Source organism: Heloderma suspectum, chromosome 1 (assembly GCF_057233095.1).
Source record: "Heloderma suspectum isolate Gila_16-S chromosome 1, 16-S_ref, whole genome shotgun sequence".
NCBI classification, from domain to species: Eukaryota; Metazoa; Chordata; class Lepidosauria; order Squamata; family Helodermatidae; genus Heloderma; species Heloderma suspectum.
In genome coordinates, this window is record NC_139458.1 from 260,724,866 (window position 1) to 260,866,009 (window position 141,144).

Consider the following 141,144-nt stretch of genomic DNA (forward strand, 5'->3'; position numbering starts at 1 on the left):
TCGGAATTAAGATTGCTGGGAGAATTATCAACAACCTCCGATATGCAGACGATACCACCCTAATGGCAGAAAATGAAGAGGATCTAAAGATCCCCTTGTTGAGGGTGAAAGAGGAGAGTGCAAAAGCTGGTTTGAAACTCAACATTAAAAAAACTAAGATCATGGCATCTGGCCCCATCACTTCCTGGCATATAGAAGGGGAAGAAATGGAAGCAGTGACAGATTTTACTTTCTTGGGTTCCAAGATCACTGCAGACGGTGACTGTAGCCATGAAATTAAAAGACGCTTGCTCCTTGGGAGGAAAGCTATGGCCAACCTAGACAGCATAGTAAGAGGCAGAGACATCACCTTGCCGACAAAGGTCCGTCTAATCAAAGCTATGGTTTTCCCAGTAGTAATGTATGGCTGTGAGAGCTGGACTATAAGGAAGGCTGAGCGCCGAAGAATTGATGCTTTCGAACTGTGGTGCTGGAGAAGACTCTTACGAGTGCCCTGGACTGCAAGGAGGTCAAATCAGTCCATCCTAAAGGAAATCAACCCTGAGTGCTCATTGGAAGGACAGATAATGAAGCTGAAGCTCCAGTATTTTGGCCACCTAATGCGAAGAGAAAACTCCCTGGAAAAGACCCTGATGCTGGGAAAGACTGAAGGCAAAAGGAGAAGGGGACGGCAGAGGATGAGATGGCTAGATAGCATCACAGATGCAATGAATATGAACTTGAGCACGCTCCGGGAGAGAGCGCAGGACAGGAAGGCCTGGCGTGCTATGGTCCATGGGGTCACGAAGAGTCGGACACGACTGAACGACTGAACAACAACAAAATTGTTACCCACAGCACTTCTGTGAAGTCTGCCTCTTTTAGGCTTTTTAGTCTGCGCAACGCTATGTCCTTGTTGATGTACAGGGCAACACCTTCTCCAGTATGCACTTCCCTGTCCTTCCTATAGAGTTTATATCCAGATGACCGTATCCAACTATATCTCATAACCTATCTCCTCCCCATCTCCATTTGGGCAATTGGAAACATCTTCATCCCCTAGGGAGGATTCATCCCAAACTGGATGCTTTCTAGCTCCTGTCAGCTTTCCCCCAGGGTTCAGTTTAAAAGCTGCTCTGTCACTTTTTTTAATGTTTAGCACCAGCAATCTGGTTCCATTATGGTTCAAGTGGAGCCCATCCTTCTTGCACAAGCCCAGCTTGTACTGGATTTGGCATCAAGCACCAAACTTTAAGACACTGGAGTCCAGGCCAGGGGTGTGAGCATGTCTGTGTTTGTGTGTGTGTATGTATATATATATATACACACACACACACTCATTCATATACAGTATACACAGACACACACACCACACACACACACAATATAAATGGGTTTAGAGATTACTTTTCTAATCAAGATATGGAGTCAATTTTGACTTTTCTTTATTTCACTGTACCTCTGCCTCATTAAGACTGATCATGCCCTTGAGAGCTGTTTCCACAATTTAATCTCCACATTGCTGCCTAATGCTTGTTTGTCATTGAGATTCCAAATTATGTCTTCTCAATTTCTTAAGAGGCAATACCAGAAAATTCCATTATAACAACCGTTATATGTCTGTGGAGCTTGGGAAACTGAGAATACATTTGCCATTACAACCTCCATTGTATAATATTCATAAAACTTTAGGGAGAAATTCATTGAGAAACTGTTATAGGGCCTAGCCAGTTCAGATGATTTAGTAAACATAGTTTTATCATCTGTCTGATCAAGAGAAATTTGCCATGCATGGAGAGTTGCAAGATGGGCCATAGTTGCACTGAAACTGCAAACTAAATTCATTGAAACAAACGTATAGCTGATTGTAAAAATGTGCATATGAATTAATGCTTTGCTTTCTTTTACATTTGGAATACTTTTTTAATGTTTAGATTTTATTTTGGTTGTTGTAACAACTGCTGAAGCTTTATAATGACCCAATGAATTAAACAATAAACACTGATGTTTATGACAGTGTTTTCTGACTGTAATAATATTAACGAGGTCTTTACTATTTTTTAAGATATTCTCCAGCTGTGTAGCCTGAAATGAATTGGGATTTTGGATTCAGTAAATCTTCTGTACACCTCTTCATATGCCTTCATTTCTTCAGGATAGTGAAATGTTCTGCATTTCTGAAAATTCCTGAAAAGGAAATATACAGAGGTTGAACTCACTAGAAACATGTCTAATTTTGAATCTTACCATTTATGCATACATAATCACATAATGTACCCCAGAATCAGCTCCTACATTCTTTGCTCGAAAATTATGACGGGCTTCACAAAGCTTTTTTAACCACACAAAATAGCAACCAGCAGAGGGCAATTTAGGGCGCTGAGACTATTTTCCTCCCTAAAAATTAAAGTTAACAGAGACCTGATGCTGAGACAACGTTTACATATGTCTGGATTGATTGGGTTGTCACCACTGCCTTCATGGTTGCTCACACAGCATTACAGCATCATTGTACAAAACTTTCATGCATGTGGTTTTACTGTACAGCATGTTTATATAATGTGTAACTGATTCAGTGATGCCCCCATCATGGCATGTGAGTCATTTGCATATTGTGCAATCATGTTGTAAAACAAAATCACATGGACATACTGTAGGTTTGGGTTTTTTTAAAAAAATATGCTTGGAGTGATGTTGAGTGAAGTAAGTGTGTGATACACACACACAGAAACACACACAAAGTTACTGCTAGAGTAAGAGACTGCAGTTTTTGAAAGAATGCTGTAGATACTTGGATACTCAGCAAGCATCGCTCCTGCCAACTGAATACAGCTTACAGCATCTTATTCACTATATTTATAGAAAAGGGGGTTTGGAAGCAAGCCCTGTGGATCAAATGTGATGCAGATCACATTTGTTGGAAGCTGGAGTTTGGTAGGACAGGAAGTAGCAGCCTTTCCCAATATGTCTTAAAGCAGGAGTGGACAGAAGATCAAGTAATGATCCACTGACCAATTTCCAGTGGTCCACGGAGCGCTTGCTGCAATTCTTGCTAAACATACTTGATCACATTAATGTTAGACACTCATGCTTTTAAAGCAGGAGTGTATACACAGGATCTCTTCACAGTTAAGGCATAACTAATCTTTTTTTTTTACTCTTTCATAGATCCTGAGTCATGCTTCATACATTTACCACAGGTTGGTAAACCACAAGGGTTCTAGTAAAATAATACTTAAATCACTCAAGACTGAAGTAAGCTCACCCTGCCCACACACTTATTATTAATATTTTGTACCCCACTTTTTGGTTCAGAGATTTGTGCCCAGAGTGGCAAATCTAAAAGCAAATATGTCAGGGAGATATTTGCTTTTCAAAAACAAAGAGAATGTAATGATTAAAAAAACCTGCCAGTTTAAAAAACTGGCACAACCTACAGGAGGGGTTGCCCAACGGTAGAGTCAGCCAGCACACTATCAGACAGATGATGAAATAAAGATAGCATTGTAGCATCATGCAAGTTGTATCTCTCTTGAAATGTATGCATTAGCTCTTCACATGGTCATTTATGATACTGCCTGCTTCTTCTGCTTGAGGGTCAGGAAGTGAATATGAATGGAAGCTTGCTTGCTTGCTTTTGCATGTTCTGGCTACATTACACAGGACAACTCGCCTGTGCCCTTCATTCTGTATTTCCCCATGGTCCAACATTATCAGACAAAGGGTTGAGCAGTGGATTTGGGTGATATGTCTGCAAGAGTTTCAGAGTTATGAAACCAAATATTTTTACTATTTTATTATTATTATTTATATACCACCTTATCTGCTAAAAAGTTATCAAAGCAGTGTAAATTAATTCAGTCCACCCACTATTACAAAGCATTGTTTTTCCTATCAAAATGTTTCTATCCATCTTAAAGGCCATCTTAAAAGCACTACACACCCACAGAGAGAGAGAAATCTGCATCTACTGAATAAAGGAAGGTAAATTTCCTACCAAAGAGACAGACTTCCTCCACAAAAAGCATTGCAGAGGGTGATTTTCTATTCAAAGATTTCTCAACTCAAGCCTGCTTTGACTGCATTAACTATACATCCTTTAAAAAATAAAAATAAAACAGCATTTCCTTTCTGACTCAGGTTCTCACGCTGTGTTAGTCAATGAGACATTTCCAAGAGCACATATCATTCTCTGAAGTCTTCCTCATTCGCATTCCCACAGGGTGACAGCTATTTTATATTTTAGGAGACTTCCCCCCACCCCTTGGTGTTTTTGTCTCCTCCAATTCTATTAAGAAAATATGTTTGAAGTAAAGACTCTTTCTTTTGTCTTTTAAAAAGAAGAACCTGTCAAATATTAAGGTACAAAACTTTAATTCCAAAAGAGACTTTGAACAGGTGTTTTTATGACACCTGTTTTAAGAATATCTATTTTAAAATGTTATTTTTAATCTCAAAAACATTTCCATACACATACTGTCAGGTGTGCATGAAGCAGGGTGCTTGCCTTTGACCTCCCCCATCGCCAAATAGCATCTCTCCCATGCTACATTCATAGCTGTGTTATTGTGATGTGTGGGGAGGCTCTGCATACTGATCACTCTTTGAGTATATCTGGAATATGGCCTGTGTCATAATCCACAGTCCATTTGCCTATGGTAGCCTCATTTGCATTGGTAGAAATACTTCAGTATTATACAGATTCCACATGTGACCTGCAACAAAATGTTGCAGTGTATCTTCACCTCCTAACAGAAGTTCGCCAGCCAGCCAGCCAGGCCTTCCTCCAGGATACTCCATTCCACCATCCCCATAGTTTTCCATTTTTCTTTTCCAACCAACACATTTCATGGGTAATGAGTATGCTCAGTTCTCATTGAGCTGTTAGGGGTTTTTTTTGGTTTTCTTTTAATCTTGTGCACTTTTGCAAGCCTCAGCTTTCTCCCAAGCACGGAGAACTACCTCCCTCTTGTTTCTCAGTAGCCCCATTTGGGCTTCAATCCTGTTGGCACTCATCACCTGAATTTGCTATTAGAGGGAGTGATGAACTACAAATTGAAGCCCAGCTCCCTGAACGAGCCCTGTTCCCAAACCCACACACTTATTATTAATATTTTGTACCCCACTTTTTGGTTCAGAGATTTGTGCCCAGAGTGGCAAATCTAAAAGCAAATATGTCAGGGAGATATTTGCTTTTCAAAAACAAAGAGAATGTAATGATTAAAAAAACCTGCCAGTTTAAAAAAAATTGAGTTAAGGCTATCTTATGTTGGCTCAAACTCCAAAAAGCCATGAAATGGGTAGCAAAGGCTGATGCCTTAACAAATGTGCCCTGTGATCAGTGATGATGTTGTGCAATGTCACAAATTGTGCTTGCTTACTCCAAGACTTTTCAAGCCCAAATCTAGATGGAGTGCCTGGGACCAGCAAAGATGCCCCACGTTGTCATGGTCCTGTATTGCCTTATGAAGCATTTGAGCCTTACTGTATTGCTAAAGGAATCCTCCCATGAGCTGACTCACACCTTTATTCTGAGTTGATCCATGCTTCTACTGGGTGAGTTGACAGTGAAAGAGGGGGGTCTCCTTTGGTGCAGCAGGGCTGAGAGTGGTACTGCTGCTAATGACTTGGGATGTTTGTAGCTGTATTTCCTAGCACCCTTATGACTGATGGATGTTTCCAGTAATGAAGAGAAATGATAAAACAAGGGGTTTGGGGGCGGGCGAACCCACTTCATAGATTTTTAAGAGGCAACAAGAAAAAGTACATCTTGGCAGTGTGGGGAACATACTGATTTTGAGCAGGAATGGGTTACTTAATTATTTATATTAAAGTACATTTGCCTTTTCCACTCTAAAAAGTGCTCACAAGGATTTACATAGAGAATGAAGTTAGACAGTTGAGCTCATAAACCAGAATCCACCCATCTTTTCTGATGTGAAGTGATATTGGGAAAATGTAATTTGAAGCAAACGAGCAGTGTGCTGGAAGAGGATGCATAACCCTTCCACTTATTGCCTCTTTTAAACTGCAACACGGTAACCCCAAAATTGTTTCATCTTCACCAGGCATCTCTCGTTCCAAGGCAACAACAGATAAGTCCTGCAGCATGTGACCTGGTGGAAATCGTAATGTGGTAGAGAATGATTTTTTTTTTTCCTTTTAGACTCCCAATCCATTCTATTCCAAACAATATCATGCTGCTCCATCTTACTGCTCCTTGTATTGCTCTGTACTATTATTGCAACTGGCATTGTTTTTAATAATGTATTTTAAATTTGATTGTATTATTTATATGTGAACTGCTTGGGGATTTTTTTATATTAAGTGGCATAGATATATCACAAATAAAATAAATATATAAAACAAGCTTCTCACATGCCAACGCAACATCAAATGTCTTACAGCATTCCTCCTGGCGGGAATCTATCATCAAGGTGCAACTGAAAATCCAGAATAAGAAACTTGAACTCTCATGTAATTCAGTCTTACCACAGTGCAACAACAAAAACAGAATAAGGATGTTGAGGATGTGCTAGAAGAGCGCTCTCTCTGTGTTCAACCCATCCTACAAACTACTGACATAAACAACAGGCAAGCATGGGGTCAGATTCCTCTAGCGATACAGTAAGGCTCAGATCCTTCATAAAACAATACAGGACCAGGACAATGAGGAGAGGAGGGGAGGGGGAGGATAGTACCCACATTACAATGGATAGTACCCACATTACAATGGATAGTACCCACATTACAATGGATAGTACCCACATTACAATGGATAGTACCCACATTACAATGGATAGTACCCACATTACAATGGATAGTACCCACATTACAATATATATTTTCTATATGTGAAAAGGTGATTAACAGTGCAATTCCATATGTGTCTACTCAGAAGCAAGTCCCACTGAGTTCAATGGGACTTACTCCCATGTAAGTGGGTATAGGAATGGAGCCTAACAATGCAATCCTATACAGGTTTACTCAATTAAGTCCCACTATGGTGTGGGACTTACTCCTAGGTAAGTGTAGGATTGCTGTTTCTATTGCAACAACACTTGTATCCCATCGATAATAATTGATGCTTAAACATAATATGTGTATGGGGGGGGGGGGAATAAGGAAGGAATGTACAGAAAACAACATATGTTCAATATCTTATGCTCCATTGATGTGTTTATTAAAGTACTAGTAAATTAAGTTTGCATTCTGCAAACATACAGGGATGCTGCTGATGAACTCAGCAGGCAATGGAACTCCCGTGCTTCATCTCCCCATCACTCTTGTGGCTTGGTGTGCTCAGAAATGCTGCCTTGATTAGGAGGCAAATGTAATGCCCCATATATCAATTGCTAGGTGCCAAAATGTCCAGTTTTTAGATATTTTCAGTTGTCAATGTGCCTTGGGCTATACAAATTTTGGCTTTCGGGGTGGCCTGAAAGCACATTAACCATCTTGGAGTACTGTTCTTGCCTCTCCCACTTCTTGGGAGAGACTTTCAAGTTTTTTTGAAAGTACCAAATTTCAGCTTCCTAGCTAGTGTGGGAGTAGCTTAATTATTTGAGGGTATACTTTGAGAAAAAATGTTCAATTGTTAGACTTCTCTAGTAGTAAAGTGGATGAGGCACACTTTGATGAAGCATTTGAGGCACATAGTAGGGGTGTTCACACATAATGGTACCAAGTCATTGGTTAATTAACTCACGATTTGCCGCAGTGTGTGCCAGGCACATGCCACAGCCTTTTTGAATATTCAACCCCAACCAGGCCAATTGGGGATTGCTACGTGATGTCTGAACCCTGACACTATGACCAGCGTCACACAATCGCAGTGTGGTTAACAAGCCACGGCATGGTTATCCCCATCATGCAGGCTGGTCGGATTTCTCTAATTACTCTTGCTGGCACTGTTTGGCATGTCGTTCGAACCCAGGCAACATGGCTTGTTTGAGGGACAGCAACCCCCAAATAACCCATGGGCTTATTTCCCAACTGGCCCATTAAGTTAATTAACCCATGATTTGCCACTGTTACATGTGAACCAGGTCTTTAAATAATTAGAAATGGAGTTGAGAATAAAACTGCCACTATCATACTCCCCTTATACAAATCTATGGTGCGACCACACTTGGAATACTGTGTACAGTTCTGGTCACAACACTTAAAAAAAGAGATTGTAGAGCTGGAAAAAGTGCAGAAAAGGGCAACTAAAATGGTCAAGCATCTCCCCCATGAGAGAAGGTTACGACACCTGGGATTGTTTAGCCTGGAAAAAAAGAGGGTAAGGGGAGACATGATATAGGTGTACAAAATTATGCATCGCATAGAGAATGTGGATAGAGAGACTTTTTTCTCCCTCTCTCAAAATACTAGAACTCGGGTCATCCTATGAAGTTGATTAGTGGGAGATTCAGGACAGATAAAAGGAGGTACTTCTTCACACAGCACATAGTTAAACATGTGGAATTCGCCACCCCAAAACGTAGTGATGGCCACCAACTTGGATGGCTTTAACGGGGTTAGACAAATTCATGGAGGAGAAGGCTATCAATGGCTACTAGTCTTGATGGCTATGTGCTACCTCCAATACCAGAGGCAGTATGCCTATGTACACCAGTTGCCATGGAACACGGGTGGGAGAGTGTTATTGCAGTCGTGTCCTGCATGTGGTTTCCAGGTTGACAGCTGGTTGGCCACTGTGTGAACAGAATGCTGGACTAGATGGATCCTTGCTCTGACCCAGCACAGCTCTTTTTATGTTCTTAAATGAAGCAACACCTCTCCCTATACCAGTATGCCTGTGCTCTTAGATCTGGAGGGGGCCATCTTGTTCCATTATTAGGGGAATTACATCAGGTGGTAACATGAGATAGAGCCTTTTCTGTGGTGGCACCCTCCCCTAAGTGATATGCCTGGCACCAACTTTCTTGACTTTTTTTGGCACTAAGCTAAGACTCATCTGTTTACACAGGCATTTAGGAGTGGTTAGTTGCCACTACAATCAATCTTGCTGTTGACTGTTTTCTTGATTTTGTTATATGTTTATTTATAGTATTTTATTGTTTTAACATTGTTGTTACCACTCTGGGATTTTTATGAAGGGTGGAATATAAATAGAGATAAGATGATGGAGGCAGGCAGGCACACACACACACACACTCAAATGTAAATTAAGCTTGTACTCTGCAAGCATGGATACATTTTATTGGCTGCCTTTCTCCCAAACCCAAGCCTGATTCAATGGTGTTAAGAGGTGACAGCACTCTCACAACCCACTATTCCTCTGGAATGCCTCTGTTACAAGATAAACCTCATGCCTCCCATTAAGATTGTCAGGTGCTAAAAGTATCCAGTTCTCAAGAACATTTTTCTGGTACTTATTGCGTTGTGGGCTTTGCATGTGCCAAATTTCAGCTCTGAGGGTGGTCTGGATATCCATTAACATTTGAGGGGATACCTCTTGTCCCTGGTTTCTAGAGTGAGACTTAGAAACATCTCCTTGTCAGACACCCTATTCACATTTTTCTCCACATGTAGAGCTAACATGTGAAGCTAATGTGTGGAGGCCAAAACATGTTCATACCTCTTGACCCACCCCCAATGGTGTACACTGTGCCAGCTCTGCCCTTGTCTGTTGACCTCTCAGGGGGTTCTGCTTGTGTGAAACTGCTCATGCCTAAGTGCCTCTTTGCAGATGTTCATGCACCATGCACAGACACAGGGAAGGGGGGTGGGACAGCATGATGGGGGGTGGCAGGAGGCATGGCCCTGCTCCATCCTCCACACTTTAGCCCCACAAGTGGAGAAACAAATCAGTAAGGCTAGCCCAGCCTTCCAAAACCTGGTGCCTGATGCATACTTAGGTGGTGGATGCTGAGAAACAGTAGCAACATTCCTCTCCCTGTTACTCCAGAGCCTCCCTTGGCCATCCCCATCCCAAGCCAGTGCCCCGGATGCACTGCTAGGCTGTTGCTGGCCCACGCTAGCTGGCTTTCTTGCCTAATTGCCACCTCCCAATGTGTCAGGCCACTGGGAAAGGCCCCTGTATGAGCAAGCAGGCACAGAGGCGGCCAGGCCAGGGTAGACTATAGATGACTCCACTAGGCATCATGCGTGTATTTCTCAGTTCACATGATGCACACTGGGGCAACTGCTGCTGCATTGCAACATTTCTTTGAGTGGGCAGCAAGCAGGCACCAGGTGGTGCAGTGAGTACATGGTGTTGGAGGAAAGAGCTATGTGTGTTGTGTAGCCTGCCCTGCATCCTTTAAGCTAGCCTGCTGCCCTCGGGTGTGGAGGAGGAGACTGCTGCATCTCCAGTGTTAAAAAAAGATTCAACTGCCAGCCCGGACAGCATCTCTATACGGAATGGGGGGGGGGGGCACATTTTATACTTCACCTCAGGCAGCAAAATGTCTTGGGTTGGCCCTCACCACTGCTATGGTAATTTTAGATGCACTGCATGCTGCTTCCACTTTGTTTCTGAGGTGATGTGGCACTCAGGAGACTACCTAACCTGCCCCAGCTCAAGCTGACAGGATGGGGGTGCCCAACTCCAGTGCCATTTTGACTGATGGAATTATAGTTAAAAGAATGGTTTCCTCCCATACATCTCCACCACCCCCAGGTCTATCATTAATGCCTTAGGTGACAGGTGCTGGGGGACAATAGTAGCAGCATCCTAACTGTTTCTCCTGGCCTTTCCAGCTGTTCCTTTCAGTTGGAGACCAGAGCTGTATAATGCTACACAATCTGACCTGGAACTCCAAAAGTAGCCTGTTGCCTCAGGTGTGGCCATTGCCAGTGTTGAAGCAAGATTCAACTGCCAGTCCAGCCAGCTTTTGTGTATGGAATGGAGACAGGGCAGCGCTTTGGCTACTGAGCAGTATAGAAAAGTAATTAAATATTGTCCTTTGCCTCAGGCAGCAAAAATGTCTTGGACTGGCCCTCACCACCTCACAGGAGTAGGCAACTCCAGAGTGCAACTCCAGAGTGCTTTCCAGATGCTTTGGACTACAACTTCTGTCAGTCCCAGCCATCAGGGGTTATGGGAGCTATAGTCCAAAACATCCGTAAGGCACCGAGTTACCTATTCCTGATCATCAGAAGCACTTACCCATTTCCACCCATTGTCTGGGGCATGATGGTTGGGCATGAAAGATGAAGCTTTTTAGGTGGTTGAGCCACAGTTATGGAAGTTGGGTTGCATAAGATGGGTTGCTGAACCACAGTTATGCTCCCCCAAGTGAGGACCACCAGCCCTCATCATTGTTGGATTTCTAGCGAGCCTCAAAAATATGACTCTTTGATAGGGCATTGGGAAAAGTGTTTGTCTGGGAATTTGTTAAAGGGCGGAGTACATGTTATTAAAGTAAACAAACCAACAAAATTGATCAGAAGGCAACTGAGCAGGGATTTTGAATTTTGCTGCTCTGGTGCCTATTACACTTAGTCTGTGTGCTCAGTTGTATTTTGCTGTTGCTTTTTGGCCAGACTGCATGCTGCCTCGAGATCTTTTTCAAGAAAGAACCGTGAGGTGCAAGTATGTTCATTCAATAAATAAATCATTACAGAGTTTCCCCGTCTATTGCGCAACTGCTTGCTCACGTCAGCCTTGCAAAGGAGGGCCACGCCAGTCTTTCCCAAGGCGCCTCTTGCCCCCGTAACGAGATCACGCCATCTCCAGGAAATGGAGGACTCTGTTTAACCATACCTCACACACTTTCAGTGAACAGGGGCGAGCGTCCAACCTTATATGGAAAAATGGGGAACACGCGTCACTGGACGTGACGGGCAGGTGAGCAATGAAGGCGCACGCAGCCTTTTTTTTTAGCCCTTTCCAAAAGAAACCGAATTGCCATTTTCCCTTTGGCCGTGTAAATGCAATCTCAGTAACCTCTCACCTGAAACTCTCTCCCTGATTCACTCACTTTCCTTCGCTCCTCCCGCCCCCTCACACCCAGAAGCTGTTGCAGCGACTGCTTCTCCTCCCTCGCTTCTCCTTTCCTCGCGCCGGTGCCGCCGCCGGAAGCCGAAGGTCCGCCAGCAAGAGAAGGCAGCGTCTGGTCTGGCGCGTACGCCTTTCCCTCTCGGCGGAGGGCGGCGCCGGGAAGAGCCGGGCTGCGTGGGCAGAGGGCGGCGCCGGGAAGAGCCGGCGGTGAGCCGCGGAAGAGCCGGCGCGAGGGGCCGGAGGGCGGCGCCGGGAAGAGCCGGCGGTGAGCAGCGGGCGGTGCTGGAAGAGCAAAGGCGGTCTGCGGGGGGAGGTGCCCGGAAGAGTCTGCTTCCTCGTCTTCTTCGCAGACTCTCCGGCTCGGGACAGGGCGCGGCGGCGAGGAGCGAGAACCGACCGGCCACCGGCAGACAAAGCGGCAGAAGCAGCGGCGGGGCCTGGGGATTCCGTGGTAATAACCGCCACCACAGCGGAAGAGCAGCAGCCGCCTCCGCAGGTAACTTTCCGCTGAAGCGGCGGTTGAAGTGTCGCTACTTCTGCCTGGCTTGGCCTCCTCTGGCCGAGTTGCAAACTTTGGAAAGTGGCCTCAGACTAGTCAGCGCTGTGAGGGGAACGAAGGCGGCGGCGGCGGCGGCGGCCTTCGCAGTCGTCTCCTCCCCCGCCCCCCGCCCTTCTCTTCTCGCCCCCCCGCCCCACCCCACTTAGTGGGTCCCGGAACCGCCCTGTGGAGATTATCCTCTTCCTCCTCCTCCCACTCGGCCGCCGGCGCTGGAGGCCCCCGCCGCCTCCCCCCCTTTCCCTGCGCTGGGCGGTGTCCTCATTCCAGGGATTTGTGAGCTCCTATCTGTGGGTGGGAGGGAGGGCAGAGGAAGAGGGTCTGTGTCCCTTTTCTCCCCAGGAGTTGCTTGGGCCGGTGATAAAAGGGAGCGCTCCTTTCCCTTCCCTTTGCTCGGTCTCTCCTTTAACACGCCTGTTTTGCCCCCAGCCGCTCGGAGTTTTGAAACCGTGATAAGGTCTAGCGTTTTCTGCGTTTAAAACTGCTGCGGGCGCTCTTTTAAGGGTGTGGGTTTCAGGGCAGAATGTGTAAATGGTATGCTAGGGAGAGGAGTAGGTCTGCGCCGCACCTTCTTCCAGCAGTAACAGAAAGCAAACTTCAAATGGCGGGGGAGGTACTTCTTGGGCGCTCTGGCCCACAAAGTTAGTATAAACTTCTGTTACTCCATCTGGGGGAAGAAAAGTTTGGCGTGGCTTCTGAAGAATACTGTTAAAGCAGCAAAAGTATTACAGGAGTAAAAGCTATTCCCATAACTAATTATTTTTAACCATGTGTTTTATTTTTAAAATATAGTCAACAAGAACAGCAAACTCCTCCATTCACCACCATATATTTTTTCTAGATAAATCTAATATTGGCATACATTTTCATATCAGGTGGCTGTTATAAGCTACTAATTGTACATTTTGTGGTATATATTGGGGTAAGTGTTCTTTGAATCATTCTTCAGATAATATATTGGCCATCAGTCTGCCATAACATTTTTATCATCATGGTTTAGTTCATATTTGTTGTGTTAATTTATCTGTTATCAAAACATCCTATAATTTTCTAAATCCAATCTGTCTCTTCTTAATAGCCAGGATGATTTCCATTGTTGAGCTGTAAGCATCTGTGCTGCAAGTAGCATATGTTGAGTTAGTTTTCTGTAGGAAGGAACGAGTGGCATGTTACCTTATTTACAGATTAATCTATGCATATTTGCTTGGTGTAAGTCCTGCTGCCCTTATCCTGAGAACAAGATGGGTATCATATATTTTCTTGTTTATCAGAATGATTTGAGGTAGGTTAGGTACAAAGCCACCTGCTAAACTTCATGGTGACTTGAACCATTCAGAATTTGGATAGCCATTATCTCCATTTTTGTTCTGGTTCAGTACTAAAAATCTTTCTGTAACTAATTTGGTTATGCTTCATACAGGTTAGTGTCTCAAACTGTTAATATAACTCCCACTAAATTAGTACACCTCTGATATTTGAATTGAGAAAACTATCCCTTTTCTAAATATGTCTGTTGGAATCCAAAGGACTATGCATGCCCTGTTGCATCACAGCTCTTCTGTCACCTGTTACTCCTACATGCCAGGGACCCCCTGGAGCAGCATCTGATGCAGCAGGACATGCTGCAATTGGGGGGGGGGTGTTGTGGAAGGAGGCTTCCACAATTTTGCTAGCTATGCTGAGTAAGGCACTGCTGCCTGGCAAGTGTGATGAGGTAAGCTTCTCTGCTTTCAAGCTTCAGAGGGGAGCAGCATCCCAGCAGTTGCAAGGCAGTTCTATGCCCCCTTCCACTCAAACTGTTGGGAGAAAGGTTGGGAGTTGCTTGGGTACTGCATGACTGAGGTGATCAGAATACCTTGGTCCCATAGGGCCAAACCAGGGGAGAAGGAGAAACAACCTTGCCACCTTTTTCTGTTCTGGAGTAAGAAAGGGTATTTGAGAGGGGAGTTTCCCTTGCTGCTGTTCAGCCAAGGTGCCCAGAGCTCCTTCGCTGAGTGGCCAAATGGGCAACATCCATGCCCCTACTTCGCATGGGAAAGGAAGGCTGGGTCCCTTGGCTGCTGCCCTACAAATATACAAAAACTGGCAACAGGAGGGGGCAAGTGACTACAGTTTTTGGCTTGGTGATTAAAGCCAGGTGAAAGTGGTAGACTTGTATGTGGAAGTCACACAGAACTGATTCAGTATACATGCAGATATACCTTTGGATTCCAGCTGCTATTTGTGCACATTTAGTATTGCATCCTCCATAATGCTGTCAGATAACCAATGTGGTAACAATGGAGTGCCATTTTGTGTAATTGCCAGGTCAAGGTTCACAGTTGAATTCCAAGGATGCCTTTTATTTATACTCACGATTAAATTACAAAAAATAATAATTAAAAGCATATTTTAAGAGCCTCTAATTTTTGTATCGTATTATGTGATAGTTTCCCTATCAGACAACTTGTATAAGAATACTAATACGCTTTTAAAAAGATGTTATTAAACATGATTTTTTGCAAACATTTGGTATGCTCTTAGTGAAGAGTACAATTTATGAAGTAGTTCTAATTCTGTTTGTCATATGTCATATTTTTGTGTATACAAATACATCCCTGAAGAAGAGCCTACCTCCGTGTGTATATGCTTTTAAAAGTTTAATTATCTCATGCATCCGTGGATTGTGTGTTTCCCATGTTTTGCACCTCTTCGTGGACCCTGTCTTAGAATCACAGAATCATAGGGTCAGAAGGGGCCAACAAGACCATCAAGTCCAACCCCCTGCTCAATGCAGGAAGCCTGATTCCCAGGCAGTCTCCCATCCAAGTACTAACCAGGGCTGACCCTGCTTAGCTTCCAAGATCACATGAGATCAGGCGCACCCAGATGATTTGTCTTGTTTCATATTGACCTGGTCTGTATGTCATGTTGGCAAATCATGTGTTATTTAACCCAAGGTTTGCTGGGATGCACGCTGTGCATGAGCCGCTTTCTGTAAACAACCTCTGCTCAGTCCAGTCAGAGGTTGTGAGCTTGACATGCAGTTAATACATGGTTTGTTAGTGGGTTAACCACTTGGTTCTTTAGCACCTAAGCAGCCCATCGGTCCAGGTTTCACAATCTCTGATTGGGCCAATTGGAGGTTATTTACCAAAAGTAGAAGCAGCTTGTGTATAGCTTGCATCCCAGGAATTTGTGGGTTAATTAAACCATGATTTGCCACTGTGACTCATGAACTGGCCCTTGTGTTTTGAACCAGTGAGTTGGTTAAAGGTAGAAGTGTTCTGAGAAATGAACACATCTAGTCTAAAACACTAGACAGGGGAGCACCCTCAACACGGCAGTTAATTTCAGAGCTAAAATGCTCTGTCTTGGCTTGCACAGCAGGAACAGTACATGCAATTCTAGATAGTTGGTGTAATTGAAATCTAATTATTTTCCTCTTCTGATAGTGAAGAGTATTATTGTGCCATCAACATTCATGGCACTTGACAGAGTACAAGAGGACAGGTCTCTTCCCAGAGATCTTATAATCTATAATTCAACACAGGAGAGACAACAGAGGAAGGGTAAGGAAGGTGAAGGCAGTTGTAAAACGGGGAAATATGCAATTATGAGTAAATTCACTTTTATTGAGCTTCCTAGAGTCAACAAAGGGGCCATTGTTTACAAGGCTTTGGTGTAACTTTCACTCTCTCTCAGGAGTACCTTGAGGTAGGTTCATATGGTACTGGGGGGAACACAGAGAGCAGCTTGTGTGTGGCTTGATCTCTCAGTGGTTCGGTTACTTCTAAGAGGAGATGCAGTGCTTCATCAAGATGATATAGCATCATCACTAGTACCCTAGGAGAGAAAATGCTTATATGGGAAGGAGCCATATTATGTCTCAGCCATAGGCTGCTTTGTAAGGAAGTGGTGGAGCGTCATGGGATTTTGAAGCACTACATGGAAGTAGTGTTATGCTGCTACTGTAACACACTCCATTAATCATACCAAAATTATCATATATACTAAATCAGGGGTACCCCAACCTTTTTGTGTCTGTGGGTATACTTGTAACTTAGACAACGTGCTGTGGGTGCCACCACAAAATGATTGTTGTGGAAGTATGGCCAGTCACAAAACGGCAAGATCTAGTAAATAAAAAATAATCATGAATTTGAATGATTCCTACATGGGATTCCCCCTCCCCCACAGCCATCAAATTAAAACTAGCACTTGCCAGCGCAACCAGGGCACAAAAGCATGGATTGAAGGAATAGATCCTCATAATTTTTACAAGGGATTCCCTGCCCCCAACCACCCTCAAATCGTAGGTCACCTTTGTGCCCATAGATGTGTTCTGTGTGTCACGGTGGTTTTGTTGGTATCCTATGTTAAAATTATGATCTGTGCCTTGGATCTATGTTTTTGTGCTATGGTGGTGCTGGCAAGTGCAAGATCGGTGATTGTTTACTTTTATTTTTTTGCTGTGTGGTCTATAAGCTTCAATATGATGGTGGTCAGCTGGGGGTGGGGGATCCCATGTTGTTGTTTTTTAAAATTCTACTGATCTGATTTTGACTCGGACCCAAAGGAAATTAAGTGTATGTGGTTGCTTCTCTCTCTGTCTCTCTGTTTTCCCTCCTCCACTCCCCTCCCCTCCAGATGTTCTCACAAAGTAGGCAGCAATGCTGCTTCTGTGTGGGAGTTAGTTGGCTCCAATCCAGGAAGGTGGCAGCATCAATCTTCAATCCCCAAAATGCATTACCAGACATCCTGTTAACAAGTACTTACTTTTATCTGTGCTGAGACTCCCATCATTCTACTTCAATGGGTGACAGTGGTTTCTAGTATTATGAGACAGGGAGAAAACATCTCCCTATCTACTTTCTCAACACCGTGCATCATTTTATACACTTTCCTTTCCTGTTCAAGAAGTCTCTCTAACGGTTGAAAGCAGAGACGCCCTTAACAACTGTGCGAATTTAGCAACAGGGCGAGGAAGCCAGGGCAGTCAACTCTTTCCTCCCTATTCTGGACTGACAGTAAGTAACAGTAAATAAGTAACAGTAAATAAATATAAATAATTTCCCCACCTTCTCATAGTAAACAACTAAGTTTTACAGGGAAAACTCTCCCAAATGAAAAACCAGTTATGAAGGTAGAAAGCCAGCAGCGGGGTAGGGGCTATCCATTGTACTGCACTGAGTGCCACATGTATGGCTGCCTGCCTGCTGGACAGAAGTCATGGATGTGTGCTTGGTGTAATGAGCTCCTGGCTCTCAGGGAACAGGTGCATTCCCTTGAGGCCATTGTTGCTGACCTGGAGAAGCTAAGAGAGGCAGAGAGGTTGGTGGATGAGACCTACAGGGATCTATTAGCTGTGTCCCACTCCCAGGGTGACAGCTCCTCTGCTGTCACGGAGGATACGGGCCTCAGGGAAGGAGGGCATCATGTTGAGGAAGAGGGAAATGATCCTTTAGAAGGGAACCATTCCTTGGAAGACAAACAAATACCCTTTCACACCGAGGATGTGCTTCCGGGAGGAGGGAGGCTTGTGGTAGTGGGAAATTCGATTATTAGACACATAGACAGCTGGGTTTGCGATGGGCGTGTAGACCACATGGTGAACTGTCTGCATGGTGTGAAGGTTGCGGATATCACGCGCTGTCTAGATAGCGTAGGTAGTGCTGGGGTGGAGTCAGTGGTCGTGGTCCATGTTGGTACCAATGTTGTGGGAAAATGTAGTCGTGAGGTCCTGGAAGCCAAATTTAGGTTGCTAGGTAGGAGGTTGAAATCCAGGACCACCAAGGTGGCTTTCTTTGAAATGCTACCTGTTCCATGTGCAGGGCCAGCTAGATAGGCGAAGCTGAGCAGTCTCGATGTGTGGATGAGATGGTGGTGCAGGGAGGAGGGGTTCAGATTTATTAGGCACTGGGGAACATTTTGGGACAAGCTGGGCCTGTAGAAGAGGGACCGACTCCATTTGAACCAAAATGGAACCAGACTGCTGGCGCTAAACATAAAAAGGGTGGCCAGGCAGCTTTTAAACTAAACCCTGGGGGAAAGCCGACAGGAGCTTGGAAGCATCAGGTTCAGGATAAATCAAGTGAACATGTTTTTGATGGCTCAGATGTAGAAGGGGAGGAAATTGGCCAGGAGTACATGGTAAAATCAAAGGGGCCAAAGTCCCATAGCAAAAGATGCACATGCCAGAGGCATCTAGGGAGGGACACCGTGTATAGGTGTTTCTATGCAAATGCTAGAAGCCTCTGAGCCAAAATGGGAGAGTTGGAGTGTTTGGTTTTAAAGGAAAAAGTGGGCATTACAGAAACCTGGTGGAATGGAGAGAACCAATGGGATACGGTCATTTCTGGGTATGAATTCTGTAGGAAGGACAGAGAAGGCCGTCGTGGGGGAGGTGTTGCCCTTACGTTAAAGAGGGCATAGTGTCGAGCAGACTAGAAAACCTAAAAGAGATAGGCTTTTCCACAGAAGCGCTGTGGGTGACAATACCAGCCTCCAATACTAATTTAGTGCTAGGAAGGTGCTATCGTCCCCCAGACCAGAATGCTCAGAGTGACCTGATGGAAAACAAAATCAGGGAGGCCTCCAAACGAGGGAAGTGTTGTAATAATGGGTGACTTCAGTTACCCCCCATTGACTGGACAAATGCATGTTCCAGTCAAGACAAAGAGGTTAAATGTCTTGATGCCCTAAATAGCTGTGCCCTAGAACAGTTGGTCATGGAACCAACCAGAGGGGAGGCAACTCAGGATTTAATCCTAAGTGGTCTCACCCAGGACCTAGTACGAGATGTAAATGTTGTTGAACCAGTTGGAAACGGTGATCACAGTGCTATCGGATTTAATATATATTTAAATGGGAAAGCGCCGAGGAAGTCCAACACGGTCACATTTGACTTCAAAAGAGGAAACTTCTCTAAAATGAAGCAACTGGTGAAAAGGAAGTTAAAAGGAGGGGTCCAGAGGATTAAATCTCTTCAGAATGTTTGGAGATTACTCAAAACCACAGTAATAGAAGCCCAGCTAAAATGTATACCACATGTTAGGAAAGGTAGCATCAAGTCCAAGAGGTCGCCAGCATGGTTCACAAGCAGCATTAAGGGAGCTATTAGTGAAAAGAGAGCTCCCTTCAGAAAATGGGAGTCTTGCCCAAGTGAGGAAAACAAAAGCGAGCACCAGCTTGCACAAAGGCAATGCAAGCAGACAATAAGAGATGCGAAAAAGCTTTTTGAAGAGCATATCGCTAACAATATCAAGGCCAATAATAAATAATTGTTTAAAGATATCGGAAGCAGGAAACCAGCTAGAGAGGCAGTTGGATCACTGGATGACAATAAAGTTAAAGGAGTACTGACGGAGCTTGCAGAGAAGCTGAATGAGTTGTTTTCATCTGTTTTCACTGCACAACACATAGGACAGATACCTGTGCCTGAATGTTTTCAGTAAAGGAGTCTGAGGATCTGAGGCAAATGGTGGCGACAAAAGATGAAGTTCTCAATCTTACTGATAAACTGAAAGCAAATAAATCACCGGGCCCAGATGGTATCCATCAAAGAACTCAAGAGAACTCAAATATGAAATTGCTGCTCTTCTAACCAAAATATGCAACATGTCCCTAAAATCAGCCTCTATATCAGGGGACTGGGAAATGGCCAATGTAGGACCAGTATTCAAAACGGGATCGGAGGACCCAGGAAATTACAGGTCCATTAGCTTAACCTCTGTTCTAGGTAAATTGGTTGAAGGCATTATTAAAGATAAAATTAGTAAGCATACAGAAGGACAATTCCTGCTGGAAAAGAATCAACATGGTTTCCATAAAGGCAAGTCCTGTCTCATTAACCTTTTAGAGTTCTTTGAGAGAGTCAATAAACATGTAGACAGGGGAGATCCGGTGGACATTATTTACTTGGACTTCCAAAAGGTGTTTGACAAAGTCCTCACCAAAGACTCCTGAGCAAACTTAGCAGTCATGGAATAAGAGGACAGGTCCTCTTATGGATCAGTAACTGGTTAAAGAACAGAAAGCAGAGAGGAGGAATCAGTGGTCAATTCTCCAAATGGAGCGAAGTAAATAGGGGGGTCTGTATGAGGAACAGTGCTTTTTCATAAATGATCTGAAATTAGGAGTAAGCAGTGAAGTGGCCAAGTTTGCTGATGACACCAAATTATTTAGAGTGGTTAAAACAAGAAGGGATTGGGAGGAACTCCAAAAGGATCTCCCCAAACTGGGAGAATGGGCATCTAAATGGCAAATGCAGTTCAATGTCAGCAAGTGTAAAGTGATGCATGTTGGGGCAAAAAATCCCAACTTCAAATATAACCTAATGGGATCTGAGCTAGCAGTGACTGACCAGGAGAGAGATCTTGGGGTTGTAGTAGACAGCTCGCTGAAGATGTCAACCCAGTGTGCAGCCGCTGTAAAAAACACAAATACCATGTTAGGCATAATTAGAAAAAGGAGTTGAGAATAAAACTGCCACTATCATATTCCCCTTATACAAATCTATAGTGTGACCATGCTTGGAATACTGGGTACAGTTCTGGTCACCACACTTAAAAAAAGAGATTGTAGAGCTGGAAAAAATGCAGAAAAGGACAACTAAAATGATCAAGCATCTCCCCTATGAGAGAAGGTTACAACAGCTGGGATTGTTTAGCCTGGAATAAAAGAGGGTAAGGGGAGCCATGATAGAGGTCTACAGAATTATGCATGGTGTGGAGAATGTGGATAGGGAAACATTTTTCTCCCTTTCAAAATACTAGAACTCGAGTCATCCTATGAAGTTGATTGGTGGGAGATTCAGGACAGATAAAAGGAAGTACTTCTTCAAATAGCACATAGTTAAACTATGGAATTCACTACCACAGCATGTGGTGATGGCCACCAAGTTGGATGGCTTTAAAAGGGGGTTGGACAAATTCCTTGAGGAAAAGGCTATCAGTGGCTACTAGTCTTGATGGCTATGTGCTAGTACCAGAGGCAAATGAGCCCATGTGCACCACTTGCTGGGGAATATGGGTGGGAGGGCGCTGTTGCAGTCTTGTCCTGCTTGTGGGTTCCAGGTCGACAGCTGGTTGGCCACTGAACAGAATACTGGACTAGATGGATCCTTGGTATGATCCAGCATGGCTGTTTTTGTGTTTTTATATACCCGAGCACCTGATCATAGAATTCACTTTTGTTTCTTTGTTCTAAGTGTTTATTCCCAGATCATGTTCAATTTTGGTTCCTGCTGCACCCTTGTTCAGAGTAAACAATTTATCCTCAGTACTACCCAAATGCTCTCCACAACATACCTTTAAAAGCAGTAGGCACAATTTGGTTAGGTTCCAGGTTGTACTTGGTGAATGAGGTTTTTGGAAGCAAGACACACAATCAATGCTAGCGTACTTTATTTATGGGATACATCGCTCTAAGCCAGGGTAGAATTCTGTTTTCTTCATGGTGAAATTATATTCGGGCAATAATGAACTTTGCCAAGTATAGGATCCAAATGTATAAATGTATCAAGATTCTCAAATTTGCTTTTCTCTGTGAGAATGTTATATTAAGTGTTGGGGAGGTCTACACTTAATAACTAACTTAGTTCACAGCCTCTTAAGTTCACAGTCTTGTGCAGATGCTTCAGGAGATTTAGCTAAGGATGGTAGTAGAAGCCTCATTTTCTCTTTTAATCCATCCCCTTTTCTTGGGCTTGAAACAGGAGTAACTTCCCAACTTCTATGAAGCATCTGTAGGGCTGAGGTTCTTGGATGTGAGTTTGGTCTGCACTGTGTCAACCTTCTGTCTAGCCTTATTCTTTCTCTGCCTCAATTCTTCTCTCTAGGATTTGAAAAACATTTTAAATTACTTGACTCTTGGGCAACCAGGTGCTCTGGGTTTTTCTAGTCCTGTGTCTCTCCATCTGGTCTTGCTTTCTTTCTGTTGCGTATCTAACCCTGTACATCATTCTGTCACTTCTTTCTTGATCTTGCAAAGAGGACTTCTCTTGCATCTATACATTTCTTGTATCTTACGAAGGAGTTTGGTATCTTCCCCATAGGTGCAGCCTGACAGAGTTGAGAACTCGTGCTTTAGAGTCAGTAGAAGACTTTCTGGAAGGGCATGGACACAAACATAAGGATTGTCAGAAAGTTGCCTTAGATCAGTCTTCTCAAACCTGGTGCTCTTCAGATGTTTTGGACTACAACTCCCAGAATTCCTTACCATTGGCCATGCTTGCTGGGGCTGATGGGAATTGAAGTCCAAAATATCTGGAGGACATCTGGGTGGAGAAGGCTGCCTTAGACTATAGCAGCCTTCCCAAGTCTGGTGACCTTCAGATATGTTGTACTAGAAGTCCCAGCGTCCCCCAGCCAGCTTGGCTAACATGAGTGGGGCGGTTTGCTGGGAGTTGTAGTCAAACACATCTAAAGGGCACCAGGTTGGGGAAAGCTGGATTATAGAGTTGCTTGGTGCAATAGTTCTAGCAGAAAAGTGCTAGTGCAAATTGACTCCCTTTTTAACAGATGCTACTTCTGTTCAGTATTTGCTTTGGGGGAAAGTGTCCAATTCTAATGGGGTAAAATGAACCACTGCAGTTTCTCCTGACTTGGGGGGGGGGCATATCTGGTCCTAATAACATGTGTGGTTCACCCTGATCCCAAGCACCCTATTAACCCGTGAATAAATCTCACTGAATTCACATGACGTTTGTTCCAGCATGTGTAGTTAGGATTGTATCCTTAAATGTTAGTATAGCTAACTTGGTTCTTAGTGCACTTCAGCCACTTGGAGATTCCCTCTCGCCCCCCTCGCTGCGCGCACACACTGCATTTGCTTTTACTCTTCCTGTTAGGTCAAACAAGAGGGATGGGTAACTATAAAGTATTGTCATGGTGGATAAAATAACTAGGCAATGTAATCTTAGGGTGTACTTGCATATGTGCTTTGCAGGAATAACTGGTCTTTCCTCTTCTCCCCCCTTCCATAACTGTTTCACTGTGTAATTATTCACTGTTTATTCCATCCAGTCCCCTTGGCTTAATGGGTAGTCCTTACAATAACTAGTGTTAAAAAAAAGTTAAAAGAGTGTTGCCGTTCTTTTTTTAATTATTTGTTGAGGACTCTGCTGTGTGAGTATGTTGTGTAATCAAAGTTCTTTGGATAGGAAGATTACTGTCTGGTATGTAGTCTACCAGACAAGTATAGTACTTCCATTAATGCAGTTGTTTAATTGTCATCTAGGCTTCCTGCCAAAGCTGATGTATTGCTCTGTACAGTATCAGAGTTTGTTTTTCTGTACACGCTGTGACTGGAATGGAAGTGGCATAGAAGAACAAAAGTTTGAGGCTCTTGAGTGAAATGATGACATTATTGCATAGCTATTCCTGTTAAGCAACAGTAGCATTTTTCTTAGCCTGATACCGTAGACTTATTTAATTGAGAAGCAAATTCTGGATTGCTGATGCACTTTACTTAAATTTTGCAAATGATGCTTAGTTTACTATCTCATCCTGTATTGGCCCCAGGAGCGTAGCCAAGTCATTTGTAGTGTTAGAGGGGCCTAGAGATCCATAATGCTTGCTTAAGTTCATTATTGGTGCAGATGAGTCAAAAGGCCGATAACAGCCTTCTTGGTGCATTCCTTGCTAATGAGGAGAGTCTTTATCTCTGATGTGCCTGGGAAGCAAAGTCTGTTTACAGGTGGCTGTGCCTGAGAACCAAACACTTCTAGCCTATGCTGAGAATGAACCCTAGGGGCTAAGCTGCTGTTATACCATACATGTTAGCAATAGGCAGCATAAGACCCATTGTACCCAATGGCTCGTGGTTCAGAGAAGCTGTCTGATCCAACCATTGGGTACGCCTGTGTGCTGTAAGTTACTCAATAAAGTCTCCTTGTAAGCAAACCTTTGAGTCTGATTTATCACTATCTTGGCACTTCTAACCTAAGAGTGCAATGGCCACAGCCGGGGGGACACAGGTCAATATATTGGGAACAATCTGGCAAGTAGTCCAGGGACATGGTGGCTGAATGAGAGGCTGTGGGCTGAGAGAATGCAGGGGAAGGAGAAGACAATGACCAGAAAAGAAGGGCTGAGTAGACAATTGAGGAAAAGAGGATCCAAAGCAAAAGGGTCGATAGGTCTCTCAGATACAGGATTGATAGGTTATGTCATATTAGCAGGAACAGTAAGGAGATAGAGAGGCAAGGGAGTTTGGGAGGGTAGGGAGACAGATGGACTGTGTTGTATTTGAACTAACAAGTTTCAGGTTTCCTGCAGTTGTAAGAGCCTAGTGCTGCTTCAGGTCTTTAGCCAACAAGGGTCGTAAGCAAGATGTGGGTATGGGAATTAACTTCCTTGTTCTAAGTTCTGCCATGCAAAGAAAGTAAGTAGCGTTTGAGATCTTCTAAAATGTTTAGTAGTAATATTTCCACTTTTTAAAAGTATCATAAGCAGTAAATATTTTTTGTGCTTGAGTAATATTGTAGCCATAATCCAAAGCTACTGTGTGTCCATTTCAAGCCAATGTAGAACTGGAGTTGCTTGAAAGCCCAGTTAATACTTATTGTTAGGGGTTATGGAGCAGCTTGTGTTGTGAAATCTCATGTTGCCAGGGAATGTTGGTAGAGCCGATAGTGCAGTTCCTCCCTACCTTTTCATCTTTCTTCATGCAGTGTGCTGCTCCTGAGACAATGACCCTGTTTGGATGTCACTATGACTTTCGGTGGCAATTTGTAGGTTAATTAACCCATGGTTTGTACTTGGGTTAACTTGGGGTTGTTTAACCCACATCACAGAGACAATCTGTGAAACCGGAGCTGGCTCACATCCATGCAATTTGTGTGTCAATTAACCCACAAAGTGCCGCCAAAAGCCACCATTACATCCAAACAGGGTCTATATGGTGGATGATGTGATTGGAATCTTGCTGTTGGGAATATTTTTTTTTATATTGAAAGGCTTGGCTAGAGACTGTGTATACTCATGCACACCCTTGCAGGAGTTCTCCGGAGCTATTCCTTTCTAAGCACTTCTTTGGTGCCTTTCCTCTCTACTTTTGGTATGTTATAGTCTTGGTTTCATGGGCGGATCTATGAAAGGTCAGTGGTTGGATGTTCCTGCACTTATGCCAGAGAGGAGTCTGGGTGATGAACTAAAAAAATGATATTTTGATCATTTTAAAGTCTGGTTTGTTGACAATATCAATTTGAGGCTCAAAATTGAAACTAACTTTGAATTCTGTTTACACAAGCAGCAACACGGTGTGGCTTGTTGTGCTTTTGCAAATTACTGTATTTGTGCAATTCCTAGGTTGGGAATATGTAACAGTAAAGATGTTTGGATACTTCTAATTATCAAAACTGGACTCCGTTTTGTGTTTTGAGGATTCTTGCTAAATTTTCAAGTTCATCTTTGCAACCATGATGATGTATGTCATTCTAGAATGAAACGTACCTGACTCGGCTATCTCATGGTATTACATGTCTCATACATGAGCTTATCACAGAACTTTCAGTTTAAGGCGTTTTCTTTCAAAGACTGCCTCTCCTTCCCTCTCCCTCCCTCCCTCCCTAGCTTTGCAAGAGTTTTGTGAGAGAAAACTTGATCTCTGCACTGATCTTAGTGGAGAGATAGGGGTTTTGCCTGCTCTAATAGATCAAAGATGTGTACCAGTGGTCAGATCACAAGCTGGTAGAGCAATATTCTGGCAAGTATTTCAGCTGTGGTATTGGAGTCCATTTTCTTTGCGTAATCTGTTCTGGATTACATAATTTAGTATGGACTGTAATACTGGTGCTGTCTATTCCTGAGTGTGCATGACTGTGCCCGGCAGCGTAAAACTAGATGGTTATAAGTGGGCCTAAAGAGGGGGTTGGGAATATCCTCCTTAAGGCATTGGAAGTATCACTGATTTCCAAACAGTTTGATGAGAGGACTACTTGCAGATAGCAGGTTTCTCTTGCTATTACAGATGGGGACTGGAGTGTTTGCAAAGTACTTACCTTATAGTTTTTGTCAAAGCACTTCCCTCAGTAGAGGTGAATACAACTATTGAGCAAAGTGGGTAGAACTACATAAGCCACAACTATACCTGTTTTGTTGTAGAGCCCTGCCCTCTTTTGCATGAAGCTGCAGCATGAGTTTTTTGTCTGAAGGTTCACAGTACTGTAAGTCTGTCCATAGCACCTTGACATTGTGGCATCATGCCAGCAGTATATGAAAATGCAGTTAGGATGCTGTTGTGTTGCTATTATTGGAGCATATAATAATTGTTGGAAGGGTCTTGGTCAAGCTTGATAAAAATCAATGATTGTTTAAAATTTAAATCAGTTTTTTATTTGAATTATTTTTTTTAAACCATCATAAATAAAATACTAAATTTCCCTATAACTTAAAAAATAACATACTTGCAATTAGATCTCATCATGAGCATGCTAAACCTACACTTACAGGCTCATCAAAATGATGTTACCTACCAATCAAACATAGACATTAATTTTAGCTTTTCATCTCATGAAAATGGCTCTGTCCAGCCTAACAGCTCTTGCTTCTTGAAAGTTCTGGACTCCGCTTTCCTGACAGTAGTCACATGTGCGAAGACACAGGCTAGATAGGACTGTTGGTCTGTGCTGGTGGTGGAGTTGAGCCAAGCAAGGCGGAGGAGTTAGTTAAGACAGAAAGACAATATAACAGGGTAGATACAAATTGATGCTTAAAATAAATTTAAAAAAATAGATTTTAAAAAATTAAAATTGAGTTTTTTCAACTCGGTAACTATCACACTTTGCTTTAACACATCATTCATTTACATTTGTTTTTGTTTGCTACTTTTTTTGTGGGAGGGCAAGGCTGGGGCAAGACAAAGACCTGGTTCTCACTATCACTGTGGCTTAAATAGGCTGATCACAAAGAAGAGAAACGGATTCTCAGGATGCAAAAATAAATTTATAGGAAGCCCAATGCTTTTCAGCCTTGTTGGCGAGTTGCCAATAGATGGATACATAAGACAATCTTTTGCTGAAAAAATTCTGCAGACTTTTTTCTCTACCCCCTAAAGAAGGCCTACAAATAAGTAAAAATCTGAAATGCATTGGACTTCCTACAGTACATTTATTTTTGCATCCTGAGAACTCATTTCTCTTCTTTATAATCTACTTTGGATGCTCACCTTCTGTTTTCTTAGACAAGTAAGCCACAGTTGGTTGAGGAGCATGCCAGGCAGCTTTTGAGTAGTCAAGCTACAACGGTGACTTTTCATGTCCTCTGAATCTGGCAGGAGTGGGCTGTGCAAGGGTTCTTTACCTGTTGCATGACCCTAAAACAGACTATGGGTTATGTGAGGATTGTTTAAGCCTCACACAACCCCCACCCCACCGACTGGACTACACAACAAGCTGCAGTCATGGCTTGAATATTCAAAATGACCACCCACACATGCTGCAGCTCACCATGGCTAAAATAAGCTACATTGAGTTGTTTGTGCAAACCAGCCCACTGTGAAGCAGAAAGGAGCAACACTGGAAAGACAAAATTGTCCAGTGTACATCTTCCTATATTCTCATACTAAGGCTGCAATCCTATGCTCACATAACTTGGAGTAAGCCCCACTGAACTCATTGTAAGGTGTTTCTGAGGAGACATCCATAGGATTGTGCTGTTGACCTCAAACTGCTATGCATTCTGGTCATAAGAAAGACCCTATGACCCAGTTTGCATGTAAAGGTGGCAAATTGTGGGTTAATTTGCTGGGTCATGTGCTGCCACTGCCGCTTTGCATAATCAACCTCCAGTTGGAGGTTGTTGCATGACATGCGAACCCAGACACTGTGGGTTATTTGTGGATTAAAAAACCCAAATTCATCTACAATTAGTTCTTAGGTTAATTTAGGGTTGTTTAACTCACAAATTACAATCTTAAAAATGATAGAATGATCTCAGTACGAATCCAAGGCAAACCATTCAACATCACAGTAATTCAAGTCTATGCCCCAACCACTGAGGCCGAAGAAGCTGAGGTTGATCGATTCTATGAAGACCTACAACACCTTCTAGAACTAACACCCAAAAAAGATGTCCTCTTCATCATAGGGGATTGGAATGCTAAAGTAGGAAGTCAAGAAATCACCGGGATAACAGGCAGGCATGGCCTTGGTGTACAAAATGAAGCAGGACAAAAGCTAATAGAGTTTTGCCAAGAGAACATGCTGATCATAGCAAACACTCTTTTCCAACAGCACAAGAGGCGACTCTACACATGGACGTCACCAGATGGTCAATATCGAAATCAGATTGATTATGTCCTTTGCAGCCAAAGATGGAGAAGCTCCATACAGTCAGTAAAAACAAGACCTGGAGCTGACTGTAGCTCAGATCATGAGCTTCTTATTGCAAAATTTCGGCTTAAATTGAAGAACGTCGGGAAAACCACTAAACCGTTCAGGTATGACCTAAATCATATCCCTGATGAATATACAGTGGAGGTGAGGAATAGATTTCAGGGATTAGACCTGATAGACAGAGTGCCTGAGGAACTATGGACGGAGGTCCGTAACATTGTTCAGGAGGCAGCAACGAAATCCATCCCAAAGAAAAAGAAGTGCAAGAAAGCCAAGTGGCTGTCTGATGAGGCTTTACAAGTAGCTCACGAAAGAAGGGAAGCAAAAAGCAAGGGAGAAAGGGGAAGATATACCCAACTGAATGCAGAGTTCCAGAGAATAGCAAGGAGAGACAAGAAGGCCTTCTTAAATGAACAATGCAAAGAAATCGAGGAAAACAACAGAATGGGAAAGACTAGAGATCTCTTCAAGAAAATTGGAGATCTCAAGGGAACGTTTTGTGCAAAGACGGGCATGATAAAGGACAAAGAAGGCAGGGACCTAACAGAAGCAGATGAGATTAAGAAGAGGTGGCAAGAATACACACAAGAACTATACAGGAAAGATCTGAATGTCCCTGATAGCCATGATAGTGCGGTCACTGAACTTGAGCCGGACATCCTAGAGAGTGAAGTCAAGTGGGCCTTAGGAAGCATTAGTAACAACAAAGCTAGCGGAGATGACAGTATTCCAGCCGAGCTATTTAAAATCCTAAAAGATGATGCTGTTAAAGTGCTGCATTCAATATGCCAACAAATCTGGAACACTCAACAGTGGCCACAAGACTGGAAAAGGTCAGTTTACATTCCAATTCCAAAGAAGGGCAACGCCAAAGAGTGTTCAAACTACCGCACCATTGCGCTCATTTCACATGCCAGCAAGGTGATGCTCAAAATCCTACAAGCTAGGCTTCAGCAGTATGTGAACCGAGAACTACCGGAAGTACAAGCTGGGTTTCGAAGAGGCAGAGGAACTAGAGATCAAATCGCCAACATTCGCTGCATCATGGAGAAAGCAAGAGAATTCCAGAAAAACGTCTATTTCTGCTTCATTGACTATGCTAAAGCCTTTGATTGTGTGGATCACAACAAACTGTGGCAAATTCTTAAAGTGATGGGAGTACCAGACCACCTTACCTGTCTCCTGAGAAACCTGTACGAGGGTCAAGAAGCAACAGTCAGAACCAGACATGGAACAACCGATTGGTTCAAAATTGGGAAAGGAGTACGGCAAGGCTGCATATTGTCACCCTGCTTATTTAACTTATATGCAGAGTACATCATGAGAAATGCCGGGTTGGATGAATCACAGGTCGGAATTAAGATTGCTGGGAGAATTATCAACAACCTCCGATATGCAGACGACACCACCCTAATGGCAGAAAGCGAAGAGGATCTCAAGAGCCTCTTGTTGAGGGTGAAAGAGGAGAGTGCAAAAGCTGGTTTGAAACTCAACATTAAAAAAACGAAGATCATGGCATCTGGCCCCATCACTTCCTGGCATATAGAAGGGGAAGAAATGGAAGCAGTGACAGATTTTACTTTCTTGGGTTCCAAGATCACCGCAGACGGTGACTGTAGCCCTGAAATTAAAAGACGCTTGCTCCTTGGGAGGAAAGCTATGGCCAACCTAGACAGCATAGTAAGAAGCAGAGACATCACCTTGCCGACAAAGGTCCGTCTAATCAAAGCTATGGTTTTCCCAGTAGTAATGTATGGCTGTGAGAGCTGGACTATAAGGAAGGCTGAGCGCCGAAGAATGGATGCTTTCGAACTGTGGTGCTGGAGAAGACTCTTACGAGTGCCCTGGACTGCAAGGAGGTCAAATCAGTCCATCCTAAAGGAAATCAACCCTGAGTGCTCATTGGAAGGACAGATACTGAAGCTGAAGCTGAAATATTTTGGCCACCTAATGCGAAGAGAAAACTCCCTGGAAAAGACCCTGATGCTGGGAAAGACTGAAGGCAAAAGGAGAAGGGGACGGCAGAGGATGAGATGGCTAGATAGCATCACGGATGCAATGAATATGAACTTGAGCATGCTCCGGGAGAGAGCGCAGGACAGGAAGGCCTGGCGTGCTATGGTCCATGGGGTCACGAAGAGTCGGACACGACTGAACGACTGAACAACAACAACAACAACTCACAAATAACCCTTAGTGTCCTGGTTCACACGTCGTGCAACCATCTCCAGCCAGGCCGATAGGAGGTTGATTATGTAAAGCAGCAGCATGCAACCTGGCAAATCGTGGGCTAATTAACCCATAATTTGCTGCCATTACATGAGAACAGGGCCAGAATGGGAATATATTAAAGACATTCTCTTTATAGGTAAAAAGGAAAGCATACACAATATATGCAGTGAAACTGTGAGCCTGTTCGCATGTAACAATGGCAAATTGAAGGTTACTTAACTCCAAATTTTCGAGGTTACGTGCCATGCTTGAGCTGCTTCCACTTTGAATATGCAGCCTCCAATCATCCTGATCATAGGTTGCTTCCTGATGTGCAAACCCAGACACTTTGGGTTGTTTGTGGGTTAAACAACCCAAAATTAACCTACAATTAGTTGCTAGGTTAACTTTGGGTAATACTCTATTTAGTTGTAAATTAAAATAGCGTAGTGGTCAGATTTGCACCATCGTTAAGGAAATATATGAAAACGTTTCAATGGGTAACTTGATTTAAATCAGTGATTTAAATAGACCTTTTTTCTTGCTGATCTACATCATTGCCTTGATTTAAATCAACCCGCCCTGGACTAAGTGTTGTCTAGTCCATCTTGCTGTTCAGTTACGATTATCTACCCATTTATTCCCCATAGATCAACCAATGCAATCCACTTAGATTGTCTAATTTTTTCCTGCTCCTAACAATCATCTAACTCACTGGTCTTCAACTGCTGCATTGTACCAGTGACAGACATTACCGTCTTTACCTCTCTCATTTTAGGGCCGGTTTATTTAAGAGAAGAAGACAAGGTGAGGGGCAGGGGAGAGGGAAAAAGCAGACAGGTTAGGACTAAAGGATGAGTAATGAATCAGAAAAAAATTGAAGCTATTAATCTAACTCCTTCTTTGATAGATGGGGCAAGTATAATTTTTCCTACTTTTGTGGAATAGCTCTAGTAATAGAAGGAATCAGTCCTAGCCTGCTACTGAGGCATCTGACCTGTGCACACTTAATTTGAAATAAAGCCCATTGTATGTAGTGAGTCTTCTGGGTAAACAGTCATTGGTTTGTGCTGCATAGAGAATTGTTATAAGAGTGAAATTACCAGTTACTTCTCTCTCCCCAGTAATGACTGCCATTAACGCAGGAAACGTTAACTTCAAATGGGATCCAAAAAGCTTGGAGATAAGGACACTGGCAGTTGAAAGGCTGCTAGAACCTCTTGTCACACAGGTAACATATGCTATATGTGTAGTAGTCCTTTGCTTTTTATTAATGTTTTGGCTCCACCATGTTGCACTGGGAAACTAATAACAATCAGTAGTCAGTTGAGCCTCCTTTGGACTTGTCAAGGATATAATGAGCACTATGGCGAATTCAGAACTTGGGTTGAATGTTGTCCACACTTTTTCTTGCTTTTCTTTTGTAAGGAAACATAAAAAAACTACACAAGGACCTGCTAACTATGGTTTGATACTATTTTTCATAACATATTGCATGCAAAATACTCTAGAATATTGAGTTTGGGTGTAGGAAATGATGGTTCAACTCCTTGTTCATCAGTGAAGTTCACTTGGTGCTATTGTGTAGATAAAATCAAGAATTTTAAAAATCATAAAATTTCAACTACACGGACTTTTTCTTTAAAAATGTCCAAGTTTAAAATGAAGCCTGATCCTAATAGAAATGTGTTAAATTTAGCAAGGTCTATACTTATCTCTTAAAACTAAATCAGTTACCATCTATCAACCACATGAACGACGTTGCCCTTTACCCAAAGCAAGTTAGTTGTTTAAGTTCCATTTAAAGTAATGACACTTAAGTCAGTTATAGCTAGTCAAAACAATTTCAGTCAGATCTAAGAGCAACTGATATGCTTTTTGATCTCTTACCTACATTTGAGAGATCAGGAGTACACTATAGTCTCATACACGCTTGTTGGTGCACATATCTCCTCCTCCACTCTCCTCAAATTCTCCCCTCCTTTTCCTCTTTCTGTACTATGGTTGGTGTTAACAACTATATTGAGCTGCATGCTCATATGCTTAAATACAGGTTTCATATGCTAACCACAGCTAGCTTTAAACCAGAGAATAAACTTACTTCTCACTATAGTTTTAAGTTCTGCTTTAAAGCTAGCTATGGTTAGCATTCAGCTTGATGCAAATGTGCCACCAACTGTAGTTACAGCATCTGAGCAGGCACACCTGATTTCCACCCTTGGTTAATGTTACATCTGCACTGAATGTAACTTATTGGCTTCAGTTCAAAGAATGCCAAGAATGCTTTTCTGTACAAAGATGAAATGGGAGAAGTCATTGAAATCTGGTGTTTATAAATATAGCACAACAGGTCATGTAGAGTATTGGCTTAATACTGGAAGGCAGAGACTGTCAAGTTGCCTTTGGTATGGTGATCAAGCTCCAGGAGATGCCAACCTGTATTTCGCCATGGTAATTCATGAAGACTTAGGGGACAAAGCTGTCCAATTTGCCTGGCTTTCAGATTACCTACAAAACATGAGCACTTACTGCATGGAAAAACCCTCTCCTGCAACTTAATTATCCCTTGCTTCTAAAATGTTCTGAGCACTTGGTATGTGAGTAAATCATCTTGCTTAGTGTTCTTGTATGTAACAAGAGATTAAAAATAAGAACATGTATGTAGTTTTAATCCCTATTCTAAAGCAGCTTTATACAAGTAATTAACCAATATATCAAAATGTTTTCCAAAGTACTAAAAGCATTTTTAAAATTATTGCATTTTAAAATGTATCTTCTTAGGTAGTACAAAGGCTTTCTTCAGTTGCAAACCAACAGATTTTATATTGTACATGAACCACTGTGCCATACAGACAATACTAAAAAATTAGGCATTTTCTCCATGGTTCTTCCTAAAAAGGTTAGGCATTTTCCCCAGGGTTCTTTCTTTACATAGAAATGCATTCTAACTTTCTTTTGCATTTCTGTTGAGGAAATACTTATAAATAGGAAACTTTAAATTGGTCCACCCTCCTGGGTAGCCTTAGGCAAGTAATTCCCTCTCAGTCTAACATATCTTGCAGAGTTGTTAGGAGAAAATGGGATAATCCCATAAATGCTACCCTGAGCTCCTTAGAGGACGGGTGGGAATACAAACATAAGAGAAAAAATCCCATATAGCATTAATCATAATGTGCTGTATGTACAAAACAGCATTTTGTTTCCATAATATGGAAAGTAATCATGAGAACTGGAATGCAGCAGCAAGAGAAGAAATTGCTTTGGAAAAGCATGAGGGAAGACTTGAGCAGTTTTTAAGAAAAGCAGTATGAAAATGAAGTGCTGCAATAAAAAACAGATTGATAAGGAAAGGTCAAAGAAAGCTGCGCTTTAACAAGTAGGTTACAACCTGTATGTTAGGAGTGGGCAACTCATGGCCATTTGGATGTTGTTGGGACTGCACATCCCTTGTTGGTCCTCCAGGTGTTGTTGGACTGCAAGTTGCCCATCCTTGCTGTACAGTGAGGGACTAAGAAGAATCAGAGAGCAAAAGGGAAGGCAGATTGGAAGATGTAAGAGTGAAGAAACAAAGATAAGAATTGCCTGCAAACTGCAGAACAGTTTAAAAGTCCCCATTTCCTGCTCCTGAAATGAGAACTTTTAAACTGTTCTGCGGGTTTCATTTTCTCCATGAAAGTCCTCATTTCCTGCTCCAGAAAGACTGCATTGCTCATCTGCAGTTATAATTTCAGCTGTATTAATGCTTGACATAAAGATTCCATCGTCATTCGAAACTATTTCAAACTTTTATGAACTTCACTGGTGAATGAAAGTCTCTCCCTTTATGAAATCTGAAGTTCCAATCAGGACCAAAATTAGGCATGAAATAAGGAATATGCTTAATGTTTCCAGGTTTTCATATTGGTTTCTAAAACAAAGCTTTAATCTGAAACTTTACTTGCCTAATACAATACGTATTGCTTGAACTCTGATATTTGTCCTAGCAATTACATAGGTTGGAACTATAATAACAGGAACACTTTACAATATAAGATTGTCAGAACTTATCAACTGAAAAATGTTGTCATATGATGCTTATTTCCAGGTTACAACACTAGTCAATACCAGTAACAAGGGTCCTTCCAACAAAAAAAGAGGTCGGTCTAAAAAGGCACATGTTCTAGCTGCATCAGTTGAGCAAGCAACAGAGAATTTCCTGGAGAAAGGGGACAAAATTGCAAAGGAGAGCCAGTTTCTTAAAGAGGAGCTGGTGGCAGCTGTGGAAGATGTTCGCAAACAAGGTATATCATGTGGCCTTATGATGGGGGCCTTAATTTCTATGACTGCCCCAGCCTTGTGAAGTGGTTCACAAAAATTATTAGCCTGCAAAAATTTGCAGGCTATCTACCAATATATACATGCATTTAAAAACCAGTGTAGTGGTAAAAGTTCTCTAAGCTCAACTCTCAGTGCTCTCTAGCATATTGCTACTTTCTTGGTTATGGAAAAGCAAACTTTTAAAAAGTAATTCCACTGGTTCTATTTATGTATATGTAATCCTAGCCCCAGTTTACCCTCACAATAGCCCTTTGAGGTACGTTAGGCTGAGAGATAATGACTGAGCCATGTTCACCCCGTGAGCTTTGTAGAATGCTTTTTTGGTCTTCAGTAACTGAAGTTTACTAAAATATTGCTTCTAAAAGTAATAATAGCCATTTGTAAACTGAGATCTTAACTACATTATTTCTCCATGCTGATCTTGACCCCTCTAGCTTCTAAAGCATGGTACAGAATTGGCAGGTCTCAGATTGTCTTTTAACTGAAATAAATATTGTATTTTCTGCCCCTGGAAATATTCAAGGCAAAATATTTCTCCATTTTTTCATAATGTTGGATTAATTTTAAAAGGGTGCCATGTCTCTTTTGACAATAACTATTTATATAATAGATATTACCTTCTAAATAGATATTGCTTCTAAAAGTTAAATGATCTAGCATTCTTCCTATTTTGTAACATAACACTGCTCTGTAGTTAGTCTTATCCTACTTGTTCTTAATGTTGTCTTCCAATGTAACTAGCAAACTTGATTTATGAAAACTGAAGGAATCTAATCACTTCCTTACTAACTTTGTGTACATAGGAGACTTGATGAAGAGTGCCTCCGGAGAATTTGCTGATGACCCATGTTCGTCCGTGAAACGAGGGAACATGGTGAGAGCAGCCCGTGCCCTCCTGTCAGCAGTTACCCGGCTACTTATTTTGGCTGATATGGCAGATGTATACAAACTGCTTGTTCAACTTAAAGTTGTAAGTTGTGGTTCATCTGTAGTTTTCTGTTTCTAATGTTTTTGTGTATACTGCAAAAGTAATTCAGACTAGCACTTTGACAGTGTGTCTGTGGAGGCATGGGAGAAATAATAGGGTAGGGCTCTTTCCTTCATGTCATGCTTGTGGGCTTCCTAAAAACATGGCTGGCCAGTGTTGGAAACAGGATGCTGGACTGTGCTCTGTGATGTTTCTTGGTGATAAGTTCCCATCATTGATAGGTTTCTTGGGTGGCAGATTTATTGCCAACTGAGCTGTTCTCCTGGAACAATTCTGTTAGTCTTTATTTTGGACTTGATGTGTTAATGGTCTTGCTACATCAAGTCATTATAGAACTATATGCCATTAAAACAGGTTAATAGCTTGTTGAAAGCTGATATTTCCAATCAGTACTTGGGCGCCAAACTAATATGCATGTCTGGTTGTTTTTTGTTGGGGAGACACAGTATCTTTGTATTGCTTGAGTGCAGTTCTCTTAGAAATAACGGTCACTGCTTCTCCAGAATCCATATTAAATTGTAAAATGTTGTATAGTCTGTACAGTTTAATACCTAATTTAATCTTCTAGGTAGAAGAAGGCATCCTAAAACTAAGAAATGCTGGTACTGAACAAGATCTAGGAATACAGTATAAAGCTCTTAAACCGGAGGTGGATAAGCTTAATATAATGGCAGGCAAGAGACAACAGGTACAGTAACAATGTGTATGTTCTCAAAGATATGGTTACCTGTTTATATACTGCTATAATAGTGGACAAAATTATAAAATGTAAACTATTACCATAGAAATGCTGAAATGGTAATATTGACCACCTTGTATAGATGATACATAAAATATGACTATGTGCATAGGTAACAGGAGTCTTGGTCTTTAAAGAAAGCTTCAGTTGTCAACTAAAAAAAATCTGGGCAAAGTGCACTTTAATAAATGCTCCTTTTTCCTTAGTGGGATAATAGCAGAAGATGGATAATGAGAGAGAAACTGGAATGGGCAGATTGAGCTAGTCTTTTGAGATAAGTACAACCTGGAGATAAAAGATGTCTCAAAAGGACTGCAACTCATGCAAATGCTCTACTCGTGACCTATTTAACATTGAATGGAATGTGTAGCATGTAATGTGTAGTTGCTACTTCCATGAACAGAAATTTCTGCATTTTCACAGCATTCTGTTTGCAGAAAGTGCTACTTATCTGCCATTGAGTATTCTCTTCCTATACTATACTGCTCATATAAGTGGACGTGTGAGCTGCTCGGATAAATTGGGATTGGTTCATAATGTGAATGTATTCTTTCTTGATTTACATGTGAGAGTGGATCACACTTGCATATTCCTCCTAAGGCAGGGGTGGGCAGACTTCAGGTTTGTGGGATCTACTTTTTTTATTAAAAACCTGAGATCCACCACCCAGAGGCAGGTGCAAAAGAAATACCAGAATTGAATGGAGTGCATGGTCCTACCATATTAAAACCCTCTCCTGGTTACTCCAGCTTTTAAAATTTCAGCAGTATAATTTAGGATTGGGGAGCGGGATCCATTTGGTTGCTATTTTTAAAAAATAATTGGAAGTCAAATCCTTGCTGATTACTGCAAATAATTAGACAGACATACCGGTAGATCTCAATCTACCTTCTACCCCTCCCTGCTCTAATGGACTGGCTGAAAATGGTGTAGGGGGAAAACTTCAGTCAGGAGCTAGGGTCAGATGGGGTATGGAAAGGAAAATTGTGCTGAATGTTGCATATGCCTTCCAGTTCCTTAGCACTGCTGATAGCCACCTGAATATCATTAGCATAATATAGTGGAGAGTGCCTTAACCCACTTTATTATTTCCTCCTTGTAAAGGAGTCTAAGACTTGGCCCCCATTCTTCATAAAACACAACAGAATGGGAGGTAAATCTATGCCACCCGCACAAGTTTGCATAAGTGTACTTCAACCAAGTAATTTGCTCCAGTGGACTTTCGGCAGGATGTTAACCTTCAGTCTAGAAGTGTCATGGTCTGGGAGAGACCATTCTGAATCTGTACAAAGCAGCAGAGAAAACAAGATTTGAACCATTAAGAAGTGAAGTAAGAGGCCTGTTTATGATACAACTGCCTGACTACTAGAAGCTTCTGGAGCAATATATCATGCTTTTATTTATAATCTTTCTCCCTGTAGTTCAGATAGTTAGAGAACTTCTAATAACTCTGCTAATGAAAGATGAGCATTCAGGACTACAGTTGCAAGGTCATTGTGGTTTGGAGGCTATGTAGTTTTGTGTACCTCCTAATGAATGCTATGCCATACGTTTGTTCAAAGGTAGCAACACACAGTGCTTTTTTGAAGTTATGGGAGAGTCTAAATGCTAAACTGCATCATGGTTTTTATCTCTATGTGAAGCATATTCCTGTTTTGAAATGTTCTCTGCAGGAATTAAAAGATATCGGCCATCGTGATCAGATGGCTGCAGCAAGAGGAATTCTTCAGAAAAACATTCCAATACTTTACACTGCATCTCAAGCATGTCTCCAACATCCAGATGTAGCTGCTTACAAAGCCAACAGGGACTTGATCTACAAGCAATTGCAGCAGGCAGTGACAGGAATCTCTAATGCAGCTCAAGCAACTGCTTCTGAGGACTCTGTTCAGCAACAGAGTGGTGGTGGAGAGTTGGCTTATGCACTTAACAACTTTGATGTAAGTACTGAATTTGCAATCTGCTGATGGTCAAAAGCCTAGAAAAATTTAGATCTCCTAAAAGGTGATGGGTAACCATGTGCTTAGTGTACAGGGCTTGTTCAGACCTGGATCATAGTAACAAAACCTATATTTCTGTTGAGAATCTTGAAATTCTATGAGAACACAAATAATTATATGACTGATTAAAACATCTGTAGACTTGTAGAAAAGGAGAAGGGGACGGCAGAGGATGAGATGGCTAGATAGCATCACTGATGCAATGAATATGGACTTGAGCACACTCCGGGAGAGAGCGCAGGACAGGAAGGCCTGGCATGCTATGGTCCATGGGGTCACGAAGAGTCGGACACAACTGAACTACAACAGACTTGTAGATGGCCATATTGATATTTTGCTTTAGACAGACCATTTTGTTTATCTAAATATGTTACATTTGCTATATTTAGATAACTGTTTTGGAGTAGGAGCCTGCAGTAAGGTCTAGTGCATGGCTTCATACAAAAGAAGTGAAAATGGAGAATAAACACACTTTTTTTGACTTGCACCATGGTGATCTTACAAGAAAATGTAGACATATAACCAAAGATTTGTCTGTTTAAGTTAATATGCAAAATGCAGCCTATCTGCTCCTTTCCTGCCATTAGTTCCTCTTGTACCCAAGTCCCATGTGAATATTTCTTTACAGCTTTTCTCTTGTCTTCCCGGCTCCATGCTGCTTTCATCCAGCTTTCTCATAGGCTGCTTCTTCCACCACCTGTTCGTTTTCTCAGCTTTTTGCATTTCAGATTTACCTACTTGGATCCATTTCCTTAATCCGCTTTTAAAAAGTGGGGGGGTTCATAATTGTGCTCGCCTCTAGCAAGGGTGCAGTTTCAGAGTTCCTGCCTCTTTTCTGAAGTCTAGAGAAGGGCTGGGGCTCCTGGATGCAGTCCTGAACTGTGGAGATACTTGGAAAACAGTAAGCCTTCTTACTCCTTTCAGAATCACTCAGAGGCTTAGTGCAACAGGGTTAAGCCCCCAAGCCCTTTCCCATCTTTGAGGGGAGCAAGGGCTCACCAACACCCACAGTTTCACTGGGGTTGAAACTCATGCTTTATAGTTAGGTGGCTCCAAATAGATCCTTTCCAGCCTTTGGGGGCAGGGTCATGGCAAGCACAGACCTTTTCTGACTACCAAGGCTAGCAAAAGTTGTGCACACTTACCTACTCTCCATCATAACCTGCCCACTGCTCCTCTCTCTTTCCCCATGTTCCTGCCAGTAGCACAGAGCCTCTCCTGACCATGCAAACCTGTATGAGGCTTCTTCTACAGCACCTCTTTTTCCTTGGTCATTTCCCCCTTTCCTCCTTTTTCTTTTGCCTTCATTTCTTCAGGCATTTGCCTCATCCACTTACTCTTTCCTGAAACAGATGAATGTATAGCCCTGTCAACGTGTGTGGTAGTTCAGCAGAAAAAGATAAGGAAAAGGACAGTTCTAAGGAGCTTACAATCTAAACTCTTGCTTTCTCAACCAGCTGTCTAGTCTCCCCCTCCCTCCACATTCATCTTGTCATGGCTATCTCCTCCACTTTTTATGCTTTCTGGGCCCTCTTTCCAATCCTAATGCTCCCTTCCTACTCATTTCTGCATTTCTTTTTCTCCCCTCCACTAGCCACAGAAGGGGGATACAGGCAAACCTATTGTGGAAGATGTACAAACCTAGAGGGCTTTGTGTAATGATGCGTTGTTAACAAACCTAAACTTGTTCTACGCATTGTTTCTTAAAGTGTGTTAATTTACCACACAAAGTTATACTGTGTAATATACTTACACATTTAGAAGTATAAATGCCTTCATATTAATAAGACAATTACAAATATACCCAGTATTAGAAATAGAGCTGCAGCTTCTTTAAGATACCTACGTTAACTTTTGTGATGTTAGAAAAAGTAAAGGTTGAAAATGGGATCTATCAACCTTGTAATATAGATAAGGAAGGATTTATTATTTTTGCTTAGAAACAGTGAGCAGTATCCAGTATTGTTGCTCTGTTCATGCAATGGATGCTGCCATGTACTGCTTAGATATGTTTTTAAAATCTATTGAATCTATTCAATAAAAAGTATGCAAACGTCAATATTAGCATACAGAAGCAGAGGAAGCTCATTTTTAGATTAAAGTTTTGGAAAATAAGCAGGCCTATAAATATAACTAAGTAGTAGCAATAAGTTTTGGATGTTCAGATTAACATGGAACTCTTTAAGAGTATATCATCATAATCGTACATGGTTCATAATCATATGCTCATTTACATAGGAATAAGCACCACTGAACATAGTGGGATGTGCTTCTTCTTAAACATCAAGCTGCAGTTGTCATAGTAACTGTAGACATAATTCGCTATCTTGAACCCATATCTGTTTTTCCTGCTTTATCCCAGTAAATAATATATCTTTGAAAATATTTAACTAGCATAACTCAAGTTTATTTCTTTGCTCAGTGTCTGAAAGATGCATAGCTTGTGGTCTGGACTTCCCACTTTGAGCTTCATGAGCCAGAATGTTTGCATGAGCTGAAACAAACTTCTCAGTTCCATCACTTGTTGATGTGCACATGTTCCACATGTGTACATACCTTCAAACTCATTTTTATCTCAATTCATGCGGAAGACATAGAAAGCTGGGGCAAGTGAGAAGCAAAAAAGCAGTTGAAGGCTGATATATGAAGGCTTTGGCAGCATGGTTCTGCCAGGCTTCCAGATTTGCCGCTTTGGACCAAATACCTAATGAGTTTCTATATTCCACAACTCTGGAAGTTATTTTTCCAACATAAAGTCCTGCTACCTATTTAGCAAAGCAGTCAAATGCAGTAGGAGTGCTATCATCGCTAACACTACCGTCTTTGAATATTGGAACTAGATGTTTTGCAACAGTGTGAATGGTTTCTAACAATGTGGGGGGGGATTGCAGTGGTTTGATTCATTCCAAGCCCCCCACCCCCGCACTTTAAGATCTATTCCAGAGCTCAGAAGAATTCTTGGGTAGCCAGGAATTGTACCCTTCTAAGAGGGGCTGTGGAATACAAAAATCCTGTTTGCAGCCCTTTTCTTGCCCTTTCCTCCTAGTAAGAAGTATATAGCTGTCCCTAGGCCTTATCTGAGCAGTCTTTTAAGCCAAGCTGACCTTCCACCACAGAAGCTACTCAATGTTCTTACCATTCTATTGTTGTTGTTCAGTCGTTCAGTCGTGTCCGACTCTTCGTGACCCCATGGACCATAGCACGCCAGGCCTTCCTGTCCTGCGCTCTCTCCCGGAGCGTGCTCAAGTTCATATTCATTGCATCGGTATTCTATTGTTCGTCTATTATTACTCCGCAGTTGATGTTAGGGTGGCCAGATAGAAAAGAGGACAAGGCTTCTGTATCTCTAATTGTTGCATTGAAGAAGACCTGTCCCCTTCATCATCTGGCCACTCTAATTGGCATGGTAAAAAATGCTCCATGACATTATAGTAGCCCTGATAGCTAGAGAGGCTTGCAGGTGACCAGTAGCCTGGCTTTTGGCATATGTCCATACTAATGAGAGCCCCCAAATAGTTGCTCTGTATGATACCCTGTAAATATGGATAAATTATGAATGGATGGATGCCGCCGCCAGCTTTCTCTCTCTGATCCCAGGTGGCTTTGCCTTATGAATCCTTGCACAATTATTAGATTAGGATGATGATGATTTTATAAGTTTGGGTTTTCTTCTGTTAGTGAACTCCCTAGAAAAATGTGCTCCTCTTTTCCCAAGTTCATTGTTACTGAGTTGTGTGTCCATGCAGTAGTTGTACAGGTATTTGCTTGCCCGTGTGCCCACAGTCATTCCTGACAAATGTTCTCCTTTTGTACTACTTATGGCAATCATTGCTCTGTGTCCAGAGATCCTCCAAGCAGAGTTGTTACCCGCTCCAGTTCTCTATTACCTTTTGCATGTGCTGTTCATGATTTCCCCAAACTTATTGTGCAAGTAAGGTGTCTCTGAGAAGCTCTGGGGAAAAGAGTTTAACCAACATATAAATCAACTTCTGTTTGTCTGCACAGGCTGCTACTGTATTTTCAGTCCTGCTACAAGGCCACTGAAAACAACCTGCCTCAATCACCACTAAATCTTATTCCTAGAAAGGAATAGTAAAGCCCTCTCAGCATTATCAAAGATAATGAAGTTTCATATGGGAGGAGATGTGCCAGGCCCAGGCTGTTTAGGGCTACTGTTTAAGCCCTAAACAGCCTGGGCCTGGCACATCTCCTCCCATATGAAACTTCATTATCTTTGAAAATGCTGAGAGGGCCTTACTATTCCTTTCTAGAAATAAGATTTAGTGGTGATTGAGGCAGGTTGTTTTCAGTGGCTATCTGTCTAGGGAAGAGCATCCTAAGGAAGTTCACCAGGCCACCTCAATCAGGAGCCACTTAAAACTCCTACCTTGGGTGGTGTGGATGTCTCTCTCTCTCCTGATATGTTACCTTTAAAAAAGTAACTATGTTGCTTTATTAAACATAGCCTTGGGTGTTTCATGACAAAAAGGAGTGATAAGATAAACACATGGAATTAATAGCTTGGGTTTCCTTTCTGCTGTGGCCTTACAATTCACAGAACTCTTTTGCTTCAACTGCCAGTTCTGTCAGCATATGTGAATGTGCTGTGTTGGATGCAAGACCTTCTGAATTGTGAGCACTGGAATGTTGCTCATTTAAGGCTGTAGGATGGAATTATGCAAATATCTGTGAGAAGAGAGATGGGATTGATATATTTGCCAGTGATGTCAAAGATACTGAAGTCTTTCTGTTAGGCTGTCTCAAAGTCGCTGTCCACAGGAAGGACAGGCATTTAGGGAGTGCTGACCCAAGTGAAAGGTTACATTCCTGAAGCATAGCCTTTTAACATTACCTTCCTGTCAACTTTGCAATGATACCTTTCCTGGCTGTGTTGGCAAGATGGCTGAAGAGAAGACAACTTCACTCTCAGACATGTGGAATATGGTTATACTTTGGGAGAAAACGTTGCTGCATGAGGCTTGGGTAGTGTTTGCAGTGGTTATGACTGACAGTAGTACTAGGGTAATAAGTATATGCCTGTGAAGGTGCCTGATACAAAAATTTCAGAAACCTTATTGCTTTTCTGAAGGAACATCAGATACAACTGAACTTTTTTCAATAATATTCTGCAGGTTTATTTCTTAAGCGCTTAAAAGAAAACAACGTACAGCATAACATGAAACATCTAAAATGTTCTGGAATTGACAAACCACAAAACTTTGCCTGAAGTCAGTTTTTGACGTGGTAATATGGCTCTCTGAAATTCTTGAAGTCACTGATGCAGCTTTAACTTGGTATAAACTGTACTGGTGCATATTCAATTTAAGAAGTCTGACGTGCCTGAAGGAATTGAGTATGTGATGTACGGTTTTGTTCTCTTCAGGCTGATTAAGGAAAATAACACTGTATAGATTAGTACTGTTTCGTTCTCTTCAGGCTGATTAAGGAGAATAACACTGTATAGATTAGGACCCTATTGCTATTTTAGACCTCAGTGGATTGGAAAGATGAAACTGGTTTAATTCTGGGTGATCTGTTTGATATAAATATTCTAGTATTGTGTTTGTCAAAATATGAGTTATACTCCCTAGCAATTCTAAGATATGTTTATCAGACTGATCCAGAGTAGCATGTCACTTGTTAAGTGTTCAAAAACTTCTTTTTAACAGAAGCAAATTATTGTGGATCCTTTGAACTTCAGTGAAGAGCGTTTTAGGCCTTCCCTGGAAGAGCGCCTGGAGAGCATTATTAGTGGTGCAGCCCTAATGGCTGACTCATCCTGTACACGTGATGACCGACGGGAACGCATAGTTGCAGAGTGTAATGCAGTGCGACAAGCCTTGCAAGATCTGCTTTCAGAATACATGGGAAACGTGAGTAACCAAAGCGTGTGTTCGTGTGTTTTTTTAATTGAGGTTTGGAGTGCTAAGAGAAGCAGTGAAACTATATGGTTTGAATTTAAATAAAATTTCTTTACAAATATAACTGAAAGTAAAATTAGGCCATTTGTACCTTATTCTTCCTGTACTGCTCTTTTGCTGTATTAGCATAACTTTATACTATTAAAATACTCCATGCTCCTTGACTTGAAAGTAGGATGAACTAGTGGGTTTTGAGGGTTATGTAGCCCCAGTGTCTTGCAACAAAAGGATTTCTAGTCCTAAATTGATGTTTCATGATCTAGACTTTTGTAACCATGGTTCGGTGTGAAAAGATAGTGAAATGGCTCTTAAATATGGCCAGAGTCTAGTGGTAGAATGTCAACAGTATATAGTTCTTATGAAGTCGGCTCTTGACTATAAAAGCTCAAGCCACATTTAAGACAGCAGAGCTGCTCCTCTGAAACTCACAGTTCTGCCAGTAGTATAGCCTTTTTTGTACAGGATTATTTTCATCCTTGAGTGTGGGGTATTTCAGTGATGGCCACCTTCCACACTATGTGCATTGTGGACACAGGTCTCTAGGCAAGTGCAGCAGTGTTGTATAATGTGATGCTCTGAAGAATCAAGTGAAACACTTTATCAAAGCTTGAAATACTCCATTGGATTGGTTTAACAAATTCAGCAGACATTGCAGTTAATGTATGATAGGGATAAAAATGGCTGAACAAAATCACAATATGCACTATTCACAAGTGACTTCATAACTGAAGGTGGTGTAGATGCTGCTGTATCTGGTTTAATTGAAATATTGCTAAAATAATTATTTGGATATAGCATCGATTCATGAAATTTATTTGCAAAAGGAGCATTTCTGGTTTTTCTTAGTGTAGAGATTATAGATTTGGGGGACAACAGTAGAATTGAAACAAAATTCAATTTTGATGTCAACACCTGATCTCTAATTTCAACATTTGAGTTTAGAATAGAATTTTGACATCAAAAACTAAAATGCACCTGCTTGATTGAATGAATTTGATATAAAATTTACTACATTTCATTGTGATGGTTGTAAAACTGACTGCTGCGATATGTTATATGCTGATAAATTTTCAATCTTCTGTGAAATACAAAAACAGAATACCAAATAATTGTATAGCCAGATAATATTTCTGGGATATTCACTGTTCTAGTGACAAATGAGGGATGCGAAAGTCATTTTTTAAGACCTGAGAATGGATAACAAAGGAACAGCAGGCATGAGTATTTAGGGTGATTGCGATGTCAACTATCTGCTTCTTGGAGGAAAGGTCTTGGGGTTTACCTGTTCTTAGATCCACTTCCTCTCTAGAACTTCATGTATCTCTCCCATACACACAAACAGTGGGGAGCTGCCTTGCAGTTTGGGCATGGCTGAGTTAGCCAGCATCTTTTGTTGACTTCCTTAGGAGACCAGGTGTCTGAAATATTTTATGGCAAGTTTACCATTCTTTCTCTCAATTGATCCAGGACCTATGATGTTTTAAGTGTGTGGGAAGAGCATGTTTAAAATGAACTTTGAGAACTGCGGTCCTGATGGCAACAAACTTTCTAATTAGGCGGGGACAGGAAATGAATTGGGGGAAAATGGTCAGGTGTCTACTAGACTGAATAGATATAGGTGCAATGCAGGTGCATTTGTGGCTGCTCCAGATTACTTTTGACCTTGTTCGCAAACTGGGGAGGGCGGGATTAGTATACTTCTGCTCAGATTGTTTTGCAGTCCGTGAGTGTGCAGACAGTTTGCTGAAACAAAATAATTTTGCTTCAACAGCTGGCAATCTGTGATTAGTCTTCACAGGTGGAATCAGAAGGGATCTGCTGTCCAAGCTGCATATGAACAAGACAAGGCAGCAGAAATCAAAGGCATGCCCCCCACCCCTTTGTCATTTGAGAGCTGTTTGTGACTTCTGGGGTAGGAGGAAGAGAAGGAATCAAAACAAAGATGGGGAAAGTAGACAAGAAAAGTTGTTCTAAGCAAGGAAAGAACTGAGAGATTTTTAAGGGAAAGGAAGAGGAGGAAGGAGAAACATGAAGGAAGAAGGAAACAAAGTGGGATGGAAAGGCTTGTTAGCAAGCACCATGGTGTGTGAGAGAAAACGTTACTACTAGTTGGTTATATTGTACTTTTAATGTAATAGTGCAGACAGGAAAACACCTTGTATCTGCTCTCAAACAATCCTGTGAGTTAGTCACTCTTGCCTTTTTACAGATGATAAACCGTGGTTGAAAGAGGAATTTTGTGGCAGTGGTAGGGCTTGAGCTCAGGGCAACTCTTCCCCCAAATGGCAGCAATTACCAGCCTTTTTGTCAAGGGTTGGTAGGTATGGAGAAATGCAGGAGAAGCAGTTCAAGTGTAGCAATGACTTGCCAAAGGAGGAAGGGGTATAGGGCTTATGGGGTATTCTAACCCTGGATACTAAGGCTTGCAAAAAGTGTTGAACCCTTTCTTGCATTCATAAAAGCTTCACGATCAAGCCTATTGTAACCTGCTTGATCGGCTAGCAAGTTGGATAATTTCACATGAATTATGGGAGTGATACAAAGGGTGCAATCTTATGTGGAGGGGTGGCTGCCTATCCAATGCAAGGAGGACGGAGTTGGAGGGGATCTTCTCCGTTGCGCCCCAGCTGTCCTGCACTCGCAGCTAGGTGGCTGATTTCAGCTGTCTAGCCATGGGACATCGGAGTGGGGAGGGGAAGGCCAGATGACACATTGGAAGCATCATACCAGCACTTCTATACTCCCCGCCCCCAGAAACGCCCCTTTTTGCCCCGCTCCACACTGCTCTTACAAGCCTGGAGCCCAGGGCGAACCACTCCTCTTACGAGGTGGCAGGGGAGGGGACAGGGAGACGGTTCCTGGGAACCAACCAATCCTATGGCCATCTAGCCACTGTCTAGTGGCCATAGGATTGAGTCCTATTGTTAGCTTTCCAAATGGCTAACTATATAGCTGTAATTCATTTTCTACCATATAGAGGTAAAACATTTTAAGTGGTTATTCCAGGTTAACCAGCACATAGTTCTTCTATAATACTCAGAAATTATTCAACATAACGCAGATATTTGGAAGTGGGAAAGCAAATTCAAAAGTGATTTTCTACTTCTAGATCCCTAAGAAACTGTACTTTTTCCAGCACTTCATACCACTGAGCTGGTACTTGTGCTGAGCCCATGGGACCTGGCACAGTGTAGAGTAGCACACTCGAATATGAGTTGATGACATTTAAAACCAGAGTCCTACATTGGGTCTTTGTAAAAATTGGAATAATTTTTGTATTTATAAGAGATACTATAAGTGAAGCAGAAATTAAAAGACGGTGACTTCAGAAACATGTATCTAACGCATTATCAAATTTTACACTTTCTATTGAATCATGTTTCATGTTATCCTGACATAGTGGTCTAGTGTGCATACTTCCAGCATGAAACTTCAATGTCAAAAATAAGTCCTGAAATACCTGTATCCTACAAGAAACCTACCAGCTTGTACCTGTGTAACATAACAGCTTGAGAAGGATATTGAAAAACCTTGCACCCCTAATATAGAAGAACAAGCCTTCTTGAATATGAACCAATATGGTTTCTGCAAAGGGAAATCTTAACTTGATAACTTTTAGAGTTATTTGAAGGGATTGTCAAATATGTAGACATTATTATTCTATTAAAATTGTTTAAATATATAAAGTTATTCATCTAAAGCTTCTAAGAACATATCATTCATGGTGTAAGACAGTCTTCCCCAACCTGGCTCCCTCCAGATATTTTGGACTACAAGTTCATTATCGTTAACCATTGCCCATGCTGGCTGGGGCTGATGGAAATTGAAGTCCAAATACTCAGCAGGTCACCAGGTTTGGGAAGGCTGGCATAAGAGAATAGACCCTCTTATGGGTCAGTAAGTAGGTTAAAAAAAACAGGAAATAGAGGATAAGAATAAATACAGTCATTACAACAGTGGGAAGTAAGCAGTGAAACTAGCCAAGGATCCATAGTTAGTGTACCATAAGCCAAAAAGAAAGGGCCCTGTCTCAAAGGATGTGCCCTCCCAACTTTTAGATCCTTAGCACAGTAGCAGTGGATAATATTCATAAACTTCAGCCAAATTTCAAATGTAAAAAATTGGCATGAAAACATTTGTAATAAAGTAAAAGTGATTCGGATTAAAGAGAAATCTGGAGAGGAAATGTCAAACAAGCCCCAGCAAAACATCATCCAAAATTGCCAAATACTAAACAAATCTGTGATCTGCGTATTGGATAGCTGATGAGTATAGGCATATGTGTTAAGGCAATATTCATTTTATGCTTCTAAGAAAGTAGAAAACTAACATGGTTTTATCTAAAAATGTCATTGGGCATCTGTAATCAATACAGCTTTAGTAGGACAGTGGTCAATCTAAAGAGGTACTTTAGGTATGCCCAAGGCTTTGGACATGTCCAGTAGAATTTGAACCATACTCCCTGAAACTCTGCCAAAATTACTTTGGAAACTCCACTCGGTTTCAAAAGAGGCTTGCCATGTGGCTTTAAGGGAGCCTGAGTCCAAACTTCTCTTGGGCATGTAGTGCTAGTTGCAGCTGTTTAGATTCTGGACAGTGTGTCTACTTCAGTACTTTATGAAGCCCTTTCTATCATTCTTCTATGTTTATTTACTTTCTGTATTTTTTTATTTATTTAATATATTTCTATATCGCCTTTGTGCCAAGGCACCCAAAGCAGTTTTCAGTTTTTAAATATTGAAACAAACAAATGTTATAAAAAACAAAACAAAGGTCTGTCTCTTCAGGAGTTGATAGCATGAGCTCCCCTGCCTGGGCTTCTCTTCTTCTGCTGTCTCTCCAGGCACACAGGTCTTAAGTAGCCACAGGGAAGGTGGGGGCAGGGGGGCTCTCCCAACTGTCCTCTCAGACTGTAGGTGATCCCTTTTTTGGCTCTGAGGGCTGAGTGGTGGCTCAAAGGCCATGCATGTGTAAATGCATATACATCATCATTGCTTGCCCCTTTCACCAACTCAGGCTCCCAGCATCCCACCAAACAGCAGTTTGGTAGGCTGTTTGAAACATGATTGAGCTGAGGAAGAGGCTGTTCAGGGAGAGTTATCCTGACACACCCTCTTCTCCGCCACAGTTGCATCGCCTCCGCACAGAAGGAGGAATGAGGTGGACGCTTTGGGCACCTTCAGCGGTGTTGCATGTGGCCTGTGGGTTGCTCTCCCCTGTTCTATATGGTAAGGGAGATAAATTGTTTTAGAAGTGCTAATTCATGAGGTAATGCTTCATTTCATTTCACAGTGCTGCAGCTTCTTTTAGAACATTTTAATAGTAATTTTGAAATTGAGGCAGAATTGTGTATTAGAAAATTAACTCCTTGTCTGTTTGACTTCAGCAGTAGCAAACCTTGATTTTACTTCAGCTTTATGTGCTGGCTTGAAACACGTGTAAAGGTGAACTTTCCAACATTGTAGTGCATTGAATAGGCATCATGTTCTCAAGCAGGAAATTGGTGCCAAACTGGAGGGACAAAATTCTACTGTTTGACATGCCATTACAAAAATAATCGTACTCTTTACTCCTGCAAATTATTTTTCTTTCTTCAACATCCACCCCTGTCCAGGGTTGCCCAAATTCTGTTAGTAGCTGTCCCAAGACAGGTGTCCCTTCCCCAATTTCAGAGGATGGAGGAGAAGTCTATGGACCCAGTTTGCCTGGGTTCGGACATAATGATAAATTCCAGTTAAAAGGAGAAGAAAAAGCTTCCAATCTCCTCAGAGCTGTGCTGGAGGAGGATGGGGGAGCTGACAAGCTGAAGGTTTGTGCACATAATACTCAAATGTCGTTTGGTGCTATATTTGAACCAGGCCACTGTCTTAAGATTTTCTGCCAGTGCACTACACTTACATACTAGGATGGGAAGACCTGGGTTCAAATCCCCCTCAGCCATGGAGCTCACCAGGTGAACTTGGGCCTGTCTCTCCCCCCACCCCCAGCCTAACATTTTCACAGGGTTGTTTGGGGAATAAACATGGGGAGGGGAAACTATGTTTGTCACTTTGCACTCCTTGGCGGAAAGGTGGGATATGAATACAATACAATTAAATAAAAATAATTACATGTAGTAAGAACTGCCTCTGAGTGACTAAGTGATCTCTGGCTATGATTCTTTTCTCTCTCTGCCAGAGAGCACCTTGACTTGATTCCAGCAAAACCGGCTGTGTCTGCCCAGCCAAGAAATGTATTGATGCTTGCTAGCTGCTTTCTTCTCACCCTAATGAAGCATAATGGAGAATTAAAGCATTTGGGTAGGCACAAAGTTCAAATTGAGGCATTTTAAGAGAGGTGTAGGCATACTTCAGGCTCATGGAATCTACGTTGTTTTTTCCTAGAACCCGGAGGTTCACCAACCAGAGCTAGGTGCAAAATGGTGGCCCAGATAGATGGACACAAGGAAAAGTATTAAGAGTGCCTCATGAGCAAATGCTCAGCCCAGGAATATGTGATCAGTTCCAGAACCAAGCTCAAAAGTCCTCTCTCACAAAAATCCACTTCTGGTTTTCCCCCAAGCATTCTTTTTTATCAACCTAATTTTGGGGGAGGAGCAGGCTTTTAGCAGTTGCTATACAATTGGGAGTCAGAAACCCTTTCTTACCGATTTCAGATCACCCAGAGATCTACCAGTAGATCCTGATCTACTTTCTGCCCACTCCTGCTTTAAGATGCAACTGATACAGGCTTGTCTGTAAGGAAACTGAGCCATTTGGAATTCAAATAAGATAATATATTTCAAAATCTACTTAAAAACAAACTTTTGTCTCCTGTTTATCAAAAGTGGACAAGACATGCACATGCTTTACCTAGTTCCAGAGTCCATTTCCAAAGCACATGACCAACACCCATTGAAACTAAATACATGTTAAAATAAACAGAAGAATCTTCTCGGTAGCAGAAGTCCAAAGGAGAGAAGCGAAGAAATCTATTAATAAGGGCAAGACTGTCCAACTGAGGAAAAGGAGTCACACTACCATCTTATGACAGGGATAGGGAACATGTGGCCCTCCAGATGTTGTTGGACTGAAACTCCCATCTTTCCTAGCCAGCCTGGCTAATAATGAGGAATGATGGGAGTTGCAGTCCAACAACATCTAGAGGGCCACACATTCCCCATCCCTGCCTTATGACATAGACCCACCAATTGTGCCTTGCATGTCATAATAACAGCAAGAGGTAGGGCTTGTCAGGGTAGCAGTTATTGGTGAGGTTTCCCATTGTCCATGCTAGTTCAAATATTTAATGGTTGTAGGGAGGATATTTAATCTTTATCTCTCAGTAGTTAGTCTGGCTTGGAACTGTGAAATCTCCTTAGAATATTTGTTTTCAACTGGAGAGTCAAGACCCATTACAGGGTCCTGTCCATACCCATCATAACTACTGTACACTTATATATACGGTAAGAACACCCCCACCCCAATCGTCCTGAAATGCATGCTTGGGCTAAAGGTGAGTCTCCATTCTGAAAAGATTAGAAAACTGCTGGCTAGGAGCATATTCAGAAATTTAAGGGCGCTTAAATAAACTATGAGCTGTTGGGAAGGAGCAGGAGAAATGGTGCAGCGTGCCAGCCACTTTTACTCAACAACCTGTGATCAGCTCATTCATAGGTTGTTGAGCGTGATGCGTGAACCGAGACCAGTGGGTTGTTTAGGGGCTGAACAACCCAGTGGCTAACCCAACAACAAACCATGGGTTAACTCCTGGATTCGGATATCACACTCAGCAGGAGCCAATCATTCATTGCTGAGTAAAAATGGAAGTGGTGGGCATGCAAATGGCAGCTCTCTCTCTCTCCCCCGTTTCTCCCCCGGTTGTGCACGACAACCTGTGGACTGTTAAAACCATGAGCTGTTATGTGTGAATCAGGTCGTAGCCATTAAGTAGGCAAGATAGAAAAGAGGAAGAGCTAAACCTTGTTGTGGTGACAAAAAAATGCACATGACTGTTAGGACTGACTGATTTGCTGGCCTACTTCCAAAACTGAATTTTGCATTTAAAAAATAGAATCCAATTTTGTCAAGCTTGCTGAACTCCAGCTGTCATGACCAATTTAGGCCAGATTCATGGAGGGCTAACGAAATAGACAAATTGGGAATATTTGCTCCAAAAGATCCTCCTAGGAAATATTCAGTCTATAGTCGCACAAATAGAAAGGGACTATAACTAGTATCTTTCATAGATGGGCTACACATAGTCCTTTCCCAAATAGCGTGTAGTTTTTTTTTTAATACTTTGTGATCTGGTTCACATGTAACAGCAAAAAATTGTGTGTTAATCCTGGGCGTGTTCCACAGCCTTTTTTAATATTCAACCCATGATCGGGCCAGTCAGGTTGCTGTGTTATGTTTGAACCTGGACATTATAGGTTAGTTGTGGCTTAAACAATCCACAGTTAACCTACAATTAGTTAGGTTAACTGTGGGTTGTTTAACCCACGATTAACTTCTAGTGTCTGGGTTTGGATGTCATGTAGCAACCCTTGATAGGCCCAGTTGGAAGACGAATGTTCAAAAAGGCTGTGGAACGCATAGCAAATAGTAGGTTAATTAACCCAGTGCAAACAGCCCCACTGTCTTATTCATAAATCACTTTGGGCTACAATCCTAAACACCTTTGGCAAACTTGTCCAATTGAATTCTTTGACTTAGGAGTAAAAGGATTTAGATTTGGGGTCTCAGGCACCTTTTATGCATGTTAGGACCTTCAGTTATTTAATATGAAAATATCAGCAAAAACAGTTTCCCTTTTAATCCACCAAAATGCAGTAATTGCTTCTTATCACTCAAGTGCTTCCTCATTGTGATCTTTTGTTTTTGTTTAATTATTCAGTATTTCTCTCAGGAATGCAAACACTTGTCTAAGTTACTTGATAAGAGATGGGCTTAAGTATTGCATATATGATATGTTTTCATTATCACCCGGGACACTGGAGTGAGAGGAATTTCACTTAATGCAAGATTGTTTTGGGGAGATAGAAGAATTTGAGACTTCACAACCTGCTACTTACTCTGATCTCTCACTAAGATCCTCAGCATATTTTCTTGACCTTTTTCATAAGTGCTTCCTGTGAATAAAACTAGAATTCCCAGAAATATCTTTCACCTCCTTTACTGGAGTATATTCAAGTTTTCTATGGCTTCAGAGCAGATTGAGGATTTTTTCTTCACCAGATTACTAAAGCTGCTGTTGCAGGCAACTTGCTTGGCAGCAAGAATCAGCATGGAAGAATTCTTGCTTCATATCCAAATCTAACTATAGAAATCTACTTGATTGAGATGAGATCTGGGTTTCCTGAGACCTTCACAGCAGATCGTGCATAAAAACTGGGAGAGTAGGTGGGAGATGGCTTGTGAATTACAAGTGACCCACTTCAGTTGCTTCCTAAACTACTCTAGAGAATGTGATTATTTGTATTGGGGTAGGCTGTTTACTTGTACTCTAAAGGCTCACTTCTCAAATTCTAACCCAATATAAATACATGCTGTTATCTGTGTGTTAATTTTAACAAAAGGTTTGATAGCTGAAATCATCATGAACAATGAACAGGTAGAATTTGTATAAGAATTCATATGATGGAGCAATGCAGAATAATGTCTTAATATTCACTTATGCCTACTGGCATAACAGAACAAAACAAGTGTCTACATGTGACTTGGTAGAATCCAGCCTTCAAAATGCTTTTTTGAAGCGGAATACTTGCCATGCATTATGGTACAGTCTTGAAGAATATTCTTAGCAACTAGAAATAGGAAGTTGCTTCTATCTTGGCTCCACATATTGATAAGTAACACCCATCCATAACAGAACATGCAGAATAAGAAAATACATCATAGAAATTGTTTATAAATGTTCTGCTCCTGCACATTTTGGCTGAAATTCTAAGTGTTTATTTGCTTGGAATTCAATATTTGAGAGCCTACCACAGTTCTTATTTGTGAAATCCTTTGGTAAACTTGGAGACCATTGTCACACAGCCATTTTCCACTTACCTAATCTGTTTTAAGTAGATAAACTCAACTATTCTTTTAACATTGAGAACTTGCTAAACAGTAGCATTTCACTGAAATATAATGGAAAATACCATACTGATATGACTGTAGTAAAATGTCTTGGCTATGTAAAGGAGAACTTTCTAGGCAGCCTGTAATGCAGGAGCAGGTATAATAGAGCTGGTCCTGAAAATTGCTGTTTTGTTGTCACCATAAAGATCAAAGTAATGGTGTCATTTTTTTTTTTATTTTGAAAGGGCACCAAAAAAGAGGCAACTTCTATTTTTACAGTATACACACAGTTTAATTTTTTTGTACACTGCACTTTACTGCATTATGAATCTTTCTCTTCCAACAGAAAATGCATCTTGAAACATTGCTAACACAAGTCATTTGGAATGTCTGTTAATATTGTCAGCATTGTCAAAAAGTTCCAGTAAAAAAAAAGTAGTAACAGAAATGCTGAACTGGAAGCATGGCAGAAACTTCTGAAATTTGCATCATGGATATGGCCATCATCTTTTTCTTATTAGGTGACACAATTTGCATTATATTGGATAATGAAGTCTCATTTGAATGTATATACCCCTGTAGAATTATTCCCCCCAAATAAGTAGCTACTGCAATATAAAGGTATGATTCCAAGGTGTTCAACATTGCTGCCAGTTAGAGGAGATGATGACTGTGAAGTAAACTCCCATTTATTGATACTTGGAATACAAAGAATTGTGATACTGAATATGGTTAACTTCATAGTTTTGTTTTTCCCAAATGCAGCAAACACTTTCTTGCAGGGATCTTAGCTTTCTGAAGTAATGGAAAAAAATTAATTTGCTTAGGGATTTGTTGAGCAGTTCCATGAATAAAAAGTGGGTCTATCTTTCTTCCTCTGGGAATTGTGTTAATAGTAACCTTAAAATATCAACTGTGGAGGTCTTAAAGGTGGCATCCTGCTATTAGGAACTACTCAGTAAAAACTAAAAGTCCTTTTTCAGCATAGATAGGAAATACAAGCGAGCAAAAACACTGCTTTGGGGTCAGGGGATGGGGTGGGGGTAGACCTACAGCTGTATGAGACATTGAGTTATGCTAGTATTGGGGTTGGTTCATACATGCATCACATCACAGATCTCCCATCATTTGACTATTCAACATTTGATGTGTATTAACAGTGTTTGAATTGCTGTCAAGTAATATCTTGTCTGTGATGGCTCTTCACACAAGCAAGTCATTCGTTGATGTTACTGTCAACTTCAACATGAATGTTTGAACTGGTCATCATAGCACTCCTTCTGCTGGGTAAAATAATACTCTTGGCATCTCTGCTAATACTGGATTGAATGTGACTTTTATAGCAGTCAGTTTGCAACTCAAGAAAATATCCTCTCTCCTAGAGACACAAAGAAAAATAGAACTTAGAAATATAGTGAACATAACTAGTGTGTGGGCTTGCTGCATACAGCTCATAGTTAGTGAAAGACTAATTTATTTTGGTGGCTGCCAGTGATTTATCATGCAGGTCATAGGATTCCTCCTGTTGGATTTAATACTCACTATTGGCATCTGCTTTGAATAATTGAGAGTTCATACCAAGTAGCCTACATAGCTTTTGGTTAACACAGCCAAATGTTATAAAGATGTGTCAACAGTAATGTAGATATCTGTATAAGAGGCTAACATTTATGTTCTCCAAGCTTGCATGAGTATGGAAATAACAGTGGATTGTCCTTGCCTAGGTCTCTGCAGGTACCAACTCAAAAGGAAAGAACAGGTTGACATGACAGAGGGAAGAGTAAGTTACACTTCCACAGTGAGAACTTTTAAAAGTACAGGTAAAGCATGTCAGCCTATAACTAGCAGTGAGCACCTTTATTCCACATGTTTAGCACACAATTTCCTGCTGCTCTTACGTAGGAGGTGGTATTGGTGGCAGTAGCAAGAAAATACTGTTCTCAACAAGAGAAACTACCTCATGAGGAGGGGTTGGCGATGATCAAAAATTTGGGAAAGCTGGTATGTCCAACCAGTTGTCGCATCTTCCATATAACATTTAGGTAATAAACTGATGAGATCAAGTTGGACTATGTTCAATTGGGGATATCCTTCAGGATGTTAATAGGATTTATAGAGTTTATTACTGTTTGTGCGTGGTGCTGATGAAACTTTATACTGGAAGCATTGTTTCCATTGTATACTATTCTACAGAACTTATACACTACTACGCAGTATACTGGGAATACGTGGACCTCTTTGGTAGCAAAACTTGTTTGCTACCAGTTGAGCATTTGATCTTGCCTTGCTATTCTTTACAATATATACACTTGTTTTGTCCACCTCCATACCTACTTGCACAGCTGTACACAACTGAGTCTTGGCAAGCCATGAAATGATCTGTATCTGCATATGGGGTGGAGGGCTGAAACATAGGCAGTTCACAAGGTTTTAGAATGTGAAAAATTAATCTCAATGAAATTGAGATTCTTGGTGGGTGCAGTGTATAAATGGAGAGAGAATTTCCCTTTATTCAGATGCATAGAATATACCGTATATGGCTAAAAAATAATGGCTTACTACATGAGAGATTTGTGGATATGAATCCATCTGTTTTCATTCTAATAGTAAACTGTCAGTGGCTTAATAGAACTAGAAAAATATATAGGAACCTTCATATTAAGTTGAAATAGACCCCAGTATGAAAAGCTGAAGCTTATGGATACTGGGCTTTGACTCATTGGCTTTAAAGTCTCAAATCTCCAAACTACTCACTTTATGTTAAAGCACTGCAATATTTAGCAAAGTACTTCACTAAGAGATACTACGCATGTAAAAAATGGGTTTTCAAGCCAGTGATTAGCTTGAAAACTTTGCAGAATTGTACAACACATACTATATATAGATATACACACACACACACACACACACACACACACTGATTTAAGGAATTCAAGCACCAATGTTTCTTTTCCCTCTCCATGTACATATAAATGTTGCTGCTGCTGAACTTGGCACGATATTTTAGATCTACATATGTACATTTTCTCCCTAACTTCATAGCTTTGGTTAGGTGTCCATGATTTTTTAGTAATTGAATTAAATACTCTTCCTCTTCAATGGTTTTTATATTTAAACTGTAGATGCACAGTAAATTTAATTCCATAACATAATCCATAATGCAATCTGGATACAGAATTTTTATCTAAAAACTTATTCTTTGTTTTTCAGAGTGGTTTTGTACTAATTTAAATGATATGCCTTAAATATTCTCTGTTAATCAAAATGTTCCAAAAGGTATGTTTTTATTATATTAAACCAGCTCTGTTATTCTACTCTGATTATAAAACGTTCTTATGCTTCCCAGGGTATACTCTGGCCATATTTAATTAGAAGTCAGACCTAGTGAAATCAGTGGGACTAAATTCTGAATAAATAGGGTTAGGATTGGTATATAAATCGTCCAGGGTTGGGATTTCACAATGGAAGCTGAGAGCTTGTCCTGCAAGGGTTAATTTGGTGTCCAGAGAAAACAGTAGTTGATGTATAAAATAGTTTTCTGGTTTAGATGAACAGTTGGGGATGGCAGGCAAAAAGGAGTTCTCTGTGCTTGCTTTAAAAAAATACTTCAATGTTCTTTTCTTTATAGTATATATTGGTTCTTAGTCTGAAGTGTGTCCCATTAAAGTCAAGACACTTTTAATAATAGTTGAGGGGTATCTAATACCTCAAAAGACCAGGCTGCATACTACCAAATGTCTGTAAAGGTTGATATTTCAAAGCAATACATGTAATCCTGGAAGTGTCAACAGCTATATTCTGAATCTGGAACACATTCAGATAAGCTGAACTCTTAATACGGAGTTAAAGAAAATAATACTTAATCTTTTTCCATGCTTTAGGACACTGGAAAATCCCTCTTCCGCACCTTTCCATTGTAGATCATAAATCTGAGAATTGTTTTTTATGACAATTTTTTTGTTTAAATCTCTACTGCAAAGAAAACTGAGTTGGCTGGAATATTAGGAATCATAGCTACAATGCATTAATTGGTGAAATGTCCTCCCTTCACTGGGGCCTTTAAATATATACCAAACATATTTTCATCCAGACTATTTTTCTAAATCAAATCTGGATGCTTGAGAGTAAAAATTTTACACATATAATTACATAACATGAAGCAGTTTACATATTTTGGGTTGAGCGTATTTAGACTTCCGAACATCAGGAGTGCAAATTTAATGCAAACATTGCTGCTTTAACACTGAAAATATTGTGGGCTCATTAAAAAAAAAAAAACCACACACACCCTTAAATACTGCATCACTCAAAACAAATAGCCCAGAAAAATCTAGGCTTTCTCAACATTAGTGTAAAAAAAAAAATCAAAATATGAGTAGGATCCCTGCAATTTAAAATAAGTTTATCTGCTTTTATTCTTTGATTACCTGTAGATATTACACTTCACATTCTTTATAGGATAGTTGCTGACACTTGCACTGTCCATAACCATTAATGATGATGAAGGGTCCTTCATGGGTGGGTTCATATTCATTATATGGTCCTTGGTCTGACATGTTTGACATATGTAGCCGTGTTTGAGATCGTAGTTGCCTGTGGCTTTGAATCATTGAGCACTGCCTAATTTTTCTTAATGTGGGAGGGCAGCACTTCCTGGAGATGAACACTACAAAAATGATAAAAAAGAAAGAAAATAATAAAGCCATTGTTCCTGTAATTACCTGCTGGGTGAAGATGGCATTGTTTGGCTCAGGAAACTGCTCTTCTGTGGTAATGGGTATGCCTGTAGTAGTTGAAATTTCTTTGTCTCCCACATGGAAATTTGAGGAGCTTATTCTTTTTGTGTATTCAGTCGTTGGAGCTCTGTAACTTGTAGCAGTGGACGTAACAACAGTTGATAAATTCCAGCAAAGCTGAAAACCATAAACTGCATCTAGAATATCCTCTCCCTGGGTGTGGTTTGGGCTATGACAAAGTATGGAGTGCTCCCACCGACCTTGGAAACCACTCAGCCATGTGGCTAATGCACATATTTTGGGGCTGCATTCCCAGGGGTTGCTGGAGAGGCCCACTGTAGTTAGGGTTTTAAGGGAATATAAAACCTTGGACTCCAGCGTGGTTAGCTTGTTGTTATCCATTAGGAGTACTTTAAGATTAGGCATTGTTTCAAAAACTGTCATATCAATGGCTTTGATCTCATTTCCAGACAAATCTAGCTTTTCTAAAGTGCCCCAGGTCCATTCCATCCCGCATGTCAAGTTGCTAATTTTATTCCCCTGCAAGAAGAGCATGTGCAGATTGCTTAGCCGTAGGAAATGAGCAAAGTTAATCTTTGTCAGCTGGTTGTGCTCTAGGTGAAGCTCCCTCAGTTTGATTAATCCTGCAAATCCATTGCGTGCCAAACTTCGCAAGCGATTTGTGCTCAAATCCAAAAAATCCAAACTACGACAGTCTGAAAATAAACGGACTGGGATAGTCCTCAGGGAATTAGAACGTAAACTCAAGGTTTGCATTTTGCGAAGGCCATAGAACAACTCGGGATGCAAAGCAGATAATTGATTGAAAGAGAGGTCCAAATGTTGCAGGTTAAGCAGTTGGCTAAAAGTTGTGTTTGGCAAATGAGATATTTTGTTTGAACTTAAAATTAATTCCTTGAGTTTATACAGTCCTTGAAAAGCATCTTCTCTTATTGTATCAATTTGATTATGGTCTAAATGAAGCCAAGTAAGTTGACTGAAGCTTGCAAACTGATCCCCTTCAAGTTCCATAATAAAATTGTGCCTCAATGACAAACCTAGACAGCCCTTGTCAGTGGTGTTTGGCACTGAGTGAAACCCCTGAGAGTCACAGTAAAAGAGCAGCTTCTCACAACGGCATTTTGGCGGACAAGCTGTGCCCAAAGCAGGCAGCATTTTAAAAACAATACTCATTGCATATACTGCTGCCAGCATAGGAGCCCCTAATGGCCACTTGAAATGTAAGCCTGCAGAATATAATTCAGGGAAACAACAAAATAGGATATTCTTATCAGATGTATGCTTACAACAAAAAGGAGAAAGACTGCTGCAGATAATGACATGCATTAAAATGTTTCAGGTCTTTACATTTAAAACAAATCCTTGGTATGAGTATCCGTCTAAATTACTGAAATTACTGACGGGCACTTCCCAGTTGCCTTTAAAAAAAATCTATTGTTGCCTACATGTGCATTTCTAAAGCAAGATTGACTGCACATAGTTCAGCAAATCAAAATGTATAAACTTACCCATTCTTTTGAGTACGTTGGAGGTTGCATTCAGTCGTAGTTTTAGACTCAACAGAGTGAGTCTGTAAAGAGCTCTAACGTTGACAACCTTTAAATAATTTACTTCTACTGTCCTCTGATATTAGAATAAAAATTACTTCACATCCCCTTTCTCATATTTTCCTTTTAAATTCATTTCCTTGATTTCCAGTGACAGGTCTGCTAATTCCTTAATCAGTGCTGAATTGGAGTTCTCCGTTTTTAATCTGTATAGCTGTTTAATTGAAAACGCTTTCCAAAGCTATGGCTTTTTTGTCTTAACTTGTTGATGGCAGATGGGTGGCTTATTGCTGAGAGAAGCTTCTGTAGTTGCTTGAATGCATTTGCTGAAAAGCTTTCAGTGATACGGTACAGGAACGCATTTGCTTATGTGCTGCGACCACACAACTGTATATAGGCTGACGTCACCCTGTGACGTTCCTTTTTGTTTGGATTTTCCAGAAGCGTTGCACTTTAAGGAACTGTGGTGCATACTGTGAATTGTGAGATTAGACTACCACTAAGAGGAAAAACCTAACTGTACGAATTCTTCATCCTGCATCTAAGGGATTGGAATGACTTTGCAGGAGTTTCTTGCAGGTTACATGCTAATTACTACAACCTTGAGCTGTATAGCTGAATTCATGAAGTATAGTTACAGTAATTATTTTTGTGGCATGGTGGTCCTGCTGGTATTCTCCTGCCTAAAAGGTGTAGGGGTATTTGTGTGAGAGTAGGATGCGAATTAATAAAAGCCTGTCAAGGAAAGTTGCATGGGATTAGCACTCCAGAAGTGATCTGCATTGCCATACGATTACAGAACTAGTTAAAATGGAAGGAAATGTTTATTGCTGGTATTGGGGGGGAAACCGTTTTGTTCAACACTTGAGAGAAATTTAACCAAATGTAAAATCTTCAAGCAATTATTTTTTACTTTAAACCTATTTTTAAAATATCTATCACTGTAGAAATATCTAATGTTTCTAAGAAGTACTCAGTTCAAATAGGATTTGAGAACAAGCAAACACACTTGGGTTCTATTCCAATAAAACAAACCAATGATTCATCTGGGAATTGGTTAACGAAGAGATAACCAGAACAAAAGTGAGACTGGATGAAAAATTGTCCATGGAAAACTTGAAATAGATTAATGAGGATATATACAAACTTCCTCTTCCTGAATTTTTTTTTTTTACAAAAAATTAATCCTTTTACAAAAAAAGCCCCGCCCCACTTAGCCAAGGTGAAAGTATTGTTAGTCTGTTCAGTTCATTTGGCAAAGATTTAAATAGTCAGTTTCTTGGGGTGGATGATGATAGTGCAGGTCAATAAGCTACTTAAACATTTTGCTTTTTAGTGTGTGGCCTTTTTAGTTCTTAGAGTTGGACTGAAGAATAAATCAGATGAATTCTTATTTAAACTGCATACTGAATGATGCCAGCTATTGGGAATGGTTGCAATTCAAATACTGGAGTAACTCAGTTTTAAAAAGTCAGATCCTGTTGGTTCAAGGTGGTATGGAGTTGTAAGACTCATTTCCTCCCTTCCCGTTCTTGCTATTCCTGTTTGCCCCTGTAAGTGAAGTCGTGGTTTCAAATCCGTTGTTATCTCAATTTTAGATACAATTATCTAAGGGGTGTCAAACAAAAATGGTCGACTGCAACATTCAGACACATTTTTCAGTTGAACAAAATGAATACTGACTGGACATATCCTAGTACTATCCAAGTATTTTGAGGCTTGTTCTATCATTAACAGTGTAATTTGCAACTCATAAAATTAATTAATCTACAACACAGTTGCCTTTTTCAGTTAACATTTTCTACTGGCTGTTAAAATGATGGTCACGATATAAGGTCTAAGGGGTGATGCTACCTTTTGCAAGATTTCTAAAACCAGTTTCCCCCTGGCTGTGTTTCTCCAGAGCAATTGCTTTCCTTCTATGTGGCACATTGCAAAATTCTTGATGAAACACAAGTGCATGTCCAATATAGGCACGTTCTGTCATTGCGGTTTTGGAAGCTTGGGTGTGTGCTAGCATTCAAGAAAGACAAAGGGATATCATTCTGGCTTCAACTGATGCTTGGTGGTGGGGCACCACCCAGCAGAAGGTTTTCTTTAAAAAAGCTGTTATTTCCTGCGAGAAATAGGGGTAGAGAATGCTAGCTTCAGCAGATGCTGAGCAGTAGCACCCAGAGAGCTGCTGCCAAAAAGCAGTTGAAAAGGCCTCTCTACCCTTTCCTTCTCTGGATCGGTAAAAGGCGTTTTGTAGGGTTTGCTGCTTTGGCCCTGCTTGGCTAAGGCTCTCTGGGCGCTTTGGCCATGCAGCTGCCAAACCACCCCCAGCATTCCTCCCAGCCTATCAGTTGGGGAGGAGTGAGGATCACTGTAGAGCTGCCCATCCATCTCTGCACCTTCAAAGTTAAAAAGGAAGCTGGTCACCTGTCATGCTTGTTAGAAGGTAGCTCCACAGGGGAAATTAATGTCAGCACCTGCTTGAAATGCTAGTCTCCAGAGTACCTCTGCCATAATTCTTTTTCCTTTGCACCCCCAGTACTCCCATCCTAGAGTCACATACAACAGAATCCAAATAGGCTGAGATAATGCAATTTGTTAACTTAAAGCTCTTCTGTTCCCAATTAGGCTGTCCTTTTTGTTTGTTTTAATTAAGCTGAATTAAAGTACTGGGGTATTGAGAGTGAATTTGGGCGTAGTGGCTCTGCCTCCTCACCCAAGTACGACTACATTGTGATGCCCGGAGAGGTTGGTGATGGTGGTGAAGTCTCCAGTAATGATTTATCTGCATACACTTAATGCTGCATAGTAGTGGGGAGACAGAACAATGACTGCCATTGGTGGAGTTGTTAAGAGCCTAGGAAAGATAGGGTAGAAGTAGTTGGGACAGGGTTCTGGGAAGGCAGCAGGTCAAGGGAAGCCTAAGAGAGACTGAAAGAGAAAATACTTCAGAGAATGGTGGGGAGAAAAGGGCTTAGAGGAGAAAGGGAAGCTGGAAGATAGAATAGCAGGTGAATGTTGTACATGGCTAGGTGTTGCAGAGGTGGGAGTTCAAATCATAGTTGATATGAAATAATGAGCCAGATCTTTGACTTCAGGCTTCCAGTTCTAAGCAGTGTGCAGCCCAATTCCATGGGTTCCCTTCAAGATAGTTTACTGGGGCAGTCCAAGTTAGGCAGGATCATGTGCTCAGCCAGCGTCATTAAAACTTGATAGCAAGCTTTAAAGCAACATGCAATGCAGAAATAGCAATGGCTCCTCCATTACCTCCTTCATCAACAGTGCAGCATTCCCACCCAATCATATTTGTAGCTAGACAACCCCCATAGTAACCATGTGGCAGCCTGCTGGTTGGTGCTTTCCTTAGTGGCCACTGTGTTGCTGGCAGTGACCAAACCATTTATTTATAACCTTATCAGGTCATAGATAGTGAGAGGCAAAGGGATAAAGAATTTTTCCCTCTGCCCAGAACATATTTTGCTGTTGTTCTATCGCCAGTTTGAGTACTACTCAGGAGTTGGTAGACACGATACAAATCCAAGTTTAAACACATTGCCACCACCAATACTTCCATTACAAGCCAAAACTCACTTGGCTAGACATATGCAGTTACCATTTTGCAAAGGTAAAGTGTAGGGCACAATGCTAAAGAGGCATCGTCGCTGAATTAAAAACACAAGAATGAGGCATGCTACTAAATCCAGACTTGATAAGATAGCTTTGTGGTAAAGACTTTCATATTTGGAAGCAAGACACTGGTTTGAATCCTGCTTCTGGAAATTGTCTTTAGAATATGAGATCCATGCATGTCAAAACACAGTGTATAGATCTTGGCATGCAGTAAATCATTCTTCTACAGGGAAGCAGAAAGGCAGTCAGAGCAAGTAAGCTGATTCAGGAGGGACTGGGGCTTCAGCAAGGTCACTGCATCATGTGACTTCAGGTCATATCATAGGATCATAACCTCATTCCTTGTTATCCCCAGCAGCTCCAGCTGCCCATACCTCCTCACCCCCAGTGTTCATAGGCCTGCATGCATCTTAAGACCTCTGGCTATACTGCTCACTGCAGCTGAGGGCTATGGCTCTGTATTAAAGCATATGTGTCCGGCCTAGACACACTTCCTCTATGTCTGGCATATAACCAAGACAACTGCTAGAGAAGAGAAACCCCCTCTGTACCCATCATAAAAATTCAGTGGCCTGCTGCAGGAGCCATTTATTTATGAAATGTATTCAATGCCTCATCAAATACTTTTCTTGGAGTTTTACAATAATGCTAAAATACAAATAAAATCACAGTGAAAACAACTAAATAAAACTAACAAACATGCCAACACAGCATAAAATACAATATCACATTGGAGGAACTAAGATAATAAAACACAAACATACGCATTTTTAACAAGTATTTAAAAGACTTTGAATTTTTTTTAAAAAGCTTGGGAGAATAGGAAAGTTTTAGCCTGGTGCCAGAAATATAGTGTGGGTACCAGGCAACCTTCTCTTGAGAGAGCAACCCAGAACCATCCCTCCTCTGCTGATCCCCAGCTACCTAGTAACTCTTGTGGCCTTATCATAACACTGCTGTAAGCACTGGGGGGAGAGAAGGGAATGTGTCATAAATTGTGTTGTATTATCCCCTTGTTGAATGTATTTATGCATTTTGTATTTAGTAACTGAAATGATGTTTAAATCCTGAATTGAAAGTTTGTTTATAAGTTTATTGTAGCATTTTTATTGTTAGCTTTTCATACTGTTGTCTTTTGATAATGGTATTTTATATTATTCCATTGTGTATGATGTTAGCCACTTTGGGCTTCCATTTGGAAAGAAAAGTGGCATACAGATAAACTATGATGATGAAGTAGTGTCCATTAGTTGTAGCTGTGCAGCTCCTATAACCACGGTTATTTAAGATGTGAGTCAGTATGAGCAAGTACCTTCACACAGGTGCCATACTTGCCTTTCTATATGGTCTAGCTGCCACTGTGCATCCTTTCCAATTATCTGCTCATTTGGTATGCTCCTTAATGATTGTGTGTGAGAGAAAGAGAGCAGAGGCAGGGATGTTTTCGAGATAGATTTTATTTAGTGAAATATTTTTAAACTACCCTCCAAATAAAGACGGCCAATACAACAGAACATCAAGATCAACCAATTAAAATGTCTGGGTAAACAAAAGGTTTTGACCTGATGCTGAAACAATTGCAATGCTGGCCCAACTGCACCTCCATGGGGATGGTATTCCATAGTCAGGGTAACTCTTCCTCTTGTTTATTCGCAATATACCAGAGGTAATCAGAGAAGAGCCTCTGCTGACCATTCGAACACAATCATGCATAATATTGCACTGAACATTTACAACTGGTTCTACACCTAAGCTTTACTGCTTCATTATGAAGACTTTCTACAATCCCTTATCCTTTCAAAGCTTAGCTTCTCAGCTGTGCTGTAGCAGTTAATCCTGATTAACTGTAGTTTGAGCTAGATTTAACGTATTCCACTACAATATTAACTTTCAGGGATCAACTGTGTGTAAATGCATTTTTTAAGTGGTTTAGGCAAGACTGGCATCAGCACCGAGCATTCTTGGACCACTGTGGGGGCCTCAGCATCCTGGCAGAGCCTACTGCTGATTCTGCCTCACCCTCCATCATTTTTTAAAAAATCTGGCCCAGTCCTCTAGCCACCATTTTAATTTCCCACAAAATGACCCCAACCTAGCAGTGTTCCAAGGCATTGTGGTAAATTAAAATAACCACTAGACCTAGCCACCTGGCAGTGATCAAAGCACTGCTGTTGCCCACAACTACCCACTGCCACCAGGTAAGCCTGCCAGGGCCCAATGATGCAGAAGGGGGCCCACCAGAGTGTACTTTGTCCAGGGTCCCCTCAAACCTGGAGCCAGCCCTGGATGTAGGTACCCTCATTCTTCTTGTATTCATAACATCATAAGAATAAGCAAGTGGTGAAACTATTGAAGCCCAGTATAGCTTGCCTATTACAGAACCAAAATATTGCATTTTATACAAATGACTATAGATATCTGATTCCAGGCCCAATTCAAAGTACTGGTGTTAACTTTTAAAGCCCTAAATGGCCTGGGGCCAGGTTACTTGAAGGATTGTCTCCTCCCATATATACCTGCCTGGACCCTAAGATCATCTTTAAAGACCCTCCTCTGGGTGCCCCGACCAAATGATGGGAGACAGAGGATTACTAAGGAGAGGGCCTTTTTGGTGATAGCACCCAAGTTGTGGAACACCCCCCCATAGAGGCTCATCTAAGACCTACGTTATGGTCTTTCCAACACCAGGTGAAGACCTTTTTATTCTCCCAGGCATTTTAAGGACTGTTTTTAGTGTTTTATTCTGCCGCTCGTTTTAATTTGGGTTTATGTGCTGTGGTTTTATGTGCTGAGATTTTCTTCTTTGCTGCTGGTTTTAGCCCAGCTTTATTCTGGGCTATTTTCATTTTTTTTTGTTTTAATGATTGTACTTTATGTTTTTAATGTATTCTACACCACCCAGAGAACTTCAGTTATTGGGCAGTTTAAAAGTACAATAAAGAAAGAAAGAAAATTCAGTCTGAAACTAAGTCTAGATCAATTGGTATAAATATCCAATTCTACACAGGGGCTCCCTGACTGTGCATGGGAGCTGAGCTTACACACAAGGCATTCTCTGCTGACTACGGTTTGCCCAGATACTGAAGTCAGTGGAAAAGTCCACGTGTGCACAGATTTTGGATCAAGGTCATTACAGTGGGTACAATGCATTAATCTTGCTTTGTTTTATCTAATGTTTTTTAGGCTGGACGCAAAGAAAGAAGTGATGCTCTTAACTCGGCAATAGACAAAATGACAAAAAAGACAAGGGATTTGCGTAGACAGGTAGAGTATTGAATATGTATAAAATGCTCATGCAGACATTTACACAACATAACATTCTATTTATCAAGTTGGTCTGATTCTAGCAGTCCCTATAGTTCTGTCCATTGTAACAGAAAACAAAACACCTGGATTCAGTTAGGATAGGCTAGCTGGCCTTGGTGGTAGTAGGTGGCAGTATCTTCACAGAACCCTGAGGTACAGTTGTGTTTAGGCTTAATTGGAGGTGGGGGTGAGGAATTATTGTTCCTCTTTCTTAGCCATCTTCCCAGCAGCAAAGGCCAGCCTGAACAAGCCACTGCTTACAGGGAAGGTCTCCTTGGGAAGGAGGGACTTTAGTAAAGGCACTCTTGCATTTCTGTCCCTTGTCTACAAGGGAAATTCAACGTATCAAAGCAGCAGTTCAAAACTGCTTTTGTAGCCATCTACTCTCATTAAAAAGATAAGGGACGGTCAGTTGGTATACTCATGTTCACAGGTGGCTGTACTCTGGCATAAAATCAGCACCACCTAGTAGTAATGGGACAAATGAGCTCTGAGATGGCTGCAGCATTATATTCACACTTTGGATGTAGGAAATGTGTCTCACAGCTTTTGATAACTTTTCCTGAGAAGTGACACTCAATAGAACTTTCTACTACCCCTTGAATTTAAACTTGGTAGAGCTGCTAAAAGACAGGTAAGATTGGTTTGGAAGTCAGTTCCAGACACCTGAGAGCCCTCAGGTGGCCATCCCTGATAACTGATGGATCTAGAAAAGCATGAGCGGTTTCAAAATCTGTGTCAAAGGGGGGGATGTATTGCTAATTGCAAAGAATGTTAAATATCAACTAGATTATGTAGGTTGATCTGTATGGTTTGGTTATGAAAATATTTTTCTGGAAAGACTGCCAGAATAGATAGCTGAGTGTGTTTTTCAAGTACTAACAGGTAACCAAAGGCATTCAGTGACCCAGTTCCAATGGTGTAGTAGTAAATTAGAAGTGCAGGCACTTACCACAATGGTCATGGTAGCCACACCCCCAAAGAGTCCAAAATTTCAGGCAGCTGTGTTGATCTATATCAACAACAAGTTCTAGGAGTTTTCATCTGCTGGGAACAGATCTTTTCTAAAGCTATTGGGTCAAAATTGCCCATTCAAGACTTTGTTGTTGTTTATTCGTTCAGTCACTTCCGACTCTTTGTGACTTCATGGACCAGCCCACGCCAGAGCTTTCTGTCGGCCGTCACCACCCCCAGCTCCCCCAAGGTCGAGTCCGTCACCTCCAGAATATCATCCATCCATCTTGCCCTTGGTCGGCCCCTCTTCCTTTTGCCTTCCACTTTCCCTAGCATCAGCATCTTCTCCAGGGTATCCTGTCTTCTCATGATGTGGCCAAAGTACTTCAGTTTTGCCTTTCATATCATTCCCTCAAGTGAGCAGTTGGGATTTATTGCCTGGAGTATGGACTGGTTTGATCTTCTTGCAGTCCAAGGCACTCTCAGAATTTTCCTCCAGCACCACAGTTCAAAAGCATCTATCTTCCTCTGCTCAGCCTTCCTTATGGTCCAGCTCTCGCAGCCATTGGTTACTACAGGGAATACCATTGCTTTAACTATGCGGACCTTTGTTGTCAGTGTGATGTCTCTGCTCTTAACTATTTTATCAAGATTTGTCATCGCTCTCCTCCCAAGAAGTAAATTCAAGACTAAGCCACCCCAAAATACTTTACAGTTCAACAAGGAACAGTATATTGTTGCTGGGAAAATTTACTTCTCCCCAGCTACTATGAGGATTGCAACTAAACCCTGAGGGAACAGGGAATTCTTAGCAGGGTGGCAGATGATGTCAGCATCCCTGCTAATAAAGTGCCACTGCTGTGTCCCTGCGAGCCCTTGCTCCACTTCACCACTGCTTGGTTCACATATAACAACCCATGGGTTTTTGAGGCCATGTGGGAGCGAGTGCTCTGCCTCCTGCCCACTCACTGCTTCCGCTTTGCATCTGATTTAGAAAACAGTGTGACATGCAAACCAAAAATTTTGGGTTGTTGAGGGGTTGTTGAGTGTGTTAACCCATGGTTTGTTGTTGGGTTAAAATCAGATGCAAAGCAGAAGCAGCAAGTGGGCAAGAGGCAGCTCGCTTGCTCCTGCAAAGACCTGACCAACAGTGGGCTAACTAATTAACCTATGGTTAGTTGTTACATGTGGACAGGGTCTGTGTTTGGCCTCAGTCTATTTTAAAACTACTTAATTGTGTGAGCAAGTACCATTCCCAAATTTTGCGGAAATATGATTTCCCAATTGCTTTGGAGCAACCATTCCCCATTAAAATAATTATTTTGAGGCTGGGATGTTCATAATGTGATTATGAAGTATGTATAGACTGTCTTAATTTGAAGGAAGTGGCTTCAGAGTAGTCTCCATTCAGCAGTATCTATTTGCTTTGAAATGAAGGGCTGTTGATGTTTAGCAGAAGGATCACTGGCAAAGTAAATTGTTTGACTTTTATTAATGCAGAGGTAAAAAGAAATAGCAGTTTACTTTAATGAAAGACTAACATTGTTTTGATCTCTGTTCTTAGCTCCGCAAAGCTGTTATGGACCATGTTTCAGATTCCTTTCTGGAAACAAATGTACCACTTCTAGTTTTGATTGAAGCTGCCAAGAACGGGAATGAGAAAGAAGTTAAGGAATATGCTCAGGTTTTCCGTGAACATGCCAACAAGCTGATTGAGGTAGTATGATAATCATATTTGGGTAGTGTGCTACTGTGTGGCAACTAAGTTATGCATTACGTAAAGTATTTATCCTGAATCTACTGCCAACTAGTTTCATTGAATGACCCCAAGTTGGTTTGTTCATTCAACCCTCACCTCTGCCATCATCAGTTTATGTTACTATTTAGAATAGAAAAATCTATTAGAAATGTCTTGGGGGCGGGGCGGGGGGGTGGGGAAGAAGCACAAAGTAATCTCTTAATTTTATAGAAATTTAAAGATAAGTGAGATTTAAAGAAATCTTATCTGTTGTAAAACATTAGTGTCTGGCAACTAGTCAAAGTAGTTGCCTGATGCATGCAGAAAAAATGACAAATGGAAACATTTGCTAGAATAGCGGCTGTAATATAGAAGCCATTTTGTCACCAGTGACAAAGCAAGCATTACGTATCCAGTGCAGAAGATTAAAATGTTACATATTTTTACCACACCATAATAATTTTCCATAGATAGATACTTTCAAGCAACTATGATTTTCTTCATCCACAAGTATGTGTTGCTTATGCAATCTATTCTCCTGCTCTGTAGTTACGTTTTTGCTATCTGCTTCTAAAGAGATTTGAACAAAGTGCAATTCCCTAATGTTTAACTTTTATTCATCATCTTGGTACAGCTTTCTAATCTTGAAAAAATATCCAAATAAGTAATGTAAAACTACCTTCTGTTTCTGGAAGCTTCCTTGTCTTGTCTAGGCTGATAGTTAAAATAGTTGATTTCTGAAAATCTGGTTTTACTTATGGTTGTGTCTTTGGAAAAGCATTAGATAACATAGACGCCTTTTCCAGCTGGTGGCACTATGTATTTTAAAGATTTTTATTTTTTTTTAAATCTTGTTGACAAGTTGTGAAGAGAAGTTTGGAAACATGACAGCATAAATACCGAACATAAAACACCCAGTTAGCACAATATAATGGAAAATTCCAAGGGTTTGTGCTTCTGGACCAGAACAATTACATTAGAAATGGCTGTAGAATTGTCATCTGTTTCATAGCAATGGAAAAAGGTATTTTTATTCTTGAAAAATGGGGCATAGAAGCCAGAATATCACTATTTCATTTCTGCATGTTGTTCCCAGTAATATATAATTTCAAAAGGGCTTACCAATGCCACATTCTACTTTTAACACAAGTGTAAAAAGACTTTATACGAGCATGGGATTCATACGCAGAGAAGCTATAATTTTAAAGCTAGAACTTTGTCAGGCTCTAAAGCCAGATTAACTCATGCATATTTATCACTCGTTGTAGTATCAAGTGATGCCTTGCACTTATAAATGAACTATCACCCATCAGTCACTACAGACAAAACTTTATCATCCAATATCAAGTCTCACAATACATTTCAATGGAGATCATTAACATGTGTGGTTGATGTCAACAGTGTAAAGGAATTGTATAGTGTTTCTATTATTCAGTCATACAAAAAACAGCAGATTAGCATGCAGTTTACAACTTTCTGTAATTGCAGAGTAGAATTTTTAAGGAGCCACTAAAATTAACAAGTATCTATTAACATCAGATCTGTTAAAAAAGAAACTTAAGATTCTCAGTTAATTTTTTAAAAATTAATACAGCCTCATGTGTGGGTATACATTTGTGTGTTACCTGTTTACCTTGTTTGTCTACCTTGGTCCAGATGTTTAGTGCTCTTAAATATAATTAGAAGCCTAACCCTTGAAAAACAATTTTAGTTACTAATCTAAAACTTCTTTTTGATAACCTGCCCTTTCCCCGCAGGGTTCATCCAAAAGTATAGTCTTGAAATTAACTAAGTAGATTTGTCTTAATTGATCAGCTGTCATAGTTTGGTGTCTGAAGTATTTTATATAGCGTTAGACCTTGCAAACATCGACACAGTTGGGAGTAACGGTGAGCCCTGAGTAGTTCTCTTCCATGGTTGATTTTTATAATCCACTGAAAGACTGGTGACTTAAGCAGTAATTGTGAAGTGCTGAAAAATGGAACACACCAAAAAGGCACAGATCACTTGCTTGCTCAAAAAACCTGAACCCTATACTTGCTTTCTGCAAGTAAACTCCTTACAGTTAAGAATACCTCACTTGAGACATCAACCTAATTTCTTACTCCAGTGTCACTGTTAATTAATTTCAAAGCAAAATATAAAGACTTGATCCACATTTAGAATGGACAGCCTTTTAGAAGTCTGCCCAGCTCTTACATTTCTGTCACCAGCACATTAGTTCAAATTGTGGCAAAGTGTTGTAGGGAAGTAGTATATCTGGCAGGATTGTCACTTGAGGGTAAATAGAAACTTGTTCATCCAAATGTTGGCAGCACCAATAAGCAGCCTGAGGTCATCCATACCTCTTAATATGTAATGGGCAGATAGTTGGAGGTATGTTACAAAGTTGGCAAAAAGAGCTTTCATTGATCTGCATTTAAAAATTAATTTCTTCTGTCTCTACTATAAGAAGTATTCCAAATTCTGAGCGCCTCATACCTTTTAGATTAACTAAATTATCATCTAAGGGCGTGTCTGTCACTTCCACACTTTGAAAAGCATCATAGCCCTTGGTTGCTGTCAGTGTTCCTACCTATCTCATAGAATCATATATGGGGCACGAATTTTGGCTCTTTAGCCAATCTTAAATAGTACAAATTTGGTAATCTCACTACATATACTCAAAGTTTGATATTCCGAAGCAAGCAGTATATAGCAAAGATGGTCAACTTCCAGTTGGGAGGTTGGGTTTTCTTTGATTAAGTGCTGAGTGACCAGAGGGGATGCGTGCGCAAATGCACATATACATACTTGTGCAAGCGCACGCATGCACACACACGCGCGCTGAGTGTCAACCAATTCCAGCAGGGGGAGAGTCTTCCTGATTGAGAAGTCTGGTGATGGTAGACCAAATAAAACATTCAAGAATCCTTGGCTGCTGCTTCCATTGGAAAATGAGAAATCACCCATGACACAGGGACCTATGGGATAGCTTCCTGTTTCCTGATGGGAAGAATGCCCAGCAGCCCAGTTAGAAGCAGTGTTTTTCCTGTTGCTTCTGGACCAGCCAGCATCCGTCTCTAGACTTAATCACATGAAATACCTTCACACTAGTGCCATGCTTCCTGGGCAATGGCAAGTAGATAGAGCAGGTTGTTTTATAAGTCTTATAGCATCCATAGAACTCCATTGCATGAAAGCATGTTTTTACGATGCACACATGGAAGCCTAAAAGTTTGGCAAGTATTCTGAGGTCAGCTCAATGAGAGCAACGTGATTTGACAAGTTGGAAATAAAGGCTTGCCTCCTTTCTCACAGGCCAGTACTTGGGAGAGAATGGCTCTTCACTGACCTGGTTTGCGCAATACAGCAGGCTCACTGGGGGTTGTTTAACCCATGATGAGCACTGCTTGTGGAGACAATACTCTGAATATGCAACCCCTGCTTGGGAGTTGTGTTGTGTGAACCCAGCCACTGAGGTTTATGTGAGGGTTAAACAACGGTTGCATAACCCTCAGTTTGTTGTAGGGTTATTTAACCATCAAGTAACCCTCAGTGGCCAGGTTCACATGACATGGCAACCTCTGCTTGGGGTTGCAAATTCAAGATGTCACTCAGCATTTTGAATGTTTTGAATATAAATAACCCATGATGAGCCAGCTGTTTTGGGTGAACTGGCTCACTGTTTCCTTTTCATTTGTGGCTCTGCTCTCATTGGCATATCTACATATCTTGGGACGTAGCAATGTCTTGCGTCTTTATCCATTTTAGAGTTCAAAATGTACCACAGTCTTCATGGCTGCTTGAGGTTCTGTACTCACCTTGTATACAAACTAAGTTTGTAACTGGATGGGGAAGAGAAGCAGTGTGCATGCATCGTGAATCTGGGCTTCAGTATTGCTAACAGAAGTGGCCAGGCACTTCATATAGATCTATTTGGCTAAGAAAATAGCCAGTATGTTCTTTAACTTGAGAAATGCAAATAGAGTAAGCTGTGTTCAACATTTGGAATTTATCTCAATTACTTGGGTTCTTATATGTGGATTTAAAAACTTAATTTTCTCCAGCTTCTTGCCATTCATGTATTGTGATGTCTTCATTTGTTGCATTATATATTCAACTCTAACATTAGAATGCAGTTTTTGAATTTGAGTGCTGTAACTCTCCAGGCGAACATCCAAAGGTATTACTATGCATTAATAATTTTTAAAGTAATGAATCCAACAGACACGCATGCACACACATGCGCGCGCACTATTTGCCTTTAAAATAAACTTAAAATGAATCTAACAAAAAGTACAAGTGCTCTTAATAATCTATTTATTAACAATTTAGCTAAGTGAGTCTCTTCTCTGGTTCTAGCACTGGGAGAAATACCCAATCTGTACAGTATTATGCTTATGAAAGCATAGATAAGTTACATGAGGGGATGCATAAGAGTACTGCAAAAGATGTCTCAAAGTAGTGAGAAGTCTTTATAGTTCAAGCGAGACATAGCTGGAGCCACAAGTCTTGGCAGCAAGAACATCAGAGAAGCAAGCCACTTTTAACTTTACTCCCATAACAGTAGAGAGTCTCTACTTCTTGAACAAATACATTAAAATGCTTTTAATTGTTTCTCCCTTTATTGGTGCATGTTTATAAATAAGACAAACCCTTAAGAGATCACCTGGTTTACTGACCAGAGTTTTGACTTCCTTTGGGAGACTGTTGCTAAAAGGAGGCAAATTTGTGCTTCTCCCATTGGGATGGAACACAGTGTTCTTGTCCTTTTGTACTAGTTTTACATATTTCTGTGCACAAATGTAGGCTTTAAATAACAAGCTGTCATTCACCTGTCAGCTAATGCTATAAACCATTTTAGAATCCCTCCTCTGAGAACAAGTTCCAAAATATAGAACATTCTCACTTAAAAATAACATAGCTTTGTGTGACCTTTCATTACCCTCCCAGAAAGCAAATGGAAGGACATGTCTCTAGATAGCAGCACAAGGCTCCAAGCAAATATCTAGAAACAGGCAGTTGTCATCTTTTTCTGCACCAGTTGGCAGCAATGTGTTCTGTTCTGTATGGATCCTGGATTCACATAAACTGCTTGCACATGAGTTGGAAGATGTTCCTATACCAAATTATGTTTTTAAGAGGCCAAATGGTTAAGTGAAACTATAGGCTGGAACTCTTAATACAACTTGAACTAATGTATATGTTCTATTCAGAATACCCAGTTGAAGTGGCTCATAACATGGCTAATGTTGTGATACTGAATAGAGGATTCACAGTGCCTTTATCAGAAGGAGATCAATTCCTTTAAAACTGGTTTTTACTCTGTACATCAGTCCAAAGTAATGTATATGTAAGAGAATAACCAAGGCCTTGACCTTTTAGTTGAGGCTACCACTGATTATAATAAATATGAGCCTTACGCATGCTCCTAACTCCACGAGTTCTGGCTTCGTACTTGATTGCTTTCGGAGTAGTTACTGCTAACTGTAAAAGGTATGTGAACTGTAATGATTTCCTTACGAGAAGCGACTAGGTACAACAGACTTACAAGGTTTCTTTTGATTCCAGAATTAAGATTATACAAACAAATTTACCTTCCTAAAATGCCTTTCCTTCAAATCTGCAGGTTGCCAATTTGGCCTGTTCTATCTCAAATAATGAAGAAGGTGTGAAATTAGTTCACATGTCAGCAAGCCAGCTTGAAGCACTCTGTCCTCAGGTAAGTTACAAGCTTGATACATACATTCTGTATTCCAGTTTTATGAGGAATATAAATATAGTTTTAATCCATATGCTATTTTGCCAGCTAAGGAAAATGCTTTGGGATAGATTATTTTTCAGATAAGTATACAAACGTCACTGTAGTATCTTGAAATAAAACATCAATACATTTACTGGCTGTATTAGTTCATAAGGCTGGAAACATTACATCTATCAGGCATTTTAAGGAGTTTAAAAGATGGCCATGTTTTGAATAAAACCTCATGTAAATATTGAATATCTAACTTGTTAAAATGGTAACAAGTTTAAAGCTATTAGCATAGCTATTCAAATACTCTGATGAATTGTTTTATCAGTGGTAAATGTCTTCATCTGAATAAAAAACTTTATAATTGTTTGTTTAGATGATAAACTAAATTGTAAAAAAAACTTCCAAGGTATTTTTGTTTAAGGAAGATAAACATGTAGAATACAAACCATTTAAAAACATATATTACATCAAGAATAGAAAAACCTCAGTATTGCCTACTGTTCCTCCATATACGAAGAGCTGGTGTGTGTAGAATGCACATAAAACTGTTGAGGGAGGTTGTCTGGGGTTTTGAGAATCAGTGTCAACACTGTGTTGATAACACCTTTCTGTCTAAATCTAAGGAAGTTTTTCAGGTAATCAACTGGATGACGTTGAAGAAATTGACGCTTAATCCAGACAAGACAGGTGCTGGCTGGTCAGCCAAAAGGCAAATCAGAGAATAGGGGTTCAACATGTCTTTGATGGGCTTGTACTCCCTCTGAAGACTTCAGTTCACAGTTTGGGTGTGCTCCTGGATTCGGCCCTGAACTTGGATGCCCATGTGGCCTGTAGTGCTTCTGTACAGCTAAGGCTAGAGCACCAACTGTGCCCCTTCCTTGAAATCTTAGATCTCACAGTAGTGACACATGCCTTAAGTACATCTTGCTGGACTACAGTAACACGCTGTACGTGGATGTTCTGAAACTTCAGCTGGTTTAGAATGCTGCAGCCACTCTGTTGACTAGAGCCAGTTGTAGTGAGCATATGATGACCGTGTTAGACCAATTTCACTGGTTACTGCTCTGTTTCTGAGCACAACTCAAAGTGCTGATTTTGACCTATAAAGCCCTACATGATTTGGGACCAAGTTATGTAAAAGACTGCATTCTCCCATATGAGGCTGCCCAAAAGAAGAGGTCCTTCTGTCTTTTCATACCAATATCTGAGGCAGATTTTGCAGGAACTTAAGAGAGGGCCTTCTTGGTGGCTGCTCTCAGGCTTGAAGCTTCTAACAAAAGGAGACATGGCTAGCCCCAGCAGGCAAAATCTTCATTTAGTTGATCTTCTGGCCCTTAAGTTAATCTGTAAACATGTTATTGGATTTATCTCATGATTTTTATTGATTTTGTGTGTTTTATCTGCCTTGTGTTTAGACTTTTTGCTTTCTGTTAAATTGCTGTTTTTGTTTTTCTCATACTTGTATTGTTAGCTGCCTTAGGCATCATTTGGTGGAAAGGTCGGATACCTGGGAGTAAGCTTTGTTGAATTCAGTGGGACTTATTTCTGAGTAAACATGTACAGGATTGCACTGTAACTCTCTAGAGAGCACTAACCAAGCTTCACCTCCCACCCAACCCCAGAAAGACATTTCCGATGAAATCACTTGTCAGTTTCAGAGAATATAGCTAATGTAAAGTATATACAATCTGAAAATTCACAGATACAGTGTGAGAATTTTGCCTTGTGTTTCAGGTAATTAATGCAGCTTTGGCTTTGGCTGCCAAGCCACAAAGCAAGCTAGCTCAAGAAAATATGGAGATGTTTAAAGAACAATGGGAAAAGCAAGTACGTGTGCTGACAGATGCTGTGGATGACATCACTTCCATTGATGACTTCCTGGCAGTATCAGGTAAAGGACTACAGTTTGCTAAGACTACTTTCATATTTAGTGTTACTGTTTATCGCACTTCAGTGGCATTAGAGTATCCTTTGGAATTCTTTGAATAGCCTTGTTAGTCTGTTGCTACGAAAAAGATAGCATTGCAGTAACAGACAAAGACAAATGTACTATGGATTGAGCTTTTTGTTCACAAGAATATATTTCATTGAATGCATGAAGTAAATAAAAATGACAGTGAAGATATCAATATAAATATACAGTAAGTGTAGATAGACTCACATTGATCCTGCAGGAAGGAAGCTTATCTAACAAGATGAGATTTTAAAAATGAAGGAATGGTTTCTAATATGATCTAGTCAGCTGAAGTCAGTGAACCCACTGAGGCAGAAAATCTCAAGCAATACTTTCCTGTCAACGAAAGCTGTAAAAGAAGCTTTTACTTCGGAACCCATTTAGCCATGCAGCCTTCACGCTTTTTGTCCCTGCTCACAGTTCATATTTAGAGACATCTTGTGCTATAAGATCAATGGCACTGCCATGAACAAATATATCTCTCCGTATTCATGGTGCACTTGTAACAGTTCTTCCCTATCAACTGTTCTTAAGCAAGATTCACAACTCTTTCTGGGAACTCCTTTTTGTATTGTATTAGGCCAGCCAACATCTAGAAAGTGCTTTGGAAAACAAGTTACTGGCCCTAGCATGTCAAAAGTATGTGCCAGTGCCAGATCAGTTGTACACAGGGTGGCAAAGAATATGTGGGGTGGATACCAGCCTCAAAAATGACATTGAATATCATTTTCAAGGTCACAGACCAAGTGCTATGAAGGCTCGAGCAATGAAAACACTGGAAATTATAGCAAAAATATGGCTTTGGACTGCTGTACCATTTTAAGTTGTGATCATAAATATAGGAGATATAACAATATTCCTTAAAGCATCTACAAGATGAAAAACACTTGCTGTAGACAGAATGCAGACAAAAATAGACTAATAGAAATACAGGCTGTGTGCAACCAATCATGTTCAGTAATGTGAGGGTACAATAGATGCTTTTGAACTGTGGTGTTGGAGGAAAATTCTGAGAGTGCCTTGGACTGCAAGAAGATCAAACCAGTCCATACTCCAGGAAATAAAACCAGACTGCTCACTTGAGGGAATGATATGAAAGGCAAAACTGAAGTACTTTGGCCACATCATGAGAAGACAGGATACCCTGGAGAAGATGCTGATGCTAGGGAAAGTGGAAGGCAAAAGGAAGAGGGGCCGACCAAGGGCAAGATGGATGGATGATATTCTGGAGGTGACGGACTCGACCTTGGGGGAGCTGGGGGTGGTGATGGCTGACAGAAAGCTCTGGCGTGGGCTGGTCCATGAAGTCACGAAGAGTCGGAAGCGACTGACCGAATAAACAACAAAACAAAAACAAGGTTTGCAGAATATGTCTGCATATGATGATCACTTGCGTAAAGAGTATAAGGAAATGGTTAAGCAACAGGACTGGAACAGATGATAGCAATGCAGGCAGCAATTACAAGTAAAAAAAATGACTATAGCTGGCCTGCTAGTATGTATATACAGCACAGTGAGGTGAGGATCATTATGGTTGCTCTTAGTGATATCAGTTTCATACAATAAAGTTGAGTTTATTGTACAAATCCTTTTCCTGTAGATAGCTGGGAAACAAATCTATTTATGCTATTTGGCTTATTTGCTGTCATAATTGTTTTGGAGAAATTAAAAGAAGACTTAGCGTATGCCATACTTTAATTTGCATGTTATTTCCTTAAATCCAGTGTTTTGAATCATGTGTTTTATTTATTACATAGCCTGAAGCCAGTGTTGTGCCTTCTATCTTTGTAAAAAGTGTCTAGTTATTTCAGGAACTTTAGAGATTATTATAAGGATGGTAGAGGATTTGGACCACATTAAAAGCACCAGTGGTGGTGTTTTTTTAATGGTGTGTAGAACTCTAAGGGAGGAGTCCTATGGCCACTAGTCAGCGGCTAGACAGCCATAGGACACGTCGGTTTCTGGGAACCGACCTCAGAGCCCGCAATCCGAGGTCGGTTCCCTGAGAACCAACCTTCCCACACTGCCTCGCTGGCAGCTCGGAACAGCCCCGCAGTCCATGCTCAGAAGAGGAGCATGGATCGGTGAAAATGGGGCATTCCTGGGGGCATTCCAGGGCAGGGAAGGCGGAAATACCGGTGCGACACATCCTATGTGTTATCCAGGAGCTGCTTTACCCGCTCTACCTTCCCACAGCTAGACAGCCAAAATCAGCTGTCTAGCCACAGATGCAGGGCAGCTGAAGCACGGAGGGGATGATCCCTTCTGCACTTCTCCTACCCTGCATTGGATAGGTGGTTGTCCGTGAGTTTGGAGGCGGCCGCCTATCCCAGTAGGATTCCGCCCTAAGCCTCTGCTCTGGATCCCACAGACCTTAGCTGAGTCACCATAGACTCTAGGCCAGGGGTGGGGAACCTTTTTCCTGTCAAGGGTCACATGGGTATAGGGCCCCACCCCCTTTTCTCTCTTTCTCCAATCTCCTCCTGTCCCTGATGGCAGATAGAGCTTATCAGTGGCTATTAGTCATGAGAGCTGAATGGAACTTGGGTTATTGGGTGGTTTAAAAGTGCAATAAAGCTGCTGCTGTTTCTCTGGATCTCAGGCTAGCGGTTTAAGTACTTGCTCAATTAGCAGCACACAGGGCAACTTGAGCTTCCTAGGCCGCAAAACACACCACTGGCCCATCTCTGTCCTGTGCATCATCCTTTCAGATATGGGCACAGGAGTTGCTGATCCATTGAGAAAGGAGAAGACAGGAAGATAACAAACGTGTGTGCCATCTGTGTTTGGAGTGATTCACCTTTCCACTCTGCCAGGAGAAGCAGCCAGATGCTATCCCACAAATTTATTTATTTATTTATTATTACATTTATATCCTGACTTTTTTCCTCTTTAAGAAACCCAACGCAGCATACATAATCCTCCTCTCCATTTTAGCCTCACAGCAACAACGCTGTGAGGCAGGTTGGGCTGAGAGCCTGTGACTGGCCCAAAGTCACCCAGTGAGCTTCCATGGCCAAGTGGGGACTAGAACCCGGATCTCCTGGCTCCCAGTCCAACACTCTAGCCACTACACCACGCTGGCTCTCCAGTGCAACTTACAATCATATGTGTGTTTACCACTGACTTCAATAAAGGTTACTGTTATCTGTTTTATTACTGCTAAGTTAATGTGCATAGGATTGCAGCCTTAATTTCTCTGGGACTAAAGAGGGGAGAATGACTATTCTCCCCCTCTCCCCCAGCCTGCCCGCTCCATAGATGGTCTGTTATATATATTCTTTCCTATCCCTTCCCTCCCTCAAGAGTGAGTTCCGTTACTTTGGCAGCAGCACTCCCAAGGATTTCCCCTAAAAGTCTGGGGGGCATGGGAGGATGTTTGCAGCTAATGGGAATATGGGGCTGAAGGAAGTTGCCTAGGGATGGGAAGAGTTCTGTCCTGTGGGGACTTGAGGGAAATTTTCTAGGATAGGGGATTGTGGAACCACAGAGGCCAAAGAGAGAAGCTGAAACTGGCAGGACTGAGTTTTACATACTGATTAGGATTTACCAGTCAGGTCTAATTGTATAGAGGTTGTATAAATTTTGGTTGGTAGTGTAATGTGCACAGGCTGCATCCAGCCCGCCAAAGGCTCTCCCCTGCTATCAGGCCAGTAGGCTGTACTCTGGGGCCACATGGTCCTAGGCTCTTTGACTAGATTCAGCCTGTGAGATTTATATGGGCTGCCACTTTGCTAACTGTTATTGTAGTAGTAATTTGTTCTTTGCTGTATCTCCTTTATATTACATAGCTAATACTACTTAATTGTTCTCCAAAAAAACATTTGGAAGGCAGGGGTAGTTTGCAAAGACTGTTTGGGATAGTCTAGCTGCCAATTCGTACACTTCTGATTTTCAGTAGACTATTTCAGAATGGCTTGGGTAATGTCAAGAATAGAAACGTGTGGGAATTTCGAATGGGAGGGTGGATGACAAAATGGAGAAAGTGCTCTTGTAGTATAAGTCTCACTTTTCTATAAAGCAACATAACGCTTCAGTGCTAATATTTAATACCTTGAATGCCAAATTGTAGTATCTGGAAAATTGAGTAACCCAAAGCGTGAAATTATCAGAGCTTCCTGAGGAACATGGACAAAATATTGCCAATATGAAGTTGAACATCATCTTTCTGGGTCTTCAAAAGATCTTTAGGTTCTTGAATTAATACATGCAGCAAGGTGACAAGCATTCTGTTCCAATACTGATACTTATTTGATTTGTCTGCAGCTCTCACTTTGCTGCTAGATCAATCTTTAAAGATTTTTAGAACATTGACTGAGACATGTCTTATTCCTTACCCACTTCTAAAATAAAATAGATTTTGAAATAGTGAATGGTTACCTTCCTCTTTAGTTAAAAAATTAAGATACAGGGGATTCTTTATTAATGGGAATGCTTAACTACTCTACTGTATTTTGTGCTCATTGGGTAGGAATGAGGAACTTTGGTTTTTGATAACCTTAACCAATTTCATTCTATTTCAGTTCTATTCATATTTCAAATAAGTGTATATGGTATATATGTAACGTACTGTGACTGATTTACACATAATCAAGGCAAAATGTTACTTTCAATTTATTTTTTACCACCAGAGAATCATATTCTAGAAGATGTAAACAAATGTGTCATTGCTCTCCAAGAAAAAGATGTTGATGGCTTAGATCGCACTGCTGGTGCAATTCGTGGTCGTGCAGCAAGAGTAATTCATGTTGTCACTTCTGAAATGGATAATTATGAACCTGGGGTGTATACAGAAAAGGTTTTGGAAGCAACAAAGCTGCTGTCAAACACAGGTAAGGTAAACTATTTCATTGGGCTTTTAATTTGGGATAGTTAACATGTTCAGTGCTTCTCTGCAAAGGATTTTGGGTGAAGTCAAATTGTGTCTGTCCAATGATAGAATAGCATCCACCAGTAGAGCAGATTCCTACTCCCCTCTGCAGCTTCTTTTGCCCTCCAAAAGCTGCTCTGAAGGGTTGGGGGCTGCTGCTGCATTCTGCTCTAGCTGCAGCTTCTGAACCACACACAAAGGTAGCCCCACATAGAGCATATTGCAGTAGTCTAATAATGATGTTACAAGTGCATGGATCACTGTGGCTAGGTTATCCTTATCCAGGAACGGGTGTAGTTGGCATACCAACCAAAGCTGGTAGTGGGTGCTCTGGGCCTCCAGAGATAAAGATGGATCCAGGAGCACGCCCAAACTACGGACCTGCTCCTTCAGAGGGACTGCAACCCCATCCAGAAAAGGCAAACACCAATTCCGGGACCTGGGAACTGCCAACACATAGGGTCTCTATTTTATCAGGATTCAGCTTCAGTTTATTGGCCCTCATCCAAGCCATAACTGCATCCAGGCACCAGTTCAGAACATGCACAGCCCCTCCTGATTCAGATGTCACAGAGAGATAGAGCTGGGTGTCCTCACCGTATGGATTACACCTTGCCCCAAATCTCCTGATGACCGCTCCCAATGGCTTCATGTAGATATTAAATAACATTGGGACAAGATGGTGCCCTGTGGTACCCCACAGTTCAGCTGCCATGGTCTGAAGTGCAGTTGCCCAGTGCTGTTCTCTGGAACCGACTCCACAAATATGAGTCAAAGCACTATAGAACAGTGCCTCCAACTCCTAACTCATGGAAGCGGTTCAGCAGGATACTGTGGTCAATGGTTTCAAAAGCCTCTGAGAGACCAAGAAGTAATAGGGTCTCACTCCCTGTCCCTATCCCAAAGAAGGTCATCCATCAGGGCGGCCAAGGCCAATCCTGGCCCAAAATCAGGCCTGAATCCACGCTGGACTAGAGCCAGATAATCAGTTTCATTCAGGAGTGCCCATAATATACTTCTGTGTGCTGCATTGTAAGTACAGAGGATATCGTCACTAGGAGGTAATTGGCTTGCAGTACGAAAAGACTTGTAACTGAATAGTTCTCACTGTCTAAAGCATAGAATGAGACATGACTAGGACTCCAGCTGATGGATTGAAGAGTTTGTGAATTTTAACACACCACTCTACGTCTCTGGCCTTGAAATGAGTTTGGTGCACTGCCGAACTATCAGATGTCATCATTAACTAGCATAATGTAAAGGCAGATTAGAAAAATTAGTTTCACTGCTTAATCTGTGCAGAAAACCACAGTGGGCTCTTGGTTCAGTCTGACCTTGAATTAAGATGAATTAATCATAAAATCAATATCCTAGTTAAGAAGAATGTGTTGTTAGTGCCATAAGAGGACTATATTCAGTCCTAGAACATTTTGAACATATGCTGTGTTCCTGCTAGTTATGAGCACCAGCCTGTAACAACTTGCTAACACATATTTGTGGAGAGCCCTGTGTAGTACATGGGATGTCATAGAACTTAACTGCATTAAAAAAAAAATATGTAGAGTAAATTGTATTGGCTCTCGGGTGTTGTTTCTTTTAAGCAGGTTTTAATTAATGTAGCATTTAGTTCTATTATCTCTAAGGAACATTAAACCAAACTATCATATTGAACTATCCTCATTCATTTCCCCAGCTGAATTGTGTAAGCCCTAAAAACTGGTGGTGGATCCTATCTCGGTGCCACTGCTGCAGCCACTACTGTCACTGGTGCACCTGTGTTTCCCCACAAAGCATATAGGCAGGCAAGGAGGGATTAGGGCTGCCTACTGCCCCTTCTGTGTGTGGAACTCTGACTTTCCACGTGGTGCAGCCATGTGAGGGTGGAGGGTTCTTCGACAAAGCCAGGAATCTATACCGCATTTACTAAATTGGATTTCACTTGAGCTACAGGAACACACCTAATACATTTTCCATTGAACTGAATGCAGTATTGATTGCACCATCATCAAATGACTGGTGGTACTGAGGATAAAGCAGAATCCTTCTGGTAGACTGATTTCACACAATTTTGCCTGACACTAAGTCCACGTTTCATTCTTCTCTGGAATGCTCTTCTGCGTTGATGATTTTGCACAGCTCATTTGGGGTAACACTTTTAATGCAAATCAGTGTGCTCATCAACATTTAAAAACTGCCTTAATTTAAAAAATGAAAATGGATTGGTTTAAAACTATTTAACTATGTATTTGGCATCTTATTTTGGAAAGCACTGATTTGACCATGTCTATCTTGCCTTTAAATGTCAAAGGTATTAGCTTTCCTATTGAGGTCATATGTCATAACATGTGAAACTAATCCTACATTTATTGCATTGAGAATTTCTAGCTCATTTTTTGTTGCAGTAACTGGTTTTTAACAAATTCCTAATCCTTAGGGCATTCTGTATCCCAGCAAAATAAATTTTGTGTCCTGTTTAGACTGTGTAATACATTTATAGACCACAGTATCTCCTTGCAAAAGTTTTTCATGTGTACAATTCTAATCAGTGTTGTAAAAAAACTACAATTAATACAGGATCACTTCCAACCTTTATAGGTGTCATTCATATGTCTTCTGTTTCATCTTTGTTGGGATAAATTTAGGGAAACCAAACAAATAAGTTTGCTAATAACATTGAAATGAGGTAGCACTTAGAGAGAATACTATACCAATATTTTTTATGAATTAGAACTGCTTTTCAGTATAGTATCACTGCAGAATCCTTATCTACTGTATTCTGGTTATCAGAAATTTGTTTCTCTCCGCCCCATGTGTTCTTCAGTTATGCCACGTTTTACTGAACAAGTAGAAGCAGCTGTAGAAGCATTGAGTTCTGACCCTGCTCAGCCAATGGATGAAAATGAATTTATTGATGCATCGCGATTGGTATATGATGGAATTCGTGACATCAGAAAAGCAGTATTGATGATCAGAGTGAGTGAGCCTGTATTTTCTTGAAATAGCATTCTCTTAAAATACATTTTATCAAATCAAAGCACATTACAATAACCCTATACAGCTAAACACACACTTACCAAAAACATAAGTTGTAACTACTGCAGTAAATCCAGTTCATATTTTTCTACAACTGAATATTCCATCTTCATATATTGAATAATTAGGCTCTGTATTTCACTCATTACATGTATGTTGGTATGCATTCTTTTATATGCTATTTAACAACTTTGATCCTTTCCACACATTTTTAACCATGATATTAAATGACTTTGAATGCCATTGCCTTTTTGTAATTACTAGAGGCATTTTGGAGACCAATAATGAAACAAGTCAAAGTTTAAAACTGTTCCATCTGTTGGCTGAAGGGTTTTAGTTCATCCTTGCTTTCATAAATGACTACTACAATGTGGTTTATGTGTATCTGCCATTGACGTGTGTGCAGAAGCTGCAGATGGTATAGAATGTGGTCCCGTGTTCCGTTACATTTTATTAATCATTTATATCCTCCTTTTTAAAGATCCTTCCAAGGCAACTTTCAAGTGAAATCAAAATACGATAATCACATTAATGCAAACAAAACATAAATACTCGTCAGGATCCTTTGTTTTTCCTCACATGACAGTTGGTGGTTGGCTTTGTTGTTGGGCAGGAGCAGACATCTGGTGGTTCTTCAATCAACCTGCTCCCTTCTCTCCTACCCCCCCCCAACCCCTAAAGGAGCAGGGTGGTAGGAACCTAAGACTTGTTGAGATGCTTTTCCTATTTTAGTAGTCTGGCCCTAGTTTAAGCTGTTGTTTGATACATACATCCCTAATGATTTTGGCACAGCATATCTCAGGATGACATTTCCCCTATATTTACTTTCTCACCCCTTGATCGCAGAGCGAGTTCTTTGTTCGCAGGTACCAACCTTCATCCCCTTCATGGATCACTGCCTTGTTGTGGCGAAGGGGCTTGCGTAACTCAGTGAAGCCATAAGCTATGCCGTGCAGGGCCACCCAAGACGGACAGGTCATGGCAGAGAGTTCTGACAAAATGTGGTCCACTGGAGAAGGAAATGGCAACCCACTCCAGTATTCTTGCCAAGAAAACCCCATGGAACGTATCACAAGGCTAAAAGAGATGACGCCGGAAGATGAGCCCCTCAGGTCGGAAGGTGTCCAATATGCTACTGGGGAAGAGCAGAGGGTATTTCCAAGTAGAGCCAGAAAGAGTGAAGCGGCTGGGCCAAAGCCGAAAGGACACTCAGCTGTGGATGTGTCTGGTGGTGAAAAGAAAATCCGATGCTGTAAAGAACAATATTGTTTAGGAACCTGGAATGTCAGATCAATGAATCAAGGTAAGCTGGAGGTGGTCAAACATGAGATGGCAAGATTGAACATCGACATCTTGGGAATCAGCGAACTAAAATGGACAGGCATGGGCGAATTTAATTCAGGTGACCATCATATCTACTATTGTGGGCAAGAATCCCTTAGAAGAAATGGAGTAGCACTCATAGTCAACAAAAGGGTGGGAAAAGCAGTACTGGGGTACAATCTTAAAAATGATAGAATGATCTCAGTACGAATCCAAGGCAAACCATTCAACATCACAGGAATTCAAGTATATGCCCCAACCACTGAGGCCGAAGAAGCTGAGGTTGATCGGTTCTATGAAGACCTACAACACCTTCTAGAACTAACACCCAAAAAAGATGTCCTCTTCATCATAGGGGATTGGAATGCTAAAGTAGGAAGTCAAGAAATCACCGGGATAACAGGCAAGCATGGCCTTGGTGTACAAAATGAAGCAGGACAAAAGCTAATAGAGTTTTGCCAAGAGAACATGCTGATCATAGCAAACACTCTTTTCCAACAGCACAAGAGGCGACTCTACACATGGACGTCACCAGATGGTCAATATCGAAATCAGATTGATTATGTCCTTTGCAGCCAAAGATGGAGAAGCTCCATACAGTCAGTAAAAACAAGACCTGGAGCTGACTGTGGCTCAGATCATGAGCTGCTTCTTGCAAAATTTCAGCTTAAATTGAAGAACGTCGGGAAAACCACTAAACCGTTCAGATATGACCTAAATCATATCCCTGATGAATATACAGTGGAGGTGAGGAATAGATTTCAGGGATTAGACCTGATAGACAGAGTGCCTGAGGAACTATGGACGGAGGTCCGTAACATTGTTCAGGAGGCAGCAACTCAACCCATCCCAATGAAAAAGAAATGCAAGAAAGCCAAGTGGCTGTCTGATGAGGCTTTACAAGTAGCTCACGAAAGAAGGGAAGCAAAAAGCAAGGGAGAAAGGGGAAGATATACCCAACTGAATGCAGAGTTCCAGAGAATAGCAAGGAGAGACAAGAAGGCCTTCTTAAATGAACAATGCAAAGAAATGGAGGAAAACAACAGAATGGGAAAGACTAGAGATCTCTTCAAGAAAATTGGAGATCTCAAGGGAACGTTTTGTGCAAAGACGGGCATGATCAAGGACAAAGAAGGCAGGGACCTAACAGAAGCAGATGAGATTAAGAAGAGGTGGCAAGAATACACAGAAGAACTATACAGGAAAGATCTGAATGTCCCTGATAGCCATGATAGTGTGGTCACTGAACTTGAGCCGGACATCCTCGAGAGTGAAGTCAAGTGGGCCTTAGGAAGCATTAGTAACAACAAAGCTAGCGGAGATGACAGTATTCCAGCCGAGCTATTTAAAATCCTAAAAGATGATGCTGTTAAAGTGCTGCATTCAATATGCCAACAAATCTGGAACACTCAAAAGTGGCCACAAGACTGGAAAAGGTCAGTTTACATTCCAATTCCAAAGAAGGGCAACGCCAAAGAGTGTTCAAACTACCGCACCATTGCGCTCATTTCACATGCCAGCAAGGTGATGCTCAAAATCCTACAAGCTAGGCTTCAGCAGTATGCGAACCGAGAACTACCGGAAGTACAAGCTTGGTTTCGAAGAGGCAGAGGAACTAGAGATCAAATCGCCAACATTCGCTGCATCATGGAAAAAGCAAGAGAATTCCAGAAAAAGTCTATTTCTGCTTCATTGACTATGCTAAAGCCTTTGATTGTGTGGATCACAACAAACTGTGGCAAATTCTTAAAGTGATGGGAGTACCAGACCACCTTACCTGTCTCCTGAGAAACCTGTACGAGGGTCAAGAAGCAACAGTAAGAACCAGAGATGGAACAACCAATTGGTTCAAAATTGGGAAAGGAGTACGACAAGGCTGCATATTGTCACCCTGCTTATTTAACTTATATGCAGAGTACATCATGAGAAATGCTGGGTTGGATGAATCAGAGGTCGGAATTAAGATTGCCGGGAGAATGATCAACAACCTCCGATATGCAGACGATACCACCCTAATGGCAGAAAGCGAAGAGGATCTCAAGAGCCTCTTGTTGAGGGTGAAAGAGAAGAGTGCAAAAGCTGGTTTGAAACTCAACATTAAAAAAACGAAGATCATGGCATCTGGCCCCATCACTTCCTGGCATATAGAAGGGGAAGAAATGGAAGCAGTGACAGATTTTACTTTCTTGGGCTCCAAGATCACCGCAGACGGTGACTGTAGCCATGAAATTAAAAGACGCTTGCTCCTTGGGAGGAAAGCTATGGCAAACCTAGACAGCATAGTAAGAAGCAGAGACATCACCTTGCCGACAAAGGTCCGTCTAATCAAAGCTATGGTTTTCCCAGTAGTAACGTATGGCTGTGAGAGCTGGACTATAAGGAAGGCTGAGCGCCGAAGAATGGATGCTTTCGAACTGTGGTGCTGGAGAAGACTCTTACGAGTGCCCTGGACTGCAAGGAGGTCAAATCAGTCCATCCTAAAGGAAATCAACCCTGAGTGCTCATTGGAAGGACAGATAATGAAGCTGAAGCTCCAATATTTTGGCCACCTAATGCGAAGAGAAAACTCCCTGGAAAAGACCTTGATGCTGGGAAAGACTGAAGGCAAAAGGAGAAGGGGACGGCAGAGGATGAGATGGCTAGATAGCATCACGGATGCAATGAATATGAACTTGAGCACGCTCCGGGAGAGAGCGCAGGACAGGAAGGCCTGGCGTGCTATGGTCCATTGGGTCACGAAGAGTCGGACACGACTGAACGACTGAACAACAACAACAACCAACCTTCATACATGCATTTGGTAGATGTATAGAGGAGGCATAGAGAACATCCTGCCTGCAAGGGTTTCCCCATCTGGCCTGCCAGGTTCATCCCCAGGCCCCGCTCCCTCTCCCAGGAGCGACAGCTCTTACTTTCAACCAGCAGGTGATCAGAGATAAGACCTTTTCCCTGTTGTACAGTGAGAAAGGGAGCCTTTTTTCACTGTACAGCAAGGAGAAGTTCTTGTCTCTGATCAGCTACTGGTCAGAGATAAAATCTTTTCCCTTCCGGGAAGACGGCCTGGGGAGGAAGCTGCTCAGTGATTCAGTTCTTGCTTCTGAGGCTTGCCCTTCTTGCTTCTGAGTAGGCTTAAAATTGGTAAGAATCACATTTTTGCCTTGCCCACTCTGCAGCTGGCCCTGCCCACAGATGGAATGTGGTCCCAGAGAGTTGTCCCAGGCCTTTGGCCTGAAAAAAATTATGTACCCTTGGTACAGAGTAAGGCCTCTGTGATATAGTGTTAGACCTTGGGAGGGCGGAGGGATCCACAAATCTGGTTGCCTTTCCGTTTGAGAAGAGTGTGTGATGGCTGTTTTCTAGAATTTTAATTATTTAATTAAATTATACTTAAGTCGTCATGTGGTTATGTAATTTTGTCTGTGCCCCAATATTTTTAAGTTTCAATATCTGCTTTGATTACTTAGGAGTAGGATAAATATCTTTAAGATTGATAAAACAGAAAGAGTTGTCAGAGTAAGATGACAAAGCAATTTTTAATAGGCTCTTGTGTTGGAAAGCAAAAGGTGCCCACCCTACTTAAATTGGAAAACAAATCTGAATAAAGAAGGCCCCGTTAAGTCCAGGAATCAAATTCAAAGACAAACAACCTGTTTGCATTTGGTGGAGTTTAAGCAGCATAAACTCTTTAATGAGTGAGTAGGCTATGAAATGCAAATGTCTTTCATTTTCTTAGGCCTGTGTTAAAAGACCTTATTATTGAAAGCTTTGCTTTTAATCTAAAATACAAATTGGAGGAATGGTAGAAAGCTTTTGAATAAATAAAAGAATAAAGTGTCACCAACATCTGAAGTTGTAACTAATGCCTTTCAGTGATTAGATTGAATGTGAAGCATGAGAACATTATGCATTTGCTTGTGCATTTTGAATTAAGCCAGTACATAATAAGCATATGAAAGCTAGGCTGAGAAACCTTTATCTAGTAAGACTGATTGACTACAAGATAACTGATGGCAAATACTTCAGTGCTTTCTTAATGTATTGAACATTAAAATATGGATCTGCACAAATGGCGCTATAAGATTACTATGACTTGCTGGGACATCACATCAGTATCACTTACTTTCTAGAAGAGAGATTATCATGCATTCTCAGCTGGGATCATGGGGACTATTTCATGTAACTTTTCCCAATTTCTCCCCCACCCCAATGCTCCCAGTTAATACAACTGTCATTCAGATCAATAATACACTTTTTCTGTCAGTATTTGGGGGACGGCAGCAGGGGGATTAGCATGAAGCAACCTGATAATTAAATATGATTGCTCCAGGATTTAGCAACAGATGATTCTTCTGCCAGTGCTGTTTCATACTTACTTGCTCCCTTGCTATAAGTGTTCTCATTTTAAGCCCTACACACTATTGAAAGCAGATTACCCATGTGAACCAAGATTGTGAGAGAACGTTCTCTACTTCTCTCCTGCTCCCATACCCTAAAACAGATGTGGGAAACCTTTTTCAGCCCAAAGGCCAAATTCAAATCTGAGAAAACTTGGAGGGGGGGGAATTCCAGTGGTGGGTGGGGGCCAAAAGTCCCAAGTGCTAGTTCCCAGTGGCACAGTTGCATATTATGCATTTCTACTCAGAAGCTAGGCACATGCAACAGTTTCCAGCAGCACAGTTCAGTACTCTTAAAAATGCACACTGTGGGAAGTTTAGTATTGCTAAAACACAAGCTGAGGAAACTCATCCCCCGTTACAATTGTGTTTTCAAATATTTCTTTCAAAGAACTCTAATGATCTTTAAGTGTGACTGAGTGGCTGTGAAAACTTCCCTCTTCCCCTTTTTCCTTATAACTCACCTCCTTCTACCTTATAAGTCGCTTTCCAAATGTTTCTTTCAAAAACCTTTAACGATCTTTAGCCGTGACTGAGCTGCTGTTGAAACTTCCCCCCTCCCCTTTTTTCCCCTCATAAAAAACCTTTTCCTTAAAGTACTTTTCCCAACGTTTAGTTCCTGCTGACTGGGCTGAGAAAAGCTCAGTGATTGCAAGCCATGACCAAGCTGACTACTCAACGATCAGCAGTGATCAGATGCTCAGAGGACAGGTTGCTCTGGAAAAATTCAAGGTTGCCCAAGGTCACTGGAACGTGCTGTGTCATTTTCCCATGTGATCTGGCCTGCTCCGATGTTCTCCAGACATGCACAAGATGGGAATAAGCTGGAACATGTTGAGGAAGCTCAAATTGTGTTCAAACTAACAAAAATGTGAAAGGGAGTGGGGGAGGGAGAGAGATAAAAACAGCTATTTGTTCAACTAAGGAGAAAAATAGGGATCAAAGTTCCAAAATCAGGCAAGTGGGCATGGTAGTGGGAAGGGGAGTGCCCAATCAGGAAAGCTTCACAGACCAAATTAGGGGTTTCTGCAGGCCAGATTAAGGCTCATTGGCTGGAGGTTCCACATCCTTTCCCTGAGTGCATGTGCTACCCCAGCAGCCGAGGCTAGCACACAAGTGCTAGCCATAGTGAGTATGGGAGGGGATTGGCTGGGAAAAGGAGGCCAATAACATGTCCCCTGCTACCCCTACCCTGACCAAACAGCCTGCACTGGGGACAGGAGACCATGGCCCCTAAGCAAAGTAGCAGTGAAGCAAGTTGACTTGTCTAAATGGGGATAGTGGGGAAGTCAGAAACTAGAGCAGAGGTAAGGATGGGTGAGAAATTAGCTCTGACAAGGTTCTTTTACGGATTGGCCCAATTTGCACCTTGTGGAACTGAACACATTGGGTCAAAAATCCACACATTTCTGGGCTTGCTGTACATTCCACAAAAGAAAGAAAAATGCATTTGACAAACATGCACACAGTTGACAAATGCTCAAAACTCGCTGGGTAAATGTCTAAACATGCTGTAGTCATGCACAAACATGCTGTAGTCAATGAGTTGTTGTTGTTCAGTCGTTAAGTCTTGTCCGACTCTTCGTGACCCCACAGACCATAGCACACCAGGCCTTCCTGTCCTCCGCTCTCTCCCAGAGTATGCTCAAGTTCATATTCATTGCATCGGTGATGCTATCTAGCCATCTCATCCTCTGCCGTCCCCTTCTCCTTTTGCCTTCAATCTTTCCCAGCATCAGGGTCTTTTCCAGGGACTTTTCTCTTCGCATTAGGTGGCCAAAATATTCAAGGTTCAGCTTCAGTATCTGTCCTTCCAATGAGCACTCAGGGTTGATTTCCTTTAGGATTGACTGATTTGACCTCCTTACAGTCCAGGGGACTCGTAAGAGTCTTCTCCAGCACCACAGTTCGAAAGCATCAATTCTTCGGCGCTCAGCCTTCCTTATAGTCCAGCTCTCACAGCCATACGTTACTACTGGGAAAACCATTGATTATACGGACCTTTGTTGGCAAGGTTTTACAGCATTGGATTTTCTTTTCACCACCAGACACATCCACAGCTGAGTGTCCTTTCGGCTTTGGCCCAGCCGCTTCACTCTTTCTGGCTCTACTTGGAAATACCCTCTGCTCTTCCCCAGTAGTATATTGGACACCTTCCGACCTGAGGGGCTCATCTTCTGGCATCGTATTTTTTAGCCTTGTGATACATTCCATGGGGTTTTCTTGGCAAGAATACTGGAGTGGGTTGCCATTTCCTTCTCCAGTGGACCACATTTTGTCAGAACTCTCTGCCATGACTTGTGAGCACAAAAATGCTTACATTTTTAAAATGTGCCCCAAAATATATGGATTTCTGTATGGGGGGAAAAGGTTGTATGGAACTGAACAGAATGAGGTTGGCAGTGGAAAACCAAGAACCTTGATGAGATAGAGATTCACAGATCTCTAAGCAGAGCTGGGGAAATGTCGATGTCTGTGTCACCTCTGTCCAAACCTGTTGGGGACCAGCATTAAAGCAGTGGGGCATGGTCATAGCCAAAAGTGGGGCAGTGTTGCCAGCCAGACCTATCCTCCAACTTTCTGTACTTAGAAATGAGCCTGTAGTCACCTTGCTTCCTGTATCTTTTTCACAGCATTTGTCATTTAGAAGCACTTCATCGGGCACTCCCCCCCCCCCACACACACACACACACACACACAACATCATGGGATGAAAGGAAGCCTTTTCCCTGCAGCCTTTTTACATATCCCTCTACTCTCTTCTCCCCATAGCCCTTGCCAGTGCTCACCTTTTGTTCGTTGAATTAAAAAAAATGACTAAAAATGTTTGCTTGAGGCAATGCCAAGGGAAGGAAAGTAGAGTTTGCCAGTGAGAGGGAGGTAGGCAGAGCAGCCCAGCAACCAAGAGATAGGAGGTGGGGCAGTCAAGGGGAATCAAAGTGATTGAACCGATTGGAGTAGCTGGGAATAACTATCCTTAGCAGCAGCACTGGATATCATTTGAACTGAATGAAACCACACCATTCTCTCCCTTTGCCTCCACCTCCTTCCCTGTCCAGGAGATGTTTCCTTTTATGCATTCATCTGCTGAAACCTTCTTCCTCTCCCACAATCATATCCAGTCCCCAACACAAATCCACCCCCACCCCCAATACAAAAGAGGAGGAGGCACCTCCTGCCTTTCTGCTGCTGGGAGCTACTAGCAAAGTTACGCCACCAAGCAGATTTGCCTCCTTTCGCAGAGAAGTGTGGAGCAGCATCAGCTGCCCGCAGCTCTGTGGATGTATTGGGCAGAACAACTTTTGAGATGCTCCTCACAGCAGGAGAACTCAACTGTGCCTTCGGAGAGGCAGCTGCCACGTGTTTCCACAGAATAAAACACTTGCTGGAGGAGTAGTTGCAGTAAGCAGTGGTGAAAGGCAGTGCAGTGTTCCAGATAGGGCACTAGAGGAAAGCATGAAGCCAATGAGAGCTGTGGCCAAAGTTGGGATTTGGAGACTGGTAGTCTGCATTTAGACCATGGTCCAGAAGTTCACCATCCTCTGATCAAGAGAAAATGGCATATTCTCAACCCACCCACCCCACAGTAGGGGCAGCAGCTGCTACTGTTTCCTACACTTTAGGAGGCAGTCATTATCTTGAATAATGAGGGGGCATATGTGATAGTTCAAAGTGCAATTATTGTGTCATTCAGATTCACACAACTTGGTTTATATGTGTTGCCACTATGATTATCCTGCAGCTGTAAAGATGTAGACTAATCAGAGTGTAAAACAGCTGTGATTCTGAATACATTTAGCTATTCTTCTGGATGAAATGTGTGTTAAAGTTTTTTTCCAATGCCATAACTGTAATGCAGGCAGACACACACAAACAGCTAGTTGTCATGTTACACTGGCAGAATTTTGCAGGTGTGCAGGTCATTCCTGTCTCTTCATTCACAGGAGCAAAGTAAGTTGTGAGCTGGGAATTCATGGAGTTCATCCATTGCAGCAGCTTTGATCTCCATAGAAATTATCATCATTAATCTACAAGGGCTAATTTGCACACAGTCTCCTAAACAAGTGTATAGGAAAACAGCTTGTATATCATATGTGATAAGTGCACATGTCTGCTTATTACACACACAAGTATTAACAAGATACAGCAAATTGCTTCTTGACACAACACAACTTGTACATGCAGCAGCTCATAACAACGCTACTCTTGTGTAGAGAAGCCATGCCCCCTGCATAGGGCACTATGACAGATGAAAATACCAGCTGGCTTCTGCATGAGGTGGTCCCATGAATGGGGAAAATTCCTGTACATACAGAAGCTTGCCAGCTATTGGTTTCCAAAGTCCTGTTTGTAACTTAATGCAAAATAGAGCACAGAATTATTCTTTCTTTGAGTAGGAAGGAAAAGTATACTGACTTTCCTCATTTGTCCAGGAGATGAGATTTCAAGTAATGCCTGAGATGCAGGTAGTGTAACTTGTTACCAAAGTCATTATGCAGTCAAACACTCTTCCACTGCAGACATCTTGACTGTAACGGGGGGGGGGGGGGGGGGATTAGTATGAACAAAATTGCATTTTTCTGAACCTGTGAAAAGTAGTATATCATATTACTTAATTTGCTGCTGTAATCAAATCTAGTAACACCCTGAGCTCTTTCAGAGACTGTCTTCAGAAATCACACTAAATTAAGTGGAGATACAGCTATAATACCAAGCAAAGACATCACTGCATTTTTCTTTAGTCAAGTGTTTACCAGCTCCATCCTTAAGACTCAGGGTAGATACTATTACTGTAAAGAGAAATATGCAGTAGCCAGAATAAAATACCAAATTACTTAAATTGTTGAGCTTGTTCTCTAAAGGTTTACAAGATTTCTCATGTATGCAAAAGAGCTGATTGCTCTAATTTTAGCTTGAACGGGCCTAAGAATTCCACTTGAGGATTCAGTTTAATGAAACAGGTGGGCACAACGCAAGGGTCTTCAATGTAATTCAGTGTAATATCCTAAACTAACAGTTCACGCCTTCTTTTTTCTAGAGTTGTATCTTTACTCATTTAAAATGTTTATATTCAAAGTTTCCATCCAATTATGGTGTGCCATTTCTAACTGCTTATCTGTAAGCTAGAAAAATGTGAAATGTCATGTTTAATTTGAAAGCTTTTAAGTTCAAAGTAAATAATTATAACGATATTTGTTCCATTGGATTGTTCTTGGGTTTGATTTGTGCTTAAATTGTTTTCATAGACTCCTGAAGAATTGGATGATTCAGACTTTGAGACAGAAGACTTTGATGTTAGAAGCAGGACAAGTGTTCAGACTGAAGACGATCAACTTATTGCTGGCCAAAGTGCAAGAGTAAGGAAAACAGTTTTGGTTACTCCTGTTCAAATCACATAGAATATATTAAGAGTACTAGACCATACTAAAACCTTTTAAGGACTTTGTATATTTATTGGTTTTGATCATCCCTAATATAGATGTCTACACCTAGAATATATTTTAAATTTGTCTTCTTCCTACCTGAGTGATTGACTAAGTTGTGAAGAGCAAGAGCCCTGTGCAAGTTCAGCTGTTCAGCTCTGCCACACTCTCACGCTCTTTCCTACTACCCCCATTTTGCTACTTCTCCCCTGTGGCACATACCCTTTCTCCTTGCCACACCAGTTAATCTCCAGGCTTAAGGTAATCTGATGCACAGAAGTCATGGACAGCTGGCCCCACTCTTTCAGCTGTTCCAGTGAATTCAAATCCCTAACTTGAAACCTGTTTACAGAATTATTATTAACATGATAAACAAAACTCATGTTCCTCTTTTGATGCCCCCCATTGTGTATGAGAATTAGACCTCGAGGATCATCTAATCCAGTCTTCCCCAACCTGGTGCCCTCTAGATGTGTTGGACTACACCTCCCAGGATTACTGGCCATTGACCATGCTGTTTACAGCTGATGGGTAGTCAAAAATATCGGGAGAGCACCAGGTTGGGGAAGGCTGATCTTATCTGATTTCTGCATTAGCAATCCCTTGTCTTAAACCTTCCCCAGGATTGCTAGGAAAAGGGGAATACAGCTGTTATCAAGACCCATTCCTCATTGGGAAGATTTTTTTAAAGAAGAAAAACAGCTAGTCTGAATAGAAAGAGCTGCCACTTGAGACGATTATATTTTGAGCTTCCCTCATATGCACACATAAATAGATATCTTCTTCATGACAGCAGTTTTCTATATTTTCCTCTGCATAATGGAGAACCTTTTCTCTTAACCCTTCACATTCCTTTAACCTTTCCTAAAATGGCACACGTTCCGAATGTGTTTCTTCTGAATCCTTTCCAGTTTCTCTTTGGATTTCTTTAAAAGATGGGGCCAAAGCAGAACATAATGCTCCAACAATACAATTACAAGAATAATTAAAGGACAAGATGTATAACAAAAGGCAGGTGCTTAATTTCAGTGGCTCTACTCCCTAAGAAGGCATGCCAGCAGGCCATTTGAAAGTGCAGGTGGGCCTCTTGCTTGCATGCTGATTTGTGTGTGGATAGGCATACCCTTGAAAGCAAATACCCCAGACTGCCCTATTTCATAAAGCCCTGCGGTAGTCTTTCTCTCTTGTAATTTGCTTTTACTTAGTGAAATAGACCTTAAATTTTGTGTGTAGGCAGCATGTGTTTAAACTTCCAAAATTCAACTGCCGGTGCGTTAAAGGGCATCAGAACATCATGATCTGGTAATTACATAATATTCGTGCTTCAGATCTTCACTTCAGGTTCTTTCCACCCTTGATTGATATTTGAAAAACGGCTTACAGCATTAAACATATGTTTAAAATGTCCACTTCGGCTATCTACCTGAAGGGTTACACTTTTTCTTTTCAGTGAACTCTATAGAAATTTGAAATGCCCCTCCATAGTTTGCTGTGAAAACTATTGTAAAGAAAAGAGGAAAAGAAAGTGAACTTTCTAAGAATACAACAATTTTCTCTCAGCAGTGCTTCAGAAGGCAGTTGTTCCCTGGCGGCTTTCTTTCCAAATGGTCTTTATTTGTAGTGTTAGTAGGTAATTCATATAGTCACAAACTTTGGATGAAGATGGGAAGAAATGTTCCTGTCAGCCCTTTAGGTATAATTTAATCCTGCCTCTATGAATTAGTTTAGCTAGTGAAAATAACCTGAAATGCCTCTGTGCCACTGAATGAAAATATATATGGAATACTTCTTCATTCCAGGCTATCATGGCTCAACTTCCTCAAGAGCAAAAAGCAAAAATTGCTGAACAAGTCGCCAGCTTCCAGGAAGAAAAGAGTAAATTGGATGCTGAAGTGTCCAAATGGGATGACAGTGGCAATGATATTATTGTTCTGGCAAAACAAATGTGCATGATTATGATGGAGATGACAGACTTCACCAGGTAAGGATTCTTCATGGTCATACCTTCTAAGTAAACACTTTAGGGGCAACTGTATTTCATACCCCTTGTTCAAAAAGGCTCTGTTAGATGACAGTAATTCCTAAATGCTATTGGCATACTATACTACCCTGACTAGTATTGTTCTTAACCTCTTAGCCAGTCTGTCTTGTCAGTAACTGTCCATTTCTATCTGAGTTTAGGACTAAAACTGCTTTAGTCACCTTGTGGGATGACCTTTGCCAGGAGAGAGATGCAGAGAGTGAAACTCTATTGATCTTCTTGCATCTCAGTGGCTTTTGATACCATTGTGCATGGCATCCTTCTAGAGGGGCTGTCTTGAGTTGGGAAGGAGTGACACTGCTCCCCAGCAGTTGCATTTGTATCTGGACAGCTGTTTACAGAAGATGGTTCTTGCGGATTTCTGCTCAACCCCATGGCATTTATGCTTTGGTGTCTTGCAGGGCTCTATCTTAGCCCCCATGCTGTTTAACATCTACATGAAACTGCTGAGTGGGGTCATTCAGGGATTTAGAGTGTGGTGTCATTGATATGTGGATGACACCACACTCTACTTCTGTGTTTCACCTAACCCAGATGAGGCAGTGGTGGAGCTGGATCAGGCCATGGTAATAGACTGGATGAGGGCCAGTACGTTGTAGCTCAATCCAGACAAGGCGGAGGTACTAATAGTGGGTGATTCGTCTTCTCAGGTGATGGTGCTCAGCCTGTTCTGGGGGTGGTTGCACTCCCCCTAAAGGACCAGGTTTGTATTTTGGGGGTGCATTGATCCATCTTTGTCACTAGAGAGGCAGAAATGGTCCTTGGGGCCCAGAGCACCTTTTACCATATCATGTTGGTATGCCAGCTTACAACCCTATTTCGACACAGATAGCCTGACTTCAGTAATAGATGACCTGATTATCCCCCATTTGGATTTTTTTGCAATGCTTTCTGTGAAACTGAAGCTATAGAGAAGATGGCTGCAAGAGTACTGAGACTGGGCTTTATGAACATATCATGCCACTGTTTTGTGATCTTTACTGGCTACCAGTTCATTTACAGGCCCAACTCAAAGTGCTATGTTTGGCCGTTAAAACTCTTGGGGGTAAATAAGATACAACCAGTGACTACAAGAAAAGGGGCCTGTTCAGTAGTGGCCCCTCAGTTATGGAATGTGTTCCATAGAGAGGCCCACTTGGCACGAACTTGAATGTTCTATTGGCCCAAGACAAACACCTTTTAATTTTCTCAGGCTTTTAAAAATTGCAGTGTGGTTTTATTCTGTTCTGACTGTCGGTTTTTATTTGTCTGCCCTCTGTTTTTAAATGTTTTTAGTGCTATACGGTCTTTTATGTCTACTCTTATTTTAAAGTGGTCTTTTTAATGTTATAATGTTGCATTCACTGTATTTTATGGTATTTTTATTTAATTTTAACATTGTTAATTCTCTTTTCTTGTAAGCTGCCCCAAAAACTTACATTATAAGGTGCCATATAAATTGTATAAATAAACTGCCCAGCACATGTGTTACTGAATATAAACCTACATTTTACATTATTAGATATCCCACCTTTCTTTAAAGATTAAAATGCAACTTCCTAAATTGATTCAGTGCAACTTGCGTGCAGTTTCTAGGGAATTCCTTAGAAATTGTGCACAAGGCCTGAAATAATTTTGGTCTATATTCTCAAACTCTAGGCAAAAGTGAGATCTCTTTTTAAAATTGATTACAACAAAGTGGAGGCACTTAATATTTAAGTAGAGAGGTTTATTTTGCATATTGCAATATTTAATCAGTCCTATGCAAACATAATTGCCTTACCATTGAAACTATCAGACATTTGCTTTTTTTTAGTTACAGGTTAATAGCTGGGATCCACAGGGCTACTATAGAAGTGCCCAAAGACTTGGGCATGCCAAATATAATTTCCTTCTTCCTGCTTTGAACAGCATACGTGTGTGCATGTGCCCACACGTGCGCGCGCACAGAGCTGCCAAATTCATTTTCTGGGGCAAGGGGGATAGTTGCTGTTCAAGAAACACAAAGACCTCTTGGACATGCAGAATTAGCACAATTCTTTGGATTCCAGCCAATATAGAGAATGATACAGGAATATGTTAAGAACACTGTTCAGAAGTTTTTCTCTTTATATCTGAAATTGTTATGTCAAATTGAGGGAAAAAATCATGTAAGGACATGGGGGGGGGGGCCTTAATCTCATGAATCTGTCTTTAACAGTGTGTTTGGGTATTCACCTTAATGCCAACATAGTTGTTGTGACTCCATACAGCACAAAATAATTGTAAAGCTCAGATGCATTTGGTTTGTGGATTTGGTTCTAGTAGACAAATCCTATCTTCTTTTTTGCAGAGGTAAAGGGCCACTAAAAAATACATCTGATGTGATTAGTGCTGCAAAGAAAATTGCAGAAGCTGGGTCAAGAATGGATAAGCTAGGACGGACGATTGCTGATCATGTAAGTCATAACTGATTTTTCATCAGTTCAAGGACTTCAATTAATGTTTAGTCTTGAGCTTTAGTTTCACGAATACAAGAATCCTGGAGCTAATAGCTTGTTTATGGTATCTTCCTGACTAAAATTCTCAGTTCCTTCTTCTCGACTTGTTAATTTCTGTATTTATTTATGTATCTTGACGTCTAGCCTAATGCAGGACTGAACTTTATGAAGTTCATTTATTTATTTTATTCATATCCTTCCTTTCTGCCAAGAATGATGCTCAAGGTGGCTAACAATTAGGGATGTCCGCAGAATCTGCCATGGACTCAAATGAGGCTGAATTCCATTGAATTCAGCCCCCTGGAGTCCATGGCAGAACGGCTATACTCACCTCTGCCTCCCGGACCCACGCAGACCGAATCCTCCCTCCCAGCGGCTCCATTCAGGAAGTGATCTGGACGCAAATCCGGATCCCTTACCTTGCGTCTGCGGGGAGGTCCGCCGGCAGAGGGAGGCAATCCATCCCGTCCCTGTCCCCCAGAATCCGTACCACTGCTGGGCGGAAACAGGAAGTGATCCGGACGCAAATGGCGTCCACGACGCCATTTGTGTCCCTGTATTTTCTCGTGATAGGCTACGCGTTTGAATTTGCATAGATAGTTGTGTAGCCTATCACGTGAAAAAGCAGGGATGCAAATGGCGTAGTGAACGCCATTTGCGTCCGGATCACTTCCTGTTTCTGCCCAGCAGCGGTACAGATGGCAATGGTGGCTGTATCTCTGGCGGAATGGAGCCAACCGGCAGCTCCACGGAGTCAATTCAGAGCCGGCCAGTGAGGATTCCAGGGGGGAGGAATGGATCGCCTCACCCCCAGCGGACCCCTCCCCAGACGCAAGGTAAGGGATTCATACATCCCTACTAACAAAATAATATTAAAATTAAATTAAAACATAACATAAAAACAGATCCATTAAAACACAACAATAAAAGCAATAAATAGCACCCAACAGACCAGCTTACATGTTTGCCTATATAAAATCATCTTTTCCTGCTGGTAGAAGGAAAGTAAAGAGGGGGCCAACCTAACATCCCTCACTGCAGGGAGTTCCAGAGCCTGGGATCAACCACTGAGAAATGCCTCTCTCGTGCCCGCATCAAATGTGCCTCTGATGGCAGCAGGACTGAGAGAAGGATGTGTGCATTGTTCTCTTAAAAATCAGTCCTTAATATGTTTTGTAGCCAGATCATTGAAGTAAGGAACTCTGCAACTAGTGCAACTAAAAGAATGTCAGTGCCATAGAGGTGCGAGTTTGAGATGTTCCCCTTATCGATTGAAATGGTGGTATGTGGTGAATTTTTAATGCAAATCAGGCCTTTCAGTGGGCAATCTTTGATGGTATTTACTTCTGCAAACTATAAGTGAACAATATGTGGGATAATGACAAGACTCCATTCCCTGCCATTTTCTTCCAAATTTCCATTCTGCATTACAGCAGAAGTTGTGATTCCACTAAATATTTTGACTAATAGTTTGGAATTAAATCAGTAACACTTCTTAATAGTTATTGTAGGAAGATCTGGTGGCAGTAGGTTCCATAGGTGATATTCATAATGTGAGTAAAGAATAAGCCAGTGTGGTAATGTTGTTGGAGTGCAGAGCAGGGTAACGTGAGTTCAGGTCCCCACTCAGCCATGAAGCTCCCTGAGTGATCTTGGGCGAACTTAACCTACTTAACAGGGTTGTTTGGAGGATAAAATGGGAGGAACCATGTATAACTGTCGCCTTAAGCTCCGTGGAGAAAAAGCTGTTTAGAAACATACCAAGTATAACCCTCCCCTTTTAAAAAGAGAGGTATCTCAACCAGCACATCATATAATATGTCTATATACTAACACTATTGGTAAATCAGTACATATTTGACAGGAATTTTTTCAAACCTTTTACAAGGGAATGGACATCACAATAAACAATGGTTTATTGTGATGGGAACTAGCTGCAGCAAACCTCAGGCTCTTCCCTTCCCCCTCCTTTGATGAAACAAGGAGGAGGAGGTCAAAAGCTTTTGCTTCTGTTTTTGATTAAATGCAGCTTGTCATTTCATCAGGACCCAACAAACTGTGGTTAATCTTAACTATGGTTTGTTTGAAATAAGCAGGTTTCATAAGCCATGGCTTGTCATTGATTTGTTTCAGACACACCATAATTAAGATTAACAATAGTTTGTTGGGTTCAGATGAAACAACAAACTATGGTCAATTAAAAATGGAAGCAAAAGCCTCTGATCTCCTAGCAGCTGCGCCGGAGGACAACGGGGGAGAATGTGAGCCTAAGGCTTGCTGCATTTCACTCCCATCACAACAAACCAGTGTAATGAACCATGTGTGGGATTTGTGCTTGTAGGAGTAGAGATTTCTTGGGAGTATGGGATGTTGAAGTAAGTGGTGTGGGGACTCAGAATGACAGTTGAGGTGGTGGAAATTTGATTGGTTGACAGTTGGGAGAGGGAAGAGGGTAGAAGGAATTAGCTGGGTGGAAATAAGAGGTTACTACTTCTAATTGTGTTCATCCCACACTTCAGTTTACTGTAAAATTGTTCTCATTGTTTTTCAAATAAACACTGTCTGTTGTTAACCTTGTCAGTAAACCCACACTTAAAGGGTTTGAGCACTTGCCCTAATACCTACAAAGTGCTGTTAGCACAAGAAGACACTTTTGACTCAGAGTATATTTAATAGTAGTTTTTCGTCACAATGTGTTGGAAATCTGCTGTAAATATGAGGACTCATTCATAACTAAGTTGTTTAGGCTGGCTTGCATGTAGTTTCAGTAGGAGTCTGTAACACACAGGATCTGTGACACAACTGATAACTAATTTCTCAGAACTAAATACTAATTTCCTTTCTGTCCTCAGTGCCCAGACTCTGCTTGCAAACAGGACCTGCTTGCCTATCTCCAGCGTATTGCTTTATACTGCCACCAGCTAAACATCTGTAGCAAAGTGAAGGCAGAAGTTCAAAACCTTGGAGGAGAACTTGTTGTGTCTGGGGTATGTACATTTCTTTTTTGTTTCCTTCTACACTGAACAGTTACACAAACTTCATGTTTTGTTAACTTCTGTTGACTTCCAAACCTTGTTTGTTCTCCTTTTGTTGCTGAAGTCTGTATAATTTTCACTTTAGAAAGGTTCATCCTCAAATCTTCTAATTTGAGTTTTTGAGCAAAAAGAACTTTCTCATGAATCTTCTATACTTCTGTTAGGTCAGAGTGCATGCTAGGTACTCTGTAATGCAGTATTCTGTAATGTTTTATAGGTTCACAATACCTTTTTCATTCAGAGGCTAATTTACTCTAATCCCTGTAATATACAGTCTGGGTCCAAGCTGTGTTTTGGAACTGTTCAAAGCTGGCACTTTTCACAACTGTGCTCTGAAGAATGAAAGCATCTGAGTATACAGATCTAGTCTTCTCACTTCTGTCATAGTAGTAAGCTGCTAGCACATCTCCCACTGCCACCGCCACCTGGAAGACAGTAGATGAGCACTGTGGAAACCCAGCATGTATTGCTGTGGTTCTCTGCAGACCTGGGCACTCTTCAGCAAGGCTGTTGGCATTGGCTAAAGGCATAGCAGGTATCTTGACAGCACAATCACATGTCCCCTGGGGTTCTCCTGTAACTGTAACATGCCTGTTTATGTGGTCTTCTGCCATAGATATTTATTTCCAAGTTAGAATCTGTAGAATGTAATTAATACCCATTGAAAAAGCAAGTACGTCACAAACTGTAGTCGTCCCTGTCCTCATCAGGTAGTTGAACAATTACCTAATTTGCTGCAGCAACTGCCTTCCCATTAAGTGAAACTAATGGGAAACTAGAAAGTTTTAAAAAATGGCAGGAGTCAGGAATTCCATATAATTTGTGTATGCGGTTCTTTCTTGATGGGAAGGGCATAGTTAAATGCAGTGAATACTGGAAGCTTTTTTCCATGGTGTGCAGAGTCTGACTAGAAATGGGGCACAGTGGATTCTAACACCAGCTCTCCTTGCAAAGCAACCTGGTTACTTTCCAGGTCATTTTAGGGTATTAAAAGCCCTAAATCAGTCTTGCTTGAAGTTCAAATTCTGAAAACTTCCAATTTTCTCACATTCTCAGCTGTCTAAAAATCTGTGCCAGCCTACCTTTTGTCACTTCCTGTGGATGTGCAGTGATGTAATATGTCAGTGCTTGCAGATAGAACAGTCTTTGTCCAAGATAAATACAAGTACTGCTTAGTGGTCACATAGACTATTGATACAAATCTATTTCACGTAATGCAGACTTGTTAGGAAAATATGCAGTGCAACTGTGTGTACCCAAGGTTTTTATTTCCATCTATTAGTTAATGTGGTGACTGGCTAGAATAGACATCACAAGCCAAGTCAAAGCATGTTGCGTGCAGGAGCTGTAGTCTTTCATTGGTATGGTTTTGTATCGCAAAAATGTTCAGCCGCTGAGTCGGTTTCCTAAACGGTCTGTTACATTACCTGAGTTTAATGCCTGTGGCACTGTGTGAGAAAGGGAGGAAGGGAGCTGAGAACAAACCAACTTAGAATTGCAACATTTGTCCCCATTTTGTCCAAGTTATACAAGTTCTGTTTATGTTCTTCTTCTTACATAGGCACCATTAGTGCATCCTAGAGAAACTCTTTCTTAACTGCCTTTTCTCTTAATATTTGTTAAGACTAAGAGATTCCAAAGTATAGGAGAAAATGTATTTAAATGCAGCCTATCACCATTAAACACTAAATACTTCTGCCAAGGATGCTGTTAAGAGAACTTCTTCAGACTCGCGTATGTGTCTTCTCTCTCCCTGACACGAGCACACACACACCTCTCTGCCTCTGTTCCCTTCTTCACTGTGAATATACTATGCTGTGTGCATTGGCCTGGATCCAGTGAACTGCACTTGGACTTGTGTTCCTTTGGCAGCAGCCCCCCACCCCACTCCCACCCCTGCCAATGCCATATAGCAAATCCCTTTTGAAAGCAAGGGGACTTCCAAAAGTAGTTTGTGACTTGGCACAGGGGTTTGCTGTTCAAAGGGGAAAAGTTGAATTTCACTAGGCATGCCCAAGATCTTGAGGGCTCCTAAAATAGGTCTTTGAAACCTGGCTAGTTCATTATTTTATTTTATGTTTGCTTTCTCTTCAGTTGTTGTTCTAAAACAAGTATCTAGGCTTTTACTCTATTCCCTTCCTAATTTTATGTTCCAAGATATCTTATTCTCCAATACTTGTTAACCTTTTTAGTGCAACCTCCCCCACCACCCTATGGCCTAGAACCCTAAGGCACACTCAGTTTCAGCAGGAAGCTTCTATGGTGAAGGAGTGTGAATATCAAACAGCTGACATTTGTCCTGAAATACCCAACGGTGCACTTTGCAACTCTTTAATCGGCTGTAAATGACTATTCAAAGCCTCTTCCATTCGGTTTATCTAGCAGGTTGTATTATGGGCACTTAGTCTGAAACTAAGGGGATACTCACTTGCTAATCTGGTTTTAGGTGGATAGTGCTATGTCACTGATTCAGGCTGCAAAGAACTTGATGAATGCTGTGGTACAAACAGTGAAAGCATCCTATGTGGCATCCACCAAGTACCAGAAGTCTCAAGGGATGGCGTCTCTGAACCTTCCAGCAGTGTCTTGGAAAATGAAGGCTCCGGAGAAGAAACCACTAGTCAAGCGAGAGAAACAAGATGAAACACAGACCAAAATCAAGCGAGCCTCACAGAAGAAGCATGTTAACCCAGTGCAAGCACTCAGTGAATTCAAGGCAATGGAAAGCATTTGAACAGAAGGAGTATTCTGGAGTTCATTATTACTTCTTTCAGAATTTCTTCCAGTGTTCTGTGGATTATGTTAAAATTCATTATTAAGTAAATTTTGATAAAAATCATTTAGAGTAAAAGGAGGTAAACAGATTTATAAAGCACAATAATACATCTTTATATCCGCAAACACATTAATTTACTATAAAAATGCTGTTTAGAATTCTGTGGCATTTTTCTAGATGACTTCTTCAGTAATAAATCCTGCTTTAAATCTATTCTATAACCAAAGAGGAATTTACAGGAACATTAATAATCCTTCACATAGCTGGATCATGTAATTCCTTTAGAAGAAAAGTGGACCTTCTTCTCAACTTGAAAGTAGAATGGAATGTGTGGTTTTATTAAAGTATATAATGCTTTGGGTGGTTAGAGAATAAGCTTTGTATGTTGAAATAATTGGTAAAGTGGTAAATGCTAGTTGCTGCTTAGAACACTAAGACAACTGTAGAAAATGATTTTGAGGAAGTAATATACTATAGCATTCCCTTCTAATTGAAGCAAGCTTTGCCCCCCCTTATTTGAAACTGAACACATTGATGCATTTGTTCTGAATTGCTAGAATCCACGTTACTTTTAAAGATGTGTGTGTTAGAGGTGCATAGCAGAGAGATGAGTTATGGTCATCCCAGCATTTCCAAAATACTTTCCAGTAGGCCTCTTATGAGAACATCGATAGGAGCCTGTAGGAAGACAACCCTAAAGGGACTTGGTGTGTTCTGCACAATGCATCGTGAAGAAAACTGATTACTTTTCTTGAGACAGTGAGATTGTTAATGCTTGGTTACAGATTGCTGATGTACTTTGCCGTAAGACTCTAATAAAAGTTGTTTGTACCAGCCGGTGCTGTAAACGTTGCATATTTTCTCTCAGCATTCAGATGCAAATCCATCATTGTGTTCTTCTAATAACTGCTATGCATCCTGCCTTAGGCTTATAAAGAACCATAGAAAATGGTGTTTATCCAGACTGCAATTTAGACATTATTTGTCATAACGGGAGCTTCATGGTATAATTTTGCTGTTTTAAATTTTTTATGGATGTCTGTTTTTATACTTTTTCCAATAAAGTCCAGTATAAAAACCAGTTGTACAGGTCAGAGCTTTCTTTTGCAGTTCATCAAACACTCCTAATTCCAAAATGAACTGGCTATGTAACTAATTAGTGGTAATTTAAAGGGCCAATCATTGGTGACTAACGTATGATCACTTGATCGGTCTAGTTAAAAAGTAAATAATAGAGGACCCGCTATAGTTTCATTGCACCACAGGCAAAGTTAATCTGCTCTTGTGATGATTCATTCTGTGTGCTAGGAGAAAAAGGCATTCAGAAGTTAATCAGCTGGGTTCTTGGCACATTACTTGTTCCAAACGTTAGCTGTTTGGGACTGTTGCTTGCCTGTCCCCAATAAGTATCTAAACCAAATGTCCACAGTAAAGCAGTAAAGTAAAGCAGAGGAGTAATCTTGACACTCTGTTCATTACAGTGGCTATTTTGTTAATATGGATAGTTCGGAAGGTGTTAACATAACACCAAATTATAACAAATCCACAGTGTTTAAGGAAATTCAGATACAAAACCTGAATTGCATGAGCTAATCTTTGTGCCAGAGGCAAGGAATAGGTGGCCCTCCAGATATTGTTGGACTTCAACTCCCATCAGCCCCAGCTATCAGGCCAGTAGTCAGAAATGGCTGGAGTGTTTGAAGGAGTCTTTTTATCACCCAGGGAGCTCGCAATGAAGGTGAAATATCCTCTTAGATTTTCATCCTCTCAAGGCTGATTGGACACCTGAAAGTTTTGGAGACTGCTGATTAACCTTCCAGTGCTTGGGGAAAGTTATTTCAGTGCTGGGACACTAGGGTCAGATACAGCCCAATTAGCTTACAAGTTCAAATAAACAAATCAGTGTGTTTTTAAATTTGTTTCAGTGTAATGTCGAATACATTTTTAAAATGAAGGGTTATTTTTGTTTTTGTACAGGAGTACAACTATGCAGGAAATAGGTACAGGGTCAAAGATATATGTAGTCCAGAAACAGAGTGGCATCAAAACTATATATACTATCAGTATTCCAACAACAAGAATTGTGTACTGTTAGAAGAAATAATAACTTTGGAAAACTCTAGGAGGTAAATTCTGTTAGGTAAATTGTGTCATTTAAATGTATACATTAGTTCATATTTTTCTGGAGATCACTTTTTGAACTTCCTCTGCTGCCACTCTCTTAGAAGTGTTACCTTCCTGGCTGTTCTGGAGATTAATTTCCTAGCTTTCACATGCTCTTAGAGGTACAACGTTCCTATGATTAAAAAAAAAAAAATCAGTGACCACAACTGTGGCATTGACAAAGCAGTTTTTCTGCTGCTAGTTAGCTTGGGATGCCACAGAATTATCTGATTTGGAATACAGATGTGTCTAGCTCATAATGCTTGCATGTGCTATGAACTGAGTGTCACTCTCCCCCAGAACTTTGACCCTCAAAATTTAATCTATGCTTCTAGACACTAACTACAGTTTATACTATGCTGTGCTGCGCAAAAGCCCCCAAAGCCTGACTTTCAGGGTTTCATAGAACTATGCAGTCTCTTGGGACTTCTACCAGTCACATGGGGTAGGGGAGGGCTTACAACAGAGTATACACAGGGAGCTTTTATATTCCTAAATTCCAACACATTCTGCTGCTTCCCAAAACTTGTTCAGGGATTATACCGTTCCCTTACTCTCAAGGCTTAAAAACTTCCCTGTGGCAATAACTTGGGAACTGCAGTAGACAAAACACATAGCACATTAGATGTGTTTGTAAAATCTTTATTGAACTAAAAGCTATTAACAAGAACGGGCCTGTGGAGCTACAAAAGATGAAAGGGCTTGCTATGAATAGGGGCAACACCGTTATAGGTCCATGAAGCAGAACATGCTGAAGGATGCCATTTAAAAAAACAACTTGGATGTGGATTCTCTACTTAAGATACTCCCCACCTCCAGCTCTCTCTGTGTTTCAGAGAATCACATTAAGCAAGCAGTTTCTCTACAGCTTCAGATTCCTTCGGAAATGTTACATTTTCTGCAATCTATGTGTTTCAGCTTGGGTGCTTCTGGCCTTCCCCAACAAGATCTCTGTCTAGAAGTCTGTATAGTACCATTTTTATTATCTCTTTCTGGATCCCTGGCACTCATGAGGTGTTCATGAGACACTGGTGATCTGATGGATGTTTATGCGGGCCTGAACTCAAGGGCAATTCTGGTTTGTGTTTATCAGGAAGGTTCCAGGTCCCAGAGAGAAGGGGGAGTGTGGTGTTCGACCACCCTTCACCTTGCCCCTTCTCCTGTTCAATGCACATATGAAACTATTGGGATGAAAGCTGTATGGTGGCGAGATGTTGGTACCATCATTAGAATTGACTCCACCCTGGCTGCCACTGAGGGAGTGTGGAGACAGTGAGGCCCCTCTCTATTGGCTCTGCAGGAACCAGTTGCTATTTGGCTTTTCTGCTCCCAGAACTGTAACAGTATGAAGGAGTTAATACCTGCATTTATATACCTTCTTCATGCAATGCAAATATGGCCTCAGTGCTTTTGTGAGTAGGTAGTGGGGGTAAAGGGATGTTTGTCACCAATGGGTATCATTTATTACGGGGGTCGGGTCTAAGAGCATCCATCCAAATGTTTAAAGTATCCATAATACTATAAGACTGGAAATGAGAAACAGGAGATGGAGTAATCCATTGATGCACTATGCTGTCAAAGAGTCTTTGATGTAGCCTGGATCTGTCTACCATCAAATACAGAATACTGGAGCAAGTGATTATTGATCTGGCCACAGTATACTACATTGTTATGAATGTATACATACCACTGTAACTGTCTTCAACTGCTTTAAACTTAGATATGCCAAGTCAAGAATTGGATCTAGAAAGAATTCTTTGACCATGTTTCAATTAATCTTGAAATCATTTTGCCAAATTCATGCTAAGGGCTGATTCGACACATTTCTCTGCTTCTTCCTGCTAAGCCAGGTTATCCTTCCTCCTAAACAGCATGTATAAACCAGGGCATTTTTCAAGCCAACTGGAGAGAGTTATCTCTGGATGATGTGCCTTGAAGGGGCTTCAGAGTCGATTATGTAGTAAAAGTCAGAAGGCTACAAGAGGGAGAAAAGCACAGCCGCAGTTTTGTAAAGGCATGTAGGACGGTTAAAATTACCCAGGCTTGCGAGGCAAAGAGGGAAGGGGACAAAAGAACACAGCACACTTTACAGCCAGGACCCTGGATGAAATGCAGTTATGCAGCTGCATAAATGGTTGTGCAGTTTGTCTCTGGGCAATACATAAGTGCCTTAGAATATACTTTTAAATAAAGACTTTCGTATTTCTAAGTATTTATGTGAAGAAAAGTGATAGGTAGGAAGAGAACAATGGAACAGGAATGTATTGATAGAGAGTAGAAAGCTTTAGTCTTACCTGAACCTTCAGTTTTCTGCTCTTCACCCCACGCCAAAAAATCATTGAGTGTCATTCTCTTCCTTTGCTAGAGAATGTAGCAGTAGCACCAGTGGTTGTGGAAGGGCTTTCTTCTCGAGGGCTTGCGGCAAACTGAGCAGTGGGATCATTCCACTTGCCCTGCATGTCTCCACAGTGATGTGCCCTAGCCAATACAGGTAGGCAGTCTTGAGATCAAGATAGGAGCACTGAGAACTCAATCATCTATCTAAATCAGAATACACATTTTATTTCTGTTTTGATCAGCAGATTGTCATTCAGTGAGTGTTGTAGGAAGCTCTGCCACTCTCATATTTGGGCTCCTGCCCTGAAAGGCAGCCAAGAAAATAATAATAATAGAAAGTTCTTCTAGTTATGTGGAAGACTGAAAAAATAGTCTGTGGTGTGAACAGAATGCTGGGCTAGATGGACCCTTGGTCTAATCCAGCACGGCTGTTCTTACATTCTTAAGAGCCAAGCCACTGTAAAACAGTGCCCCCATCTTGTGGAGGCAGTCTAGGGGGATACTGTGGTCAGCCGCTAGGAGATTGAGATGAATGAACAGGGTTGCACTCCCCCGTCCCTCTCCCAAAGGTCATCCATCAGTATCGATGACACTCGGGAGCGATGGTGTCGATAGTAACACCTTTGATACTAGTACTAATGCTGTGATCCCTATTCTGTATGTTAACAATTCCTAAATTTCTGGGTTCTCTTGTGACTAACTGCATTTTTCTTTCCTAGAGAAAACTTGGGAAGTCAGGTTCATTGTACAGAAGCTAGAGAAAATAAAAGCACTGTGAAACAATAGGCCAGTATATCCAGTACAGGAGAGTAATGAGTTCCTGTCTTTTGGGGGGGGGGGGTTGTTGAGGACTGTGTTCTGGGAGCAAAGACGTCCTACTTACAGCTCTCGGAGTATGTTCTCATTTCTTCAGAGTGTCTTCCCGTTTTGAGGCAGAGCCAAGCCAGCCCACAGTTAAAAATGCTTGCACCTTCTTGCCAGTTTTCCTGTGAACTGTCAGCTAGCTAGAACTGATACATTTTTAAGGGGGGAAAGTACATCCCTCTTGTATAATGTAGAGTTACCATCAGACTCCATCTGTTCTTGTCATCTGCCCCCAGATGTATTATGGCTTCCTTCCTCTCTCTAAGCTCATCTGTTGTATATTCCATTCTAACTTGGGCTTATGTGTCCCACTGTATTCCTGTAGCCCTTTGCCTCATAATGCTCCCCTAGCAGCTGCTAAATGGATTGACATAATGGGCTTGGTTGCATTGTCCTCTTGTCCTAGTATGGCCTGTCAGTGAGCTGATTTACTTACTCTTCCTTGGAATATGAATTTTTATGATCCCACCATGTTCTATGCATGATAATTCCAAAATCCAAGTAAAAGACTAATAGGCATGAATTTCATGTGCCGTGACCTGTTATTGGCTGCTTGCTTGTGCTCTTGATAAAGTAAGGTGGTGATCCTGAACAGAAGTCTCAGGGAGGAAGTCCCGTATTTAGTCAGCATAATACACTTCCAGGTGACCTTGTGGTAGAACAGCCTGTGTGCACCACGCTTTGTGTAGTGAGGGAAATTCCAAGCAGGTCAAAATCCCACAGGAGTTGATCTCAGTGAGCTACAACCGATGCCACACAAGTGGAATTCTGCTCACCTTTCCCGTCTTCCCCTCCCTGCTGCAGCTTTCCACGTGCCACTAAAATCTGCTCCAGGAGATTCCCCTGATCCCCCAGAGCAGATTTTAGGGTAGCAGAGGCTGAACAGGGAGGGAGGCAGGGCTGGCCTTGGGTGTGGGCAAGCTGGGCAGTTGCCCAGGACGCTGAGCTGAGGGCGCCAAGCAGAGCTCAGTGGCTGTGTTTTTGGAATGTCCTATCTGCAGTGAGCTAGGGTGGCCAAAAGCTAGTGTCTGTAACCATTATTTCAACATCTACAGGTTGTTTGAGTACTAACTATAAGAATTATCTTCCTTCAATTACCCTTGAAGTATGTTTCTTTTTCAGTTTCCACTTTGATGTCATTTGCGCAAGGTAAAAAATGAGTGGAACACAGCTTTACATTGAGGCAACGCTAGCGAGCACTCAGCACTTCAAATGCTGTAAGCACTATAAGCACTATATAAATAATAAAATTAAGCTGGAAGAGGTCAGCTGGATACCTTTTTTATTTATAACATTATTTTTAAGGGCAAAAAATAATGGATATTCCAAAATAAAGAGTGCTTACCAGGAGATAGGAACTGCTGCAAAACAAAAAAATATAAGTAAAACCTGTGACAGTTCAGCTGCATTACATAGAGCACTGCCACTGCTCGGAAGGAAGCTTTTCAAACTTTGGCTCATGCAAACTGTAGCACAGTGGCTAAGAAATCAAGGTTTTGAGCAATGTTGTTCTCAATGGACATCACACTTGCACCAAGCTCCATAAATCCTCTGGGTGGCCCTGCAAAGCTGCCTCGGGGGTGGGGGCACCAAAGGCCATCCTTGCCCTTATCCTGGGGCCAGCCCCGGAGGGAGAATCCACTCTGCTGGTGACTGCCATTCCCTCAGCAGATGGACACAATTAGATCTCACCTGTTGAGCTGGATTTTTGTCCTGCCCATTCCCTCACTATTTACAACCAACACCCTCTCTCCAAAGCACTGTAGACTCACTCCCCCAGCTGAAATCTGTAAGAAACTTCCACATGAACATTTCTGCTGATTTAGCTTCTTTCTCATGAGGCTATGAAGTTTCCAGTGCCCCTTTTCAGCGCTGTCCTAAGATTCCCTCCCCGATCGACGACTGGGCCAAAGATCTAGCTTCTGGGAGTCCCTCTCAACACTTGGCAGCCTGCTCTGTGCTCTTTTCTTTGAGGAGGGAGCTCATGAATATTCATATGAACCATGTGTGTCACGTGCCACAGCAAGGGTATGAATTGGGCCTTAATCTGTGAGAACTTTTAGAAAATAAAAGGTGCAATGCTCACACCAGGTGCCTAATATTTACCATCAGCTACAACACATCTGAACATAAGAGTTCTGCAAGATCAGGCCAAAGGTCCAACCAGACAAACACCCTGCTTCTCGCAGTGACCAACCATAAGCTGTCTCCAGGAACTCCACAAGCAGGGTGTGAAGTTAATAGCTCCTCCTCACTATTGCTCCCCTGCTAACTGGTATTCAGAATCATACCTATTCTAAACTTGGAGGTTTCACTTATCACGGCAAATTGCTGTTTACGCACCTCCATGAATTTGTCTAATCCCCTTTTACAGCCATCCAAGCCACCGGCCATCGCTGCACATTGCAAACGTGAATTCCGTAAATGTGCATTTTTGTGAAGAAGTGCTTTCTTCTGTCTCTCCTGAACCTATTACCAGTGCAATTCATCTGAAATCCCCATTTCCAGCACGTATGGATGATACGGTTTGTAAACAGCCTCACACACCAGTGCAGCTCACACACCACATACCACTGCAATGGCAGTGTCATGTTAATACCATGCTGAAAACTGTACCGCTTTGATTAGTGCTTCAAAAGAAGTGTGTATGTCTCATTTCTGTGCAACCCTGGCTGCTATCTTTAACGTGCTTTCCAGCAAATCGGAAACCTGGCGTCCACTATAAGGCCATAGAAGTTTGGATGCCAGTAGGGCTACGACCAGATTAAAGACATGTTGATTAAGTCAATCCTATTTCTTTCAGTTGATCTATAAAACTGGAGATGGCAAGCACCATCTTAAGATATATTGTAACAATTTCTGAGGCATGAAGCACACGTTCATGTGTTGTGGGAAGCATCCCCTCTGTGTGAGAGGAAAGAGAGGGTGCCACTTATTGGTGCTTGCCATCTCCGGTGTTCATATGATTTGCATTAAACATATTTCTTTAAAAAGCTGCTGCCTGCTTTATTCAGTACACCTTTTTCGTGGATTTGCAAGTTTTAAAAAAACCAATCTAACCAACTAATGGAGTGTTCCGCTCTAGAAATCAGAGGTCACAGACTGGTTGAATATTTCTACATCTCCTCTAGATTCTGGATATCTGAATCTTTTATAAGATAGTGCTCTGTCTTTGTTTTCTTTTTTTTTAAGAATTCTTTGCCATCTTTTATGTGTAGACGTGACATGAAAAATTGAACTTTATTTTAAAAATTGAAATTTATTTCTATATAAATAAATAAGGTGAATAGTCATCCTGTCAAATCTAATGCGGCCCGAAGAATCTTCTCCTCCCCATTGCTCTTTCATCCTGATATTCTCTTTCCTCCTTTTCCCCCCTTCTGGTTCTTTTTGGTAATCCAGAAATGCTCCAGTAATAATAATCATACTTACAGTGGAGAGCAGGTAAGGATGTCTTTGAGTTTCCTCTCACAAGCTTGATTTTTGTTATTAGTTTGATAGATTCTCCCGACTGGTCCTTCAAAATAAACTCTTGGACACATGGAAAAATGTGTCCACCACCTCCTCCCATCTCTGAGTCCTCCAGGAAACGGAAAGAAAACCCAGCAGCACCAGTCTTGCTGGCCAGATGCAACTTTGTGGGGTCCACCATCCTGACATGGAGGAAGTGGCTGTGTTGCCTGTGCCAAACCATTTGGCAAAGAAGTAGAAGTCCCCTCCAGAGATTCAGCTGAGCCCCTAGAAGGGCAGGTGCTGAGACCCCTCCGTCTCCTTGGCCTGTCACTCTACAGGAGAGAAGAGGAAAGGGCATTTCCTGGCCACAAATAGGATGGGGTAACTATGTGTATCTTCTTAGTTGCCCTTCCCAGGTCTCAGAGTTTGGGTTTGTCTCAGGACAACAGGTTTGGCAGTCTCCATTCAGCAACGCTAGAGCCTGTGGTCAGAATCAAGTCTGGGGTTTAGGACAATGTAAACCAAAGACGGGCAACGTGTGGCCCTCCAGATGTTTTGGCCTACAGCTCCCATCATCCCTAGCCAGCATAGCCAATGGTGAAGGATGATGGCAGTTGTAGGGCAAAACATCTGGAGGGCCACAAGTTGCTCAACCCTGCTTTATATGAACATATTGACCAGCATCCCAATTCTGACACACAGGTTTGCTGCCATCACATCTAATTTGCCCCTTGTTCAAGCTTAACAGAAGTTGGGATCAGGAATGCTTTTTCTTGGTGCAGACCCATGGAAATGCCTTAAGCCACATTATAGCATTTAATGAATGCAGACAGCATGTGCAGTGACCTAGAAATGTAAAGAACTTTTTTTTTAAGTTAAGAAGGGGACATTCCTGGCAATGACAAGAGTGCCTGATCTAAGGAATTGTTATTCCCAGCGGGTGCCCTGGGGATAGTCAGTGCAGGTTACAGGGTCACTGGAGTAAAGGGAAGACACTGCCAGTAGCTCTGTTATTATTACTGCCTCAGTAGCAGCAGGAACCTCATTTGAAGCAGTCTGTATAAATGGGTCTAGGGTCAACATGCATCCCTCCTGCGAAACAACTTGTGAAACCCCAAGCCTATCTACTGAGAGACCCACATGGGGTCCTGGTATGATTTGGAGTGTCCACAAGCAGCTTCTTTGGGAAATGGATGGGGAACTGATAGGGAGGAAGGGCTGCTCTATTTGTCCACCCAGAACTGTTAACGTGTCTGTCCTTGTTTTTAACTGCTGGTGCTCTACTGGATTTGATTGTCTATTTCTTAACTGTCATTTAGTTATCCTGAAGTCTGAAATAAGGCTGTCTTTGGGCTGGATCCAGGAGCAGACAAGAAACCAAAGGATTTAAAGAAGGGTGTCCCATGTTCAGAGCACTGAGAGTGGAGAATGATTTGGGCAGCAGAGTTCTGGACAGAGCTGAAGGGGACAAGCACAACCATTTAAGACAAACAGTCTAGTAGGTCAAGATTACTCAGCTTCGTATAGGTTCGTATGTGGGATTATCAGCAGAGGGCATCTACTTCTTTACCTTGCCATTTTGCCCTGAAGAAACAAGATGGTACGCCATGGAGACTATAGCAGGAGGGCACAATAGGCCTTCTCCTACTGCTTCATGATCTGAGTATATTTGTGGTTTAATTAGATTTTCACCCTGGCCTTACTCCAAGGACTCAGGGCAGCAAACATGATTCTCCCTCTGTCCATAGGGGCCTGGCTCACACCTAATGGCAATTCCTGGGTTGTTTAGCACATGAGTTGCTAGGGCACAGTGGGAAGCTTCTGCTTTATATCCAGTTTGGGAAACAACGGAGGAATGCCCCATTCCTGGGTTGTTGTCATGACAGGCAAACCCAGCACTCTGGGTTGTTGAGGGTTAAACAACCCAAATTTTTAACCCAACAGCAAACCATGGATTATTGTGAAAATCCTAACTCTTGGGAGAAATTATGAGTTTTTCTGCTGTCAATGAAGAGTGAAGCATTTTGGCACAGTCGAGGCCTGAAAGAGCAGCTAGCAATTTGCTGCTGAAATGGAGGTTGGCAATTCCTGGTTTCACATGTAGCAATTTCCTGAGTGTGTGTGTGTGTGGCACAGAACTTGAACAAGTCAAGTCCAGAACCTGAGGTCAGGTGTTGGAGGCAGGAGGGAGCCTAGTGAGGTCAATCTTTTTTTGTTGGGTTGACTCTCAACATTATTTGGGCTGGCCTTACTTACTATTAGGTAGAGTGAAGCAACTGCCACAGACAGGCAATTTGGGGGACCATAAAAGGGCAACAAATTGTTCATTGTTTAATTTATTTTTACTGCCAAGGCGGGGAGTAACGTTTGTGTGACTTTCTGCCTCCGGTGCCAAAATAGCTTGACTGGCCTTCGGTGCTATTCCCCTTGGCGGGGGTGGGTGGGGGTGGATTTGCTGCTCCACCTCAGGCAGCAAAACGCATCAGGCTGGGCCTGATTTACACATTTTTCAGATCCTGTCAGAATATAGTTTTATTGGGTTAGACCAGTAAATCAATGGCTACTTGGCAACCCTATGGAAAAAGAGCCACCTCACCGTAGTTCATAATTAATTGTCTGTTGCTGTTGTTCCTTAGCAGCATCTCCAAAGGGAACAGCTAGTGTCACAAGGCCTTTTGTAATAACAATGGGTTCTCAAACACAAGTTTGTAGCTTGCCTCCTAACGTGTTTTTATTTATTTTTTAGGAAAGAAACAAGTTCGACATTTATGAAACATGTACCCTATTTGCCTTTAGATGTGTTCTACAAGATAGCAGCATGTTTCCTGATTAAGGAAGACTCTTAACTAAAATATCTAACATATTGACTTATTGCAATTACTGTTCCTAAATTTAACACTGGAACCAATAAAAATAATTAGCTGAGTCAACATCTTCTTATTTTTTTATTTTCTGTATTACATTTCTGTACCGTCCCATAGCCGAAGCTCTCTGGGCGGTTTACAAAAGTTAAAACATTAAAATACAATATACAAAGTTTAAAAGCCATTTACATAAAAGCACACAGACAATATACACAAATAACATATAACTAAAAACAACTTTGAACTAAAAACAATTTAACAAAAACACACACAATAAAACAACACAGCCTAAAACAACACTGCATAAAACCAGTATACAAGAGTCAACAAAGAGGAAAGAGAGTTCTCAAAAGGGAAGGCCTGCCAGAATAATAGAGTCTTTAATGTGTGTTTGAAAACTTTCAACGAGGTCAGAGGCACATTTCAACTGGCAGGTCGTTCCACAAGTGAGGGGCAGCAAAGGAGAAGGTCCTCTTGCATGTGGCTGCCAGTCTCACATTAGGCAGCCTCAGCAGAGAGCCCTGACGACCTTAGGTGGCAGACTGGGACGTAGGGGAGAAGGCGCTCCCCAAGGACCTTATATAACATCTAAGTTATATTCTCAATTCTTTCTAAGAAATGTGTCAGAGGAGGTTCTAATAGCATAACAATTACCTGTATTTCAGAGGATCCTTGGCTTCAATTGGTTCTGCATAGTCCAAATCATACCAGAGTTACAACAACTTCATGTTTGTTTCCTGCTGGTGTCTACAGAGTTTTATCTGGAGTGAGAACTTTTTCTATGATCATTTCTTCCCATACCAGGAGGATACCAAGAAGAGAGGGAAGGTGCCTCTCTAATGCCTACTTCGTTGTGTGCTGCTCTTAGGTGTAAGTAAGTAATTAACAGTGCAAGCTTATGCATGTTTACTTGGACGTGAATCCCACTCAGTTCGCTGGGGCTTGGTCTCAAGTAAGTGGGCACAAGCTTGCAGCCTAAAATCTCTGTGTAAAATGTAAACTTCATTGCATACTGTGAAGGAAATGTTGAGCAAGCCCAATCTAGAGCCCCAGGGAGGGTTTTAGTTGAATGACTCCCCCCTGCCGCAAAAAAATTTTTATTGAACTTCTAGGATTATCTACTGATGGGCTGTACATGGGGCTGCCTCTGAAAAGTGTTCAGAAACTTCAGTTGGTCCAGAAGGCTGCAGCCAGACAGCTGACTGGGGTGAGTTACAGGGAGCACATTACCCCATTGCAGGGTAATGGCCTGAGATGTTTCGCTGCTTGAGGCAGAAAACAAGATGGCACCCCCTCCCGTCCCATGCCCAGAAGTCGACTGGGCTGGCAGATGAATCTGTCTTCAGTGCTGATGATGGGACAGAGTCTTCCCGCACACCTGAAGGCAGCAGGCTATGTTAGGGGGCACAGAGCAGACTGCATAGCCCACATTTCTCTCCTCCCACCTTGCTGCCATCTCCCATCAACTGCTTCAGTCTGCCTAATGGTAGGGCTGGCCTTGCTCCCTTGTTACAACAGCTTCATTGGCTACCAGTCTGTTTCTGGGCACAATTCAAAGTGCTGCTTATGACCTATAAAGACTTGCATGGCTTGAGACCAGGCTACCTGGAAGACCACTGTCGAAAAGTGTGCCCCCTCAGCCAAGGGGGATATGTTCTTTCTCTTATTGTCCTTCCAAATGACTACATAAATGCAGCAACTATAGACTTATTAATCCTTGTTTCAGTACAGGATAATTCAAGTCAGTAGCTGCAGGATCAGACTCACTTCTTGGGAATTGTAGCAAGTAGCTGCAGGATAATGCAGAATGTCTCTGGAGCTATACTGGTAAGTGGCTGCAGAACTCAGGAAGTGAGGTAAGTAGCTGCAGGACCAAGATAGATGCTCACAAGGTGATATGGGTAAATGGGTAAATGTCCATAGATCAAGGTAAGTATCTGCAGGATCAGACTGGATGTCTATAGGGTAATATGGATACGTATTGACAGGTTCAGGATTATGGTCCTTGGTGTGGGCAAGTAGCTGCAGGGTTAGGGTGAAGGTCTATAGAGCAATAAAGGTCAGTAGCTGCAGGATCAGAGAGAATGCCCACATAAAGATGTTAGATGAAGATAAATAGTTGTAGAGTCAGGATTATCTGTTACTGAGGTTACTATAGAATTGAGCAAGTATTTTCTTGTCCTCTTGTCCTAGTGTGTTCCTGACTACTGCTGACTGCACTGGAAGGTCTGTTCTGTTTCCTAGCAGCCACTCTTCTGCTTCAGCAGTTGGGCGTTGTAAGGAGCCAGCTACTCTTTTCCCCTTCCTACTACCCACTTTTAAAACTTTTGCTTATTTGTTCCTTTTCAGTTGCTCTTTCCAGCCATTCCTTCAGGGCCTCTTTGCTCCAGCTCTATCTTTCTTTTCTCTGCCCTGAGCTTCTAGCAATTCAGGCGTTTATCTTGTGCTTCTGCCCCACAAGTGCCCCTGCCCTGATTCCTTGTTTAACCAGTCCTGAGGCAGGCTACTGTTGCTGGGCAACCAGGAACACATGGGGGATTGTACTGCAACCACCAATGGCTCTTCACAATCACATTCTCCTATACAGGTCTGCCCAGGTTTTATGATCTTTGGGTGAGACCCCTCTCTTGGTCCCACCACCGTTGGAGGCACATTTGGTGGAGATGTGAGAGAGGGCCTTCTCGGTGGCCACTCCCAGACTCTAGAACTCCCTGCCTAGGGAGGCTAGGCTGGCTCCGCCCCTATTGTTTTTCTGCTGGCAGACAAAGATGTTCTTTATTGTTGTGTTTTAAATTTATTTTTATGTTATGTTTTAACTATGTTTTGTATTAAACTAATTTGTATTATTGTTAGCCGCCTTGAGTGTCATTTTGGGGAAAGGTGGGATATAAATTTAATAAATAGAAGAATTAAAAACAAAATCAGCTACACCTACTCTTGTACCTTTAAGAGCAGCTAGATTTGCAGAAATCATCAGGTGAAGCCTTGAACGGCCTGGAGATATAAGCATTATTACCTCCTAATCTCTGGAGATAAAGCTGCTGTTAAAGGCACAGCTGAAGGAGCCAATTCAGCGGTTGACAGCCCTGTTCTCTCCCAGCTTTTTACTGATATAACTTGACCATCAAATGCAGCATAGGGTTCTTAATTTCCTGCAACCTCTCCACCTATTGGGATAGAATAGAGCCAAAATAATGCATGGGATCTGGCGGCCCAGTCTTTACAATTTTGTAACATTTCATAAGCTAGTTTTGGCTTATGATTGGTGGGAGATTCAGGACAAAGAAAAGGAAGTACTTCTTCACACAGCGCATGAACTATGGAATTCGCTACCACAACATGTAATGCTGGCCACCAATTTGGATGGCTTTAAAAGGGGGTTAGTCAAATTCCTGGAGGAGGTTATCAATGGCTACTAGGCTATGTGCTACCTACAGTATCAGAGGCAGTGAGCCTATGTACACCAGCTGTTGGGGAACGTGGGCGGGAGGGTGCTGTTGCACTTGTGTCCTGCTTGTGGGTTTCCTGTGGAGAGCTGATTGGCCACTGTATGAACAGAATGCTGGACTAGATGGACCCTTGGTCTGATCCAGCCTGGCTCATCTTATGTTCTTATGTTCTTTTGATAGATAGCTTCTTGGGATATCTTTCCCTTTCCTCAGATGGCTTAGCATGGCATTATGTGCATGGGCTCTAACTGAAGGAAGCCCAATCTCTGCCCAAGTCAAAGCCAGTGGAGTACCAGGCAGAAGCTGAACTAAAAGCTTTCTTTTTTAGAAAAGGGATTTTGCTAAATTTCCAGTTTTGCAACCTGAGAATCAACCCAGCCTCTTACTTAGAGCTATCGTTTTACTTTGGAAACATTTCAAGGCTGAATTAATGAAAAACCCACCTGTAGTGCAGTAGATTTTTTAATACAGCACCTATAGTTCTAGAAATCGTGGACTTTGTTATTCCTACATGACATTTAAAGACCTGGCATTGATTGATCAGATGGTTATCTATTGACCAGTGAAATCTGAGAGGCTTCTTTCCAAAGACAATCACTTTGCTTTTTTAATGATTAAATGTACCTCTTTTCAGTGTCTGGGTTTGGATGTCACAATAACCCACGATGGGTTAAATAAGCCACCATGGCTTATTTAACTCATCATTGGCTGTTGTGTCATCTATCGGGAAGTTTTAAAGCCACAATGGCTTATTTGGCCAAAATAAGCCATTCTGATAACTCATGGTCTCCAGTAAGGGTTATTTAACCCACCAGGGGTTATTGTGTCATTTTAAGCTTGGTGTGGCTTATTCTGAGTCGGCTGGCAAGAGCAGCCAAAACTGCTGCAGCCACTCTGCTCCAGCCTGCAGAGCCCCTTTTCTGAGATCTGACAAGCAGTCGAGGGAGAATTGCAGCCAAGCAAGCACAGCCTTCCCTGAAACCACACTACAATTACAAAATGACAGCTTTCCCCGAGTACAATGACAGCCTCGTGCTATTGCACTACCCACTACGATGAGGTTACACAGTAACAGGCTTCCCTGATTGCTACTTTGAAATTGAGCAACTTGGGAAATAGGGGAATAGGGAAAGAACTTCTCACTTTTTCCATGATGTGAAGAATATCACTTCCCTCTATAATCTGCTACAGCAGCTGGAGGCGCTCCATGAGGGCACCCCACCTGTGCAATTTTGCCCCATTCCAGCAAACTGGCAGGGAGTTATAGCTCCCACACTCTTTTTCCTTCTCTGGTCACTTTTCCATGAAGAAGCAAAATGGCTATACGGGGGGGCGGGGAGAGATGCACAATTGCACTTCTGTGCAATTTCGCTATAGTGAACAGAAGCAGCTCTGCCAGTAATATCTGGGAGGGGTGAAATGCGCAACTCATTGTATCTGCTATAGCGCTTTAGCAATTTTGAGAGAATAAAGGCTTTATACCAGCAATGGCTGGGGGGCGGGGGCTTCTGCGCAATTTTGCTTTAGGACTAAGCGCTATAGCTTTAGCGCTATAGAGAACAGAAGTAGCTCTATTCTCTATAGTGTTTTGTCCCAATCCTGCAAACCCCCATGGGTTTATTTGTGCCACCCCCTTTTTGTTGCACCTGGGATTTTCCCTCCTCTGGGATAATTGTTTTGATGGTGCAAGGGTGCCTCCTGACTAGGAGAGGCTGTATGTGAAGTTTGGTCCTGATCCGGCAAACTTCCAGCGCTTCAGAGGCACCACCCCATTGTCAGGGTGATGCTGGAAGCGCTGAGTTAAGTCCCTGTATTTCACCCCACACCTCGCACCTCTCATTGGGATATTGTGGAAGGTTAAAAACAGGCTGCAATGTTGTCAATGAGTGAAACAGCACCACTGCTTGGGCAGGAGAACTGCAGCAGCATAGGGGGAGGGGGGATGACTCAGATTATGCACAGTAGCTTATTAACCCAGTAGTGTGGTGGGTCATCGTGGACTACTTCAAAAATAAGCTACTGTGAGTAGTTTATTAAGCCACCATGGCTTAAAGTGATGTCCCAACGCAGCCAGTATCTGAGTTTGGATAACATCCTCTTTAGGCTTTTTGTTGTTCAGTCGTTAAGTCATGTCCGACTCTTCGTGACCCCATGGACCATAGCACGCCAGGCCTTCCTGTCCTCCACTGTCTCCCAGAGCATGCTCAAGTTCATATTCATTGCATCGGTGATGCTATCTAGCCATCTCATCCTCTGCCGTCCCCTTCTCGTTTTGCCTTCAATCTTTCCCAGCATCAGGTCCAGTGACTTTTCGCATTAGGTGGCCAAAATATTTGAGCTTCACCTTCAGTATCTGTCCTTCCAATGAGCACTCAGGGTTGATTTCCTTTAGGATGGACTGATTTGACCTCCTTGCAGTCCAGGGGACTCGTAAGAGTGTTCTCCAGCACCACAGTTCGAAAGCATCAATTCTTCGGCGCTCAGTCCAGCTCTCACAGCCATACATTGCTACTGGGAAAACCATAGCTTTGATTATATGAATCTTTGTCAGCAAGGTGATGTCTCTGCTTCTTACTATGCTGTCTAGGTTGGCCATAGCTTTCCTCCCAAGGAGCAGGCGTCTTTTAATTTCATGGCTACAGTCACCGTCTGCGGTGATCTTGGAGCCCAAGAAAGTAAAATCTGTCACTGCTTCCATTTCTTCCCCTTCAATCTGCCAGGAAGTGATGGGGCCAGATGCCATGATCTTCGTTTTTTTAATGTTGAGTTTCAAACCAGCTTTTGCACTCTCCACTTTCACCCTCAACAAGAGGCTCTTGAGATCCTCTTCGCTTTCTGCCATTAGGGTGGTATCATCTGCGTATCTGAGGTTGTTGATCATTCTCCCGGCAATCTTAATTCTGACCTGTGATTCATCCAACCCGGCATTTCCCATGATGTACTCTGCATATAAATTAAATAAGCAGGGCGACAATATACAGCCTTGTCGTACTCCTTTCCCAGTTTTGAACCAATCGGTTGTTCCATGTCCGGTTCTTACTGTTGCTTCTTGACCCTCGTACAGGTTTCTCAGGAGACAGGTAAGGTGGTCTGGTACTCCCATCTCTTTCAGAATTGGCCACAGTTTGTTGTGATCCCACAATCAAAGGCTTTAGCATAGTCAATGAAGCAGAAATAGACATTTTTCTGGAATTCTCTTGCTTTCTCCATAATCCAGCGAATGTTGGCGATTTGATCTCCAGTACCTCTGCCTCTTCGGAACCTAGCGTGTACTTCCGGTAGTTCTTGGTTCACATTCTGCTGAAGCCTAGCTTGTAGGATTTTGAGCATCACCTTGCTGGCATGTGAAATGAGCACAATTGTACGGTAGTTTGAATACTCTTTGGCATTGCCCTTCTTTGGAATTGGAATGTAAACTGACCTTTTCCAGTCTTGTGGCCACTGTTGAGTGTTCCAAATTTGTTAGCATATTGAGTGCAGCACTTTAACAGCATCATCTTTTAGGATTTTAAATAGCTCAGCTGGAATACTGTCATCTCTGCTAGCTGTGTCATTAGCAATGCTTCCTAAGGCCCACTTGACTTCACTCTCTAGGATGTCCGGCTCAAGTTCAGTGACCGCACTATCATGGCTATCAGGGACATTCAGATCTTTCCTGTATAGTTCTTCTGTGTATTCTTTCCACCTCTTCTTAATCTCATCTGCTTCTGTTGGGTCCCTGCCTTCTTTGTCCTTTATCCTTCATCATGCCCATCTTTGCACAAAACTTTCCCTTGAGATCTCCAATTTTCTTGAAAAGATCTCCGATTTTCTTGAAAAGATCAATAAAAAGTCTTTCCCATTCTATTGTTTTCCTCGATTTCTTTGCATTGTTCATTTAAGAAGGCCTTCTTGTCTCTCCTTGCTATTCTCTGGAACTTTGCATTCAGTTGGATATATCTTCCCCTTTCTCCCTTGCTTTTCGCTTCCCTTCTTTCCTCAGCTACTTGTAAAGCCTCCTCAGACAGCCACTTTGCTTTCTTGCATTTCTTTTTCTTTGGGATGGATTGAGTTGCTGCCTCCTGAACAATGTTATGGACCTCCGTCCATAGTTCCTCAGGCACTCTGTCTATCAGGTCTAATCCCTGAAATCTATTCCTCACCTCCACTGTATATTCATCAGGGATATGATTGAGGTCATACCTGAACGGTTTAGTGGTTTTCCCGACGTTCTTCAATTTAAGCCGAAATTTTGCAAGAAGCAGCTCATGATCTGAGCCACACTCAGCTCCAGATCTTGTTTTTACTGACTGTATAGAGCTTCTCCATCTTTGGCTGCAAAGTACATAATCATCTGATTTCGATATTGACCATCTGGTGATGTCCGTGTGTAGAGTCGCCTCTTGTGCTGTTGGAAAAGAGTGTTTGCTATGATCAGCGTGTTCTCTTGGCAAAACTCTATTAGCCTTTGTCCTGCTTCATTTTGTACACCAAGGCCATGCTTGCCTGTTATCCCGGTTATTTCTTGACTTCCTACTTTCGCATTCCAATCCCCTATGATGAAGAGGACATCTTTTTTTGGAGTTAGTTCTAGAAGGTGTTGTAGGTCTTCATAGAACTGATTAACCTCAGCTTCTTCGGCCTCAGTGGTTGGGGCACAGACTTGAATTCCTGTGATGTTGAATGGTTTGCCTTGGATTCGTACTGAGATCATTCCCTCTGATCAATACCCTCTGCTCTTCCCCAGTAGTATATTGGACACCTTCCGACCTGAGGGGCTCATCTTCTGGCATCGTATTTTTTAGCCTTGTGATACATTCCATGGGGTTTTCTTGGCAAGAATACTGGAGTGGGTTGCCATTTCCTTCTCCAGTGGACCACATTTTGTCAGAACTCTCCGCCATGACCTGTCCGTCTTAGGTTGCCCTGCATGGCATAGCTTATGGCTTCACTGAGTTACAAGATAGTAGGATCATATCATCAGCATGTAAGAGAACAGAGACCCTGCACTTATGTGGACTGATTGGGGGTGGAAGAAATTGTGAACCAGATAATCCCAGAATTATGTCTTTAAGGTAGAACTTGAAGAATAATAAAATTAGAGGACACTCTTATTTCACCCTCTGATTGGTTGGAATAGTGTTGGTCATATAATGAGAAATCTTACGCAGCCAGTAGTGTGGTTACGGAATTCTTGGTGCAAGAATAGAAGATGCTTGTTGATATCAGTATAAATTCATTATTCCAAAGCTGGTTTCTATCCACTGCTGAAAGCTACAGCCAAGTCTACAAAAACAATGTATAAATGTTTAGTAGGACCCTTAATGCACCATTGGGCCAAGTAATAAAGGGTTGTACTAAGATCAGTTATACACTGAGCCCTTTGGAAGACGGGTTGCTTAGGGTGGATAATGTGATTCCCATTCTTCCAACTTGTCAGTAGATATTTACTATATAACTTGGAAACAACATTCAGAAGGCTCATTGGGTGGTAGTTATGTGGGTTCTGTTTACTGACCTTTTGAACATTTCATACATAACCCATCTGCTTCGAGTGCTGTTTCTGATGGAAAGGTGGGATAAAAATTAATTTTTTTAATAATTTGAAAGGTTGTAGACTGCTTCCACCCAGCTGGAAATACACCCACTTTGCTAGTTTGAGTAAACAGTTTGGCCAGTGTTGATTCCCACCAGTCTGGAAATTTTACATAATTCCAGAGGCATCACGTCCTCCCTGGTTGCCTTATCAGATGAAAGCAAGAGGAAAAGGGCCCCTTATTTCATCTACTGTAGCTGGTGGCCATTGGAGGAAATGTATTATATCTAAAGAAGAAATCTGTCCGCATTCCAAAGGATCAGATACAACCAAAGCCCCAAAGATTTTATTGTAATGTGTATACGAATCCCTGGCAGCTTGCTTTAGTGTGATCTTTCAGAAAATGGCAGGAATGAAAGAACAATCTGTAATAGAAAGCCTAGGTGACTTGTATGACCATGCTTATGTGCCTATTCTGTCTAAAAGAAAGATATTCAAATGTCTGTTGAGTAAGCCCAGCTTTTGCAGACCTGATTCTCATAACCTGAAAGTACAAAGCAGCATTGCCAAGAAGGAATCTAAAAAATGTAAGCTTACATGCACTGGACAAGATAGAAAGCTGTAGTAAAAATAGAGGTCCCCACTTGATGATCCTCAAAAATGACTGTAGTGACCCAGTTTTAGCTAGAACACCTCCTCAGTGAGCTCCAAGGGATTGTGGGCCTGGGAACATTAGCAAAGAGATGACGTTATAAACATAACCTTTTCCACTTGGAATACTGCTTGCATAATCAATCAGCCCTAGCTTCCCCAATACTTTCTTATCTAGCTCATGACTCCATCACTGTGATTTTGAAAATGATTTTTTTTTCTGGGCTGTAAATATCAATCTATTTAAAAATATGAGATCTGTATTAGATGAAGCTGCATAAATATGGCATGGGAAGGAGACAGCTGGCTTTTTAGCTATTTACAAGCACCTTGCTTTTGGTTTTCATGAGTCAAGAAAGACCCTGAAATTAGCGACACTATAGTGGAAGTTGTATGACTGGGAGAACAGAATGCTAGCTGCTCCAGAGAAAATGAGGCATGTATACGTACTAAGTCTCTCCTACTGCTAGTACCAGGCAAATACAGCAATTGTTTTGGACTGGTGGTGCTGTTTCTCTCTAATTAGGGATGTCAGAGAATTCCGCCACAGATCTTGGGGAGGCCGAATGCCAGCGCATTCGGCCCCCCAAAATCAGTGGCGGAACGGTCTGCCCCCCCGCCCCCCCCCCGGACGAGACTTACCTGGGGTGGATCTTCCTGGTGGTGGCGGCTCTGGCAGCGGTTCGGCGGCGGCGGCTGCAGCAGCCGGTCTTCTGACTGGCTGCCGCCGCCGCCATTTCCAGTTACAAAAACAAAACAAAAACATGATAGGCTACGTAAAGATTTATGTAGCCTATCAAGGCTAAGTTTAAAAAAAAAACCATGATAGGCTACGTAAATGTTTATGTACATTTATATCACAGATATGTATATGTGATATGTATATCACAGCTGACTTTAAAAAACAACAACAACAACGCGCGTACGCAAATGGCGGCAGCCACAGCCGCCGCCATTTGCGTTCCTTATTTTGGCCATCTTAGTCTACGTAAATCTTGATGTAGACTAAGACGTGCCAAAATAAGGAACACAAATGGCGGTGGCCGTGGCCGCCGCCATTTGCGTACACGCGTTGTTGTGTGTGTGTGTTTTAAGTCAGCCATGATAGGCTACGTAAACATTTACGTAGCCTATCACAGCTGACTGCAGGGATGCAAACGGCGGCGGCTATGGCCGCCGCCATTTGCATCCCTGCTAGCCAGCGGCTGGATGTCCGGCTGCTGGCGGAGCCGGCCGGCGGCTCCGCAGAATTGCTGTGGAGCACAGCCGGCCGGCCAGGATTCCAGGGGGGAGGAACGGAGCGCCTCCCCCCCGTCCAGGATTCCGGGGGGAGGGACGGAGCACCTCCCCCCCCACCATCAACATAATCCGCGAAAGGTAAGTGCCTTTCGTACATCCCTATCTCTAATACTAGTGTAAAGCCCGTGTCACCACAGGCACTAGTAGTCTGAGAATGATTGGATGAAAATATATTTGGCCCTTTCCTTTGTGACTGGAACAACTGTCAGGGAGCATTTCCTTCTTTCCTTCCCTCTTCTTCTCTCAGTTTTCCAGTTATGTCCCACATCAGCTTCCCTTCAATGAGCACCCCAATAATACGACCTCTTCCCACTACATTAAAGCAAGCCTCCCCCCGCCATAGCACACAGGGTCTTCCAACCCACCTCCCTGTCTCTCATTCACTCTCACAATTCGCGTCCCTCCTTCCAGTAAGAACCCCCTCCCATTACATGAAAGCACAGACAGACCCACCCCTCCTCCGTTGCAGAGAGGGGGTGCTCCAAGCCCCCATCCAAGAAGCCCCACCCCACCTGCACCTGGAAAACAAAGGGTAAGATGCTGGGGGGAAAGAAGAAAAAACGCCGCCTTTCTCTCACCTGCCCTGAGCTTGAGCCATCCAATATGGCGCTGGTCTTGCACCCCACCCACTCCTGCTGTGTCGCCTTGCCCACTACACCCCTCTCTCACATACACACAAGTACACAAACCCCACCCACAGGGCATCATAGGAGGAACAGCAGCAATAGCCCCTCCCTCCTCGCTCTCATTCATCCCATTCGAAAAAATACAATCCGAGGGGGAAGCACGGCCGTTGCTCCTAGCAACCGCCCAAGGCCTAGCAGTGCCCCATGAAGCTTGCCTGTGAGGCAAAACTAATAAAAATAAAGCCAAACAGAAACAGAAAAAAGGAAAGTGGGAGGATGCAAGTAATGAAGGTCAAAAACATGTGATGTCAGATCAGGCGCTGTTTGGCATGGAGGAAATAAAATGGCACTGAACCGTAGAGCAATAAGAGACTGTTTGACGTGGAGCAAATAAACATACCGTTTTGCTATTAAAGCTCAAGCTTTGAACTTTTTCAAAGTTTCAAAATTTTCTGCACATCTAGACTGCTCAAGCTTCAGTTTTAAAAAATGAGCAAGTTTGGAAGATCTCTAGTAATAAGTGTTACACTAACATATTCTTATATAGATGATCCCCATGGACCTCAATGAGGAAAGCAACTAAATTATGTCACTTTTGCTGTTTCGTTTGGTGGTCCAGTGTTAGCAGCTGTTTGACACCACTCCAGGAGAAATCAGGCATATTCAGGGACACCTGAGATCCAAGGAATCTTCAAGAATCATGGGAAATGGAAGAACAGTAATAAAGACTGCTTTCTACCCCACAAGCCTGCATGAACTTTGCAGGCATCTTCGGTCTCCCTTCTCCATGTTCCCCTGCCATCTGAAGTTGGGCAGGTGATGACTGTAGAGAAGGTCTTCTCATTTGTGGTGCCCCATCTATGGAATGTTTTCCTCATGGAGCTTGCTGTGTGTCAACCTTTATGCCATTTTGGTGCCCAACAAAAACCTTTGTATTTGACTGGAGTTTTTTCCTATGTAGTGTAAGCTAGAGGCAGGATCTGTTTTTTCCATTCCGCTGAACTTAATGGTTTGTTTTTAACCACTTATTTCCATCACATTTTACTGAGTATATTTCTAAACTACCCCCTAGCTGAAGCTCTCTGGGCAGTTCACAAAAATGAAAAACTATTAAAATACATTATACAAAGTACAGAACCATTTACACAAAAAACATATAAACAGATAGCACACAGAGAGAGAACATATATCTAAAAACCATCAGCCAAGGACAATCCAGGACCTCATTCAAACTCATTATATGCTGCCAAATGCCTGAGAAAAAGGGGCAGTTTTAACCTGGCACCAAAAAGATAATGTTGGCACCAGGCAGGCCTTGTCAGGGAGATCATTCCATAATTGGGGGGCCACCACGGAGAAGGCCTCTCCCTTGTTGCCAGCATTCAAGTCTCCCTTGCAGAGGGCGCCTGGCCTTAGATGCTGAACATAGTCTATGGGTCGGTTCATGCCAGGAGAGGCGCTCCATCAGGTGTTGTGGTCCTGAGCCATGTAAGGCTTTATAGGTCAAAACCAGCACCTTGAATCGGGCTCAAAAACATAGAGGCCGCCAGTGCAAGCGGGCCAGAGTCAGTGTTATATGTTCAGACCTTCTGGTCCCTGTTATCGGTCTGGCCACCACATTTTGCACAAGTTGCAACTTCTGAACAGTCTGGTTTTTTTATTGCTTGTCTTTATATTTATTTTATTTTGTTGTATGCCATCTTGGGAGTTTTTATTGAACCGCCGTATGGAAATATTTTAAACAAACAAAGAATGTGTGGTTTGGGGAAATGCTGGATATAATTAATATTGAAGGCAAGCGTATTATAAATTTATTCACAGAATTTCCACAGGGATAGATTCATTCTACTTTGTCTCCCCCAAGAATAAGAGGATTAATTCATTCATTTGAGATTTCTGGAAGAAATAACTAGGGATATGGAAAAAGACCTTACTGCAAATGTAATACCCCAAATGTAATATGCCTTTCCAGTGTTTATCAGTTTCTGCTCCCTCCAATTGCCCACTTCTGTTCCCTCTCTAAACCACATAAGCCCAGGGACCAGCACACTCTTTTAACTCCTGGCACATCATTTTTGTCCTGGTTGTGTCCTGAACTCCCAGCAGCAGCAGCAGCAGCTTCCCCCACTACTGCTGCACTCACGGCTGTCTGGACCAGATAAAGGTGAGTGGAGCCTTGAAGCCTAAATAAGCTTTGAGAAACCTTAGGTATGACCACCCACCCCTACACTTACTTCACTGCAAACATGCAAGCAATCTTAATCCCAAAGACCTTGACATGACTATGTCCTGGAAACACTTGGCCCCAGCTTCTTGCCGAGATGGTAAACCTGTGCCAGATGAGGACTTACACAACTGAATGCTTGTCCATACAAAAAACAACAACACACCTGTATATAGATAGCTTGGTTTGCATTGATTTTTACATTGTATTATATGTATTTTTATGTAAACTGCTTAGAGATCTTAGGATATCAAGCAATATAGAAATAGCTTAGACAGACAGACGGTCAGGGAGAAGGGATGTCTTCTTCCTGGTCATGCTAGTTTTCCATGTGGAGAAAATGTATTGTATAGGGAAAGATTTGCTCATGTGAGCTGCAACCATAGTCTACAGTACCTCAGGCTCGGATTTAACTCCTCAGAACTAGGCCTTCGTGGTAGTCCTTATCTTTACATGCTAAACATAGATGTGTAGAAAGAGAGTATGTGGATTTGTTGTGGCTCCTGCTAACAACTGACAGAACAGATTCCTTTGCTCAGTTTCATCCCACCCCCACCACCCCCTTGAGGCACCAGTTCTTGTTTGGGAGTCAAACAGGTATCAATTTTTCCAAGCCCATTCCATACAAGAGGCCACTGTGCCATTTCACACAGAAGGGCAAATCCTGCCAGATGTGGTGCTTCCCATCACCCCAGCACTATGGTGGGGAGCAGGATTTCACACATGGATTGAAAGAAAAAAATTGGAAACTACTTAGCTTTGCTCTGACTCCTTCAGACTTTGATGATGCAAAGGTGGTGGTGGTGGGTGAGGTAAAAAGCAACACAGGCTTGGCTCAGGTCTCACCTCCTGCCATTAGAGCTACAGCTCACAAATGAGGCACAATGGCATCCTTAGGTTTCTAGTGTTGTTGCCAAGACAGCAGATCCCACCATTATTTCTGTTGCCCTAGCACTTCCGCAACCTGGTGCCTTCCAGTGTTTGACTACATGCTGGCAATGGCAGGGGGACGCTAGGAGTTATAGTCCAACACATCTGGAGGACACCGGGTTGGGGACGGCTCATGCCCTTGAGGCACATGCAGGATTCAGCCTAATTTCAAAAGTTATCTGCAAGTGATCAGTTCAGGCCTCTAGCAAGAGCCATATATGATGATGATGATGATTAAGATTTCTATACCACCCAATAGCCAAAGCTCTCTGGCCGGTTTACAAATATTAAAAACATTAAAAGCACAGTATACAGAGATTAAAAGCCATTTACATTAAAAACATAAGATCAATTAAAACTTATCATATGCTGCCAGATGCCTGGGAGAAGCAAAGGGTTTTAACCTGGTGCCAAAAAGATAACAATGTTGGCACCAGGCAGGCCTCATCGGGGAGATCATTCCAAAATTGGGGGGCCACCACCAAGAAGGCCCTCTCCCTCTTGCCACCTTCCGAGCTTCCCTCGGAGTAGGCAGCTGGAGTAGGACCTTAGATGTTGAACATAGTGTATGGGTAGGTTCGTGTCGGGAGAGGAACTCCATCGGGTATTGTGGTCCCAAGCTGTGTGAGGCTTTATAAGTTGAAACCACCTTGAATCGGGCTTGGAAACATACAGGCAGCCAGTGCAAGCAGGCCAGAGTTGGTCTAATATGTCCTGACCTTCTGGTCCCCATTATCAATCTGGCTGCTGCATTTTGCACGAGCTGCAGCTTCCAAACCATCTTCAAAGGCAGCCCTACGTAGAGTGCACTGCAATAATCTAACTTGGAGATTACCAGAGAATAGACAACTGAAGCCAGGTTATCCCTGTCCAGATAGAGGCATCGCTGGACCACCAACCAAAATTGGTAGAAGGCACTCCGTGCCACTAAGGCCACCTGAGCCTCAAGTGACAAAGATGGCTCAAGGAGAACCCCAAGCTAAGAACCTGCTCCTTCAAGGGGAGTGCAACCCCATCCAGAAAAGGTTGAGCACCCTCCATCCAGGCAGCAGAACGACCCAACAACAGCATCTCATTCTTGTCTGGATTGAGTTTCAGTTTATTAGCCATCATCCAGTACATTGCCACAGCCAGGCACCAATTTAGCACATCCACAGCCTCACCTGAAGAAGATGAAAAGGAAAAACAGAGCTGAGTGTCATCAGCATACTGATGACAGCACACTCCCAAACTCCAGATGACTGCACTCGGCAGTTTCATGTAGATGTTAAATAGTATGGGGGACAAAACGGACCCCCGTGGAACCTACTGGAGAATCCACAGGACTGAGCAATATTCCCCAAGCACCACCTTCTGGAGTCTCCAAGTAGGAGCGAAACCACTGCAAAGCAGTGCCTCCCACTCCCAGCTCAGACAATCATCCCAGAAGATACCATGGTAGATGGTATTGAAAGCCACCGAGAGATCAAGGAGAATCAACAAGGTCACACTCCCCCGTCTCTCCCTCAACACAGGGCAACATACAGGGCAACCAAGGCTATTCCTATGCCAAAACCTGACCTGAACCACAACTGAAATGGCTCTAGATAATCGGTCTCATCGAAGAGTATCTGGAGCTGGTGGGCAACCACCTGCTCAAGAACCTTTCCCAGGAAAAGAACATTTGCTACTGGCCTAAAATTATTAAGATTTTCCGGGTCCAGCCAGGGTTTCTTCAGGAGTGGTCTCACCATTGCCTCTTTGAGGTGGCCTGGGACCACTCCTTCTTGCAAGGAGGCATAATCACCTCCCTGGCCCAGCCAGCAATGCCTTCCCTGCAAGTTTTTATAAGCCAAGAGGGGCAAGGATCCAGTACAGATCCAAGGTCCAAGTACAGTACAAGGTCCAAGCACCTTGTCAATGTCCTCAAGCTGTACCAACTGAAACTTACCCAGGAAACTTTCAAACTTTCCCAAGGCTGTGCTCTGGATCCCTCACCAGACTCACCTGCTATAACACTGGAGTCTAAGTCCCGGCAGATGCAAGAGATCTTATCCTGGAAGTGCCTAGCAAATGCATTACAGCAGGCCTCAGAGGGATCTACAGTGTCCTTAGGGCCGGCATGTAATAACCCCCGGACGACTCTGAAAAGCTCCACTGGGCGGCAGATAGAAGATTCAATAGAGGCAGAAAGATGGTTTTTTGCCACCCTCGCTGCCCCTGAATATACTTTGCCACAGGCACATACCAGTGTTCAATTGCATCCGCTAGGATTTCTTCTCCATCTGTACTCAGTACATCTCCTACTTTGTTTCATTGCTCTCAGCTCCGGGGTATGTCACAGAGCAGTACGAGCTCTACTCAGGAGAGGGCACTCAGGAACAATCGTGTCAACTGCCTGGGTCATTTCTGCATTCCACACATCAACCAGGGTTTTGACAGGAGAGCCTGCCATATCAGCCGGAAACCTCCCCAGAGTCCTCAGGAAACCATCCGGATCCATTAGCCTCTGGGGGCGGACCATTTTAATAGGTCCCCCACCCCTACAGAGGAGAAAAGCCGCTCTAAGTCTAAACCTCAGCAGGCAATGATCTGACCATGACAAGGGGACTGATGCAAAGTCCCCCACCTTCAGACCTCCATCTCCATGTCCACTTGAGAAAACCAAGTCCAGAGTATGCCCCGTTGGGCTGGTGACATGTTGGGACAGTCCCATGGTTGTCATGGAGGCCATGAAATCCTGAGCCGCCCCAGACAAGGTTCCCTCAGTGTGAATGTTGGCATCCCCCAGAAATAACAGTCTGAGGGACTGCAACAAAGCACCCGAGACTACCTTTGTCAGCTCAGAGGGAGTCTGTTGAGCAGCGGGATGGGCGTCACACCAACAGAATCCCCAGCCTGTCCCACTGGCGCAACACAAGGTGCAAACCCTCTGGACACATGCACAGGGAGCCTGCAGGGGGAGATGGAATTCCTATAGACCACAGCAACCACCCCCTCCCTGGCCCTCAGGGCTTCCCTGATGCTGAACCGAGTACTGCAGTAAGCAGAGCTCGGAGAGACTATCTCCTCCCTGCACACCCACCCAGGTCTCAGTTACGCATGCCAGATCGGCCACCTCGTCCACTATTAAATCATGGATGAAGGAAGTCTTATTTTGAACGAATCTGGCATTTAAAAGCTGCATCTGAAGACCCGAGGGCAGGCTGGTAGGCCAGCCGCCACACCTGCAGATGGGGAGAGGGCCGGAACACGCACAGCCATTAACTGTCTGGGCCATGTTCCCCTAACCTGGCTCGCCCTCCTCCCAATGCCATATCTCCCTTGACCCGTAACCACACTGACTGGGGCCTCCTCAAGTACCTTGACTTGGCCATGTATCCTCTCTCCCAGGCACATGACAGGATCCTAAGCGAAAGAACCTCTGGCGTTGCTGCCGCCCCGCGTCAGAGCTGGGCAGATAAGAAGCTTCCCAGGGAACGTGAGCCCAGCTGGCTCAAATCAGCAGTAATTCGCGCAGGGGAGGTTTTTCCCTCTTCCGCTCCAGCCAGTTGGGTGGCTTCTCTATCCCTGCAGCCCTCTGGGTGGGAGAAAAGGGGGTGCTCACCTACCACCAGCCCTGACCGATTACCTCAGAGAGAATGTGGCCCTTGAATCCAAAGGCCTCCATTTTGCCCGAAAAGGGTGAAGTAGTACAGAGATGGCGCTGAGTTTCCCACTGGTGCCTGTCAGGAGAGGAAAGCTAATGTATATGTAGCTTCCCTCTACTGACAAGGACTAGGTAAGTCTCCACCAACACCCCCCATTCATGGTGGTGTAGCAGAACCAGGGCTCGTATGGATGCCACATCTGCCACATCGGCAGTTTTTATTAGCAGGGACGCTGATATCATTTGCCACCCTGCCCCGCAGAATTCCCTGTTGCCTCTGAGTGTAGCTGAAATCCTCCCAGTAGTTGGAGCGGGGGTGGTGGTAAAGTTTCTAAGCATCAATATGCTTTCCCTGTTGTAATGTAAAGTATTTCGGGTGGCCTGGTCGTGAATGGGCAATTATTACTTGATAGCTTTACAAAAGACCTGCTTCAGCTACTGATGAAACCGCTAGAATTAGTGTGTGATATGAATCAACACAGGTGCCTGCATTTTTGGCCTCTCCTTAGGAATATGGCTTCAGGGGCTGCCATGATGAGCAGGTGAACGTCAAAACTGACCACTACATTACTGCTCATTCAGCTATCTCTGGAGAGCGTAAACATATTGGGGAAAGTCCTACTTAGAGTAGACCCATTAAAATGAATGAGACTTAAGTTAGTAATGACTAACTTAATAGGGCTTAGATTGGATTTTACCTGCTGTCTCCATGCAGTTTCAAGCTAATGAAGTCTCAACAGTACACCTCTGGAATTAGGTTTGAGAGTCCTAAATATAAAGAAGTAACAGGCACTATACAGGTAGTATTGGGAACCCCCCTCTAAAGGCAATATCATGAATATTAAGGTTCAAACCCACATAATCAGCAAGTTGTGCACAACCTTTGCACCCTGCATTTTTTGCACTCAACCTACAGGACAAAACTCACCCCCTTTTCCTCCTTTGTGTTAGGAAAGCCCTCGCCTCCCAAAAACAAAAAGGGTTTCAAGGCAGAACAAGAGAATTTTTCTTCCCATTTTCTTGCTATTGCTGTATCCATTTCTGTAGGGGCTCTGGGAGGATCCATGTTCTCCCATCATACCCTTCATCCAGAAGACTCTGTACCATACAAGTCACGGGCTAGTGTTTTATCAAATAAGGTGGTATATAAATAATAAATATAAAATATAAACAAGGGCAATCCAAGAGTTTGTCCATGTCCATATCTTCCACCCATCACATCTTTGTCTCTGGATGTTTGTAGAAAACAAGCCACAGCTTGTTATCTGATATTAGACTATCCTAGTCATTGGTAAACCGTAAGGACTAATATCCATGACCCTGGCAAAAAGGATGACCTGCTTCATAGCAGAGCCTTCGAAGAACAGCCCCTGTCTCCTATGGCTGTATCCAACCGCCGCCCACATTTCTCAAAACTCTTCACCGTGTGTGTGTGTGTGTGTGTGCGCGCGCGCGCGCGTTGTGGGTGGGAGTGTTTCTGCCAGTTTCACAGGAAGGGAAATCCCCTGAAATTTGGGGTGGGATTGTCTAGTTGTGCTTACCTTGTTATGAAACAATCGCTGTGTGGTCTTCTTGCTTTAAGTTCCGCAGCTCTCGAAAGCTCTGGAGACGGTCTCCTGGCCTGCTCCACCTAATACCCTTAGGAAAACTGGAGCATTCCTTGAAGCACTACATGTTGAGCTGCGCTAAAGACTGGTGGCTCTTAAGGAAGAACACCGCGGTGCTCACTTGGCCATCTCCCTGCTTCTGAAATTTCATGGAATTCTTTCTCCCACTCCATTTTTCAGGGCAATTTCTTTTCATCCATCCCTCTCTCCAGACACACAAATGGTTGACTAGCAAATGGTCACAAAATAGAGGCCCACCCTTACTTTCTAAATTTATCTTAGCCCTTCATCTTGGAATATTCACCTCTTAGCCTTTTCTCTCCCAATTCTATTCCTTTCTCCTGCCATTTGGATTATCTAAGCAGCTACTTCTGCCACCTTTGGTGAGGTGTTATTTCTCCAACCTAATCCAGCTCCTTCCTCATCTGACTTCTATCTCCCTTGTATCCCCTTATTTGGCATGAGTTCCCCCCTCACCAGCACTCCTCAGTTACCCATGTGCTGTCCCATCTTGTGCGATCTTGCCCATTGTCTATCTCCAAAATCACTGTTGGTCTTATTTTGAAAGCAATGCATGTGATTTACTTCACTTTCTCTTAAACCAAGTATCTGAGTACCCTTACACTCTGACTGTGGTCTCTTTCCTGTTTTCCCCCTTCTGGAAGCCTTAACTTCACCATGGCTAACCATAATGCTCAATTAGAGATCCCAACATGTCCTTTAAATGTGTGTGGTGCTACACACGAGTAGATGAGGACACATGGCAACAGTGTACATCAGATGACATAAGATATTCAACTTTCAGTTCCCACCCTGCAACACATTAAAAACACATGTAGGGAAAATGCCATGCGAGAAGTGACAATTCATCAGTGGTGCTTAAATTTAGGAATGCCTTCATCCATTTTTCTATCCCCTTTTCCCTGCCAGATTTCAGACCTTGTTTGCTCTGTACAATGATGTTCCATTGTAGTCTCAAAAGGAAATGCTTGTGGGTATGTAATTATTCATAAAAAAAATTATCTTTGGTTTCCTGCTGCTTTTCTAAATTGTTTTTCCCCCAAGTTACAGTGGAAAGTGCCTATTTATGTTGGTGCAGTGTGTGTGCAACTTCTATGGATCCATCCATATGACAATCAGGTTTGAGGTCCAGGGTAGAAGTGCAGAGGGAAAGGCTATGCCCATCAGAAGCCCCACTCAGACCCTTTCTGATTTCCAAATCCTTAAGAGTAACTGACCCCATTCATGTTTCTATGCAGAGGTCTCTGCTCTGTGTGGCTGTACTGATTCAGACATGGCTTAATTATATCTGGATCTGCAATCCAAATGCAAGATTCCCAATTCAGGCAGTTTCCCAGTACACACCTGTGCTAAACTAATCAGAATCATGATTACACAGCAGGGATGGGGAACATGTGGGCCCTCCAGCTGCTGTTGGACTGCAACTCCCATCATGCCTCACCATTGGCTATGCTAGCTAGGGCTGATGGGAGTTACAGTCCAACAACATTTGGAGGGACACAAGTTGCCCA

At 42.1% G+C, this 141,144-nt stretch overlaps 2 protein-coding genes across 2 annotated transcripts; one reads left to right on the forward strand and one right to left on the reverse strand.

Moving 5' to 3' along the window:
- Positions 1 to 12,230: 12,230 nt before the first annotated feature.
- CTNNA1 (catenin alpha 1) lies at positions 12,231 to 108,839 on the forward strand. The gene is made up of 18 exons (XM_084825758.1): positions 12,231 to 12,428; positions 32,142 to 32,248; positions 35,102 to 35,297; positions 36,138 to 36,304; positions 36,891 to 37,010; positions 38,735 to 39,001; positions 44,731 to 44,934; positions 68,143 to 68,223; positions 70,784 to 70,936; positions 76,569 to 76,661; positions 78,429 to 78,585; positions 83,280 to 83,480; positions 86,340 to 86,491; positions 97,515 to 97,625; positions 99,491 to 99,672; positions 102,044 to 102,149; positions 105,044 to 105,178; positions 107,673 to 108,839. Exons 2-18 carry the CDS (start codon positions 32,144 to 32,146, stop codon positions 107,958 to 107,960), a joined length of 2,718 nt encoding a protein of 905 aa, XP_084681884.1. The 5' UTR covers positions 12,231 to 12,428; positions 32,142 to 32,143; the 3' UTR covers positions 107,961 to 108,839.
- Positions 55,576 to 60,958, reverse strand: LRRTM2 (leucine rich repeat transmembrane neuronal 2). The gene has a single exon (XM_084825771.1). The coding sequence runs from the start codon at positions 60,941 to 60,943 to the stop codon at positions 59,468 to 59,470; it is 1,476 nt and encodes a 491-aa protein (XP_084681897.1). The 5' UTR covers positions 60,944 to 60,958; the 3' UTR covers positions 55,576 to 59,467.
- Positions 108,840 to 141,144: the final 32,305 nt, after the last annotated feature.

Bases quoted from the DNA above. Each gene is read 5' to 3' on its own strand.
- CTNNA1 (XM_084825758.1), top strand. From the start codon at position 32,144: ATGACTGCCATTAACGCAGGAAACGTTAACTTCAAATGGGATCCAAAA. The intron at 76,662-78,428 runs GTAAGTTACAAG...CTTGTGTTTCAG, and splicing joins TTGAAGCACTCTGTCCTCAG to GTAATTAATGCAGCTTTGGC. The intron at 86,492-97,514 runs GTGAGTGAGCCT...TTGTTTTCATAG, and splicing joins AAGCAGTATTGATGATCAGA to ACTCCTGAAGAATTGGATGA.
- LRRTM2 (XM_084825771.1), bottom strand. From the start codon at position 60,943: ATGCTGCCTGCTTTGGGCACAGCTTGTCCGCCAAAATGCCGTTGTGAG.